At 41.8% G+C, this 107,411-nt stretch overlaps 2 protein-coding genes across 9 annotated transcripts; both read left to right on the top strand.

Annotated features, from left to right (window-relative positions):
- Positions 1 to 10,342: 10,342 nt before the first annotated feature.
- FBLN5 (fibulin 5) lies at positions 10,343 to 62,494 on the top strand. Of its 2 annotated transcripts, XM_013182156.3 has the most exons (11): positions 10,346 to 10,824; positions 12,972 to 13,026; positions 15,491 to 15,542; positions 16,683 to 16,925; positions 43,095 to 43,217; positions 47,275 to 47,391; positions 48,379 to 48,498; positions 51,051 to 51,173; positions 51,700 to 51,826; positions 54,689 to 54,884; positions 56,386 to 62,494. In XM_013182156.3, exons 1-11 carry the CDS (start codon positions 10,808 to 10,810, stop codon positions 56,545 to 56,547), a joined length of 1,335 nt encoding a protein of 444 aa, XP_013037610.1. In that variant the 5' UTR covers positions 10,346 to 10,807; the 3' UTR covers positions 56,548 to 62,494. The 2 variants fall into 2 exon arrangements, with proteins under 2 accessions (XP_066854371.1, XP_013037610.1); XM_066998270.1 differs by lacking the exon at positions 48,379 to 48,498 and having other exon boundaries at positions 10,343 to 10,824.
- Positions 62,495 to 73,848: 11,354 nt separating this feature from the next.
- On the top strand, positions 73,849 to 107,175 carry TC2N (tandem C2 domains, nuclear). 7 transcript variants are annotated; one of them, XM_048070515.2, is made up of 13 exons: positions 73,853 to 74,246; positions 83,332 to 83,932; positions 88,820 to 88,956; positions 89,619 to 89,852; positions 93,482 to 93,646; positions 96,192 to 96,283; positions 96,925 to 97,000; positions 97,884 to 97,984; positions 98,770 to 98,886; positions 99,659 to 99,850; positions 101,707 to 101,821; positions 102,308 to 102,507; positions 104,869 to 107,175. In XM_048070515.2, the coding sequence occupies exons 3-13, from the start codon at positions 88,890 to 88,892 to the stop codon at positions 104,977 to 104,979; spliced, it is 1,470 nt and encodes a 489-aa protein (XP_047926472.1). In that variant the 5' UTR covers positions 73,853 to 74,246; positions 83,332 to 83,932; positions 88,820 to 88,889; the 3' UTR covers positions 104,980 to 107,175. The 7 variants fall into 7 exon arrangements, with proteins under 7 accessions (XP_047926477.1, XP_047926472.1, XP_047926471.1 ...); XM_013182126.3 differs by lacking the exon at positions 73,853 to 74,246 and adding an exon at positions 74,341 to 74,650; XM_048070520.2 differs by lacking the exon at positions 83,332 to 83,932 and having other exon boundaries at positions 73,849 to 74,246; positions 89,622 to 89,852.
- Positions 107,176 to 107,411: the final 236 nt, after the last annotated feature.

Below are 107,411 nucleotides of genomic sequence, written 5' to 3'. Positions count from 1 at the left end.
TTTTGCCCTAAGTTGACAAGGAAAGGAGGAGATGGCTGTAGCTTTTTAGTGTAAATGAAACCTAAATCTTCTGAGAGCTGTCTGGATACAGTTTGAATATCAACCAGTATCATCAAGGTAAGGGAAATCCTGGCAGTACTTCTGTGTGGTTAATCCTATATTTTTCATTTGCAAAATTTGTCTGTGTTTCACCCCATTGAATGTCAGAATGGTCATGCAGATTGAATTGCAATGTGGCCAGGTTTGGTGCATAGACCAAAGAGGTTTTAAGGCAGCTAGGTAGCATTTCTTTTATGTCATTATGAAAATAGTAAATGCCATCATTGTAGCACAACCACTTCATTTCTGATGTTTGTTGATGGACTATTTAATAGTCTAAGCAGCCAGGGAAAAGAAGCACATAACACACTCAGAACAGTGTGTATTTTATTGTTTGGCAGCTTTCTGTGAAGGCTATTCTACCAAGCAAGCAAAGTCAGATGAATGATTTTGACCTAGTAAAAGCAGATCATTGGTAGCTCATGAATTCCTAGAATCGGAAGAACTGCTAAACATAACCCTGTGAGAACAGGAAGCCAAGAGTTACAAAGCTTCAAATCTAAACTTTTGTAAATTAACATGCATTTAGCTCCATACTCCCTAAAGTATTGAGAATTTGACTTTCATACGCTACCCAGAGAGACGGTCTAGGGGACCAATGCTGCAGGATTAATACGAGCAAATAAAAGTAACCTGCTTTATACAACTTCTTTATACAACTTCTGGTACCCAGAATCCACATGGTTCCTGAACAATAAACAGTATTATCAATAAAAAATATTTTTAGCTTAAATAACAAAGTGGCAAATATATAAATAGCACAACAGCAATAGGTGATAGTGGTTTTGAGCAGATAAGGCAAGTTGGATAAGAAAGCCATTTCTTAAATGGGAACATCTAGAAGAGATGAGAGTTGTAACATCAGTTCTTGAGAGAATTCGTAATGACCATGAGAGTGATCCTGAATACTTTCAGGTGCAGGTGTCTGAGATACTGCATATAGGAAGGGAAATGAAGGATTCAACATTCACTTGGTCATGAGGGGATCCAACCTCATGAAATTCTGAAAAATTGTCCTTTATGTAGAAATATTTGGCTGCAACAGTACTCTTACAAGGTGTTACAAGTACTCTCTCTTGAGTCAAAGTTGGTTGTAAGGAAAGGGTTTTTTTTCAGAATTACAAGCAAATCACCAAGTTGATTCTGATTCACCCATGTGTTTCAGTTTATGTGCCATATCATGGATCCAATGCTAAATTGTACCAGGAGTAAAAATATAATAAAGCAAGTGGCTTGAAGTGGTATATTACAGTACTAAAAAATATTCATCAAAACTGAAGCTTTTTCTGGAAATACAATTGGAAAATATTTAGACTGCACTTTGCTCTGTATGCTCAAGTAGTGGGTGCCAGTAAAAATGTAGGCAAACAGGAGATTGCCTTATTTGTGACAATAGGAGCAGGAACAGATGTGTTTAACAGTTTTTGGTTAACTTAAAGGAGGCTTATTATGAAACTAAAAAAAAAAAAATGGGGTACAGGATTCTAAATAAAACAAATGAGTCATAACTGGACTTGCCAGTTCTGTCTGGACCCAAATGTAGCCTCTGAATAGTACAGTGTCTGCAGAGTACTCAGGGTCAAGGACCTACAGAGTGCTACCTGCAAGCAGAGATCTTGGAGAGGGTTCCTTTGTCTTTATGGGACTTTGACAGAGCAATGGCTGTGGTGTGCTGCCCATAGCCTGCTTACCTTGACTGGGGATTCAGGGAGCCCCCAGGACTCTGGCTGTGACGTTCTTCTCCTGAACTCAAGCAGCGGCTCCAGCTTCTTTGTTTGGCCCTTTTTAATAGTCAGATGCTTTGCAGGCATCCTGAAGCCTGCACCACCCTGGCCAAAAGTGCCTAGTAAATCTAGCTGCATGAAAGAAAAGATTTCCATTTGAAAAGGGAAATAAAGGGAAATAAAAATTTCCATTAGAAGGGAAATATCAGAAATCATTACAACTGATCAAAGCCTGAAGGGCCAACCTTACAGTTCTGGAAGGATAAACTAAACCCTGATGAGAGGTCAAACTGGTCTGAGTCAAGCCTGTAACTCACAGAAGAAGCTTACACACACTGTCATAGTGATGCAGTTTTGACTTTGTGCTTGGCACTCAGACCCCCAGTTGTCCATTGTACTGATGCATCTGGCTGCTACTGAAAATAGAGCATGGAGGAGAGAAGATGGATTTGAAGTTCCGTTTCGAAAAGCAGTTGGACTTGCCTTGCCTTGGGTCCTTCCCTTGTTCCCACTCTGTCAGCAGACCTAATTGCATGTCCCAGTGACAAGACCCTGGGAGCCTTAGCCACTTCTAGCAGTGTCAGTGCCCACTCCCTGGTCCTTTTCATGGGGTGGTTACAAAGGCAGTAGATTAAAATCTAGGCTTAGAAAGAAATGGTAACTCTTACACTCAAATTCCCAGGTTTTTGCTGGGAAATTTGCTTCCTATATATAGGTACCAGTTAGGAGATGGTTGGAGCCAGTTTGTTGCACGGAGTAGCAAGGTAAATATAAAGCATGGATCAGAACTTGTTTTAGGAGATACGTAGCTGTTAAGGACGATGTCCGGCCAGAGCCAGGCTTTATCAGCTCACCAGAAACCACTCTGGCAAGTGTCTTCATCAGCATGCTTTTGTTAATGAGCAGCAGCTTTGAGATCGGGCCTATTGTGTTGAAATCATTTTGTGCTAATGGAATCAGAGTACCAACAGCTTCAAAGGTGTTGAACATCATCAACTCAGCACGTGATGATGTGAGGCCTTCCCTTCTAATTACGCAGCACTGTGGTTTCTTTAGCAGCATCTGACAAGGAATTTTTGAATGTCCTTTGGAAATCTTAGTAAATTATATTACTTCAATTTCTCATCTGCTTACCCACCAGCTCCTTCAGAAAGCTCAGGGAGGTCTGTGAGCTGTGGCTTCCTATTATGATTGTCACAATGGCTTCTACTCAGCTCCCAGTGGGCTTGTGTTCAGTGATTCTATTTTTATTTCTAATTCAATACCAGTTTGCCTGATGTGGTGGATTTACTGTGCTGTATTTTATTACGCACTATATGGAAACCTATTAAATACAGTATCGTATCTTGGTACCTTTTGTTCTTGTAGTATTAGGACAATTTTGTAAGATTTTACACTTAGGGTAATTCGGCTGTTATATATGTTCAGATTTAATTCAGAACACTTATTTGTGTCAGGTGAGCTCTGATGAATTGTTACTCTTCATTTTGTTGATTTGTTCTCCAGTCTCTTCTGCCGGCACTTCAGTTTTAGGCAGGTTCCCCCAAGTATCATCATCCTTTTCCTTCTATTTTTTTAAAACCCTTAATAGTTTGTTTTGTATTTTTAATTCCATGATGGGAACATCTTGAGGTTTCTCTAGCAAGTACAGATGAAGAAGAATAACTTAATTTTCTTCTGTGCTTTTATCTTTTCTGAGTGCTATTTTTATACCTCATTCATCTTCTGGCTTTGCAGACTGCTTGGCAGTTTTCCTGCTCTTGGTGTGTCTGAAAAATAATTTATTATTAGCTTTTATGCCTCTTGTGATTTGTTTCTCAAACTTCCTTGGCCTGCTTTTCAGTGCTTTTTACACTTAACCTGTCAGAGTTTTTGTTCCTTTCTATTTTCCTTACCTGGCACAACGTCAGCTTCTTGAATTTTGCTCTGAAACAGTGGACAAAATGGGGACTTGACTGCTTTATCAGGCTCGAGCAGTGGAGTCTGTTAGCCGTGCAAGCACCTCTGTAGGGAGAAGAGTCCATTTCCACCAAGTTTTGGTATGGCTGCTTGGGGTTCTGGGCCCCAGCAGCATCAGTATGGAGTGGGGCTGCCCAGAACAGCCAGGCTGCTTCTGCAGGAGGAAACGCCAGTCCTGCTGAGCTCCTTTTGCTGTGGCAACCAGCACAAGTCAAAGCACAGGACAGCAGATAAAGGAAAGAAACAGCCTGCGCAGTAAGCTGCATCCTTTGCAAGGCATTTGTAAGCACTGCAGCGCATGCTCGGCAGAACTAACAAATGATAGGAACGTCCCTGCTCAGCAGGATTCCTCGCAGCAATGGCACCTATAGCTGTATGAATTGCTTTTGGACAGGAGTCCTCATTGCTGCAGAGTAGCAAATAATGAGCCTGAAAATAATTAAGTGACACTTAGAGGTTTTATCACCCAGTCCCGTAGCCAATTTATTTCCAAATGGTATGATTAACTTATGAAGCCCCATTGTAACAGGTAACTTATGAAATGGTGTAATCCTTGCTATGGGAATAGGTAAATCAAGTGTAGTAAAGTGTAAGGGTTTCAAAACGAAATTGAAAGACAATTTCTAACAATGGGGTACAAAATTGTATGATTTTTTTTTAAAAAAAAAAAAGCTGTTTTACTATACATCTCACCTAGAAGACCACTCACTCCAAAACTAAATCCAAAATTATTAAAGAGAATTTTAAACTGTCTTCTGTGTATAGGAAAACAATTAAGTATAAAATAAGTGAATATTAGCCTCTCCTCATAAAGAAACTTCCTGCCAGTTCTGTATTTGTCTAAAACAGTAATGGATGAGTATATCTCATGAAACTATTAGATAAGGAAAAGATCCAAAAATGTAGGCATCCTTGCTGATTTTTTTCTTGGAAAAAGAAACCAGAAGTTTTTGCTTATATTCATCCATAAGAATGAAGCATGTTTAAAAGGGGCATGTTTTCCACTACTTGGAAAGAGAGAAGCTCTAGAAGAGAGCTATGATGTCAAATGTTTTTCTACTCTGGCTTCATCAGCAGGGTTCTGGCAGGTGCCCTTACCAAAATAGTGCACATACTTGCGAACGTTCAAACACCCCCTTTGGGAGATGGCATTTCTACAGACTTGTTTGGGTTTGCTCTGAACCTGAAGAGTCTTAATGGAAAATGCAGTGCATGCTTGATGCTACAGAGGGTAACGTTTTGCTCTGGATAAAAAAGAATTGCTTAAGCAGACTAAAAGAAAAAATAAAAAAGGAGAAAGGATCCTCAACTAAATCTGAGGGAAACAAAATACGTACATTTCATGTGATGGAAATAATGCAGCTGGGAGAGGAGGGAGCAGAGGTGAACTGATCCTTTACCAGCACACGTGCCCCAGTAGGCAGGGGAATGCTTCCAGGGTATGGAAGCAGGTAGCGGAATGCTTCCACTGCTGTCTCAAGTCTGCTGCTCTAACGTGCACCCTGATGCTGTGGTGAACAGACAGACCCAGTATGTACAGCGTGGTGCACAAGTTAGTAAAGAACCTGAGAAACCACAAAAAATGGTGCAGTCTTCAGACACTAAAATATAAAACAAGTTCGTCCTGTATTTCTAAGGGAGGTTTTAGTACATATTTCGAATCGTCTGGTCATAGTTGGAGACCGGTGGCTTGTGTATTGCAGACACTTGAAAAGACTGAAAGTTGGCTTGCTCAGATAGGGAAATAAACTTTAGAATTGGTCCAGAGGTATTAACAGTTTTATGTCCTTGTTTATGGGAGGTCATTCTAGGCTGAAACTGGTCATAAAGGATTAATGCTTCCAAAGGGGGCTGGTGAACATCTTGTCACAAGATTAAAGAGCATTGTTTTCAAGCATGCTGTCTAGAATGTTTGACAAAAATGCAGAGGAGAAAAGATTACAACGTAGATTTTTGCCATGCCAATCTTATAAAATAAATAATAAACTGAAATGTCTGTCTAGTTTCAGGCAAAATGTGAGCTGCAGTTGCCAGAGCTATGCTTAAGCATGAGATTTAAAAGTGAAAAGGTAGCCATGTCCTGATGCCTGGGACGTAGGCCTGGGCATTGTACTCTCAGATACCAACAGCTGAAGGGGAAGCTGTCAGTTCTTAAGGAGATACTTTGTCCTTAGGTACAGGATGATTTTCTATACGCTTTTAACAGAAATACAGTTTTAAAAGCATAAATGAAGGTCAGTCAAATATATATATTAAAAATCAGCAAGAAAAAGAATGAATGTTGTATGCTGTTGCAAATGACAATATTTTGGGACCTGCTGAGGGTTTTCTCATGCACTAAAATTGCTGTGAAAGACCCTGTATTTTTCCTGGGACAGTTACCAAAAGCTTTGATTGCTTTTTTTTTTTTTCTTTCCTAGTGAAAGAGGCTTGCTTAGAAAAAATTACAGCTAAACAGATGATCATGAACGTCAAACTTGATCTCACTAAAGGTAATACACCTGAAATAGTTTTGTCTTGTAGATGATGCAGTTCGTTGGTCATTGTTTTAAGCTGTTTGGGTTTTGGCATGCAGCTGCTAGACCCTACTATTCCTCGTTTCATGGGATGATTAAAATGTTCTTAAAGTAATGAACTTCAGTCAGGTATCAGTCCATGTTTAGCATTGCTGCATTTCAGAATGGAGCCAGAAATGCCTGGGTTTTCCATTGATTACTTTTTATCTTAAAGTAAATGCTCTATTAGCAACCAGTATTGGAGTGACCACAGACCTGTAGTTATATAGAGAAAAACAAAAACCATGACATGGTGCTCAGAGAACATTTGGTGCAAACATTAAAATGGCACTCTGCTTTTTGTCCCTGGGGAGCAGTGACAGAAGCAGCAGCAGTACTACATCATACACTGTTGTCAACCCAAAAGAATGCATGCTTCAGACAGACAGATGATATCCCCATGCAAAAGGGAAGGAAGGGATACCGTATTGGCTCATTTTTCTGTGGATAACTCACACAGGTGGTAGCTTTACCATACTGAGACAACTGAACCCAAAGAGATAGCAGCACAACAGCAGCTTTTATGTTTTCTCCTTCCTAAAGACAGTAGCGTAACCAGCAGATCAGCAATACATGACAAGACATCTTAAAGACTCTACACTGCCAGTAGGTTTTAGTTAGCACCAGTGATGTTTTCAAAGTTATGCATTATGTTAATTTTCATTGTTAATTATTATTGTGTTATGTTTGGCTAGGAAAGGAAAATATGTTGGGAAATGTGCTTTTGAGCTTCTGGCCGGAGCCATCTGGAACAGGTTATTGAGCTGCTTGTGTTATGAGATAGCATTTAGAAGTCAGCCACTGAGTGAAGCCGACCTCAGCTGATAGCGTAAGGTTAGTCTGTCTGTGGCAAAGGAGAGGGAACCCTCCCCAAACACCAAGAGTTTGCAGTTGGCATTCTGTGCTAGGAGCTGGAAGAAACAAGCCCAAATCCTTCAGACAGAACCCAGGTTTGAGACCAAGTTTCACATGTGCTTAGTGCTATTCAGATGGCAGCAGGGTGAGAGTTGTTGCCTGTTGTGTATTATATTGACACATGACAATATCAAAAGCTTGCTTATTTGGCAGTCTCCAGGAGCACTTTGATCAATCTCCAGAGTCAGACTCAGCCCAGCCTGTGAATCTCATTGGTGCTTGGGTGCAGTCAAAATGCAATCGATTCTGCAAATGCCCAGCAGTTGTGCTTTAAGTGTTTTACCAGTTTTTGTGATAGAAAATTTGGTCCCATGAGGTTTGGTAGAGCAAAATGGATGTTTTAAGCATCTAAAGTTTGGACATAGGCCTTTAAAGTGTCAGTTACAGACTTTTTTTTTTTTGAATTTACTGAATTCAGGTCTGCATGACTGTGTAAAAGATGTCTATGACTTGTCACTTTCAGTGACTTTGGGCTTGCACATTTATCACTGTACACATCTGTGTAACTTGACTCTGCTCTCACAGTTTGACAGTGTCCTTGGGAATGTTCAGAGAGGGTGAACTTGAAAAAAATGCAAGATCTAAGAAGGGTGTTTGGCATATATTGTTCTGCAGAAGTAAATATAATACCAGAACTTAAAAAGAAGATGAAGTGTTGTAAAAGTTAGTAGATGACAACTTATATTTGTGAAGCAGACTTTTTGATCAGGAATGCTGTGTGTAATTAACTCTCCCTCCCCTGGCCTAAATACAAGCTTTTGCCCTTGCATTCAGAAGCTGTTAGATTACATTTTCTGTTGCTTAGGGTCACAGTTTACCAAGTGTTCTGCATTATCTACAGGAGCATGGTGCAATTCATACATTTTGTGGAGGGTAGAGTCAAGGTTATGCTACATAGCTTGTGTGTCCTTTATGTTTATATATTACAGTTTTCAAAATCCAAGTCTTAAACATAATTAGAGCTATAGTTTCAACCTTAGCTATGCACAAAGCAAGCTTTCAAGATCATATTCAGTTACTTACCAGAACCCCATTTCGTACTGTGAACACCTCCTCATGAAGACAAAGAAAAAGTCAGGGTAATCTAAATAAATTAGTGGATTTTAGAACATGAGGAAGCAGTTGACCACTGAAGTGAAGGGGCTGCTCCAAATGGTGAAGATGTCAGTAGATGGTGTTGAAAGATATATTGAATAGTCCATCCATTTATGGGGAGAATGGAAAAGGTTGTGTACCACAAATGTCTCCCTTTCTGCAACTTTTCATATCAAAGGGAGAAGTGAGAAGGGTGTGGCTACACTTCATTATTTTGTGGCTGATCATAGTTACAGAAAGGTACTGCAAGAATTTCACTTAGCCATAATATTAAATCCTTTTATTTAGGAAAAAATATACAAATAAAACCCACCACACTGTGAACTAGCCCAAGTTGTGGTTTCATATGCTTTTTATACTCTCAGTTTTATCCACTCCAGCTGTCTGATGGAGACAGGAAAAAGCAAAACATTCTTAAGGGAGCCGCTTAGGTGATCAACTCCGGATTCACCTCCTCTTCCAGTTGACTTGAAGAATCAGAAATCTTCAGTCTGAAGCACATCTTTGGGAGCAGATCTGTGCAGCAGCCATACAGGGATTCTGGCATGCATACTATGATTTTGCCATGTAAGGTGAGAAAAATTCAGTGGATCAGGAAGTGAAGCATCAGTAAGTGTAAGAAAGAAGACCTTCATCCAGAAGTATGGATCCTCAGAACATCTGCTTTGCTGTAGAGCTGTTTCTAATAGTTTCAGTACATCTTCATACACATAAAATACAGAAAGTGTTGCTACTTTTAGGCTTGCTAACTATCCAGATCACCGAGTGTGTTGAGCAACACTAGACCTAAGATGGAACAACGGCATGACTAACAGTTAACCTTTACCACAAGGAAAACTTGCCCAGTCCTTCCTTTCCAACTTCTGTTGGTTTTCTGATCCATGACAAAACTTTACTCTCAATATGCCCAGCTAGATTCTTCAGAAGTATTTTCTGTGGGTTTTTGGTAAGTTTTTGGGAAGTCTATTCAAAATAAATTAATTGGTTCTTGTTTATCTGTTAATGTATTGACGCTCTAGGAGAATGTTTAACTTTCCATGCAACGCAAGTGATGTAAGGAAGTCACCAAGAGACAAGCTGTCAAAAGTGGCACTGAGCTTCTGGTGCTGTAATTTTTGAAAAATCATTTGAACAATTACAACCACTGAGATACAGATACAGTGAGATACAGAGCTCTTGTGCTTTCCATTGGCACAAATGTGACTTGTGGGTGCTCAGCAGCCCTGAAGAAGCTATATTTTTGTATGTAAAGCTGTTTATCCACACTTAAAAGCCAGTTTTATGAATATCTGTCCTAACAACTCTGTTTCTTAGTTTCTCAGTCCATAACAGAGAGACGTGTGATAGATTTTATCTTGTTGGACCTTTCACGTTTCTTGGGAATAAAGGGTTTCCTCAGATTGAAGCCTCTCCAAAACTGTAAGTATTCACTTCATGTCTATGTCTGCATTTAATTTCAGTGTTCATCTGTGGATCTAGCATAATCTTTGCAGCATCTGATTGTTCACATCTCACAAGTGTTCTGCTTGATCTGCTAAATATCTGCCTGTGGCAAAGTTGCAAAACACCTGAAAAAGTACTTTATTTCCTTCCTCTTCAGTCATAACTGGAGATCTGCAGGAATTGTCTTTCCTGAGAAATTTCATTTCACAAGCTCCCTTAAGCACGGGGTCAACTTAAAAAGGGCCAGTGTTTGTAGACAAACCATTTGCTTTTGTTTGAATGTTTAATTTGTTTATTCCTGTTCTCAAGTAATCCCTAAGCAATATAGTTCCTGTAGCTGTGATGGTTATGAATTCAAGTTATTCACCTCCCAGAGGGTCAGAACTTTCATCGCTATGCCATTGGCATGAAGCAGCGAGTGTTGCATATTCATCGTCCGAGACACCGGCTAGAGGGCCTCAAAAAAGCCTGACTTTTTTGTTCTCAGAACAAGGAAAACAATCCCTTCCCTTCTCCGGTCCCTTGATAAGAGTTTCTGTCCAATAACGGTGCTCTCTGCTCTGAGGCACATTTAACTGCGAAGTTTGCAGCGGGAGAGGTTTTCCTTCAAGCTGTTAGTGTTTTATCCTGGCAGGCTCCTCGAGATTGTTGTGAGGAGTCTAGCCAGTTGGTGAGCTTTGTAATCTAAACCAGCTGTCCCAGGCTGAGGCCCCCATTTGCATTGTTTAACATACTTAGAAAATGAAGTGTTCATTTTTAACATTCCTCCTCCAATTGGTTTAATGCTGAATTACAGAAGAGAACTAAGCAAAACCAGGTGCTTTCTCTGTATTCTCTCCAGTGTCTGAGGAGGTACAGACTGCTCCCGATCTTCTCCATTACTTGCTATTTCATTCTTTGGACTATAAATGACTGAGGAACTGAAGTGCTAGCAGAGGGTAATGTTTGGAAACACTTTCTAGTTATTCATCAGCACAGGCTCTGGTTTTTTTCCACCTTTCCCCAACGGTTTTGGACATGCAAGGATTAAAAAGGTAAGTGCTATGCATGAAACTTCTTTACTTACCGAAGGGAAACCTACTTGTGGAAAATATCTGTGGCAAGGATTCAGTATGCCAATCCACTTGCTAAAGCCATTTGCAAAGAGACGGGATCTCGATGGTCAGAGGTGGGGAAAGACAATCTGTCTGTTATTAAAGCTGTGCTGTCTCTGACGATTTTCTTCTTAATCTGCGCTTATATCCTACACTTTAAGAACCCCGACATCGGTGGGAGTGCTGAATTGCAACAGCAAACAAGCCCCCTGGCTGCAGTGATTGATTTGAAGCTAATTAGTTACTATTGCAGAAGTTAATTACTAGTTTAAAATCCTCTGCCTGCTGGACGAGCTACTGTGACCAGCTGAATAAAGCATTGATAGACTGTACTGTATGTCTGCTAATAATCCTTGAGCAGATTTGAGATCTCAAATAACGGGCAAACTGCGATGGTGGCTGCAGACAGAACACGCATGAGGCAATAAGGTCACCCCCACCCCAGGAGGGAAGAATATATCATCTTGTAACAGCGGAAACTAAAGACCGCCTAGAAAAGTACGAGTTCTGTCTGACTGATTTTATGGCAGATTCTGCTAGCGTGTGCTGCTCTGCAACAGTGTGAAGTGCACCCGTGTTGCTACGTATGTTAACATGCAGCTATAACCTGTTGTATTTCCTTCTAGTGCTGCTCTTGCTATGCACAAAGTGAGTGTGCAGACTTTATACCCAGTGCCTGCTTTAAAACGTCTTCAAAAAGATTTAAAGAATCAATAGGTGAAGTGCAAGTCTAAATGGATAACGCTGCACTTTGAATGCTTTGCATCCGACTCTTAAGGAAAAGTCTGTGTAGAATTTGCTTTTCCTTGTCACTCAGAAGCTGCCAACAAGCACAATCTGTCTCCGCAGCACTACGAACAACCATTTTAGGGTTTGTGTTTACTTTTCAGAGTTTGTGCCTGTTTCCACATTTCAAGCAAATGTGTCCAAATGTGTCGGTCTCTGCTTGTGCGTGGTTTTGTCTGATGCATTTGTAGGTCTTGTTCAGCGGCTCAGTTTGCACTGGAAATCAGAGACAGCTCTAAGAGAGAAAGTTGGCAGCTTAGTGGAGTAGCAGAACTGAGACTACCTAAAATATCCTGCGTTTCCTGTGCTGGTTTTGTGGGAAACATATACAATTGCCATTCAGAACTAGAATCCAAGCTAAGCAAGTTGGGGTTTTAATAGCCTTGAGAAGAAATTTTCTATAAGGCAGAGGCAAAACACTGAAATCCGTAGTACAGAGAAAAAAAGATATTTCTTGCTGTCCTTTCCTGCTTTCCTGTCAGTAGATACTTTGAGGTGGGGGGTTGGTTGACCAGAGAACTTTCATGCTCCAGGTGAAGGGTCCCCTATATAGCCACAGAGCTCTGTTAGCGAGGGACCCTCTTCTTTCAGCTGAAGTGAAGAGACCCAGCAAGCGCCACTAGATGCTAAGATGACTGGGGAAGTCTCCACTGAAGATAGCAGCTTCTAGTAGCTGATGACCTGGCACAGTGTGTCTACTTGCAGAGCAATGTAGTACTGAAGACTGAGGAAAGGGACAGAATCTGGCCCTAAGAAAATGGATTAATCTCAGATATAGCCTCCTGGGGATGAAGTGCGGTTTAGCAGCTAGCGCAACTGGCGTGGATTCAGGACCTCCTGCATGACAAGCCTGCAGTCCTGCCAATGAGTTGCTCTATGAGCTTAGGCAGGGCCCATGTGCTGGTTTACCCATCTGTAAAATGTGCGCAGTGTGCATGAAGAACTTGGATATTGTCGAAAGAAAGGTGTCACAGAGAGGCAGAAATGCTTTACTGAATATTATGCATTTGTTCATTAAGCAGCTACTGCGTGGGGTGGCATTAAAAGAAAATATTAGTAAATAGTTATGTACAAATCGATTCTGGTCCTGATTTCATAAAACCATAGCAAAATTAATGACTCTGAGATCTGAATCTGGCCCACAATTGTATTGCTCTCTCTCCAGAGGCCAAATTCATGTTGACAAAACTCTGGAATGCACTGAAGTGTCACTAGAGATTAACTTGTCCGTGTGTATTTAATTCTGTATAACGAGCCTGGATATCAGAAGGTTTTCAGCCTATTTTCTATGCACATTACAGGATACTGACTGCTTTCACACTGGCCGTCTGCCTTTCGAACCCTGGAAGAGCACAGGTGAGAGGTGCACAGAGAGATCTCTGTACTGTTTTATACCGAAGCACTATATGGCATGAGACTTAACTGGCTAGCAGGTGAATAGGAAGCTCTGTGGTCTGGGGTTTACATGAAAAGGAAGCTGTGTGGTCTAAGGGTTTAGAGGGGAGGACTTGGAGCCAACAGGATTCTGGAGTTGAACATGGACTTAGCTTTTTGACTCATCCTTGCCAGCTCAGCAAAATATCCCTGCAGAAACCTGGACCTCGCTAAAAACCTGATTCTGCTTCTGAACTGAACATGTCTGAAAAAGGAAATAAGAAAAGTCATCCCACAAGAGCAGGGACAGTTCAGTTCTGTGATGGGGAACACCAATGTTTGGAAAACTTAGTCACGTAAACAGGCATGTTCTGTGCATAGCAGTCTGGCAGAACCTTGTCTTAAGACTTTGTTTTTGGACTGCGAGCCTGAATGACTGCATCCTAGCTAGGGCTTTGCTTTAATTTGTGCCCAAAGCCATTTTTGTTCGAGATGCAGGGCTTTTGAGGGTGGATGGAAGTAGAGCGGTCCAGTTCTTGAAATAGCAGAAGCATTAGTTCTTTGTGTTCTTGGGCTCCAAGTGGACTTTAAATTAGGAAAAACAGTTCCCAAAGGCATGTTAAGCTTGGATTCCTAGTTGATAATCCAGATATGCTCAATGTCCAGAGCTGTGTTTCTAAATACCTTTGCCAAAAGACTTTGAAAAGTAGTTGTGTTTTTCTTCTGTTAGGTTGAAAATTTCCTGCATGTGGCGTGCTTACTGATATTTTTGTGAAAATTGAATCTGTATGGGAAATGCTTTTCATGCCCCTCGAGAATTTTTGAGATGTCTTTAAGGGTTTGTTTTTATAATTTAAAAAATATTATTTCCAGTGTTTTTTTAATAGAAACATCTTGTACCATAAATTAATTTTGAAGTCCAAGCAAAAAAAAACCAACTTGAAACCAAAATGATAGCAACAAACTCTTTCTGAAAATATTGAAAGTGGTCATTTCAATATTGGAAACTTTTCTAGAATAAAGCTCAAGAAAGTTGTTGAAACCACTTCTACGGTAGTCTCAGTGTTTCTGAATCATGGTTTACTGTGGAAAAAATAATTTTGTTAAAAACTAACCTAACTTTTCCAACTAGCCTGGGTGTAGTGCGTGCAGTACAGCACAGAAGAAAATAGGAAAAGGTTGGGTATGTGTGTTCTCTAAAACATGAGGCTGATTATATGTTCACTCATCAGAATATCTTGACTTTCCCCACCATGATACCAAAGTACCTTGTAATGCCAACATAAATGAAGGCAGAATTCCTTCCCACATGTTTGACACTATTAGTAGTGGTTCTGTGTATTTGGGCATGCAAACGGCAGGACCAATAGTGCCATGTATTTTGTTTCATGTCCCCTCCCAGCTCCTGCAATGGCCCACTTCCATTGACTAATCTATCTCACACCTTGTTTCCGACCTACAATTTGCTACTTCTCCAAACACATGCAAAGTACTTTAAGGTTTTCTATTGATTTCTTCCACTAAGTCCAAAATGAGTGTCTTTAGCATTTAACAACAACAAAAAAAGGAGGAATCCTGAATACACTCCAACCCTGTGCCCTCTGGTTCCTTCAGTGCTTTTTGTTTTCTGGATGTCTCTTGCTCACCTGCCTTACCATAACCCACTCACTGGAAGGATCCCCTTGTGTCAACTGCATGGCCCACTGCCACACGGCTGAAGGCTCTGTCAAAAACTAGGGAGAGCAGCGAATCATTTTAATGGGTTTTGACAAACGTCGCTAGTTAGAAAAGCTGAGGAACACGGATTAGGTGCTGAAGACTCCAGGTTACAGCCCTGATAAAGACCAGCAGCGTAGGATAGGAAGGAACAAGGTTTCCAGTGACTTTGTATGCATAGAACACATGTTGTGCACAGATTTATCCTCTAAACATCTAAATGTTTTGTGCGAACTAAAAGCCTTACTTTTTTTAAGTTTGTGCTTTAACTATGGCTTCAGGTCAGCTGGCTAGCTTCTTGAGAGGTATGTACTGAATTGTCTACATGTGGAGTTTCAAAGCACGTTAGAGAAGTTAGCTAGTGCCTTTGAACTGATCCCCCCTTGTTCTGGCAAAAACAATATCCCAGAATAGAAGAATGCAGCTTCTGTGTTAACTCCTGGCACAGAGTGTGTGGCACATCAGGTGTTGGCTATCCCAGCAGAGAGTAACAGCCTGTAACCATCACCACCTGTGGGAATTGCCTTCTGAGTTAAGGGGCTGTCAGGTGCTGGAGGTCTCAGGTTCACTCCTTGCTGCCTGTCCTTTGGGGAAGGGACTTTATTTTGGTGTACTGAACATTTTGGTGTAGTGCTGAACAGTTTTACTAAGCGTAATAACCCAGGTGAGCATTTGACTCGCAACCCTCTCATTTCACAGTCACTGAGTGTCCTTTGTTTTCTCCTTTTAGCAACAATGCACTAATGGGTTTGACCTGGACCGTGCCTCTGGGCAATGCTTAGGTAGGATTTTAATTACATCAATGAATTTAAATAGGGGTTCAGAAACGCTGACTTTGTTAACTTTATGCTGCTGTTGGTATGTTTTAGGTGAAAAGTCCTTGCTGTGTGATGAATGTGTGTGTGTGAATAAATGCATATGTATATATATAAATGTGTGTGTGCATTCACATAGCCCAAGGATATATCAGTCTGTGACATTGGGATACTAATTGGCTGTCGGTGCTTCTCAAATGCCTGTGATGCACTGAGATGAGTTTGGGAGCTCAGTCCAGTTGCCAAATAACAAGGACTGCACACCCTCCTCTTTCTCCTCCAAACTCAGTATTCTCCACCTGGAGGCCCCAGATAATGTCTGTTACTGCTCCATGTTGAAACTCCAGGACAATCATTGAGGCAGGTGTAGAGAAACACACGCTTTACCCTATAGCATCTTTTCATAAATGAATGTGAAGAGAGGCCCTCAGTCTCCAGGGCAGCATCTTCTCCGTGAATTAAAGTCTCTCAGACAGTGAGGGGGTAAAACAGCAGCAGGCTGCCTGTTCTGTCATGGCAGCCGAATGCTTCTGTGCTCTGAGAAACAAACAAATGTTCAGTTTGGGTAAACCACTTTTATCTTTCTAAATTTGATTCAACAGCAATCTCAATTGGAACAAGAAAGAGGCCTGAACCACGTCCCCAGATCTGAACATCCCTAACTTTTTCTGTGGGAGGGAGCTCGGGAGTTCCAAATCAGGATCCAAGTTTCACAGCTGGGCAAACCAAACCACCAGTGTTTGAAATCCTGATCTGCATGTTGTGGTTTGGACAGACCCACTAGCAGGAATAGGCGGTAGCATGCTGTAGCCATGTGTAAATCAGTGTTTAAACCGAACATTTATAGAATAACAAAGCAGGCTTTCCCCTCTCCCTTTAATGCTGAATTAAAACAAGTAGAACACAGGATATATGGAATATATGGGATGTTTCCTGATTTAGTGCAATCTAACTTCAAAGCAAGGCTCCGCAAAGAAAGATTAGCCCCGCCGCTCAAAGAGAGTATCAAATTTTTAGCAAAGTCTTGAGAAAAAAATGTTAACTGTTTTTTGGATAGCTCAACGCTAAGAAGCAGTCACTCATTTAACTTTTGCAATTTTCTTCCAGATATTGATGAATGTCGGACTATTCCTGAGGCCTGTAGAGGAGATATGGTGTGTGTCAACCAGAATGGTGGCTATTTATGCGTACCCCGAACAAACCCAGTGTATCGATCACCATATCTGAACCCTTACTCAAATATTTATCCACCGCCCCCAGCACCAGGCCCAGTTCCTAACTACCCTACTGTTACGAGACCTCTGATCTGTCGATTTGGGTACCAGTTGGATGAAAACAACCAGTGTGCTGGTAAGTAGTAGAAATCTTTATTCTGTATTCTATTTCTCTTAAAGCTTGTCTGACATTGAAGAAACAATTGTCCTGCAATTGTCCTTTGGTTATTCTTGTGTCACTGAAGCCCAAGATGCTGAACCTTATTTTAAAGGGTGTGAGCTGTACATTCCATATCGTCATAACTCAGTGCAAGCTAAGACATTTTAGTCTGATTATTTAATCAGGAAACCCACTTCTATGAGAGAAGTGAACTTTTTGTGACATAAAAAGCCATCTGATGGTAGGTGATTTGTTAGTTATCAAAAGGATGCCTTTTATGCTTATGATTCTGTCCTTGAGAGAGAACATAGCCTGCGTTCAAAGTATTAGGCTGGGACTGAGAAAATACTGATTCAGTTCTTGGTTGTATGTGACCCTGTCCAGATTTCTGGACCTAGGTGTTTCAGCTGTATATGGTATAAAAGAGTTGTTTTCTCCCATGCTTTGTGTTCTTCACTTAGACTGTGATGCCTTTGGAGCACGTCTTAACTAGAGGGTATTACACAACTCTTGGTACTACTACTATTGTGACTATAGACTTCTTCAGCTGAGACTGGAAATCTCTTGTTCTAGGCACTGCACAAACACACAGAGAAAGAATTGCTTCTCCACCAGATCTTTGACATTTTCTTAGGACCTTGGTGTTCCCCAGTCTCCAATAATAATAATAATAATAAAATAAATAACTCTGTGTTCTTGTGTTGGTAGTTTTTCTATTGCAACTTTTGGCTAGATTTTGATTTCACTTACTCCATTTTATACCAGGTTTACCTTGTATCTAAGCTGGTTGTGTGTTATGCAAATTTAAGGGAGGTTTGGAATAAATCCCTCTGGTTTGCTTGCTTTTGATGATGTCATGTTACAAAGGAGTGGAGAGAAAATTTCTGAACTAAATCAAAGGAAATTCCACTGGCCAGGATATTCATTTTAATGCCAAACGTGGCTACAAGAGATCAGAATCAAGCCAATCACTGGTGACTGCTCAGGGTAAACGCTGGAGATGTAGCTCACAGGTCTTCCACAAAGTTTGTCTATAACCACTGCTTCTGTGTCTCAGTTGTCCTAATGATAAAGTTACTTTTCTATTTGTTATTGTGTGTATCTAACTTCTATAAAAGTTTTGGTGGTTGTTGTTTTTGTTGTTTTAAATAGAATTGGTCTCTGACAAGTAAAAAAGCCCAAAGCACAGGAGATGCACACTTTCAGTATGGAATTTTGTCTGTCTGTATACTAAGGAATTGCATTTAATTCAGAACATTGCTATTTGAATGCTGCTGCAGAACAACACGAGCTGAAACTGACTCGTCTTTTGGGCAGATTTTGCCCTCTTGTCTGGAATTTCTGGCAAGACTTGGTTTCCGATGATGTAGTTCATTTGCTTCCCTATGTGAGGAGACCATGACGTGTCACAGGAGATGCAGAAGTGTAGATTTAAATTCAGATTCTTTGGGGCACATTTTTCTATATTTGAATTATTGCTCTCATTATGTTCCAAGATACTAGTGCTAGTTAGAAAATGCATTTCTGCTAATATATACTGTAAAACTTAATAAATAAACACCTGTTTAATTTTTTTTTTATTTTTTTTACAAGAGTTTTGAAAGCCTGGGATAATTGTTGAGTTTGCTGTAAAAATAACCATGTATGCTATCCAATCCTTTAAAAATTGCAGCTAGCCCTCCTGGTGTTAGCAAATAGATCATCTTAAGTTATGTATTGATTTGTAGGCTTTCGGTAGTGTTTTCATTTTGCTAACTTTGATGTAGATGAATCAGGAAATGGGACAGTTAAAAGAAAAGAAGTGCTGAAATCAAAGGGGAAATGAAACCCCTATATTTACTGTCTGGCCTGCTGCACACAAACCATACAAATCAAAACAGGTGGATTTTGGAAACTTTGACAGTGTAACTTCCAGCCTGTAAAGGCTATGTCTGTTTCCATCCATGCTGGCAGAAATGTGAGGACTAATTCTTAAATCAGGGCTGTTCGCTTCTGTCACTTTAACTTTCAGACGTGGGAATTTAATTGTGAGGGAAAGTTTGGTGAATAAAGACATTAACAAGAATAGATGGGAAAAGACAGACTGCTATTTGAGTATCACGGTTAGCTGGAAACAGTTTTTGAAAATCTACATCAGGTTTGAATTTGGGCAGATGGTAGGTCATATTTGTATTAGAGGAAGAAAAATGAAACTTAAAGAAAACAAGACCTGTCAGATCGAAAAGGTCTCTGCCAAGCTTAGATTTCATTTTTCATTTAGTGAAATCCCGGGGGATGTTCACTGTCTTGATGCACTATTTATTTTTGTGTCTGTGTGCCTTAGGATGGAAAGTGTAGGCACCAAGAGAATGGTGTGAAGTACCGCATGTCTCGCTGCAGTGGCAGGAGAAAGGAAGGTCTCGTCCAGTTTCCAGGACTTCTGGCACTGTTAGCAGGGTCAATGTGCAGCCTCGTGCATGAAGGCTGTGGAGGTGAGGCACCAGGGGACCTTGAGGGGGTCCCCAGGCAGCACTGGAATTTCACCCAGGTCATTCAAGAAAGGCTGAATCCACATGAGTCACGTCTTACACTAAGCAAATTATAAGCATTGCTCGTGTTAGTGGTATTTTGGTCACTGTGTGCTTCCCTGCTTGTCAGCATTCAGCATGCTCTTAGGATATGAAGCACTTAAAGGGTTAATTTTGTGGTGGAATGGTTGAAAAGAGTAAACTGGAAGCTCTTCTGCCCAGTAGCTGAGCCACTATATAACTTACAGGTTTGTTATGCTGGTGTTCTGGCATCTCCTTCCAGCACCTTCTTTCCAAATAAAAAATCAGTCACAGGTATTTCCATTAAAGATGATGAGACTTTTTTCTATTGACTTCAGGGGAAGCAGAGCTATTCTCATGCCAATGTTTCTGAGAAATATCCTTTTCTTTTTTTTTTTTTGTCTGGTCAGATATGGGGTTACAGGTCTGGGCCACATTTTCTATGGCTAGGCCAACAGAAATCTTTACTTTCTCTTTGAATTCCAGTCAAAACAGTTTATTAAACACAGGAACCTGCCCTGGGAGATTTGCAGCCTCAGCTTTGAAACACTGAGCTTGTTCAAGAGACTTCCAAAGTGAAACAGGATAAAAATTTGATCTGGAAGCAGTATAAGACTTAACAAGCTCTCTTTTTTTTTTTTTTAACCTCCTCATTGCTAGAGCTGACAGAAACAGGGGAAGGCTGTGAGAGGGTCCCTGGCTCTCAGAAGAATGTGCACCCCAGGTGTTTCAAATAACATTCTCCTCTTGGGGGCAGATGTATTGCAACACAGCAAAAAAGAAGTACAAGCAATTTTTCTCCCTTTCCAGCTTTTTTGGCTTCTACCTTTTTGACCTGGATGGTCACAGACAGGGGTTAGGTGTCCACATTCTTTCCCCATCACGTTCACTGCTCAGCCTTACCAAGAATCTTTTCTGGAGATCTTTTCAAGATCTCCAGGTCTTGTCCCTTGTGAAACAAAACCTTTCCTGGCACAAGTGCCCGACATGGTGAGGTGTCTCAAGGACACCTGTCAGTGACCACTTTGCCCACTCCAGTGTCCTCCACATGGTGCAGAAGCAGCTGTAGCCACTTCTGGCAGCAGGCAGAGAAATACTTCAGTGATAATTATGTTTTAAAATCTTCTGTGGGCTTGATTCCTGATGGATGGGTGGGTATTTTTACCCCTGGAGTTGCTGAATGCCTTATGGCTTCTATGTATAAATGTACTGTGCTTTCAACTGCATGTGTAAATTCATTCCAAAGCAGGTTGGGAATGATTTACAGCCACAATTAATGCTGGAATAAAAGACCACATTCAGGAAAAAGCAATGAACAACCAGCCGAAGAGCACTGCTTGAACTGTTTGTCTTCTAATGCTACTTCTCTATAAATACTGAATGTTTAGCCATAATAATGACTTTTTGTTCGTGGCACTTGCTCTCGTAACTGCTGGCAAGGTTAAAGCAGAGCAAGGGCCCATGGTCTTGCATTATACATTCGTAAGCCAAGTTCTTTCCAATTTCCCTTCGCTCCACCTTGCTGTTTCCTGATTTACAATGATTTTTAAAACATGCCTCAAGCACAGATCCTTCTGGGCATTGTGGAGCGAACTGTAATGGGTGGACTCTTATTTTTGCTTTTTATTCTGTTAATATAGATGCACAATATGAGGAGATGATGCGGGTGGGGAGGCATCTTAAGAGGGCTGAATGGAGGAAATCGAGCAAGTAATCAGACTGCAGAGACAGAGAACTACGTGTTAGGAAGGGTGTAAGTGTAAGGCAAGATGAGTATGACCTAGAGATGGAAAGAAGGGAGGAGTCCAGTGGAGGAGGTAATATTTTTTAAAAAAAAAAATCTTTATTTTTGAAACAAAGGCTAAAAAGAAGAAGCACAAAAACAGGGGGAAATGGAAAGATGCTCTTTCCTAGCGTAAGTCAGAATTGTTCTTCAAGGCCTCCTCTGTGCAGCAGTCATTGCTTTACCTTTCCTCACTTCCCAGCGACTGCCAGGACTCCCGACATTCCACACCTACAGGTCCCCAGCCCTTCATTCATGGAGTGAAACTCCTCCCTTCAAAGCATTACCTTAGCACAGATGGGTTTTAGATCATTATCATTTATATTGCTAGCATACCTAAAACCCACATCCAAGCCTGCAATCGTACTGACCTGACCTCCGCTCAACCTCACGAAGAACAGCCTAGATGAGTTTTCAAGCAAAATAAAGGAACCAGATGTGTACATATGGGGAGAGGAGAGGGAAATGAAGATGCAAGAAAGTGAAATGAGGTGCCCAGATCTTGTGGCAGAACCATGGCTGTGCCAGGGATAAAGTCCAGAGCTGTGCCTTAGCCACTAGGCCAGGCTGTCTTTCAATAGTAACCTTTCTGCAGTGAGCTATTAGAAACAGGAGGAAGAAAAGGAGGGAAGTGCAGCACAGCGACTGTGCCCTGGAAGGGACTGTACAAAGGAGAAAACAAATGGAATCTGCTCCTGCCATTGTCTTTTTTAACTCCAATTGGCTCAGCTCTGTGTCCTGCCCTTTTCTTCTTGATCTAAGACAATCTCTTGCTGTTTCAGAGGGCCAGTTCCCAGAGGTTTTTATGTGGTCCCTGTTAGACAGCACTGCCATCACGTCCAAATTAACCGGGAACAAAGCGATTGCGTGAGAATAGGTTCTGCAGGAAGTTCAGCCTCTTGATAGGACATAGAACTGGTGACATCTGATTAAATTAAGGGTCATGATATGTTGCCTTTATTCCTAAAACAGTTTTCTTGACAGCTTTTGTAAGGGGAAATATAAATTTGGACCTCGTGCTGCCATTGTAACAAGAGAGTTGCCTCTCAAGAAGGAGCTGTAGTTGGTAGCGAGGGCTTGGGCTGGAGGATTTTGGACTTGGTTCCTGACTGCTGTAGACAAACATGCTGTGTATTTTGGGACTCTGGCTCATGATGTTTAAACTGAAAAAAAATCTTTTTCAGGGTTGTACAAGAATCATTTCAGGAGTGGATGACAGCTGCTGAGGTAGATTTCTGACTGCTATCATTTAAAAAATAATATTCAAGAGAAAAAAAGGCCCAGTTTAATTATCCGGCAACAGTGAAACTCGAAACAAGGTATGGGGAACTTACTTCCCTAGTGCATCAAATTGGTTCGATATCATGGGGCATTTTTGTCTGTTTCTGAATAGACCAGAGGAGAGAAGAAGTGCCAGAACTTCACCAGTATTTCCCGTTCACTTCAAGAATACCTGTGCTACAAAAGCTTTTGGTTGTTATTTGATCCTGTTGTTTTTCAGTCACCATCTACTTATTCTGTGATCATTTCAAGTTCTAGCAAAATTCTTGATGGTTGTCCCTTGATCATCTCAAGTAATGACGAGAAAAGCCAGGTAAAATAAAGATGTGGAGAATACAAACTGTGTGCTCTAAGACAGGACCATATGCCAGGGGACTGATGGATATGATATGTGCTCTGTAGGAACATCTATGATATTAACGTTGTAGAGTATAGATGTACTTAACATAGCCCTGTCCCACTGGATAAACCCACATCATTCGGCTCCAGACAAGCACAGTTATAATTCTTTTGGGTCCAGAGCCTCAGTGCTTCTGATCTGATGGCTTGATCTATTCACAAGCCCACCAGTCTGCCTAAAGGTAATTGTGAGTAGGCCATAAAATATTCATGGATGAAAAGGTACATCTGAAACCACTCAGAGCTCCTTCCTCCCTCAGGAAACCATTGCACCAGCACAGAGGAGGGGTTGGGGCTGAGGAAAGGTAAGGCTCAGCCTGTCCCTACAGCAGTGTCCATCAGCAGGGTCATTCCTACGTTCCTTGACCCCTTGACCTCACCACCACCAAGCGTATCCTACCCCAGCAGAATTTGCAAAGGAGAACGAGGGTACAAACACTGCTTTTCACTGAAGGAAATGTGTTTGTGGTGGAGGGATTGGCTTGATAGAGAAGGTTGCTGTACGTGTTTGTAGCTGGGTAAACTGAGCCTTCTGTGGCTTGGATTATTCCTTCTGTCATTCCTTGCTAAGTGCGGTGTAGGAGGAGCACAGTCTGGTGGTTAAAGCACAGGCAAGTGCTTCGTTTATTTGTGAAACTTCTACTACTCACACAGAAATGGATAAAGCTGAACCAAGAAATATAACATGCAAGCCAAGAAAGCTGGCATGTTATTAAGAAAACTGGCATCTCTATGTGGAGTGAAAAAAGCAGGCTCCTGGGTATGGCAAAATGTAACAGTAAATGCAAGTCTTATCGGTCTGCACGTCAGTGCCTTTCAGGCGTCGCTGGCTGGCTGTATTAGTGTGCAATGATGTGAGAAGGGAAAATAAAATAAGCATGGCTGTGGTATAGTCCCAACTGAACTGCAGTCAGACTGGTTAAATAGCTGCATAGTCAACTGGAGACCAAAACTCCTCTCAGCCCTGTGGTTACGGCCCCCATTGACTTTGCAGATCTTAGGATCTTGGAGCAGAAGTTCTTGCAGCGAATTCATTAGGTTTAGTTTAATCTGTCAGAGCCTAAGGCACTGAACCCCCTCAGAGCAAGCTGAATCGGCTTATGGTCAGGGAGTCTGGTACCATGCTTCCTTCTGCCTGATTCCTGATACCATGATAAGGGTTTCTTAGACATTGCGGGAGAAGAGCAGAGAACTGGTCACCTTAAAAACTGTGGCAGACAGAACCGTTTTCATTTGCTTCCAACTTCAGCTTGAACTCAGCTGTTTCTGTCTGTGGATGTGTCTTCACCTGCTTATTATTAGCGGATGATTGAAAGCTTACTGGTTTTTCTGTAGTGAGACTGGGAGGGAAGCACAGTGATATATGGAGGGGGACAGCAGAACAAGAAAGGGTCACACTGCAAAACGTACCTGGGCACAAGGATAGCGTCCATGGCGTGTCGGATGGCCAGGCAGCAATCCAGGCTCAGGAAGGTTGACATTCCTGTAGACTGTCCTCTCTCTGTCGTGATGTGCTTCAGCTTTCTCTTTTCCTTGGGGCTGGGTGATATCTTCAGTATCCAAGGTGGCAAGAACCCAGGAATCCCATCTCCCTTGTGCTTTGAAGACTGCAGGGGAAAAGAGCATCCAAGAGAAAGAGGTTTAGCCTATTCGCTGGGTTGTGGTTGGTTTAATGGCCCCAGTAAAGCTTGGTGTCTCTGAATTGGGGGTTATTGGTCACTGGCTCTGAGCCAGACAATACATAGCCTTCAGCTGTCAGCAAGAGCCAGTTGGCAGGCGGCTCTGTGTGACTCATTTCAGAGGAGCAGTACTCGTGCCCAGCCTGCCATATCCCCAGGCATGTGCTGGCCAGGGCAGAGCTCTGACCCCTGCTGTTAATCTCTGAATGATTCTTTAGACTAACTGCTAAAAACGGTTTGATACGTGGGGCTTTGTGGCTGCTTTGCCTTTATTATGTCTTACTTCCAGGGATTTCAGCAGTGCCAGATCAGTTAAAGCCACCATGCACCGATTAGCTCTGTCTGCTCTGGAGCAGATTGAGCGAGAGCTTTCCTTTGTGGATAGCTGTCACGCGAGGCAGACCCACCAACCAGACAGTTACAGGGCTTAAGGAAAATCAAGTCACTTGATGGTGCTGGAAGACTGACAGACTTCACAAGTACCCTTCCTCAAGCCACTGGCCTTGTGGCTTGCTCCCCTCTCGTTTCCTTGCAGAGTCTGTTTTGGCTGTGGGTGACAGCCCATGCCTAGCGGTCTGCTGGGAGCCTCGGGGACGCTGCTTGCAGGAATGCCTCCTTCTCTCCCTCCCTTCGGCATGGCACGTAGAGCTCGCTGTGTCCTTCCACAACAGTGTCTTTCTTTAACTGGAAGGCTTATTTATTTTCGGTCCTGTTAATGACACCAGCACTCTGCTCAGGCCCATGTTAATCGTTGCACGCGTTAGCAGCATCCACAGTGCCTAGAGATGGCAGCATTCTCAATGGCTTACAAATCACCATTTTTCTTGGCCTCTCCCTTATATTTCTTGGGTCAGCTTTGTTTCTTTTCACTTGGTTCCAGCCTGAAACTGGCCGTGGTTTTATGTCACAATCAAGACGTAAAGCCAAAATATATAGCAAATATGTATTGGCTCCCTTACCTGTAGAAATCAGCCAGATGGGTGGTATGCTTTGCCAGACTCTATAGACGGAGGTAACGTGCTGGCATTGCTCTTTTGTCTTGTCCCCAGGACACTGGATGAATGGCAGAGCTGCCACGCAGAAATGTGAGAGCTGCCCGATATTGTGTGCAGTTTAACGTGTTCTGACCCCTCCGTCTGCCAGTTGACTGGCTTCCCGTTTTAGTACTTCAGTGACATGAGAGAATTTCTCAAAGGGGAGAGCTACCGGGAGGTGAATGGGAGTTACACCTCGCCAGCCTGGCTCAGGGGAGAAGTTTCGGAGTTCTGCCTCGTGCCTGGGGTGTGCTGGCCTCTGGGGACGATGAGAAGGGTTGAGTTCCTCTTCAGTTTTGATACCAGCAAAACCCCCTCTGTTTTTAGTTCATCTCGGACATAATTTACTGTTGCAGGTGCCCTGTGGTAGAAGGCTGTGCTGCAGTGTAAGGAGAAAGATGGTCTGGTTGATGGGTGGAGGTACAGATCACGGGACAGCTGAAATGAAGAGCTGGGTTCTCAAGGCTTGGGTAGGCCCCTTGATCTCACTGACCTCCATCCTTGATGGAAGTTTGATATGTAAATGCCCTTTATTCTAGCCTACAGTCCTTTGCCGCAGGCTGCTGGTACAACCTCTGACCTTGTTGCTCACTATTTTTTTCAACATTGACCATTTATCTGACGTGGGTCCAGATTTTCAGGCAGGAGCATTCAGCACTTTCTGAAACGTAGGGTGTGTATGGAGTCTTCATCTGGGCACCTGGCAGTGTATGTATACAAAAGCACGATTCCTTCTGGAAATTTTCCTTAGCTGTGCTATTGCCCATCTCTATATTGATAACATGCCACTACAGGGAGAATAAATCCACTCGTGTTCACGAGGCATTCAGGTACTGAAAATGCAAGAAGTACTTCAGCTAAACAGAGAGCCTAGGAGGAGGGGGAGAGGAGCTCGTCATAAACTTGCCAGGTCCAAGTGAATGTAAGTGAATCCATGCTCTGCTGTCTGAGCTGACACTGTTTTTTTGTTCTTTTTTTTCCCCACAAAAAATAATCATAAGGCTATTTTTCCCTAATATTTTGAGCTCTCATTTTTTAACGTTTCGTTTTGTGAAGTTCTTGTTTTCAAGCCAGCCTGAGCAAGTGAATCATTAGCTGGTGAGCCAGTAAATGGCTTGTTGGATCAAAGGCTGTTTTTGTGGCACAACCCCAACACACCCGTAGGTGACACAGAATGGGGAGACTGAACACCCAGTAATACACAGAAGTCCACAAAAGCTACGGTTGTGCTCAGGAAATTAAGGGACTGGAAACCCAGCAGTAGGTGAAAAAATAATCAGACGCTGGGCTGTCTGGTGGGAGGCAGTAATATCGAGAGCGGTGTAGCACTGGGCAGTTTCCCAGTGTTATAAGGCTTCTCATCTCAAAACACAGAGGGAATAGTCCTTTGATATGGTTCTAAGAATGGATCCAAACTATTGACATAAAGCGTAAATACTACCAGATAAATATAGATAAGTTTATGGAAATATCAGTACAGAGCAGCAGTAAATTGGGGAGCATTACTGAGACTGACTGTGATTAAAGCAGTTAAGTATAGTGTAAAGCTGAGGGTAGGATGGCAGCAATAGGAACTGCAAGTGTCAGAGAAGCAAAAGTTGTTTGTGGTGGGTAGTACAAAAGAATGCTTATCCCTGAGCATGGCGTAATTTGCTGAAATTAGGGGAAATTGCTTTTAGACTGAACATAGTAAAATCCCTTAGGATGCAGAGATGGGTCAGTTTATACAGGAACACACGAGGTATGTTACGGGGTGGGATGGTACTAAATGTATCAGCAGGAACATTTAAATACTGCCTGAAAAATTTGTTAAAGAGAAAGTTCTCTTGCACCAGTGAGGGTGGGACACATGTTAACGGGTATCTTTAAGTTGCTGTATTTTTTAGTCCTTTGATGCATTTCCAGCTTTCAGTGTGCATGGAGGTACAGAAGTAAGCTGCCTGCTTTATCAAGCCCTGTGAGGTTTGTTAGCATGGGTAAGGACCTCCACCCGTTACATAAGTTACTGTCACCACGGTGGAGGAATGCAAAGCTGAGATAGCTCGGAGGAGCAGCCTGAGGTCTCCTTTCAGAAGGAGGAATCTTGGAGCAGCGCAAAGTGGGATTGCCAGACTGCCACTCCTTACTCCTGGAGCAGGAACGGGGCCAGGGAGGGGAGGTGTGGTCCCAGAGCTGTGGAGCGCTGCTGGTTTCCTGCTATTGCAGCCCCTTTGGGGAATCCCAAACCAGGCATAGGCCGGGGCGGCCTTGGATCTCTCGTTAGTTTCAGAGGCAGAATTCAGCAATATATACACCACTGGTTGCCAGTGAATCACTAAGCATTGCATCTGAGCTTTAATCCAGAAGCAGACTGGAATTATTTTAATCAAAAGCAGGGCCGACTCTGTGATGGAGCAGCCCATATTGACAGCTATCGGTGGGTTTCATGCAGCCTTCCCAACAGACGGCAGTGTGCCAGCTTTAGGAAGGAGGTGTTCTCCCCTGTTAAAGCAGTCCTATTTGAAGGTGTGGTTTTGCAAATGTTATTTAGCTAGTAAATGGCATTTTGGGGCAAAATTCTTAGTGAAATAAGCGTGGGTTTGCTTTTCTTGTTTTGTTTTGCCCGCAACATTACAGTTTGGCTCTTGAGCGTTTTCAAGAGGTTTAACTAGTTGTAGATGAGAAGTGGAGTAAGAGAACAATAATAGGCTTGTACAGGGTTACGCTTTGTGCTTGTATACACTGGCAAGGTCACCCCAGAAGCCTTCTCCAGGCTGAACAGTCCCAGCTCTCTCAGCCTTTCCTTATAGGAGAGATGCTCCAGTCCCTTCACCACCTTTGTGATCCTTCACTGGACTCTCTCCGGTATGTCCATGTCCTGGGGAGCCCAGAACTGGTCGCAGCACTCCAGCTGTGGCTTCACCAGCGCTGACCAGAGGGGAAGGCTCACCTCCCTCCACTCGCTGCCAATTCTTTGCCTAATGCAGCCCCGAGTGCTGTTAGTCTTTGCAGCAAGGGCACTTTGCTGGCTCCTATTTGAGCTGGTGCCTGCCAGAACCCCGAGGTCCTTTTCTGCCAACCTGAAATTTTAACTGGAAAAGTGAAAATTTTATCACCATATTCCCTGGGCAATTTTCAAAACCTGTGTGTAGATTTGAGCCCAAAGAGCTATGGCACCGAAGTGTCATACACCACCAGTGAATGTAATTAGCAGCTGACAATGGGCTTTGCATCCATTAATGATCCAGCCAGTCATGTGCATTCTGAAGCTGATGAGGGAATTATATCATCACAAGATACAAAATACCACCACACACTGCTCCACTGAAGTCTCAAGCTCCCTGCTAGAAGCTTGAGATGTTAAAACCACTGCAGAAATGCACGATCCATCGGTAGTTCGTTCCCTCTGACCTGAGAGGGCCCTGGAATGCTGAATTAACCCTGTCTGCGGTATTTGGTTGGAGATAAGAAAACCACAAATGGTAAAACTCAAGTCATGCTAAGGATTTGCTAAGCGTGGTCTGTGCTGGAGATTGTGCCTTTTAAAATGTCTGCTCTCTTGTATGACTAGGTATGACCAGAGGTCTTGTGCTACTAAGGGGCTAATGAAGGCAGGTAGTACAGTAAGGGTGAAAAAACAGGATTTAGCTTTTCACTAGAGCAGGTCCTCATGACGGAAAACTCACTGGGATGTGCCTTCTGAAGAGTAAGAGGAGGAGTTTGCTCCAGGAATAGCCACAGACATGTTCCATCTGGTTGGGAACATCACCTTTTTTGTTTATTTACTTTTTTTTTTAATTATATGAACAGAACATGTGTTTTTTTTTTTTTTTCAGGCCAGGTCACTTGGAATTGAACCATTTTGGCTTGAGAAAGCTCAGTGTGAGCAAACATCTTTCTGAGCTCTTGTAGGGCCTGTGAGAGCTGTGGGGACTTCCCGTGATGTTGGCAATATGACCAGCCGCTTGGTAATACAGCCAGCCACAGTGGCCAGCCCTCAGTGCTCACTGGAAATTTCTGAATTCTGGTGCAAAGAGACTTACCTTGAGGCTTTGGGGGGATAAATCACTCAGATCTGTATTTGTGAGTAGGGCAGTACTTATTCTAGCTGTAGCTGTACAGCACCCATTGAAATGGGTTTTCCACCTTAACAGTTTCTGGTAATTTAAGCAGAGATGCACAAAATATTGCCAAAGTGAACCATGCTGATAACAAGGTTTACAACTGAGCTGTGTACAAGCTTTCTAACATCAAAGTTAATGTTTACGTTAAGACACATGTTTATGTTAGGACAGATTAAATCAGAAGTTGTTCTCTTGAATTTACTGGAAACAAAGGCCTGCAGAAAATGAACTTTGATCTCAGTCTGCAGTAGAATTTTTGGATTTTTACAGATAGAGATTTTATTGTGGTAAAAGAATGTGGTGCTGTCCTCAGTTAAACGAAGATGCTTGTCTGAAGCCGTGAGATAGCTCAGGGTACTGAGGAGTCATGTCTGTTTGCTTAGTATTTTCTCTTAGCTGGCGAGAGGATCTTACTGCTTGTTGCCTTCAACCATCTCATGTGAGTCTGGGGAGAAGATGAAGCCTGATCCATGTAAGGGGTGCACATGGACAGGAACAGGCAAAAGCTGTAACACAGGAAATCCGTTTTAGACATAAGGGGAAACATTTTCACTGTGAAGGTGGTCAAACGCTGGAACAGAGGCTCATAAAGCTTGTGGCTAAAGGTTGTACCCTTGGAGAAATTGAAAACTCAGTTGGAGAAGGCCCCAAGCAACCTGACTGAGTTGCTCCTGCTTTAAGAGGAGCCTGGGACCGGACAACTTCCTTAGGTCACCTCTGACATGCCTTGTGCAATGGTTCTGTGAATGCAGTGCCTGAAGTGCAGGCCACTGTGTCTGGTATTGGAGTTAGCCTTTAATTTACCTGTGCCTTAGACTCTGATAGACTTTGAGTTGTAGCACTGATTTAGCACAGGCTTTGAGCTTTAGCATTAATTTTAAAGTCCTGAGAGATCTTTGGGTGGAAGCTGGCATAGTGAAATACAAGTAGTGATAAGCAAAGGAATATCAGCTTCTCAGTGGAGTGAATCCTTGGTTTCACTGAGTGCAAATCCAGTCAAGGCCATCCAGATCAACACAAACTGGTTTGTGGCAGAATCAGTAGAGGAAGAGTCATACAGAATCAAAGAATGGTTTGAGTTGAAAGGGGTCTCTTAAAGCCCACCCGGTTCCACCCCCTGCCATGGGCAGGGACACCTCCCACCAGAGCAGGCTGTCACCCAAAGCCCCATCCAGCCTGGCCTTGAGCACCTCCAGGGATGGGGCATCCACAGCTTCTCTGGGCAAGATCTGCCCTTATCTTGATTTATTTAGTGATTGACAGGTCAGGGCCAGGATTCCTGCAAGTGTAAAGTAATTTTTATTAGATGTTTCATTTGCTGCAGTTTCAGCCTTACATCTTGGCCTGCCTGGGAGTTTCACAACCACCCAGAACCTGTCATGTTCCTGCTCACAATTTGAAGTTCTTGGGATTAAACAAAACACAACTTTCTCTGCCTCTAAAAGCTGAGCAGATCTGCTTTGAGCTCTTATCTCAGGATTTTACAAATGTTGAAAGCTTGTCTTTATTTATGTTTTAAAGGTAACTGAATGGGTTTTAAAACAGAGAGAGAAAGAGGAAGGGAAAAAGCCCTTTGAGATGAAACACCTCTTTTTCCAGTGAGCCATGAACTGAGTGTAAGGAGGGCAGGAGAACTGCCAGTAGACATCCACATCACACACTGATTGGAACGAACCAAACCTCCCATATCCACACAGTTTTCCCTTATCCAGGAAGGTCTGCAACCCAGTTGGCCAGCAGCAATTTTTGGAACATTGCAAGGAAGAATTCCAAGCAAATGTGGCTCAATCATTATAAAACAGTCGATGCCAAATCTGAGTTAAAACCAGTTATTTGAGCAGGGATTATAGGCATTTTCCAATGATCACTGCCGCAGAAATAAATAAATAGATGGCTTGCTATGTATACACTCAAAGGGGAATATTGCCCAACATGCATAGCTCTTTGCTATTAACAGTAATGAGAACACAGCTGTCTGAGCCTGGAAGCCAGTACTTGCAAAGGATAATTCTCAAGGATTTTTCTTCTCCGCTGGCTTTTGTCCACTACCCATTCTTTGTGTACGAAAGAGCCCCAAAGACCCTAACATTTATACAAGAATTACCTTGGCTTTGCGGCACTTTTGAGATTGCTATAAAGCGTGCTGACACATGGACAGATTTGAAACTCAGATGAAATATGAAAAACAGTCTTCTCCTCTGATAAGCTCCTCCGCTCCCTCAGTGCCAAGCATAACACTCCCTTTGCAGTCAATCGCCCCGGCTCTCAGAGCAGCTGGCAAGGGCCGCTGCCATGGGCCGGGATGGAAAGCTCTCCTTCCCAAGGAGAGCACAGCTTCTAACCCCGCCTGCAGAGCTCGGGGCTGAGTTTGGGCAGACAAGTGATGTGATTTGAGTCAGGTGTAGCTGGTCAGCTCTACAGAGCCTCTAAAGTAAAGACAAAACTGCTCCAGAGGCACGTGCTGTAAGCACCAGGTGTGTGGCTGGGTAATTTTTCCTGGTTTTATCAGCTAGGTTCAGGGAACGGGGGGACGAGGTCTTTGATTGCTGGGGGAAGACAAAACACTGCAGTCTTCATTGTGTGTGCTTTTGACTCACATAGTTTAAGTGGAATGACACCATGCCACCTCCAGCAGGAACCTCCTTGTATCCCCAAGCCAAAGAGCTTTGAATCCAGTCCATTCCTGAAGGAGATGCTGGTGATGATTGCTGAAGTTTAGAGATGCATCAGCAAGTGATGAATCTCATACCTCTATTCCTGTTCCCCATAAAGGAGATCCCTTGCATTTTCAGGTCTACAATACTTCCACAGTTGTCTGCACAACGTGTTTGAGCAGTAGCTAAAGCTTTTGACATGTGATTTGTCAGAAGAGGCTGCATTTTAATGGAAGAAACAACCTTTCCAATAAAAGTTGTCATTATACCTTGCAGGTGGATATTTGCGTCCCTCTATTTTCATTGTGGCTTTAATTTCTGAATCCATTTGGATCAATTTCTTTTGCTGTATTAAAAATAAGGCTGTTCTCCTCTTTACTGGTTATTGTGGTCTACTCGCAGTCTCAGACCTATTCAGTCTGCCAAAACACTTGGAAAAGGAGCTCTTAATGACTCAGTTAAAATGTACGGTCAAGAAGTTCACTTATTAGAGGAAATGTAAACTGACCACCAATTGGCTAAACCAGCTGGCTGGACTGTTTGTGCTAGTGATTTCTCAAAGCTCCCTGGGGAGCGAAAGCAGGAATAGCAGTTCTCTTCTTTTAGTTCTCTCATGTTTTGTTCCCTTACAGGAAAGTCTTTGAAATAATTCATTGGAGGAGAAGCCAATAGGATTTCAGAGATGTTTAAAGGCTTTATAAATACTGTTTGAAACTCCTATAGTTTTAGTATAATCCTTCTTACAGGATCTTAAAAATTATCTCATAGAATTGCAGAGAAAATATACAATTCGGCCATAGAAAAATTCCCCTTTTCAGTGTTAATGGTTCAACAGCCGTGAAATTTTGTTAGCCTTCTCTAGAGGTTTCTGTATGAGACTATTTGAAACAACGCAGCACAAGGAGTACTGTAAGGACTTTTTGCTAGAAGTATGTTTTAAAGTCTCAGTTGCCTGTGCATTTGCTTGCTCTGACTGCACGCCTTTTTCTTTTCCATTGCAAAAGAAAGTGTCGCTTACATAACCTCCCAGCAGCTGGGAGTGTTCTCAGTGCATGCTCATTGGCTCCTCTCACCACTATACCAGCACATCTCAGCATAGCATATGATCGTATGAAACAGGTCACTTTGAGAAATGGATAATACACCAGTAACGTTCCATTTATTCAGCTGAAAAATATTTGCTCCCAGTGAAGACGAAACCAGTGATGTGAGCAGCAGCTGCTTGGTACCTCCTAATGCAGCGGGTTCGGTGTAAGCATTGGAATGCTGGCAATTCTTTACCCTGCTCCTCAGGATACTCAGGTGCTCTTGTTCTGCTGCACCGCAGCTACTTGGAATAGCTTTAGTGCAGAGGGAAATAACTGAGATTCCCACATAACATGTTCTGTGCAACTAATGGTCAATACGGTTGGACTTGGTGATCTTAGGGGTCTTTTCCAACCTAAACGATTCTATGATTCAATCAAAAAATCGTAAATACAGAGAATAAATGCACGGACTTCCCACGTTTAAGCAAAGCTTTTAATTGCAAGTACTAGTTTGTCTCATTTCTGATGCCAAAATTAACACGCAGACCGTGTATTTGTGTGGAGGCACTCAGGGAACACTGGGAACAGTCCATGCAACCAGACATGATCTTATACCAACAGGGAGCCCTGGGAATTGCTGGAGGTGAGGAGCTGGGATTGTGCAAGCTGATGCTGAGCCGATGAACCATGCACAGCACTGTTGTGAGCAGAAGAGGAAGAGGCTGCCACTCTTCTGTCCCCTTGCTGTACACTTATACACATTGCTGTCCCATAAATCTCAATCACAAAAGCAGAACTAGAACTGTGCTCAGAGAGCAAAGTGCTTTCACAGTTAAGCTGCTGTTTATCATCTTTGAGTAATGCTGAAAGTGTGTTAGCTACGGAAATGCTCTGATAGCTGGCAGGAGATCTAGAACCTGTGACACATGTTGAGCAATTTTCAGACCAGGCAGAATGAGCAGCAGTACAGATTCATGGCTCACATTAGTATCCCCTTCCAGGCTGACCATCTATTTGAAAAGAATAATAATAATAATTTAATCCTTGTTTACCAGTCGACCAATAACATAATGCATGTGGGATACACGTAGAAAATTAATTCAGCAATCAATGGCCAGTCCTCAGACACTGAACTATCCAATTAAACAGGTGTTTGGGGAGTTGATTTGGGATTGTGTCCAAGCTCCACAGGGTCAGTCGTCCTTGGAAAAAAACACTGACCCCACGCAGCAGCAGTTTGAGTTTGGCTTCAGAATGCACTTTAGGAATGTGGCATTGTTATTTCTCCCCTTTTCTTATCAAATATAATTATCTCAATAAAAAAAAAAAGAAAAGAAACTTGAAAAAACATGTGATTTCACTGAGTAAAAATCTACTACTGAGGAAATTATTTCTCAGTGTCCAAATAAGGAGTGGGGGAGAATTTTTGGGAATGTGCTCTGTTCCAGGGACTTTTGGAACTGATACCTATGTTACCAAGCTCAGATGTTTAGTCCTGGCCTGTAATTACTCCTACAAAAATTAGACATCCAATCTTTGTATTATTTTAAAATGGAGCCCTGAGGGGTTATAAACGACTGAATGAGCTCAGGTGTTTGAGCAGACAGAGATTCTGGAATGAGCTCAGGGCCTTGAGCCTCTCTGCAAGAAATGTGTATCTCTAGGGTGGTGTGAGCTCCTGGGGTTGTGCTGGTACAACAGCAGGACAGAAATACAGACTGAATAAATAAAGAAGCATGGCCCCCAGAACAGCCCTTCCTAGTAGAAGGGGGAAGAAAAGCTCCATCACAAACTCCTTTTGCTCTGCAAGACCAGTGCTATCACAATTGTTGGATTAATCTTCAGCCTTACTGCAGTGAAACCTGTGGTGCTAGCGGCTCTCAAATAATCGTGATGGCAAAAACATGTCCATTTTTGTCAACGGTTGGTCACCAGAATGCAACACAGCCACAGCTACTACTGTGACCCACAGAAATCTGTGGCATGATTATCAGAATTCATTACTTAAGAAAGGAAGTCATGCATGCTAAATATGTTCCAAATAGAACAAAATGTAACAGTCCATCTGTGAAGCAGTGCACATTGCCAAGAGCATATCGTCTTGGAAATCTTCTGTCCACATTGGCTTGCCTCTTGAATACAGTGTCCAAGCAAAGTTTCTGTTCTAATCACCAAAGTCTCCAAGAATGTGGTTCTAGCTCAGAGATGGGAAGTCCACGTCCGCCTCTGAGAGCTCCCTGCTCGGGGCATTAGCACCTTGCCAGGCAGCAGGGAAAGGAACTGTCACAAAGGGAGTGGAACAGTCTCAGCACCCTGAGCATGGACCTCACTTGCGGAGAGGTAAAGTGTAGTCACCAATACCGCCTTTCAACACAGGTGGATGGACAAGGCAACGGTCTCCCTTGTCGCTGTAGTGGCAGGTGCAAATCGTCTTGGGGTAGAGCTTCTGCAGTAAGCTGCAAGCTTTCCACATGCGTGTTCTCTGTCAGGTAGTAGGTAACCACTTGCTCATAAAGGCCAAAATGAAATTCATCAACATATTTAACTTTTTTTTTCTTTTAAAAGTAGCTTTTTGTTAAGAAAGTCTTTTCCTGAAGAGCTTTGATATGGCGACTGAACTGATTAGCTAATTTTTAGGGCAGTATTTCAGTTAGCAATAAATCTTTAGGACTTTATTTTTTGCTGTATTCTTTAATGTGTAAAGTCCTGTTTTTCTGAGCACAAGAAAGGCAAACGGTGCCTTTGCTTGCGGTTTTGAACCTCATCTTCCAGAGAGCCGTATGTCCTAAGCACCTTCTCTTTCCTGCTGTATTTCCACTTCTTGAACCCACTCATCTTGCCAAAAAAGCTCCTAGTTCCTGAATGTCCACTTCCTCTAAAATGCAATTGAGTCCTCTTTGATTCAACTACCCTTGGTAATCGCTTGCATTCTTTCTCTTTGTCGTGTTTCATGCTTCATAACAATGTAATCATTCTGCGTGTCCTGAAAGAAACGTGGTCGACATGCCCAACATCTGTAGTCTGACAACTTCCAGCATAAGAATGCTATCAATATTTTTTTCTGCAGTTGCTACAAACATCAGATGTATAATATCTCTCACGCAAAATTCAATGTATTAGTAAAATTACAAATAATTTTTTAATGAAAAGTTGTATATGGGTACATTTAAATCTTTGCAAAGGAGAAAAAATTTGGAAGAACTTCACAAATTCCTATCCTTGTTTTTAGTAATTGTGGCCATGCAACCTTCCCCAGCAATTGGTGTTTCAAGTGCATGATTATTGCTACAGCACATTTCAGAGAAGAAACATCATTTAGGTACAAAGCCCTGAAGTAATAGAACATCTACCATGTGCTCTACTATGTTTTCCAAATCAGTAGTACTGTTAAAGTTTGTAGCTTGTTTTTATTTTGAAATTTTCTACTAAACATCCAAACTTTTCACTCCATTGTCTTTTACTAGATTTAGTGACTGTCTCCAGCTACAAATTTTGTTTCCATGCAGATGTTTAGAGATCACTGTCAAAATACCACGAACCTTTTCTTAAATAGATTAATAAATGGAGTGTTATCTTGCTATGAGACAAACTTTCGTGACTTGGAAGTACTCTTTGGAGATTTCCCGATCTTTTTGCAATATTGCTATTTGAAGCGCTGACACCAGAAATGTATTTCTGTAATTATTTTACTAATGCAATATACAGTGGTAAGAACAATTTCCTGTGTCTACTCAGTGTTCTCATGTTTATGTTTGCCCTTTTAGCAATGCTGTGTCAGGAAAAGTTCATTTTCAAATGATTATCATTCATGACCCTAGAGTTAATTTCATGACGAACAATTTTTACTGTTGATATGTGACCTTGCATTTGTCTGCCTTGAAATGAACTTTCAAATATGCCCACCATACCCAGCAAATTATCTTTTGTATGAGTTCTGTTCCCTTTCGAGTTCTTAACTGCACCAATTTGTGATCCTCTGCATTTTATTCCAAATGTGGAAAGCAGCGGACCAAAACCAGATCCTCGGTATCTTGTAGCCACTCGTGTTATGATTCCACATACTTGATTCTCTCTTGAAATTTCTGGTCTGGTTTTAGCCTCTTTCATATGACCACCATTGAATATGTCTGGTTTTAATTCAATGGGTTGGTGTTTTATTTCTTACGCTGTGATTTCTTGTTTTAGTACTGATATAAATGAGAGTGGACTCAGTCCTGCATTCTTTGTGGCCATGAGGTGGTATAAAACAGCACTGCGTGTTAGCCTCCGTGGTGAGATGTGGTAGTGTCCTGCAGTTTGATATCTAGGCTTTCTTTCTGACTATGCAATGCCTAGATTTTGTGTATGCGTGGTTTTTAAATTATTTATTTACAGACAGTGAATTAAATATTTCATTCATTGTTCTATGATGCCACTAAATTCTAAAGAATCTGTGAAGATTACTGCTAGCTTTTACAGATGATAAACTGCAAAACTAGAAATTTGCATGCTAAACACAATTAGTTCATTTATTTATTTTGACATTGCAAATGATATCTATCCAGTCACTAGGCATCTTGCCATCCATTAAAAATATAATCTGTACCAATAAAAACAAAGCATCAGCACATCACATCCCACAAAAGACAGCCAGTCAGCCAGAAATGTAAGAAACCACTCTCTCCACCCTTCCAATCCCCAGAGGAAACCCCAGTGCCCCAGCCACCTCACCTCTGTCAAAATGTCATATAAACAGAACATCACACCCCAGGGTTGCTAGACCAAACCACCGCAGGCATAAATTATTCAGACAGACACCCTGAGCTAAGAGAGAGGGATGTGGTTAATTAGGGACTGTTTGGGCTCAGGATCTCACAGCAAGGGCTTTCTGACAAATGTATGCGGAGATCCCTCCTACTTATTCTCCCATTCAATCAGTAAACCAAAGGTCTTTAGATCTCGTGACTCTGAGCCACAGTGCTCGGTGTTCATTCTAGGTGGTATCCTTTAGGAGCAGAGAGCAGTGGTGTGGAGGGGCCTTGGGTCTGTTCTCAGTAGTCAATTGGGAGGTAACAACGTGTATTGTTCCCACTTCAGGTCAAATTTTATTTTCAGTCTGGACTTTTGCCCTTGTAACTAGCTGTGGGAACAGTAATATCAACAACTAGAAGGTCATATGAGAGAATAAGAGATTATGGATGACTGCTGATTTGATAGCACACAGCAGCACAATCGACCAGAGCTGGCCAAGCATTCCTAGGCAAGGGAAGTTTTGCACAGGGATCCACCCTGCCCTGCCTTGGTTCCCTAATGTGGCTTCAAGCACTGAACAGCTGCTCTCTCAAAGTTGGGGACCTTTAAGAAGACACCCAGGGTCACTGTTCACTTGGGCAAATTTGGATTTATTCAAACCGATTTGGTATTGTGACTATCCTTAGCGCCCTGTTTTCATAAGTAATTTCCAGCAACAGTCCCAGTCTTGTCTGTAAGGGTAAAAAAAAAAAAAGGTGTAGTAGCTAGATAACTTGTTCAATTTGCTACTTGGAAGCTACTGAATTGTTAATCAGTGCGTTGTTAGGGCAGGGCAGTAAGGCTGGGAGAAACATGGGAGAAACGAGTTTAGCTGAAAGGGCCTGTAGTGCCCCTGCGGTCTCCTGGTAGAACATAACGCTTCCAGAATGATAATTAATCTTCTACTTTGGCTCTCACCAGCCAATGTAGAGGCTGCATGAAATTTCTGAGAAATTCTTACAATAAGGGCGGGTTGTACTGGGCTACACAAAGGCCTAGAAGTGAGATACACCTGCGGCCTGTTCCGGTTTCTGTCTTGTTGAGCAGTCACAGGCTAGGCCCTTAATTTCTTAGCCTTGAATTTCCCAGTTAGAATCCAGGGGCACTGATAAGTATTATTAAGTGGGACATTGCAGGGTTTTGTAGTACAGTTTAATTTGTTCTAGGATCGAAAGGCTTCCAATAAAAAAGGACTAACTATGAACTGGCTCTTAGGATGCAGGTAATGTTTTCTAAGGATCTTGGAGATGAAAGGCACTAAAAGCAGGTTCAGTATTATGAAAACCATCCTTCTATACCTGTGATGGCTGGCACCAACTGATGCTTTCACAGTACTGATGCTGAAATCATCAAATATCACCATCTCTGAACATTTTGAATGGGGGACAGTGAGGTTTCTAGGGTTTCTCGCTTGCTTACTTCACTTTAGTAACTCTTCTCTCCAGAGGATTATACCTAACTCTGGGGCTCAGAAAAGTCATTGTGGGATTTCTTTCTGTGTTGAAGTCTGCAACACAAATTATGCTGGGTGAGAGGCATTATTCCAGGCTCCAGAGAACTGTATTTCAGGGACTTCTTGACCACAGGTGCCCATATACAACTGAATGCAATAGCCAATTGTATTACGTAGTCCTTATAATTTTTTATTCTATGAATTTGTCTTATCTGCTTTGAACCTACTGACAACTTAGGGTCATGAGCATTTAGAATTACAGTTTTAGAATCACAGTTTTACTCTGCTGTTATATATATCAGAGTATATATATATCAGAGTATATATATACATATATATAGTGTATATATATATCAGAGTATGTATATATACATATATATATGTATACATGTGTGTATATATATATATACACTCTACTGTTATATATATCACCCATGACGAGGGCAGAGATGGTCGGAATGGGCTTTGAAGTGATATTTCCAGAGCATGAACACATCTAGGATCTGTGTTTGAATGGGACAGAAATAATAAGCTGTGCAACCAAAGTAAGGAATGATTTGCACATTATTAACTAGCTGTCAGGTTGTTTCCATTTGCAACTTTCCACTCTACAAAAAATGCCCTGGGAATGTTTTGATATAGTTTCTACGCTGGCACTTAAGTCTAGTGAATCAAATGTAGGCAGTCTCTCTTAAGTTTTATGGCTGGTTTTCTACCCACTTGATATAACTTATTTTTCCTCCCATCAAATGTCTAATTTTGACTTTATTAACCACAGCAGTTGCCACTGTATGTCACACTGTGTAAATGGGCACCCTCTGTCTCCCGGCTCTGATATTCTTCAAGAGGATACCTAATGGTTAGCAAATCATTGCACCAACATTTTTCTCCGTGTGCAGACATTGGTTTTCACTTAATGAGCCCATGTAATGTAAATAACTCCTGGCAGACCGGCTGGGATTATACTCTGTGTTTGAACTGAGAGGGCTGCTTGCCAAAAATTATTGACCTGATTGCATTGCCTGGGCCTGTCAGAGTTTAATTGTGCATCACGGTAAAGAGCAATCTTAGAGAAAGATGGAGACATAATATAGAATTAGGCATATGCACTCAGGCCCAGGTAAAAACATATCTGATGCTACCAGCAATGCTGTTTATACCTGTTGCATAAAACTTCATTAATTACAACAGTGAGGTATTATTCAGTGTAAAATGAGGGGAGTCAAGGTGTTCTGCGTAGAGGAGGTCAAGCTGATTAGGTTTTCTTGGGGAGCAGAAAATCCACAAGTTTGTGTTCAAATGGAAATGTCTCCTCTACCACTGTGAAAGGTGAAGACTGGGAGTAAGCAAAGAATCAAATCACAGAGTCACGGGATGGTTGAGGCTGGAAGAGACCTCAGGAGGTCACCTGGTCTGACCCCCTTGCTCAAGCATAGCCACCTATAGCCACTTGCCCAGGAACGTGTCCAGATGGCTTTTGAATATTTCCAAGGAGGGAGAAAATGCCTTGGTAGATAGTAAAGAAAAGAGGAGTGATTCCTTACTTTTACTGAATGAGTGTTGCTCATGCAACTGCTACAAAGATGTCTTAGGAACAAAATTGATCCCACAGCCACCCATTGCTTTCTCTGCACCGCAGCCAAGTGGAGGACTTGTGGTCTTCAAACAGCATTGCTGCCATACCTGGTGGTAAGACTGTGACCCTCATTTTGTCTCCATTGGGCTTCACCTATTAATAATATGGGAAGCAGTGGGCATGAAAAATGAAAATCTTTTTTTTTTTTTTTTTTAAGTTCAGGGTACTCAGGAAACAGAAGAGTTGGCTAGATCCCAAGGTTTTGCTCTTCAAAAAATAAGCAAACATGACAAATTGGAAATTTTTTTCATTTAGAAAACATTAACGTCATTCTTATGAAATTTATGGTTAGATAATGTGTTCAAATAGTACCAATTATGTGTGATATGCTGTACGAAGGGGGGGTCCAGAATTTTTAGCCCAATCTCAGAAGCAATAGATGACCTGAACAATGTATCAATTATCTTTATAGTCTAGACTTCTTATCTTACCACTTTCCTACTTCCCCCAACCTATTTCTGACAGAGTTAATTACCTCTAATTGTGCCACTCTTGTTTTCTTACCAGGTTTGACTTGCCATAAATTACTGATACAAATGTTGGCAAGATAAGAACTCTAGACTCTCCCCATATATATAATATGTATTTATTTATTTATGTATCAGAACATGTTAGATATGCTGCTCTGCTAGACTGGATCTGTTAATTCATGACTGCTAGGATTTTCCAGCTCACTGAGACATAATTCCTGCCCTCTGCCACCAGCTCCAGCCCAGTGCATTTGTGAGATACTTTTAATCATGACCCTACAAAGTCTGGGTTAATAAGAGTCAGGGAGGGATCAAGGGAGTAGAATGACTCAGATGACATAGTACTTCAGCAAAGGCCAGTGCACAGTATGCTGAAATAAAAAATAGTTTAGGTATCAATAAATAAAACATAGAAATCTGAGTTGGCTGAAAAAAACGACACAATTTATCTTCTGATATTTCCATTTCTGACATCTAGAGGCAAGCCCAATGCCAGAAACATCAGGGAAGAGACTGAGCAAGGAGGGATTCAAATTGAACTTATGACTCTGGAAGGCATTTTTAATCAGTTAGGTTCCAATGTCCTGGCTTATATAAATGTAGGAATGTTATTCACCTCCTTTGCAAAAAAAAAAAAAAAAAAAGAAAGAAAGAAAGAAAGCCCACAACAAAAGCACCCTAAGGGGTTGTAATAAAAAAACAAAGACATTAAAAACAATAAGGTTGGTTAAAAAAAAATAAAAAGAGTTTTATTTTCAGGAAATTGATTCCAGGGAAGTATACCTTTTTTTTTTTTTTTTCTTTGGCAGGTAAAGGTTGATATTGACTTAACCTTATGTCAGAAAAATTGCAGTGAGATAGTCTGTGTTGGTGGGGGTAGGAAGTAATATTTTGTGTATGTCTGAATCTCATGACAGTGTTTGTGCATCTCTTGAGCCCCCTGCTCGTCTCTTACTCTGCAGCTGGATTGCATAGTCCTTTCAGCAGCCATTCCCTAGGGTTGAACACTGTCCTGTAGCATGGAAATCCCAGGTCAGTGACAAAGAAAATGTGGAAGTAATGAAAAGCATCCCTTTCCCGAGGCACTCTGTGACACACTGGGTCATCTGCAGAAGGGAGAGATTTGATGAGCACACTCAGTTCCCACAGCTCCCAGACATTTATTTTCATGAATTTTACTTCAGGTTATAGTAATTGTCTCTGCTCTGCCACACTTTGGCTCCTCACATAGACCCAGTGTACACGTTGCGACTGTGAGTCCCTGTACAGTTTGAACAGCCTCTTGTTCTAATTTCTAACACGTTATCGCTTTATTTCTCTGTTGCAGATATTGATGAGTGTGCTTCAGATTCTCACCAATGTAACCCCACCCAGATCTGCATAAACACTGAAGGAGGATATACCTGTTCCTGCACTGAAGGCTACTGGCTGCTAGAAGGCCAGTGTTTAGGTAAAAACCTGATTTATAAGATTTGCGTATCTGCATCTGTTTGTGTGCCTTTGAATAGCTGAAATAATTTCACTGAGCATCTTTGTCAAGCACAGAGTTAAAGCTTTGGCTACACAGAAACTAATGTCTTTCATCTTCACAACTGCCAACAGCACGCTGGCAGAGAGACTCCCTCATGGAACAAAAATGTAGATGTGAATGCCATATGACAGCATCCATGTTACACAGGGGATTTTCATATTCCCAGTCTGAAGGATTCCCTTTCATATAAGATCAATTGTTAGGACACATACAAAAAGATTTATTCCCAAACAGACATGTCCTTTCCACACAGTTACAGTCCAGACCAGCAGAGATAACTATTTCATACCAAGAAACGGGCCCATAAATCCCTAGATTCAACCACCCCTTTTGCCTGAGGCAATAAAAAATGTAGCTCTGAAATGGGTGCCATTTCTGCAGCTTCCAAGCAGTTTTATTTTGACTTCTTATTTTCCTTTCAGCAATGTCCTGTTCATCCTTTTAGCTCAGCCTCTCTGAAAAAACATCCCTCAACAAACAGCATGGGAAAATCTTCCAGCTCCTCTGTCCCCTAGCCCATTCCCCTCACTTGATGTGCCCATGGGATGATGAAGTGGATGTTGATGTTAGGTACAGCTCTCTGAGTGAGAGACAAGACACAACAGCTCTTTTTGTATTTGCTCTTTATTTTTTCCCCCCAGGCATGGGCTGTTTGCCTGCCAGCTCTCCGGAGCGGGACTGTCTTGTCACAACACCTCAGCTGGAAGGAGAACGGGGTTTCCCTGCCCATTTAGCCCTGGAGCTTCTCCAGCTGTTTTCCAAATTTCTCCTCCCAAATACCAATTCCAGTGCAGGACTGCCTTGTGGCTGCTTTTCTAACTACTGCAAGCAGCTGCTGTGCAACTCACCTGGCAGGCGCGGGGTGGCTGGTGAGGACAGAGCTGATCCACATCCAAATGGGGGTCTGCGTAGCTGTACCCGCTTTGGGGAGTCAGCATCTTGTAGTTCCCCTTGGATATGAAGTCTCCCAAGTCCCCTGCACCCTAATCTCTGGTAATTGCTCTTCTCCTGGAAGCCTCTGTACTCCCTCACAGCAATCAGTGATCACATGGTAAAGGGGAACTGGAGGTGGAGAACAGCTCATGGGTGCGGATGCACTGAGCTAAGCCCAGGCTGGGGTTGCACGGGCGTATGTGGTAGGGAGGCGATGAGGGAGGGGGATTCTGCTCTACATTGACTGTTGTGTTACCCATTTACTTCTCCCAGTTACAGCCCAAACTTAATGACTGTGTGCAGCATTCAGGGCTTGGACACAGATCTAAAGCACTTTGCTGCTTGATGGATATACCAGAGAACTGAAGTGGCTGCTTTGCTGAACTGATTTGAGTATCTGCATATGCTATTTAGAATAAGCAATAACACCCCAGTGTTGTCCACTTTATGTAGGCGTGGGGTGGATTATTACAAGGCAATGCAAAGAGCTAGAAGCAAATTTTGTTTAAAATCTCTATATTTTAGTGTGTCAAAAGAATCTCAGTTTTCCATACTTTCCACTGGCCTTGGAGAAGAGATTTGTGCTGGCATAAGGCAATAAAAGGCCATTTAATGTAATCAGAGGTCTGGACTGAGTTTTTAGAGCCATTTTCTCTGTGTGTGTGTTTGTACTCTTAGTATACCATAGTTACAAAAAGCTAAACTTCTATCTAATGTAATTATCCCAGTAATGCTTACACAGGAGGAGCCAGTACAGCAGTGTCCACAGGAAACACCCACAAGAAGAAGCCTTGAAAAAGTCCTTATTCTCAAAATGTAGTGTTCTTGAGATAACAGTCCTGCAAAACCCAAAGCATGTATTTAAAGTAATACACCAGCAAAATGAGATATTAATTTACTTAAAACCACTGTCACTTTTTGCAGGATTTGGACCAAGCCTAGTGCTGGTGTACATACCACAGCTGACCCTGGCTTTTTGGTTATCTTGCAATTAAGAATGCACTGAGACGTAAAAGCTAGTAACAGTGAAACCTAGTGCCATTGTCCTTGTTATTTTACACATAGAGAGTATTTCCAAAACTTTTGACATTTTCAGAAAGCCTTCGTGAAACTTGCTATGGTAAAACTGCCCTATTGAGGCCAACAAAATAAACTTGAATTACAGGATGTAGCTACTTATAAAACAGATTCACAACATTGTTGTTTTTATGGTATTACCACATCATGTAAATATTCCAGTCATTCAAGAATTCATTTTCCCAAAACGTTCTTAATATTTAACACCAAAACAGGAAGCAGTTACCTAACAAATAACAAACTGCTGGCATTCATGCAGATATATATGTATACATGTGAACCATAGGGAGAACACTGTCATTTTGATCTTCTTATGCATTGGAATCTCTCATAGGGGTCACTTCACCAAAAGCTGTGCCTTCACACTTTAATCACAAAACCTTATTTACAGCAAACTGGCTGCAGACTTATACACTTGGTTTCCTACTGCAGAAACTTTATTTCACACCTGTAGAACTGCTTCAAACTAAACTCACGCAAAACTGGTTTAATGGAAAGTAGAATTAGACTCAGCAGATCTGCTGAAAGGAGTATGAAAGCTGCAGAAGATCTAATTCAGATACTACAGCTCTCTGAAATTGCTCAAAGCTGTATGAGCTGGCTTTCAGTCTGGAGTGCAAGCAATTTCTAGTTAACAGAAGTTGCAGCATCAATGAAAACGAGTGCGGGCATCCTTCTCTTGAAGCAGGACTCTGAGGAAGCACATATTTGAATGATGTCATCTTCCTAGCTTAGCATTTCATTGATTGAATGCCCTTATTTCGTACCCTCCTGAGAGCCTTAGGAATGGACATTCAAAACTGTCCCTTCTTGCATGAGTCTTTCGGCAGACAGGATTGTTATTTTTCCAACTCATCCCCAGACTTTTACATAATTATAGTTTTTCCATACACTCTTCTGTTTTCAAATTGGCAAAAAATAATGCACTGCTTTGATAAAACATTCCATCACGGCTGTATTTACAGAAAGCATTTATATAAAGACTGTCTTCCAGTACCTGCTTTGTCATCTGCTGTCATTACAATGACTCTAGAGATCAGCAGGGATGGTTATGGAATGAGGAGTAAGACGTGCTCTGTGATCTTATTTGAATTACCCATAAGAAAAACCTAAGCAGGAACTCAATGTTTAGAACATTATTGGAAGGCTGCAAAGTTTTCAGAGTAGCCATAAAAAAAAATCTCCATAAATCAAAAGCCAGTTTATACCAAAGGAAATGTAAAGCCTTGGACAAGACAACTACTCCAGTTCCTAGGCCAGGAACAAAATTCTTCTAGCACTTCCACCACACATAACTTACAGCATTTGTTTGTGCTTGTAACAGTCAACTCCATGTATTTCTAATGCTGCATTTCAGCCCAAACTGCTATTTCATTTTGGCAGCAAATTTATTGTTTACATTTTAGTATGTCAGTTAAAGATTCGTATAAAATGTGACTGTTGGAAAAGAGGGTCTTTAGAGAACTCCCTGTCTGGGGGAAAACAAACAAACAAACAAACTGCATTTAGTAATAAATACTTCTTGCTTTTTTAGTGAGTAGCTTTGGTGTATGTGGAGATAAAAGATATTTCCCTCTTGATTCTGACAAAACTTTTCAAAGAGGTTGGCTGTACTTGTGTTGATGGGCTGTACTGGCTATCAGGTAGGCTTTGAGGTAACGCTTACAGGGACTGACTGGGCCTTCCGATGATGTAGCGTTGAGCTGAAGATTACATCAATGAGAATCAGTTTATAGGGCCGACTGACAGACATCAGATGTGGAAAAAATGCATTACTGCATTCTTTTGAGCAGAGACATGATTAACTCTAATTGGGTCTGAACACCTACATGTTTGGCTGTTAGGTCTGTAACCACTGTGCTGGGTCACTTCTCTGTTACTGGTACTATTGATTCGGTGTGCTTGATGCTTTGTGTCTGCACATGAAAATGCAGATCACTCTACTTTTTCTCTTTCTCATTTGTAGACATAGATGAATGTCGCTATGGCTACTGCCAGCAGCTCTGTGCCAACGTGCCCGGTTCCTACTCCTGCACGTGCAACCCAGGCTTTACCCTCAATGATGACGGAAGATCATGCCAAGGTACTGTGTATGCTGTACCGTATCTGAAATCTTTGGTCCCAACCCAGCAACACTCTTAAAACTTGCTTACTTTTTAGCATACAGGTAACCTTCCCAACATTGCTTTTGAAATGTTGACAGGTTAGTCTGTCTGAGGTATTTCTGTAGCTCCCATGTGACCATATGTTTGTTACCACAGTACCTAGGAGGGGTAGAGGTGCGACGTGAGCAATGCATCCATAGAGATATACACAAGGCCAAACCCCCCTAAAGACACTCACGGAAATTACTGAGATTTAGGCACTGAAGTATTTTTAAAATCTGAGGCTGTGTGACGCACCTGAGACAGGAAATCTCTGTCAGATGAAAAAATTAGATCCGAGGCTCCCAAGCTCCACATGAGGGTCCTGAGCACCTGACCACCTTTTGCTGTGATGTGCTACCTGAATCCAAGTTGACACAACCTCTCCATGAAGCCTCTCCTTAGCTAAGCAGCAACGCAGAGCATCTTCCCACATTCTCCAGGAAATGGTCTGTGTTAATGATGTGAGGACCTTCCAGAAGCTGCTAATGTCCTAAAAGGGGAAAAAAAAAAAGGCTTTGTCATAGCCCTAGGTTTCCATAAGGACCATTCCTCATTGCATTTAATTCCTCAGGTATATGCTCCTGCATTTCGTCTCAGGTCTGTTATGACAAAATCGGTTCAACAATTTTAAAATTACAGGATAAAGAGAGAAGTCTTTGTAATAAAATTTTCACCCCATCTTCCATGTTATTCTTTTGAATGAAGATATTCCCCAAATCCTTCACTTCCATGCATGTTGTGTTTCCAACATGCTCTTTCCAAACATCATCTTGAATCAAAATAAACATTACTGACTTGGTTATGTTTTTCAGAACAAACCATTTTTACTGTACAGATAATCTCTTTCAAATGCTTTACAGTAATGAATTGAAAATAGAGTTTGGGGAGAAGTCATTGATGCAATGAGCATTGGTTTCCCGCAGATGTGAACGAATGCACAGGCGAAAACCCTTGCACTCAGTCCTGCGTCAATACCTATGGCTCTTTTCTCTGCCGTTGTGAACCTGGCTATGAACTGGAAGCTGACGGAGTTAACTGCAGTGGTAACTGTCTTCAGTTATTTATTGGGTCTGGTTTCTTTATCTATTCCTTTCCCGAAGTATTGTTTTGTACATGCTTTTTTACAAGTCTTCTGCTTTGGTCTATGGTTAGCAGCAGGATAGCTGCTAATCTGATTCTTCCAGTTAAATGGCACAGCAAATGCCCGGAAAAGCACAATGGAGGATGGCTGCAAATAGTTTTAAAGAAAAAAGCTAAATATTAAAAAGCTCCAAGATAACAGCAAAACATACAAAACGCTTTCTAGTGATAAATGGGAGCCTTATTAAAGCAAGTAAACTAGGGACGGTCCTAGAACATTCTTCTGTGATTAAAGAAATAGTCATGCATAAAGCACTTTTCCATTTGCCAGTAGAAGGCATGTATTCCTCTTGCTCTTACAACTGCACACTTCTGTCTGAAACATTCCCTCTTTTCCCCTGGATGGTTCTGGCTGCACTTCAGAAGTAATATATGGTTTCTTAGCAGAGCTGATATGTTCAGTTCATAGCAGATGAAACTGTGCTTATGTCACTCTACTTTTCCCTCTCTTGTTTTTGTTTTTATTTTATTGCTTTATTTTAATTGAAGGCAAAACTTATTTCTGTGCTTAATGTTCCCACAGCCTGATAAAATTAGAGAATCCAGCCAATATTTCTTGGAAGGAAAAACACACTGGAAAATACTTGTTTTTTAATTTACAGTAAACAGATGTAACATGCTGTTTCTGAAAGAGAAGACATGTGATACGCAGTCTGTATATAGATTAGTGTTTCTGAAGTTGTTCCTCCATGCAAATCTCCTTATTACAAGGGAGAGTACAAAGACCTAAATCTCTAAAGGGTCTTAACATGTAGAGCTGCAGCACCTAACTTAAGATTTCTGCTTTCCAGTAGAATTTCTGCTTCTAAATTAGACTTCTCTGCCTGTTTACATGCTCCTGAGCTAGCCAGGGGCCTGAATCACCTAAGTTGAGTGCAATACCACACAAACATTGCCAGTACAAAATGGTGCCAGGAGAGGTTATGCTTAAACCTCATTTGCGGCTGAGAGTTAAGCCTGCAAAAGGGATTTTCCACCACTCAGATTTAGGGCAGAAAACCATCTCTTGAACCTTCTGCACAAGCAAACGCTTGTTGGAAGTGGGTGAGATTCCTCTGAATGAGCTTCTTTCACTTCACAAGTAATCACTGGACAGCACTGAGGCTTGCAAAGGGAATGGCCCCTGCAGATGCAGCAGCCAGAAGCACTGCAGAAGGGTTTGGATGTGTCTGCCCCGTGTGGTTCGGCAGCAGCAATGTGGGGCCTTGGGGCTTTATGTACCTCCAGCACTTGACAGCAGCTACTCACAGGTTACTTGAATCTGATGGTGCTGGAGGGCTGGGCTGGGAGACCTAGAGGGGGTGGGCCATATCCCAGTCCCCTTACGGAGTGCTTTTCTCAGTGAACTCGCTGGAGCAAGCCACACACTAACAGGACTGTGTAGGTGTAGAGTTCCCTTCATCTCATCTCTCTTTTGATTATGTGGTTGCAGACATAAAGCCACTTAAGCATATTTGGACTTCAAATACTTTCTCAAGTGCATCTGTACAAAACAACAGAAGTGTATAAATGGTCTAAGCCCAATTTAAAGAAAGGGAAATTCAGTCTGAGGAGTAAAAGTGATTTGCCTGGGAGAGTCAACATGTCAGAGCTGGGAATACGAACTTGGGAGTTCCTGGCTGGGACTCTGGCTTTTGTTTCTTACTTCCCCTGAACGGAGAAATAAGGAAATGATTAACAGCAGCCTCCCTCAGTCTAGCGCCTTTGCATGTGTTTTCTCCTCAGTCAGCCATGCCTCCATGTGCAGCTCAGAAGTTCATCTTTCTCGCTTGAGCACAGTTCTGCAGAATATGATGACTGATCAATTCATGAGTAAAAGGGGAAAAGAGATCATTTTCTGCTTTTAATCAGAGGTTGGACAGCCTGTTTAGCTTCCTGGGTATCTGGGAGATCTCTGGGCCTTCCAGTAGGTCTGACCCAAGCTGGGATGAAGTCTGAAGTCTTGCTTGGAACGCCTTGCAAGTAACTGGCTAGAGGCTAAGAAACATAAAACAGCCAGGGCTGGCTGCAGGATTTCTGCTGGGACCCATGTGGCCCTGGGAAAGGGAAGTTTGCTCTCCAGAAAAAGAAAAAAAAAGGAAAGAAAAGCACCACCAAGTCTCTCCTTACAAATTACAGTTGCAGATTTGTTGTTGGAGTACCACTATCTCTGACGTAAAACAGAACCGAAAACACAGCCAACTGGTGACAGGTATTCAAAAAGAAAAATAAATATATAAGAGCCATGCATTGTGTTGAGCAGCGGCCTTGGTTTCCCTAGGAAAAAAAAAAAAAAAGAGGTTTAGCCAAGAACCTGTTTAATAGTATTTTGCCAGGCTGCCTCAGAGCTCTAAGGAGTTGGAAGGTGCCAAACTCCAGCTGGGGTGATAGGCACGTAGTCTGGATGGCCCCTGCTTGTGGGACTGCTCTTTTGACTGTGAAGCCAAAGACTCTAAACTGTGTTTTACCATTGCAGACATGGACGAATGCAGCTTCTCAGAGTTCCTCTGCCAGCACGAATGTGTAAATGGGCCTGGTTCTTACTACTGTATCTGTCCTTCGGGCTATAACCTGCTTGATGATAGCAGAAGCTGCCAAGGTAAGAACATTCCAGCACTCAGAGGGACTAGAAAATAGGTCCTGTGTCTGGAAAGAGGTTTTCAAGGACTGAGATGCTTGGTCTTGGCATTGCATAAGTGACGTACTCGTAGGGGCCAATTATGTGATTCTGGTGAGAACATCATCACACAAGCAGTCCCACTGAGGTCAATTGGTGTAAGGAAGGCTTTACTGCCTAAGAAACAGCTACACAGTAAAGCTCTCAGATGCTTTCCTCTCTGCTGCACATCTCTCTTTAGTTTTCACATTCTGTAAGGTCAGAAAGCTTGAGCAGCCAGTTTCTTTCTTATTTTTGCAGCACTTAGCATATGGAATCACTCCAGTAACGAGAAATGAATGGAGTAAAAACTGGTCTTAAAAGAGGGGCTGGTTATCAAAAAGCCACTTCTCATGGTGCAAGAGCATTATGAATTTGGGGGCAATTCCTTACGATGGACATTGTAGTAGAAGAGCTGTGTCTTGCATATACTTCCCTGCTTGTCTTTCTCTTGTTTCTTGTGTTTTAGATATCAATGAATGTGAAACTAGAAACTTCACCTGCACTCCACAGCAAACGTGTTTCAATATCCCAGGAGAATATAAATGTTTAGATCCAGTAAGATGCGAGGATCCTTATATCCAGATTAACGAGAAGTGAGTAACATATCCACAGCCACAAAAGCAAATTCTGTCTGTGTGAAGCATATCTAATGAACCAAATAAGCTGCATTTTTGCAACACGACCATGAAGTGTACCTAAAGAGCTATAGATACATGCTGTTGCTGCATTTACCATTAGTAAGCTTTATACAAATAATAAATTGCAATTCCTTACCAGGTCACCAGGTGGGATATGATATGATACTCAGATGTGTGGGAAGTTAGACTGGAAAAACACTTATCAGTGAGTAGAAAAACCAGCAAGGTTTGTAATGTAATGAGACATTTACTTACATTACTAATTGACTTCATATATGCTCAAATGTAGCCCGTTTGTTAATATGAGTATTTCCTGTAAATATTAACTAGCTCATGTTCAGGAAGTACTTTAAAAACATTAGATGCTAGTTATCGCAGGGTCCAAGTAGTTTCCTGCTGCTTAAAGGCTAAATGTGCTGAAAAGTCCACAGACTGATTTGCATTGTCTGGAAATTGGGTATATCTGAATGCGGCCATTAGCACTGTTCCTGTTTAAATACAGAACTATTTGGGCAAACAAATCAGGGGGGAGGCAGCACGTTTCTAAAAGTTGCCTGATTCTTTCACATTTTTGTATGTACCTGCCTGGGGCTCAAAACGTTTCAGCTCCAGCTATATCTCTAAGCATTGCAGGCCATAGAATTTCATCCATAGTGTTTGCACTAAACCCAATTACTTAGGATTACTTGGTAGCCTAATGTATTTTATAGATAAGCAAGAGATGAAGAATCCACTGCTTCCCATGACAATGAATTAATGTCTTTACATTGCTTTCTGAACTAGGGCAGCTGAGGAATGGACAAGTTCTGTTCTGCCAGTTCTGGCTCTACCTATCTTCAGAGGTGGTAGAATCTTAAACTAGAAGATGAAATGTTTAAAGTCTATGTATCTAAATTCCTCAGAGCCCAACTGCAGAGTACTTACAAATCATCTTCCACCAAAACTCTTGATCTCTGAGCTTTGTATTTGGTGGCTTTGGCTCATATCTAGATGTGACTGCATTTAATTTGTGGCATATGTCTAGAAGTGGTCAGTATAAAAGACAAGCAAATTCTTTGCATCTGTGTTCTCTGTGGAAGGGATTGGGTGTTTGTAATGCCAGGAACTTTTGTATGGAGGATTTGCCAGAGGAATTGTCTGAAGTTGGTGTCAATAGTGGAGGTTATAGAAGAAATACGGGGGGGGGGGGAAAGCAACTATTTTCCACCCAGTAAATTCCCTAACATGGATTTTATAAAGGGACATCCTGCCTCACAACTTTATTGGAGTTCTCTGAAGAACTCAGCAGCTTATGGCTAAGGGGCATAGGCTGATACGGTCTGCTTGGGTTTCCAAAGGCTTCTGAAAAGAACCCTAATTTAGGCTTCTATGGAAATTAAGTAGCCATAAGTAAGTGAGCAACCCCTGGCACAGATGAATAAGAGGTTGAAAGATAAGAAGAGAATTGTGGAAAAAACCTCAATGACTGCAACAAAAATGGCAGATGAAATTCAATGCAGAATAATGTAAAGTAAAAAGACTGCCAACTTCACAAGGTAAATGAAGAGCACTGATCTAATCATAGTCCAAGTGAGGTTTGAGGACTGTTATAGGTAGTTGCATAGTCTGCCATACTCAGTAGAGGTCAGAAAAGCAATCTGAAATTGAGGTATGGAATATCCTTAGAACACGTGCCATTGTGTACCCGTATCTTCAAGACCATGCAGTTCCATCCCCTCTTTCAAGAGCAATGTAATGTAACTGGACAAAGGTTCATAAAGAGCCACAAAGATGGACAAAATCATGGAATAGATTCCTTGTGAGAAGCAACTAAGTTAGGACTCTTCAGCCATGACAGGATCAAATACAAAAACCTGAGTTGCATGTGGAGTATAAGCAGGGATTGACAGTCTGCTCCCAAGAGCTGAGGGTATCAAAGTCAGCAAGGGGCCGTGCAAGGAGAGGGGTCAGCAAGGGGCCGTGCACTGCTTGCCAGGGGCTGTGGAGCCACACGGTACCATGGACGCCAAGTGTTCCTGAGGGTGCAAAGGGAAGATGGACAAGTTGATGGATAAGAAATGCATTGTGGGCTAACAATATAGAATCATAGAATTGTAGAGTCATTAATGTTGGAAGAGACCTTCAAGATCACCCGGTCCAACCATCACCCTACTACTAATGTCACCCTCTAACCTATGTCCCTAAGCACCACGTCCAACCTTTCCTTGAACACCCCCAGGAACAGTGACGCCACCACTTCCCTGGGCAACCCGTTCTGAGTTTTCTGAGTCACAAATGATTGGAGGCTGTTGGGGTGGAAGCATCATATGCTTGATTTGCTATTCTTCCTTAGGGCTCTGGATTTGATGGTTTTGGTTTGACCCAGGATGTCTCCTTGTATGTTTTTGTGTACGATATAAAAGATTCTTAAACAGCTAATATAATATTTATGTAGCACTTTCAGTGGAATGATCCAATAATTAATTCTGGGGACAGTTCAGTTTAAATTACTATCAGGACAAACATGTAAAAGGTATTCTACACCTGCAGAGCTGCCTTAAAGACAGTACTGATTTTCAAGTGAGCTAAGGAGACGTGGGATGCCAAGATATTTTGGCAAAGCCTAGAAGACAAGAAAAAGAAGGCAGGGATATAAGCAGACTGGAGTAGCACAGAGAATACTAAAAATACGCAAATTCATTACATTTTCATTGATTCTTTTAGCTGTTTGACAACTTGATTGATTGATTGATTGTTCTTTGCAGCTGTATCAGCATGTAAAGAATGAAGTAATACAGGAATTTGTAACCACTGATGACAATCCTCTCTCCCTTTTAGCCGCTGCATGTGTCCAGCTGAAAACCCTGGCTGCCGAGATCAGCCATTCACCATCTTGTACAGAGTCATGGATATTGTGTCTGGGCGGTCAGTGCCTTCTGACATCTTTCAGATGCAAGCAACAACTCGCTACCCTGGAGCCTATTACATCTTCCAAATCAAATCAGGGAACGAGGGCAGGGAATTCTACATGCGGGTAAGTCTGGTGCTGGCTGGGAGAAAACCTGGAGTATCTTCTTGTTAGCTGAATTTCTTTCTGACAGCAGAACTCTTTTACTGAATACCATTCAAACCTTCAGTATGAGACATTTTTACATGCAGACATGCAGGTCATTGTGCTGGTCTGGCTTTGATATTCACCTTAAGTGATGTTTGGTGGCTACTGATGGCTCCCATGCTTCACAGAAAATGGTTGCATGACAGATTTCAATAGATCTCAAAACATGTTCCTCATGCGAGCCTCAGTATAAACTTTTCAATATTAAAAATATATATATATAAATAAAAAGTTTTGAAATTCCCAAAATGACAAGTGATCCAGGAATGATCATGCACATCTCACAAGTTCTTTCCTGTTGTAAAGCCATTACTGATCCCACTGACCTCCCCTTGTCTGGGCTGACCTGGCACTTCCTAAGGCTCCACTGATGAGCTTCACCGCTCAAGTCTGCTATTTATTTTTATTTTTTTTTTGTATTTCTTTATCACATACCCATTCATTTGTCACCTAGATTACTTTGCTTGCACAAGCCGTCCTTTTGCTTCACCGGCAACACGTTCGTGTGTCAGGTTTGTAGCCAGCAGGTGGTGCTTATTCCTTGTTTTGAGAACAGCAGGAGCAGGCAGAGAGGGAAGGGGCACTGGGAAGCACAGGGCCGCCCGGCTGCTGCATGGTGGGCTGCGGTACCGGGGCCACAGCCTGGCCCTGGACAGCCCGGCCAGTTCCTCCTCACCATTTTCTTGGGCTTCTATTATCAAATACAACATAAATGCTCCTTTTCATGGTAAAACAGGTCCCACTTTATGTACATAAGCTTCTGTTGGAAACCAAATTACGTTTGGTTTTAACATCAGAAACTCTAATTTTTAAATTCTCATAATCCACTGTTCTGGCCAGATATTTCAAAGCTCTGCTTCCACTTACTAAAGGACAGATTTTCTGACGTGCCTTCACATATTTAAAGCTCTCTTCAGAGGGTGAGGTTTTGCAACATTAACATACGCAGTTGTACAACCAACCCTGATTCCACTCATAGAGAAACATCTGTTCTCAAAGCTCTGGTAACATAACCCCTTCTTGGGGTTTGCTGCTTCAAAGTAATAATAGATTTTGCATCAAATTAAATAATATCTGACCAAAAAAATGTGATATTATTTGTACATACTCCAAAACCATGTTTTCATCTTTTCCCACTCAGACAATAGCAAATTTCTATGCACAATAGCTTCTTTTATGTGCAGGGCTCCCAAAGGCTTTAAAAACTGTAGAAGGTGATAGTTCATACAAAACACTGAGGTGGAGCCAAACGCTGAAATGAAGCTCTCCTGTGAATTGCAGTAGCTTCTAACAATGCAACAGAAAACAGTGTTATTTTGGCTGCTCGAGGCCTGTGGACATAACGTGGTCTCACCTGAGATGATAGCTTTCATGAACTGTTTTTGGAAATCTCACCTGCTTCCTCTTGTTTTGTGTACAGCAAACGGGACCGATCAGTGCTACCCTGGTGATGACCCGTCCCGTGAAAGGGCCCCGTACTATTCAGTTGGACTTGGAAATGATCACTGTTAACACCGTCATCAACTTCAGGGGAAGCTCTGTCATCCGGCTGAGGATATACGTATCACAGTACTCGTTCTAACCCTTGAGTTGGTGCCCTGTAAACATTAAAACAAAAGACACGGTTCCTCCTCTGCAGAACTCTCTCCTCAGAAGCCAGTACGTATAGCAGCTCAAAACCAAGTCAGTATTTCCACAGACCCAGCGACCTATGCCTGTCTGAGGAGGGAGCCTCTTCATGCACAGCCCCTACCAGGATGCAGTCCTCTGGAGGTGTATCAGCAGCAGATCCCATACGATTCTCTATGCGGTCATGTATTTTAAGGACTCATTTTTCCATTGTAAACACTTCTAGGGTATGAGTCTACGTTTCAAAGACTGTGAACCTTCGTAGCTCCAAGGCTGCTTAGCAAAAAGCACCAAAGAAACTGAGGAAAAAGCTGGCTTTTGCAATCTCGCCTGTTTTGTTGTTTGGTTTTTTTTTTTTTTTCATTATAAATGGAAAGCAGACAACCAAGTAGAACCTTCCCTTCACCCCCCCAAAAAAGTCACCTATTGAAACAAAGGATCTTAGAAGTGCTAATTTACATTCCCAGTTATCTTTGAAATTATCAGTCCGGCACTTTGTCTTAACTCACCCTGCATTTGTCTTATTTTCACCTGTTTTTCTTTGATTCTATTTTATACTTAAAATTCACTGTAAATTCAATCCAAAATACATGTTGTACTATGTAATCTTCTACTTTCTAACAAAGTGTCACATCTTTGGGTTCCTTTCTGTATTAAATCTTTCTATATAACAGAGTTCATAGAAATCTATCACTGGATGGCATGTTTTACAATGTTTAGGGTGTTACGCTTTGTTACAGCCAGATTCTTTGGCCCAGGCCTCCACTGCCAGAATAGTGTCCAGGGGCTTCAGAGCAGGTGAGAATTAGAACTTTCACCTGGTTTTCAGCGGAATAATTGCAAACAGTTTGTAATGGTTATAAGGTAACAGTACTGACTTTGTAGTTAAGGGTGCAGCCGACCTCCTGTTCAAAGACCCCTTGGCTCAGACACGTCTAAATTCCTTCAGAGAAAAAAAAAATGTTCTGTTCACACAGAGTCTTTCTCCTACATTCCTAACATTGTGGAAAATAAGCTGGAAAAGACTTGGAATGGTTGTATCGTTCATGCCTCTGCCTCAAAGCAGGCCCAGCTATACCAGTACCCAGACCTCGAGTGATGGGATCCCACAGTTTTCCATAGGTAATGGCTTCTCAGGTATAACTGCTGTAACCAACAGAAAGTTTTTCCTAAAGTCTAATCTGAATCTCCCCTGTTGTAATTTAAATCTATTCTTTTCAGCCTACTTCCAGTAGAAACAGAGAACAGTTTATCTTCCCCATGCAACAGTCTTTAACATGTCTGAAGACTGTTGTCATGTCTCCCCTCAGACTGTTCCTCTCTAGTCTAAACAAACCCAATTCTTTTGGTCTTTCCTCATACATCACATTTTCTGGACCTTTGATCATTCTTGTTGCTCTCATCTGGATTCTCTCCAGTTGGTTCACATCTTTCTCAAAGTGCAGTGCCCAAAACTGTGAAAAGTATTCCAGCTGAGGCCTCACAGTGCTAAGCTAAATATATATATATATATATATTTTCAGGAGTTTGAAAATAAAAATAAAAATAATTGTATAGTTTGGAGGTATAATCCTCACCTTGTTGAAGCCATTGGCAGGTCAGTGTTTTATTTTGTAAGAACAAGGGTTCCTATACTTTGTTATTAAATTTCTCTGAAGCAACAGCTTTTGCTTTTTTCCCCTACTTTTTCCTTATTGGCTTATTTGCTCTCCAGCATTGCTAGGACAAGAAAGATAACCTTTGCTTGGTCTTTTTGGGGACTGAAAGTTCTTAATGCTACTTGGGAAAGGGAGTTAAGTAGATTATAATGCGAATAGGCTGGAGCAGAGTAGAAGCATTATGTGAGGTCTTCATTAAAGTGGGAGTATTAAATGGGACTCAGAAAGTTATCACAACGCAGGCTGCATGGCACGATCAGAAAAATGACTCTCTTGTTCCCAAAAAGCTTAAAAGTTAGCCTGGGGTTGTTTTTCCTCTAGCTGTAGAAGTGGCTGCTCTTTTTACTGTACTTAGCTTGAAGGAAGCCCTGACGCAATGGCCCACAACAACAAAATGCTAAATCGAGTGTGCTTTAGCAGCTTCCATTCCTTAATAAAGTTTCCTCCTTGCTGATGCAACATCCTGGGGTCCTGTGGCTCAGAGCTCTGTATACAGGCTGTCCTTTATTATAAAAACAAAACAGCTTGAGACTGACTTCAGTGGGCCAAGCAAGGAGCAGGAAACCAACAACTTTTGTGAGAAGCCAACCTGGAGGAGATAAATGTAGAGGAAATGTGCAGAGGAACATCAGAAAGAGCAATGTGCTTCCTGAGTGTGTCCAGGCTCATCATACACCACCGTCTTGGAGGAGAAAATAGAGATAATCAAGAAGGAGGAATGGCAGTTTATAACCACGGGCTAAAGCTGTGCATGGGTCCCCAGTGAAGGAACGGAGACATGGGGAACAAGCGGGCTCTGGTGGCCCAGAAAGCAGACGTGGGGCAGGCAGGATCTTAAACTAGGGGCATTAAACTCTCAATGTGCTGAGGGTTTTCCCAGTGCTTAAAAGCCTTCCTTCTCCTGCTTTGTGCCCGTGTTATCGCTTCTTTGTGCCTAGTGGAGGAGTCCTCTCTCCTGCCATCACATCGCCTCCTGGAGACGAAGTGCACTCCATTAGATATCAGACAGTTCCTCACTTCTGGGCTGTTCTCCCATGGCCCCCACATACCAACCTGGTTTAACCCTAATTTAGAAACATTAAAAAAAAAACACAGAGGAATTCTATAACAAAACACTTTGTTAAAAGAGTAAAGCTTGAATGCCTGGTTTTAGCAGGGTCCAGCAAATACTCATAAAACAATATTACACTTTCTATATAAACATTCTGCGCTTTTAAAAAAAAAGTGAAAAGTCTGGAAACAAAGGAATTCAGCCACTTCTCAACCGCCATAACATCTTTCATCACTCACTATCACTCCAGCCAACTTTAACTTCGCCAAAATATATGCCAATCTCAGAATAATAAATTACTAGCAGTTTATAACCTCTAAACTCTCCATTTCCTATTCAAGGGTCTGTTTTCAATAGACCATCGCAGGCTCATATATTACAGCAATTCTCACCAAATAAAAAAAAAAAAAAAAGGAATATGCATGTAAGGTTTTTACAGGATTAAAGTTAAGAATGCAAGCTTGCAACTGCTCTGTGCATACATGTTCTCCTCGGAGGTTGGGCCACCCTACAAATAGATAGAATCCCAGCTTCAGGTCCCATCAGAAAGTGATTGTTTATTCCCATTAGAGGATTTTCTAGCATGAGGCATGTTACCACATGGTTCACAGACAGTGTTCTGGCCAACACCAGATGAGGGCACTGACCTGGGCCTGGGTACGTGCAGCTCAGGGTGACGGGGACATGGCAGAGCAGGGGAGGGATGGATTTCTTCCTCGCCTGCCTCTTGGCCATCACATCTGTGTAAACACAGGTCCTCAGCAAAGGGATTGCCTCTCAGTACGTGTTTGTACAGCACCTATTGCCAACGCAATAATTGGAATAAAAGTAAATGAGAGCAGAAATGACAGAAATCCTTGATACAGATCACAGCGACTGGGAGGGAAACCATATTCCAAGAAAGGAGCCAAGTGATTCATGCTATTTGGGCTAGGTGCCAGGGGGAGAAGAATGGCAAGAGACAAATGACCCAGTGCTGTAGAGTTGGATGGGTCCTACCTAGCGTATTTGTCTTTGAAATATTTCTAGGGGACTGGCTAGTTTTTAATGCAGACAACAGAATATTATTTCAGAGTTTATTATTTTAAGAGTTTACTGGATCCCACAGAATCACTTTTCAGCCTGTGCTTCTCTGATAGCAATAATTTTGGTGTGAATAGCTAAGTTTCTTGGAGTGCCTGGTCACCCAGCGTCACCGAGGTAGCATTCATTGCCATTCCTGTAGGGCTCTCTCTTCTTCAGCTGGGGAGCCTGTAGCCGTATTTGCCTTCTGTTGGCCCAACCTTTACAAGAGTCAGCTTTCATTGGATCAGAAATGTGGTATTTGCATCAGCACAACTTATGTATTCATTTCTCTCTACCTAGAACAAGCAGAGCAATAGGATCAATAGAGTCTGTGGTCATTCAAGTTTTCCAATCTGGCTTATTCACAAAATTTGCTACTGAATCTTTTCTGTAGCATGTAGCTGTATTATAACCTCATGAAAATTCCATAGTACAAAGTTGTTTCAAGAATAAAAAAGAAATAAAAATATGCCCTAATGTTATTTAAGCCTGAAAGGTACCATTGTTGAAATAAATCTGGATGGAAAAACCCTCAGCTGGTGTTAATTTGCATGACTGCTGCTTTTCAATGGAAGGATAAAAAGTATACTGAGGCTCTGCCCTGTGTGCGTGTAAAGCACTGTGGATGTTTCTGTATACACGAAGAATTGACGTAAGCTAAAACTAGTGGTAATGTGGCTCTGCATTTGGAAGTTAAAGAGTTTTAAGGTAGTATGATACAAGAAAATAGTGTGTTTTCATCTGACATGAGCACTTATAAGTGATTTAAACCAGTCACATTCTGTCTTCGAACCAATTCTGACTAGCTCAACCCAAAAGCAGATGCCATGCATGAAAATTGAAGCTGATGGTTATCGTTAGACCTTCTGCAGAAAGCCTGCCCAGAAGGGCGACCTGTGCTGAAGAGGCAGTACAGTAGGGAGTGTAATGGTCCAGAGTACTTGTGCGGGGCTGTCTCTGACCCTGCAGTTCTTTTCCTCACCTGTTTCAGTGCAGAGTGCATCTGATGTTTAGAAGTGTGCACATCAGGGGTGGACATCTCACCCACTGCAGATTTTATTAGCTCAAGCTTCTGAGATCCCTGTAGTGGTTTCCACTGGCCAAATTGATCCCTGTGTACTCAAGGAGCATCAGTGAAGTCACATGAGGGAGCGTTTGGCTAAGTGAATAACGATGCAATAACCTTGATGTAAGAACTGAGGAATGTAGCTGGGTAGAAAAGGGATCTTTAGAAAACACTTCAGCCACCAAAAACTTCCCAAATATTCAATCTCCTTCAACTCCCTACAGGGTCCCAGTATCACTCACTCTCCCTTTTGAGTTTGTCCTGGACAAGTGATCTCATTATGGTCATGCACTGCAAGCACATGCTGAGTGCACCCCACCTCTTCTCTAGCACTACCTAACATTTTTCACTTTGCTTTTTGGAGACCATTTGTAGGTTACGTGTCTCTCTTGGTCTCTGACTGACTTCTGTTGCTTTTCTCACAGCCAAGGCAGACCCTTTATTTCCCTGCAAGGTTCCTCTGCACCCACCATCTGTAAAAGTTCTTCAAGTGTTTTTGCTGGGAAGGCAGGCACCGTGGTGGCCCACCTGCTGCTTCTGTACCCCTCTCTCTGCAATGTCACCAGGCACCCTTACAGCAAAGCACTAGGTCTGATGGTTGAAAGGATTGCCCAGCCTGCTGCCAGAGCCTGGTTTCATGAAGAGGATTTAAAAATAAACAATGCTCCCCTCCCACTCTGAAGGTACCAGCTGCTCTCTTAGGTCCTGATGAATCACTTTTCTCCTGAAATCGGGTCTGCATCATGCTGTCTTGACAGTCACACGGCTTTCTAAGAAGCCTGATAAGGCTATGTTTTATGCAATACATCCTTAGGATCTTCACACTCCGGATGGGGTTTTCCCTGTTTCCAAGGAGTAATTGGCCCAGACAGAGTGCAATGTGGTCACGACTGTGCTGAAGTCAGTGATTGCTAAGCACCCACATCAGGTCTGCATCTAGCCCAGTTTTATTTTAAGTCTTGAATCTCAGTGTCAGTGGTATAAATGTAAACAGATATGTATTATTTTGACAGTAGAGTTGAAAGATTGTTTCTAGTAAATAAATAGTAGTATGACTGCACTATCTCTCTGTGGGAACTATCTTTGGGTACTTCAAGATTTTCTGAGACAACCTTTGGCACTTGAAGATTCTCTCTGGTATTTCAGGCCACACACTGATGTGTTTCCATGAATGATTCCTCACCCCTAGTCTTTAAAGGCCAACCCAGACACTTGACTACACATTTTCAAACTATCAATCTACATGCAAGCCTTTGCAGAGTCATGGCTCGTACCTCGTTCATAGAAATTGTTCCTTGAGTTATCTCTGTAATTTGTAAGGGATCACGTTGACTTCCTCAAGACTGTTCGTGGTGCGTGCACATGTGTTTTGCAAGACAGGAACCTCAGTCTGGAGACTGTTCATCCACAACTTGCTGCAAATGTTCTGTATTCAACAAGTGAATCATAGCTACAAAGGTTAGTTTTGACAAAATCCTCAGAACATATGGTGGTGGGAGTTTTTCCTGTCTGCCTCTGCGTAATACAAACACAATTCAAAAGTCCACCACCAGAGTTCTCCAGTATGCATAATAAATCATTGTTCTTAAGACATATTTCACCCAATAAACTCATTCTGTAGATTATTTGAAATACAAACAAAGAGGTAGAAGGCATGCCAAGATTACACAGATTTGTTATTCAAATCAGTATCCCCAAACCTGCATCTAGTTAATCATTTTAAAAGATTCCTTTGGACTTTGACATCTGATGTCATCCAGGTAGTGAAGGGGGGACAGAAAAACCAGCTGCTTCCTAAAGGAGCTGCTCCACAGAGATCCTGGGACTCCTACAGCAAGCGGAAAGAGCTGCCAGCCCTAGCCAGTACCCCAGGTCAGTAAATGAGGCAGAAAACTGGTAGAGATCAGTCCTTAGCTGGAGGAGAGAGATCTTCATTGACTTCTTAATGATGCCAAATGGAGATTTACCTAATAACGTGTATAAAATTTCTCATTGTGTTTATATGTATACAGAAAATTTTAAGTGACATTCCCAAGCTGTGGCCAACCACATGCATACTACCTGCAGCGAGCTCTAGCGTAACCCTCTGCCATTCAGTGTGAGTTACCACAGCGTAAGTGACAGCAGTCATTCCCATAGATTAAAAAATTAGAATTAGTGAGGGATAAAATTGCAACTGAACCAGAAAGTCAACAAAAAAAGAGCTTTGTCTTTAGTTAACTTTCAGTGCTTTGGTTATGATATCATTGCTGTGGACAAAAATAATGAATCAGAAACCCAAAATACCAAAAAGGAGATTATGTCTTTAGAAAGATAAGCATCCAAGTAGCCTATAAACAGCTCTGGAATGAAGATATCCTACGTGAAATCTGGAAAAGGAAGAATTAACTCCTAGAAATCCAGCATCCTTGTCTCCTACCAGCAGGATTAAGCAGAGATGAGCCTTACCAATGTACAGATGAAATGGCTGGCTGACATATGGACTACAGAAGAGGCAGGCTTGACCAGAGACAAGGAAAGTATAAACCAAGATCATGTAGAAGTACTAAAGAATGGTCTCAGTATGCAGGGTCTCTGAGACAAGTCTTCTCTCTCCTGCTGTACTTGAAGCATTTTAACTTTGTTCAGACCTTTGAAAGACAGAAAACTGCTCACAGTCATTTCAATTAAAAAAAAAAAAAAGGAAGGTAGCTTTCATCTGTTCAAATGGAGCATCAGTTTTCGAAAAAGCCATGCTGCCTGGCCAACCTGTCACCCAATGAGGTGCACTGGACACTGCAAGCCTGTAAGTGTAATTTAAGGTATAGCACATACAGCACCACCTTATACCACCAGGTCCTCCTGCAAACAGTACATGTGCAGAGAGAAGGATTCACTGCCCAGCTTGACAAATGCTCCACAGAATTTCTGCTTCTGCTTAAACACTCATTTCCCTAATCCCTACTTGCAGGCTGTCCAAGTTAATAAGCATGTTATATTTTGCAGTCATAATTATTTTCAAAAGAGAAATATTGTAATTTAAAATGAATGGTTTCTATGACCCTCATCCTGCCACTTTAACCTACAGCCATTTTTTTCTTTGCAGCAGAAAATGAGCTTTCAACTCTTGTATTGTTTTACGACTTGTGAACAATTCATATTGAATATGCCAGCAAGGACTATCTTAAAGCTTTTTTTTTTTAATTAAAAATCATTGATAAAAAAAGTATAATTGAATTATGGTTTGTTTTGATCATTCCCTGGTTTAATGGTGATCACAGAGCATCATTGTAAGTGTTCTTGTCAGGATCAGCCTGGTCCAGTGTAGACAGGGATTTGTGCAGTGAGCATGAGCCTATGAGCAGAATTTGGCTTAGCTCTGCAGAATAAGTTAGTCTCCTTAACAAGTAGCATTAATATAATTTGGGCTGAACTGGTTTCCTTATACATAAATCATTAACTAGTAGCTAGTTCTCACTCCCACCTGCACTACATGGCTTGTGATTTTAGTACAAGAAAGGTTTTTCCACCCACACACTATTCAATGACCCATGCCTAATGGAGTTTTGGTGCTCGTTGGTTGGGTTTATACTTCACAGGTGGAATGTTCTTATTTCAGCAAATTGCCAGGGCAGAGGAGGCTGGATCTGGTTTGTTTTGTGGGAAGTGAATAAACTTATGTCACACAGCTGCTCTCTCTCATTCTCATCACACAATTCATTGCAGAGATGAGGTAGGTAATACGACATTTGCTGGGTGTTTGATGTTTTACAAGGCACTCAGCTGATAAAGATCTCTATAGCTGTTTTGAACTCAAATGAACTGCTGCTGCTCACCTGCAGTTTCACAAGGACACTTCAGTTGCCTTCACTGCCCTGCTAACGCATTAATTCTGCATCACGTGCTCAAGAAATACTACGCTGAAAGGAAGCCGGCTAACATGCAAAGCAAATGATGAGAGGCTAAGTGCAGGAACTCTGGGCTGAAACAATTCAACCAAGAAGCAACTGAGTCTCTAGAGCTGCTCAAAGAAATAAGAAAACAGGTCTGTGACCCATGACTAAAGCTTTCTGGGTGTTCAATCCCCAGCAGGGTGCCTTGGTAGAAGTGGGCTGACCAGGCAAGCTCCTGAGCTGCTAGGCCTTCCGCTCACCTTGAGAGAAAATGGCCACTAGGAAACAAAGCTACCTAGATTTCACCATTAGTATATGGCTCTAGTGACCTAATTTGAGGTTTTCAGACTTAATTCACTGTATCCTTCTCTTTCTAGATGCTTCCAGTCTGCTTTACAGGTTGCTTTCATTACATGTGCTGTTGTGTTTGTCTTAGATGTGGTTGCATGTGGGATTGAATAGTGTCACTCCTTCTTCTATTTTTGCTCTTTTCACAACACAAGAATGATCTGCTCCTACACTGCCCCTGAAGACAAGGATACCTCCATTCAGCAAAAGCTCCCACAGGGGTGCAAATCAGAGCTCTGTGATAATGGTACCTCTGGAGGTGACTTGCAAGTGTGGACGGGAAAAGCAGTTTGCACTTTCTTTTCTGTCAGTGCCATCCAGCCAGCTGGTAAAGGACACTGTGCTGCTGGAGAAACAGGGCTTGGCTGGGCTGTAAAACTAATATCCTGCAAGGATTTAAACTCCTGCTGCACTTCCTTAAGGGTAAGATATGAGCCGTGTTTCCTTGAGAAGTCCCAGAGGCTGTATTCTGTGCACCAGAGCTCCTGCCTTCTTCTCCCCTCTCTGTTTTTGGTGGCACTGGTTACTCCCTGGGCCCACAGGTGTTGCTGAATGCTGTTAAACTGTCCTCCATGTCAGCCAGCATGTAACCATCACCACACTGGTGACAGAAAAAATGCGTCCTGTATGGTTATTCTAGGGAGACAGATGGCAGCTCCACATCCCATACAGGTGAGCATTTCCATACAAGCACTTTCTTGCACTAGTAACTCATTAGGACAGCATGCACGATCTGTGTCTCGTTCATTCCACTGCAAGGGTTCATAGTCTGGTACCACTCTTCATAAGGACTCTCCCAAATACAAGCTGATATGCTGATCTTTAACAGCATTTTTTGTGCTTTAACAGCATTTTCATGCTGTTAAATGTCATTTTTTTTCTCTCTAGCAAGTGTTATTTTTTTCTGGACTTTTGCACAGTTTAGTCAACATATCATTACAGAATGATCACCAAGGCCCCTTAAAAACAGTTGTGAAACACATCCTCCTTCTGTCTGCTAATAAAACTCTTTGTCAGGCATGGGATCGCTGTATCAGGTTAGCGGAGGACAAGCAGTTTGTGGCAACCAGTGCACTAGCTGAGAAATGTTTGATTAGGTTTTCTAAGATCTTGAAGAACAAGTTCAATAAATCCTTGCTAGCTTGAATGAGTGCACCTTTCATGTCCCACCATATTTTTCATTATGTCACTTGGATACAAATGCACGTGTTTTTAATGTGAAGTTAATCCCTGAGCTGCAGTGAAATGATTAACCCTTCACCCTTGAATTCTTTGCTACCATATGATCTAGTTCTTATGGAGCTAAAAGTTAAAGCAATAGTGACAGCTGCAAATGCTTGAGTCGAGTGGATAGTTGTTCATTATGGAAGGCTTTAGTCGTACATATATATGTTTTTGTCTTGGGGAGCACACGTAAGGAACATGGCACAGCTACTGTGTCCTGCAAATAAATATTTGTACCTACAGCTATTACTGCTGACTCAGGATTCTTGAAAGTAATCTTTCTAGAAAATACTTTGAAGAACAGACATCCTGCAGTTTGCAGCTATTAAACTTTCTGTTAAAACACAGGAAACACAGGTTCATGACACCTGTGGCATTCAGCTCGCATGTAAGATCAAGATGTACCGAGAAGGTACAACCCGCTTAAGTCTGTTCATTACAGCAGATACTGAAGGAGCTGCATGTTCTAATCTCACTGAACATTTGTGCATAAAACCAAACAAATTAAATACGCAGAATCCTCTGCCTTGGGGAGAGGGGTCACACAAGGCTATCCTTATTCATGCACTAAAATCAGTAGTGATATGGGTGAAGGTTTTGACTGTGGCATGTTTGCTTTCCCATGCCTTGGAGCTTGCTGGGTGAGGTGCAGCCAATGCTGCAAGAGGGCCTGCAAAGTGATGGCCAGGAAGGTAGGCAGCAGGTTGGCTTTGCCTTATTTCATGTAACTTAAGGGTGCTGTGCATTGGTGTGCTTGTCTGGGAACATGGCTGAACTCTCTGCAGCTGGGTTAAAGCTTTAAAAGTAGGGTAAAGTCTGATGGTAACCTCTGGTTCTGCTTGTGTTATTGCTTATGTGTTTTAAGCCAGACTGTCCTGTTTTTATCTCCTTGCCTCCCTCTGAATGATGTGGCCAAAGCTCCAGCTAGAAGGTCAGTGTGTGCTCTCACACCGAACTGAGTAATTTTAGATGTAGAAGCAGCCTTCCAGTTTCTGTGGGTGACCTGTTACCGGCCTGCATTGATGTCCCCTCAGACTTCCTTATTTCCATGGTGCTGGCAGGCTTTAAAGTGGTGTGATTTCTGGGGTGGCTTTTTGCCCTCAGCCCTTTTACGTGAGGTAAATGAAGTTTGTTTTCACCTGAAAACGGGGGGGGGGAAAAAAAGTTTTACAACTTGTTTGTTGACTTGGTGCCTTTCAGGAAGGACCTTCTGTGTGCTACCTGTGCTCCAGTGCGCGGGTGACACCTGGCTGGCCCCAGTGTCCCAGGGAGAAGAACATCTGCTTGTCCTCAGACAGGCCTGTGTCTTTTTTTTTCTGGGAGAGAGGCCAGCTCTGAGGCACTGATCAGGCCCTAGTGAGATGATGGCGGAAAAACGCCGGCAGGGCAGTGGCACCTGGCCTCCAGGTCCCAGAAAAGGGAGGGGAGGCATGGAGCTGGCAGGCGTTTGGACATTTCCTGCCCCTGGGTCGGCTGCCTGCTCCGCCATTTGCTTGGGCTGGCCAGTACCCTGGCCTGGCGGAGACCTGGAGGACCCAGAGGGCTGCATCTCGTCCCCTTTTCCACACTGAAAGAGGTGCTTTGGGACAGTGTGATAAACCAATAGGCCTGGAACAGTGTTTGAGGAGTCACCCCAAAGCACCCCAGCAGGTCACACTATCCCAGCCTGGGGCGAGAGGGCCTCGCAAATAGCCCTGCGTCAGTATCGGTATTGGGAAATGGCTGCTCCTGCAAGGTTTCCACTGGCCTGGGCCAGAGAGCAGTGAGAAGGACAGACTGTAGGAGTGACTGTTTCCAGCTCCCCACAGCCCCAGTGCCTGTCCCATCCCTGTCCCCACAAAGGTGCCTGATGCATGGGGCTGCCCGACTCCTCGCATGGGGCTGTGTGGGAATGGCCTGGCTCCCCCTCGGCCCCTGGCTGCCTGGCGGCCATGCTCCCTGCCAGCTCCCTCCTCCTCCCCTTGCAAGCGGGGGCGTAGCGAAAATACAAATACGTACGTGCAATTAAGCACTTGCCTGCGTTTGGACCTTTCTGTCCAACCTATTTCCAAGTGCAGTGCTGAAAAACCACAGGTTTCCACTTGTAGCTGGTCACAGCTATCACTCTTTGACATGCTTTTGAATCGGAGGAACAAAAATAGTTCTGTGAGATCTATTATGTCTCTGGCTTGTAAAATACAATACTTTCTTACTAGGTTACACTAATATTTCGTAATTCATTCTTAATATTATTCTTCAATAAAGCTCTGCACAAACAGTCTATCCCACAGGAGGAACCTCTGCCAGATCCCAGATGTCAAACACATTTGCTTCAAATACATGAGTTCGTGACCTTTTATGTTTGTTAATGTGACGCCATGGAAATTATTTATAATAAATAAGCTTATTTCAGAGTCAGGTGCTCTGCAGAGCCTTTTTCAGTGATACAACAGTCCTTCCTGAAACAGGTCTTTCCTGTTTTGTTTTTGTCCCTTAACAATGAAGTTTTGGGAACAATTTGAAAACCTGTTATTGAATTGAGTTCAACTGCTGCGTTGAGAGGTAGACAGGAAGTTACAGATCGCTCAGATTTCAAACCTTTCCTGAAATCGGCTGCAGATAATGTTCTTCCTTTCTCTTTTATCCTGTACCCTAAAAATTCAGTTTTCAAACAACAGACTGTATGGATTCAAACAAATGCTAAATATATCGGCTTAAAGCACCAAATTTACTATGAAACTATTGGGATTGTTTGGATTCAAATGGCAGATTGAATGGATTTTTGCATGTAAGATGTTTATTTTAAAGCCGAGGGAGTACCATCCACCCATAGCCTTCAGGTACAAGAGCTCTAGAAAATCTCTGAAGGTGTCAGTGTGTTGATAATGTAATTCTATCATCTTTTTTTCAGCAGACGTGACAACGTCCTCACAAACCTGTGTGGGACCATTTCCTGTATGAAGAACAGCTGGCTCTCAATGAAGCCAGACAAGAAAAAGACGCAATTGGAAAACACTCACAGGAACATGCCTTGGCTCTGCTTTGTTCTATTGTCAGCTGTACATTAAGGTTTATAAAGTCTCCTGAGTTTATTGGATTCATCATCTTGGATTCCTAGACGGTAGCAACAGCAAGAAATGTCTCCTGAGAAGGAAACCGAACCGTTTGCTCCTGCATAAACATGCAGTCCTGTTTGTCACTGCAGGCTGAAACTGATGGCACGAAAACTCCAGTTCAGATCTAGCGCAGACCCCCTCCATCAGCAGCTAGCCAGCCAGGAACCTCACCTTGCTTTGTGCTAGTTTTGGGCTGACGGCTATTTATGACATGAAGACTGCCAAGTAGCTGAGAAGCAATTGTTGCAGCCTGCACAGATGCCACAGCCAAACATCCGAGGGACTGTCTGTGGAGAGACAGGACCAAAGTGTTCTGGTGCATGAAGGATGAGCCCACCTCGGACTTATTTACCGGATGTATTAATGACGTGTTTGTGCACAAGGAAAATCTGCCTTATAGCATGAGACAAGATAAACCAGGCCAGCAAATCTCTTTTCAAATCTACAGTACATCAAATCTAAATGAGAGAAAGAGGGCTTAATTTGGACGACGAAATATCTTCATGTAATTTTTCCTCTAGGCATCCTAGCAACGCTTTCAAAAGATGCTGGACATGCTGCAGTAAAACTGCTCTTCTACAGCACTGTGGGAGGAAGCAACTGGCTGCAATTTCAGATGGTGGACAGAATTACAACGGGTTATGTCAGGAAAGCATGACATTAAAGGTACATTTGAAAAAAGGAGAAAACAAAAAACAATAGTCACCAACTGAATTATAACAGCTTTCTGTAACGAAGTGTGTGGACCCCACCCAGCATCTGTGGTAGAGGAGGGAAGGTGTCAGTTAAACTCAAAGGTTGTAATGGGAATGGAAAAAGCCAGTCTCCAGCCGAGAGTAGGACAGGGAGGATGAGAAATACAGTTTCATGTTTCTCCCAGCAAAACCTCAGGGGATAAAGATTACTGCTGCAAAAACTTCCATGGTAGTAAAAGTCTCTGGCTGCAGAAGTTGTTTATAACAAAGGTGTATTAACCACTTATAGACTTCAGCTGAAAAGGACTCACATTTCACTGAAATCTGAGTTGCAGAATCCTTTTTTTTTCTCTCTCACAAATCCTCTGCATATGAAAACTTCATTTAGTGGCTACACAGGGAGTTTGGCTGTGAGACACTGTATGCTGTGTGCTGGACTTGTCTTGATAACGCCCTACTTTAATGTCCAGACAGCTGAGCTCATTACTTGGGTATTACTGTATACACTACATTTTAAATCCAATCATAAGTACATCATACATCACTTCATGTTAATTTCTGAAAATACTTTGGACACAGTAGAGTTAGATGCTTACTTGCTCTAAAGGACTCTCAACTGCATAATTGCATTTGATATGTTTCAAACTAGGCAAGAACTACTAAGCAATAATGTTTTCCACAGATATGCACTTTTCTGCTTGAAAGCTTTCAGTGTGCTCTGGGCAAACATGATGTGCAAACTTGGAACTGCTTGAGATTTAAAATCAAAGCTGGCATGATTCAGTAAGTGTGCACAAGTGGTGGGATCTGGTTTCTGATGCAGAGGATCACTAGGGAGAGTTTATCAGGCTTGACTGATGCAAATCAGCAGCCTTTGTGAGCATTCCTGCTTACAAACTTGTTCACTGGCATACTTGTGCAAAGTGAAGAAAAAGGGTTATAGTCTGTTTAGAAGCTTTTGCATAGAGAATTACTCAAGAACACTTGTGTCAGTATTTACACATGGGGTTTTTATTGTTTCAGGTCTACTTCCGAAAGGTATGAGGGCCAAGAAGGAAAGAAGGATAAAATGCTCTCCTGCCTGTAGCTCCTTTCTCTGGTCTTCTCTCCTGGCTTCTCCTCTTTCATCAAGAAAACAAACAAACAAACGAACAAAAAACAATAAGAAGCTGTAATTCAATAGCATTAAACAGACTCAGCAACAAGTGAAAAGTGTGCTGTGCAGAGGTTCAAAACAGATGGGAAGGGCCTTGCTGGAGAATATGAGAGGAGAAGTGTAGCCCAGACTAATAAATTCTCCCTGCTGGCTCTGCCGGGGCTGCTCAAGTAATCTCAGCCCTGCACTTCTGGAGCTCAGAGCACTGTGGTTTGGCTCAGCCAGCCCAAACCAGCCCTATTTATTTGTTCATTCTTAGCACCAGGGAGCCCTGGCTGGAGGCAGCATGAGAGGGCAAGAGCAGCTGAAGAGCCCCCTAAAACTAGGAAGGATGAGCGGTTGCAGTGATGGTCCTGGGATGGGCATGGAGAAGGGCTGAGAGCAGGTATCAGTAAAGCATGAGAACATCGCCAGGTTTCTCAAGTGAACTTTAGTTACAGAAAAATTCACAATGACTCGAGCAGAACATGGGGCGCTCTATATGCTGGCAGGAGGCAGGCAAGGAAAAAGGAATGTATCTGCAGTTGGCTGAGAGGTCTAGGCAGCAAAGAACAGAGGTAAATTGGTTTCATTGCTGATCTTCATGCTTAATTTGATTGGGACAAAAATCGTCCAAGGGAGATGGGAGTTATAGTTCCCATCCCAGCTAAAAAAAATAGTAATAATAAAAAAATAGCACAATAATGTTCTGTCCCTCCATGCAAAATAGGTCAGCCACATCCCTCACCATGTGCAGCTGAACTTTTTGTTTATTGAAACAAACCATCCAATTTTCAAGCAGCGGAAAGGAGAATGGAAGGTGTGTCCTGAACCATCAAAAATAAAAAAACACAAACAGGAATGTGAGAAGAAGCCCACTCAAATTGTGGAGGACGACCCTTCCTGTGCTTTGAGAAAGAAGGAAGGTAGACTTGCAAATTTTTTTTCCCCTATAACTTCCTTGTCAGAAATACCCTTTATTATGTCCCTTACTTCATCAGAGACGTGATCTGCATTCCTGAAAGCTGGCTGCTCCCACGCTGCCAACTCCAGCAGCTGGAGAGCCACTCAGGCAGGACTGGAAATCACTGGAGAGCCTGAAAAACCCTTGAGCTTGAAAATGTTCACGTAATCTGATAGTGGCGAGCTGCATACAGGGACTGTATCAGTAGTTAAACAACATGCTTTTATGAACAGTGGAAGAAAGTTCTTCACGTAATTTATTCACGTAAGTGAATTCAATGAGATGCCTTGAAATGTGTGCTTAATGTGTGCCTCAAAAGAACTCAGATAATTTTGGAAGCTTACCAGGTTACTTGAATTGCTTTATAGGAGTGACCACACATAATCTCATCAGCTCCCTTAACAGCAATCAGAACCACGCTGCTATGTGATATCCCAGTGCGGTACTGCTGGCTCTGTACAGAGACTAACAGAGACTCGTTGTTAGTTCAAATATTCTGAGCCTGTGCTTTTGGCGAAGGCTCTCTCCTCACAGTGACTCTGGGGTTTCAAGTAGTTGTGTTATGCTGCATGATGACAGGCACGAAACTCTTAGTTAGCATCAGGTCCATTGAAAATAAAAACATGTCATTGTAGAAAAACTGCACTCTTGGGGGATGGGGAATCCCCAAAAGGCTGGAGTTCAAGAGCAGTCACGATGACCAACCCAACACCTCACTAACTGACTTGTAATTTTAAAGCACCTTGAAGCATACAAAATTGACTGGAGGAAAAACACCTTTTTTTTCCCCTACAAATGCAGCCCCGCTTCCTGCTCACACCTGCCTCGAGAGGCCAGGCAAAACCACCTGGAGTCTCACAAAACCACCTGGAGACTCAAAAAACCTTAGCTTCCTGCAGGGAGATTTCTGCACCAGAAATTCCTGGGGCAATTTCTGAGCCAACCCACCCCGTGTGTCCAGTAAGTTGCCCCGCAGGCTGTGCAGGCTGTGGCAGGGGCTTTCCCTCGTATGCTTGTGTAAAGCCTAACTTGACAGGGATCGACATCCCAGCTGGCAATGCCATTTGCTAGAAGAATATACATTTTAAAAATGACTTTTCTCGCTGAAGCATAGGCCCGGTGGTGCTTTAGCGAAGCGAGGGACAGCGTTGGCGCTGCCTTTGCCGGCGTAACGGCCCAGCGAGCGACAAGCACGGGCACCTGGCGGCCGCCCGGAGAGAAACCCGTCCCGCTGAGGCGGGGAGCGGCCGGCGGGGGAACTCCCGCTCCGCGACACGGGAGCGCCCTGGGCCCTCACCGGGACGGCCGCGAGGGCCGGGCCGGGCCGGGCCGGGGCGGGGAGCGGGGAACGGGGAGCGAGGAGCGGGGAGCGGGGGCCGCCCCCTGCAGGCTGGGCCGCAGCCACCGCCCGGGCTCCGAGAAGGCGGCGCAGGCGGCGCGGCGGCAGGTGCGGGCTGGGCGCGGGGAGCCCGGCGGGAGGTGAGCGGCGGGGAGGGGAGGGGAGAGGAGAGAAGAGGAGAGGAGAGGAGAGGGACCCGGCAGGGGGCACGGCGAGGAGGCAGGGGGAAGGCAGGGGGTCCCGGCGGGCGGAGGGTTATTTTTCTCGCTCCTCCAGAGCGTCCCGTTGGGCTCTAGCTCCAGGAGAACCGCTGCAGCGCGGGCATCCCGGTGCCGATCGAGGCCGCCTCGGGGTGTGCGTGGGGATAAATGGGAGCAGAACCGGGCGGGGAGCCCGGCTTTGGTCAGGGTGTCCTGCCGGGGTGACCCCACCGTGTGGCTGCATGCAGCATACCTGCCTTGTGTATCGATGCTTGGGATGTTTAAATGTGAATATGCAAGGGATGGTTTTGCAATCTGTAAATTACTGTTTTCTCACTATGTAGGTAAGTACGTCCTGGGAAACAAAAACAACATAATGATAGGTTTTGTAAACCTGATGTATTTCACCTGCATACTGATAGTTTTGTTGAATGGGACAGCCTGTTTTTAAAGTCAGAATTCTTCAAGGATCTGAGCGTATTGATCTATGTGCTTTTTCCAAGTAGGCTAAAAGTTACCAGAGTAATTCAACTTGCAGAACGCTAATGCTTAAAGGCAATATTACTGGGCAATTCACGTTACAGGTGATGCTGCACGTCTGTAATGCCTTGCCGGCTCACTATTGTATCAGTGGGGTTTTTGGCATGCAGACCTTTCAGCCTCTGCGTTTGGCTTGTTTATGAGTGTAAACTTGACAGTGTGCTTCCAAGATTTGGCTTGGGACTATATTTTCTAAAAAGCAGCAGACCTTGAGAAATGGAGGCAGGTAGAAAAATCGTAACCATAGTCAGCTGTTACAGAATTAAATCTTCATATAAATTAGGCCCAAGATTAAATTGTACTTAAAACAGCCTCAAGCTGGTATTACTATAAGAAAATACCCTTGTACAATCAAAATATTCTGTGCGAATTAACATCTAAGCTGTTATACCAGGCAAGAAATAAACTAACTAAATCACCTTCTGCAGGAGTGCTCCAGGTAACTGGAGATACAGTTTAGCCAAAGCTCAAATGGAGATCATATTAAGTAAGCTGGTCTTGTAACTTTCCTTCAGTGTGGAAGCTGGCCAAGTGTTACATGTGATGCATTTCTCTAGATAAGAATGGAAAGGTAGATACCATGGCCATTCCTTCAGTTTACGCTTCCAGTCGGTGCAGTTGTGATTGTGCGGAAAGGGAATGAGATTTCAACAGCAGTTTGCTGGGGCAGAACTGTGAAACACTTTGGCATCTAAATGATCCTGTGGGCACCTGCTCCTCAAGGCTAGACCCTTGCTGTCCTACTCCTCACTTGCTGATCTGCGCAGCTCAGGTTTTTCTGGTAAGATTTGCTGAATACGTTGAGGTCTGCTGCTTGATGTGGCGTAAGTTTTGACAGTGTTAGTTAGGTGCCTAAGCTGCCCTGGTATCCACAAGTGAGTGAGGTATTTCTTGACAAGTTGCTCTTGGAGAGTTCAATTATCCTTGAATTATACCTAGATGATCAGGACCCACTTAAAATACATGCAGGGAGCATGGGAGTGTGCTGCTATGCCTATCCATTCTTGCTTCTTATTCGATAGGTTTTGTCTAGAACTGTTACCCAGCCATGAAGAGCAAAGTTCTGAATTTCTGCCTTTCATTTCTCAAGTTAGTGCTAGAGCCGTAAACTTGTGTGTTGTTCGGGTCTGGTGGTCTCTGACTCCTTACTTATAAAACTGTTTTGCCTTGCTTTCAGTGCAGAAATATTCATTAGGTGAACTGTGATCCTGTAACTCAGTGGAGAGGCTATGAATCCAGGAGTGGGGAAGTTTGATTTCTAGTCCTTTTTCCATCTGTATGTTGAATATTAAAAAATTACTTATGGAATACATGTGGCTAAGGAATATTGAATTTCAAGATAATATATATTTTTATTAAAGTGTTCCTTGATTCTTGTAAGTACGTGTAAAAGTTACACCTACTAAGAATGCTGCACCTAAAGGCACGTTGGACTCCACAGAAGTCCCGTTAGTTCCACTGTCCTCTCCTACACTTAATTTAAGTGATGGATCCCCAAGTGATTAAATCTTCTTTCTTGCTATGCAATGGAAAGAGTGAACATAGGTGGAATTGTTCAGTCAGTCGTGTGTATAAGCTATTCATTTATTATGGTGGAGAACAAGCTCAGACTCTGATCTCATTTTCTTTCTCCTAATCATGAGGCTCAATCACCTCACTTGTTTGTTCTGTCACTTCTGTTTCCTACCAGCTGATTTTGATTTTCACTCAGCCTTTGTTCTTCTTAGTCACAGGTGTTTCATTTTCAAATTTACATTACCCCAGAGTAGTGGGTTGGCTCTGGAGGGGACTGTCCCACTCTGGCTCCCTGTTTTCCCAACAGAGCACTCTCACCCTACCCTTGAACAGTCAACTGTGGGAAAACTTTTTTTTTTGTAAGCATATTTATATATTTTGGTAGTTTATTTTTCCATCTAATCAGTGAACTGGGCCAACTCATCATGCAGCTGCATGTTTACTAGATCCAACATGAATGGTTGTTGGCACAGGAGAGCAGCACTGTCCCTCTTGGTAGCAGCCAGCAGCCCCTTGCTCTCACCATGCCTGGTAGGCAGAGCCAGAGGGCCTGAATTAGAAGGGCAGCTTCCAGCCAGGCTTTGGCTGACTTAGGCCTTCTAGATCTTCATGTGAATCCTGCCTGCTTTGCCTTATACTAGAAGTACCTCTTGACTTTGGTGAAAATATTTATTAAATTTATTTGCTTGGTAAAAATGTTGTTGACCCCATTCAGTGAATTTTGCATGATATTTATCCAAACCTACTGCTTCTCTGTTCAGACTCTTAATTTTGTAAGAGAACTACTTTGTTTGCTTTGAATTGGTACTTCCGAGTTAAGTCTGGTAAATATTCCCTCATCAGTCTAAGTAGGACAACACACAGTCTCCGTCAGCAGAGAGCTTAAGAGCTCATCTCTTTAAAGTGAAAGGCAAAGTGAAAAGCAGAGTGGACTTTGACTTCAGGTAGGAAAGGCAGAGTTTGGGCAAACCTGTGTTGTCATTCTGGTGAGTAATACTGTTTGGTCTTCTGAAGAATTTCTTGCACAGACAAACAGTTCTATAGATCACTTCTTGCAGATGAGATGAATTTTCAGAACTAAACTGAAGAGCCTCATACAGGAAGAGGTTCAAATCCTGGATTTGATTTCAACTCATCTGTGTTACATCACATCCATTAATCATGTTAATACATCAAGCCACGAAGAATTAGCGAGGACACTTCTCTTAAGCTTAGTATGAATGAATGTTTGTTTGCCTGTCATCACAGCTGAAGTTTACATTAATGCAGTGCCAAAAAAAAAAAGTCAGAAATTTGATGCTTATCCTTCCTGCAAATTGTACCTCTGATCTTGTTTTGAAGCTTTGGATCTCAGTGACCTAGTAGCCACACTTAAACTGGAAGGAACAGATAATCTGATAATGAGGCCTCAAACTAACCCCTTTGGTGTCTGGGGAATTCTCGTGGTCATTGCATTGAGGTTTGGATCTAGCCCTAAAAGCAAGATCTGGAAAGGTGGCATTGCCAATTAGAACGGCTTTGAAGTCCAAGAAAGCAATCCAGAAGGACTATGCCCCAGTGGCCTCAAAACCTGCTAGGCACTTCAATTAATTTGGCACCTCACCCAGGAGTCTGAAACCTGGACGTGGGCTTGTACGGTGTGCTCCAGCCTGGGGAAGCGGGTGCCTTGCTCCCTGCCTGGCTCTGCAAGGCGGAGGGAGGCATGGCTGACCCTGATGGCCGCATAGGCCCGTTCTGCTCAGGGTACATCAGTGCACACATACAGCTCCACAGCTTCATCTGAAGCATGGAGAGAAAGCAGGCTGCTTCCAGCCTTGGGACAGCCTGGTCACCAGAGCACTGTGGGGGCTTCTTCCCAGGTGCAGAAGTTCAACCTCTTGCTCCCACAGAGCCCCTGTATCTCCAGGCCGAGGGGGTGGAGGTGGCCCTCTCCACCCTGTTTGTGGAAGCCGGGCCAGCGTGCACAGCGTGGGGTGGTTCATGCGGCCAGAAGATGGCCAAACCCTCGACCAGGGCTTGGCAGGGGCTGGCGGGGAGGACAGAAGGGGACTGAGGTGGGCTCCCTTTGCAGAATTCACACAGGAAGGCTATTTTGTGGACACCTTTTGGTGAAGGAAGTGCCTGCTCTACAGCAGAGAGGAGGGTTAGCCAGAAGGAGGTTTTACAAGTAGCTCTGCCTAGCAGTGCTGCTGTGGATAGTGATGAACTGGAAAAAAAACAAACACTGTGTCCCATTTTGGAGAGATTTGTAAATTTCAGAAGGGCACTCAAGAAGATTCTCAAGGTCAGTTTCAGTTCCTAGTAGAGGAAAATTCAAATGTGTTTGTTTGTTTTTTAATATTTTTTTTAAATGAGTTTGAGGCCTTTAGATAGAGGCCTCTTAATCTTCACTTCAGATTCTCTGTCTTTTTGGCAGTGATTGGAAGGAAACTAAAAATCTTCTTTCACTAAACCTTGACCAAACCCGGAACATCTCCAGAATCATCCTGGCTTTTATTCAGCTTAGTGGTATGTTTACTTCCAGATCTAGTTTCACCAATGTGTGAAATCATAGGTCAAAATCTCTTGTGAAGGGTGTTGTTTTAAACTCAACAGGATAATAATAAAAAAGTACATTCCCGGTGTAGCCATTGTTCACTTTGTTTTAAGCAATTCTGTCTGGAGGGGGAGAAGGGGAATGGTAAGTTCACGGCGCCAGCTTCTGCACATAGCACCAAGTGGAGACCCACTGCCTTGCCCCATAGCTGTAGCAGCATCTGGCCAATAATCAGTATGTTAGGTGCTCCCATAAATTGAGATGGTTACGATTTCTGCTGGTTTCTCCCAATGTCTGTGTAAAATTCTTTTTAAATACCTCCTTTATGCAGTGTCTGGTTACCACTCATCTACTTGGGCAGCTGCCAGCTAACTCCATCCTGTTCACATCTCTGAAAGGAGCTGCTGGGGTTGTTAAAAGTGATTCTGGGCCCCTGGTCTGGGTGGGTTTAAAGCAAAAAATAATAAACAGTTAGACCTTATAAAGACAGGATCCTCCTGGACTTCTATTTTTAAGTGTGTTTAGGCAGTGTCCTGAGCTCAGTGCACATGTGCTGCAGAGCCATACTCCCAGTCTGGTTTGGATTTGAATTAATTAAGATCAGCTCCAGTTTCCTGTTCTTGAGTCATTTATTTAATCTGTTTTCATGTATGATATGTACTGGAGTCACCTCTTTCCTTTCTTAATCCCAGCCATAGTCTTTTAACCTTGATTTATAGAATTACATATTTCCTTTCTCTCACTGGTGTGGTAACTGGTTATAGAATGTTACAAGAAGCTGAATAAAGTATCTTCATCATATGGAATCTCTATAATTTGCAGTTTTTGTTTTCATCATTAAACAGAATAATAATTATATGTAAAATAACTAACGAGAAACTGCTTTACCTAAAACAAAGCCCTAGATGTGTGTGTGCAAGTATATATAAAGAAATGCACCATCTTGACTCTTGTAGGTCACCGGAGTTCCTTTAAAATAGTATTAGTGGTAATGAAACAGTATTTTTCCATGCAAGACTGTTTGGGTTTTTATGTGTTCTTTTTTTTTTTTCCATGTATACAGGAAGAGCTATTTTTCATGAGCTGTCTGTATATTATATGCTTGTCCATGTGTTTTCTGTGTGGCTCCATGGTCATGGCAGTTGGCTGAGGATTTCTGGATGCCATTCAGTGTTGCATTGAGCTCAAAGCTAGACACATTTAGTCTTGCTAGGGAACCCCAGTGCACAGACAGACGCTTTTGTCTAAATACCACCTTCTTGGCTGCCCTGTTGAAAAATGCATCCAGATGTTTCCAGTTCTTTGGTATCAGGGCTATAGAGGGACTGCTGTTGGTTCTATTTTTGTTGCTTGCTGGCTTTACTGCAGAAGGAGAAAATACTGGATTAAAAGCTGACACAGAATACATAAAGAAAGTCTTAAGTTAGATTATAAAGTAACCGTCAGTGATAGTCATGATTTTTTCCTAATCTGCTTAGAGCAAAGGACTTATCTTATGTTGAATTCCTTCCATGTTCTCATCAGAGGCCAAGTTCTTTTTACAGAGATTTCAGTCTCTAAGTTTTCTTCTCTGGTGTCCTGACTTCAACTCTTGCTTTGCTGTTTTCCATCTGAGTCCAAAATGATCTGCAGTCCAACATAATGGATTTATTCCTTTGTGTTTACTGCCCCAATACATACCATATTGTACATCCTTGTCCAAGTCAGTGAATTTATCTACAGTTCACAGGAACAGTGTTGTCAGTACAGTAATTGGATGAATTGGTTCCTTGCCTAATGCAGCATTAGGAAGAAATACTATCTCTATCAACTTTTACAGCCCAGTGCATAGGGGATTCAGCATATTAAAATCCCAAGTTTTAAGCTTTGTCATGGGATAGATTTATAATGTTCTCTTCTTAATTCAAACATAAATCGCACATGAGAAAAATTGGCTCAGATTTATGAAAACCGTACTTTTGGCCCTTGTAAATGATATTATTAATCTTCTGCATACTGGGGCAAGCTTGGATTAAGTCTGCATTTAAGAGCTGCAGGTGCAAGGCTATAATGCTAAGAGTAGGGTGTCCCTGGGGGGCATGTCAGAAGAACGACTTCTGATCGTGTGCTTGTGCCAGAGCTTGTTTCCCTTCTCCAAGGGGTGCCTGAAGAGCAGAGGCAGTTGTTCCTGTAGCACAATAGCTCAGACGCACACCTGCTCAGCTTTATTTTTCTTCAGGGAAGTAGGCAATAGCAATTATTTCTACTTCATGACTTACTCTCGGTTTGGTGGTCTGTGTCTGGGCTGTGGATGTGATGAAGGCTTCTTGGCCTCCTCCGGTCTGGAGCCCTGGGAAGAAGCAGCTGCTGAGCTCAAGGAGACCACAGCTAGATTGCACAAGTGCTCTTTCCACAGGGTTCAGCTCAGGGCCTGCAGGAAGGGAGGCATGCATTAGATCATCTTCATCAGGTCAGAGAAGTTGGAGGGAGAAGGGGACTTGTATAGTCTTTCACAACCGTACATAGGAAGACGTGGCTGTTCCAGGCGAAGCTTCTGCCCCAGTTCCCTTACAGCTAGATCTTCTCAGCATGAGGACATATAAAACAGCTAGTGAGATGGATGCCAGTAAGCTCTGCTTTTACCATTACGACAAAGGCTCAGCTAAGAATTGACTTCTAAGGTGGTGTTCTTGCCTCAGGAGAAGCCTGTTAAAGATGTATAGGTAATATTTTTGTATAGCTGTCATGTCCTGACTGCTGGTGGTGAAGTTTTGAGGACTCCTGCTGATTGCAAGGGTTTTAAACCTTACATGCAAGTGTTATCTCCAGGAGAGTCCAGCAGACAACTTTCTACCTGGATGCTGTGGCAGGCATCAGGGGATGCTCCCTGCAGTGCCCCATCCTCCTCCTTTCTCCACTTGCTCAGAATCCCGGCAGAGGATGCAGAGTCATGGGGGGACTGGTCACAGTTTGGGATCTCAGCACAATGCTCAGGGAATGAGAGCAATTTTCTCCTTGCAAGTGTTACTTAAAGACGCCGTTCTCACCTTAGATTGTCTTGTGATGTTGAATCTGAGGTGTATAGTTCAACTGTAGTATCAGCATGGAAAAAGGTCAGAGAAGTGGGATAATATATTGAGAAGAACTGTACAAATCAGATTTGGATGGTGTAAAACATACAGCCTTAAATTTGTCCACATGGTTTTGTCCATTTAGCTTACTGAGGAGAAATGTAAGAGGTTAGATCTCAATCTTTTAAAGCCTAAAGGAAAAGAAGACATACTACTGATAATTGTCTTTCCAAACATAAAAACTGCAACAACTAAAAAAGTCACTGGAAAAAATTACGTTGGCTAAAATATTAACTGAGAAGGTGACCAGCTACTAGAGTGTTCTGCGAAATTAAACCCAAGCATCTTCCTGCACAAGTTGCTCAATATAGTGCTGGGGAAAGTGGCTGAAATCCAGTGGTGTCAGTAATTCAGGAGGTGGGAACAAAGGAGTGTAACTGTCCTTGTGCTCTCAAACAGTAAGATTCTGTTTGAGCAAACCATAAGTAAATGAAAGGAATTTGCAGCAAAAGATGTGCTCATTTGGCCTGCTGGCCCATTTAGTTCTGGTTTTCATTTCTAGGATCTAATGGAAAATGTAAAGCCCCCAAAGAAGATGTAAATACACCCCCCGCCCCCCAAAAAAGCTCCCCAAAGGGCTGTTGTGCCCTCATTTGCCCAAGTGGGAAGGTGCTTCCTGTGCCTAGGCAGTTAGTGGTTTGTTTGCATCATGGAGCACAGCACTTTTCCCAGCAACTTTTTACTGTCTTCTTTCTGTTACCACATTTAATTGTGTAACCGTGTAAAATGCTCCTAGGCTCTTTGCCCCAGGAAAGCTGTGCAACAGTCCATCGTAAAATCCACATTGTCAAGACTGGACGAATGATGCATAGTCTATTTTTCTTTCAGTTTTATATGTGTAGTTACTTTTTCTTTCTTTATTTGCAGCGTTAGAAATGTTTTCCATCTCTTTATTGTGTTTCTGTCAAGTTGTTTGCAAGTTGTCTCCCACGAACAAGTTTTTCTGGTTGTCTTTCAAAACCCTTTTCATAACTTCTCTTTTTCTGTGGTGTTATTTCAGCATCTCCCTTGTGATCCACCACTTTCGTAGTGAAATCCTTTTCTATTTCCAGGCACAAAAGAAAGGGAAGTCTGTCACATTTTCTTTTATTTTCTTGGAAAGCAGAAGAATAGAATAATCCGTCTGCAAATTCCGAGAGTTTTCATGCTTTTCTTTAAGTTACAGGTACCAATGGAGAAGGATGTATGTACACACACCTTAGTTACTGCAGATACCACTGTTGTGGGGTTCTCCCAAACCAGGCATAGATAGGAGCCTCTTATCATGCACCCTGTAGGTGTGTGTTGACATGATGTTTTTTTCTTTTTTCTCCTCTCCTTCCAGACAACCTACTGCTGCCAAGGCTTCTGCTGAATAGGAACAAAAGCTTGTCTCTGCTCACACGTTCAGACCTATTTGAACTGCTTCTGTGTCCTATGTGGGCATTACAGATCAGACCTGCCTACAATCGCAAAACAAATATAGGACTTTTTTTTAACTGTAAACTTTGGCAAGTGTATGCCCGTGCCATGCGTCTGCGTAGGGGTGTGTGTGTGTTTGTGCCATCCTCGCTCATACAGTAGCAAAATACCTGGGGGCAAATTTCTGAGAATCACTTAAGCTGTTTTACTAGTGTTCACTTTTTTCAAGATGCAGTGATCACAAGCTACCCCTCTTCAAATGAAGAGCCCTGCTCAGTGTACAGCTCCCAGACGCTCTCCTCCAGCAACAAAACTGCTGAACAGCTGGCTCTGGATGTTAAACCATGTGCAGTGTCTGTGCCATCAAAGAGAGTCCGTCTGACCTGCAGCAGAAGCAGCTTGTGCTGTGCTGCGTTTTTGTTAATCGTCTGGAGACCTGTGGCGGTGCTGTTATGCTCTGTGAAGGATTTTCATGATTGGAATTGACTGCATCTCCTGGGTCTGAAACGCAGACAGGCAAAGAGGTAAACGTGGTATTTGGCAGAGGTGTGAAACAGCAAGCTTGGGCTCGCTTTTTCCACAGGGAAGATCCTCAGCTGTTGTTCCTCTGGGGCTACTGGAGTTGTAGACACTTACATCATTCAAGGATCTGTCCCAAATGCTTGATAACAACTGATCATCCCTGTTTCCGGGTATTTTCTTTTACACCTCTTGCTTTGTGAGAACTTAGTGCTACTAGGAATATTGCTGTGACGTGTTTCTGGAACACAGATCTGAGAATGTGTTATATATGTTTATGGCTTGCAATAAATCTCGTAACGATTGAAACCTCTGGCTTAGCCAGCTTTCCCAGTTCAGGATCAGATACTTCACCTTTGTTTCTATTGCAAAATTTTAAGTGTGTTGTTACCTGACCAACTTCTATGGAGCAGTACTATGACTAAATGCAGTAAAATATATCAACAGCCTACAGACTTTCTGCAAAACATACTCCTTCGTCATAAGGCAGCTAAGACCTGACATTTCGAGACTGCTTTCAGCTTTTAATATTTGATTTTGTGATCATCCGTTTTCTATCATGTTCTTTTTATTTAATGAGTTGTTGAAAATATTTACGTTCTTCTCCAAATATCTCTGTCTTGTAATCATTTTGGCGGCATCTGGAACTGAAGTCTTCGATACTCTGTTTATCTGATTTAGCTCATTCAAAATTTCTATCAGAGAAATCTGGAAATCATTAGGATAATTTATGTTCTCCATCTAAACCCATTAAAATAGTAGTGATTGTAATTCTCTGGACTCTGTATGTGTGTGGTTCGCCTTTAAACTCTGCTGGTTCCAGGATGTTCTAATAACCTTGGCTTTCCTTCTACATTAGTGGGGAAGGACTGTTGCTGAATAATATTTGATCATCTTACTTTGGCTTGATATTGGGAAAAGAGAAATGAGAAAGATTACTGAAATCGCTGAAGAACACCAAGAAAGAGAATTTGAGACAGTAATGAGATCTGGCTGCACTTCCTTCTTCTGCTGCAAGTGATTTGATTTCTCTACTTTTTTATTGTCTGAAAATCAGGGATAATTTTTCTTTTCCTCCTGTCCTCTTCTCGTTCTAGTATCTCCAAAGTGGTGGATGTCTTTAAAGTAATCATATTGCCTAACAAAAACTGACCCCAAGATTTAGAGAGAGGATCAAGGAGTCCCAGCTCCTTGTTAACGTGTGTTGTTGGGGTGTCAGTACTGCTCTGGAATTCAGTAGCATACCGAACAAAGGTCTCTCTGCGGTTCTGGTTTATTTGGTAAATCTGTTCCCAGACAGATGTATGTTAGTACAGCCTTTTAACAACTCTTAAGTGATGTATTGAAGATTCTGGGGGAGCTGACACCAGCAACAGGTTCTAGCATATGGGGGAAGTTTAACCTTTGATAGAAGTACCAGCTTATGTCAAGGTCAGTTGGTACTGATTTGTTTAGTCTTCTAACCTTCTTCTACAAGGTTTTTTGTTCATTTTCAGTTAATAAAATATGAAATAAAACCTGTTAAATTTCTGTCTCACATGGTTAAGACAAAACTTTTACATGCAGTGGAAATGCTTGCCTAATCATAGGCAACATGAAAAATATGATAAAATAAGTGAACTGAAGAAAAATACAAATATGTTTATCTCTGTAGATAAATTACGTGGATAAAATTTTTTAAAGTAATTTAGAACATCCATGCCATGACTTTATGAACAAAGCAAAGTGCTCTAAGCAGCATGAGGGAAACCTTTGCTCAAATGATCTGTTCCTCAGCAAATGCTGGCCATGCTATAAGTGTAGGAACACAAGTGCAAATTTTGCGACTGGCTTTCAAACCATTACATTTTTAAGGGCAAAAAAGGTCTAAACAGCATTCCAGTTTTTTACTGCTGGAACTTTCTTTTCAAAATACTGTATTTAAGCTCAAACTAAAATGGAAACTCTAAACTCTGTGTCTATGTACTTTGCTGTTGGCTACTGATAATGCCCTGCCTACAAAACAACAGTCTGGAAACAGCAATATTGGAGTGTACTCCTCTGTAGAAGAGGCAGTGACGAATTGCTTTTATATTTGTCTGCAGATAGAAAGAAATGTATGAATGTTTCCTTATCTATAAAATGGGGGGTGGGGAGTGGATTATGGTCTAAGAATATCACGGGCTGCTTAGTCTTACTTTAAAAAGGCCACATATTTCACAGTTAGGAGTGCAAAAGATAGAGAATTGCATTGTTACTGTTAGATTGTCAACACCGATATATAGCCTTTCTTTCGAACGAAGGGACTCAACCCAGTGATGGGAAGGCAACTGCTTGTAAATGGTGATTTGTATTTATTTACTGACTCACGTTTATGGCTCCAGCTAAGAAATTCAGGGGAAAGAAATTAGTACCATAAACTGAATTTTCTCTGATGCAGAAAAACTAATTTTTCCACTTCATGTAGCTGGAAAGCTGGGTGGTTACTAACTTTTTGGTTCCTTCACTACCAGTAGTGAATAAATTTGGTCTGGACACTTTGAGATAAAAGATTGTTTTGCCTGAGCAAACTGCCACTGACACTTAGATACCATTGTTGCAAAGCTGAGAGCAAACGAAGCAGCTGTTTCAGCCCAGTTTAAACATGGTGAACAAGAGGAAAGCATATTAACTCCAGCTGTGCACTGATAACAGCTGGGAAGGAAAATCACTGCATGGGAACCTTAAAGTAAGCTTTGAATTGTAGCACGCTTAGCTATCGTGAGTACACTTCAGAGGGTGGAGGAGAGGTGAAAAATTTATCCTTAGAAGTGTGGAGAATTTCATGAGAGATCCTTGTGCCTCTTTTTGTGTAAAGGTGCAGCAGGTTCTGTGCTTCGGTGGTATCATCTCCCCAAATTTGCAATATGAATCTCATCCTTTACTTAAACTCATGGGCAGTTTTGAGATCAGTGCAAGTTTTGAGTGGGGGATTCTGCACAGAGTAATGGTGTCCCTTTCTAACCAGATAGCAGTGCAATACCCTACTTTAAGAAGTATTTTGGGGTGTTTTTAAGCTCTGTAAGCTCCTCAGTAGTGTTCTGTTTTCCAGAATAATATGTACCGGTCTTCTTCAGGCTTCTTCTGAGGTCTTTCTGTTCAGGCTGCTTGCATCTTGTTCATTTTGGTCTATTGGGCATAAAGAGCAGAATAAAATTAGAGGAAGTAATTAATGTCAGTGGTAAAAATAGCAACAATTCTCAGAGAATTTGCGTTAAACCAAAAACTCGCTTAGGTCCTTGCTGCAGTAGAATAATGATTTACTTAAGTTTGAGTTAATGGGAATTTAAAGAACTTCCTTCTAATCAGTATTCTGTGAAAGCTTATGATTAAGAATAATTGTGGAACAGTTATATAGTCGTAATAACAAACCTTCATTATATTTCACACTCGTATTTTAAAGATGAGGAGTTAATTCAAGCCTTCTGCACAAAGCCATATGCTCTCGTGACCTTGCAAAGCCCACAACTTAAAATATAAGTAGCAATTCTGAGAAGAGTGCAAAAGATTGGGTCAGTAAGGATGTGTTGTATTAGGTCATTATTTGCACATTGACACGTCTGTTGGTAACATTCAGTTGCACCTACGCATGGAAATAAGTAACGTTAAGAGAAGAAAGCACGTTTTCTAAGTTAGATAAGGTGCCTGATATTTCCATTTGGCATCCAAATTAATTTGTGGGAGTGGGGGAGTAGTGAAAGAAAAGGTTTTGGTTGATAGTTGAGATATTGGTGTTATTTCTCCTATCAGTATTTGTGTGGTTCCCTGGCTGTCTTTGAATACCCATACAAACAAAAGGACTGTGCTGTTCAAACTGCAGATAGGAATAGCTTCTGGCTGGGGCATGGAAACTTCCAGCAGTTTCCTGTGACTGAGATAACCAGGCAAACCTGTCCATTTCTGTGCAACTGTCACCTTCTCTCTGTGCTATGCCCCTTTCTCCTACTTGTCGTCTTTCCCATCCCTCCCACTCCTGTTCATTCTCTCTTCGGTGTCTTCTGCTAACCTCTGAGGAGCTGGCGTCATGTCTTGGGTATTCTGTGCAAAGAACCGTGTGTACTTGAGGTACATGTAAAAGGGCTAGACTTAGGCAGCTAAAGTTTTGGACAGGAGGCAACACAGCTGTCTGTGTCCCTCTGAAAAGAGAACATAAGCGTATAAATAAAGACACTTAAATGAGGCCAGTTAGTATTGTCATAAAGTTATTTTAATGTTAACCAGCTGTTATAGACTTGATCTCCCTCTTCAGTAGATTGCATGCCTCTTGGTTTGCTGGAAGCCAGTGCTCTCTATTTCTGTGCGCATAGCAGACAATTATATAATAAAACAGGTCTTCGGTTTCATGTGCATACAATTATGAGAAAGCAGTAGTTCCTCAAAGAAGGCAATTTTGGCATCATTCATAAAGACTGTTTTCAAATGTAAAATATGGAGTATGTAGAGTCAAAAATGTAAATGGCTAAGTATGTTAACATTCTACATTAGGAAAAGAGAACAGAAGAAACATGACCAAGGGAAACATCTTACAAATGACTTGCCAAAGCATATCAAAACAGATGTAGAGCTGAGTAAATTGCAAAGCCCAGTGACACAAATATGAGGAGAATTTTAGTGTTCCTCAAAGAAGGGTACCTATTTGAGTGGGTCACTGAAAGTACTGGCATACTGCATGTTGAGGTGAGCTTCTATTTCCCTGTGCCTTTATGTAAACTAATAATTGTCTCAGTAAGAGAAATCTGATGGCTCTGATCCATTTGTGACTGACATAACTGTCATTGACCCAGGGACTGAATCAAATTAGCAATCACATATTCAATAACATATTATTGCATTTTAATTTCAAGTATTGTCATCTAATACAGTTGCTTTTATAGTGTTTTTCAGGTTTGATAGCTATGGTGGATCTTTGATTGTGGTTTCTTCTACATTGCGACACTGAAAACAATGGCGAAAGAATATATGAAGAACTGCTGTAAATGGTGCTTCTATGCGGAAAAAGAAAAGAATGATCGTGAGTTCCGACATAATCACATTGACTAAGGGTTTTGTTGTTCTGGGTGATGAGATTTCCCATTAATAAAATTATTTTGTCACTCCTGATAAACTTGAATTCTTTTACAACATCCAGAAGTCATTCCATACCTCCACTTGGAGATTGGACACATGCTTGTTAGTGTTATGAACTGGAACTGAAGAATAACACTTATCTAAAGTCTGCTCCTTGCAGCCTGAAATGCTGTCCAAAAAGGCAGCTTTTTTACCTAAGGTCATGTGAAGGTCTTGTGTCTCTCAAGCTCTCTAAAAGTGAACACTTTTTTTCTTTTTTTCTTTTTAACTGCCTGCAGATTTGCTGTCAGGATTTTCTTTGGTGGCTTAGTTGTTCGCAAAACTGTTCTATACAAGTGTATAGAATGCCTCCTCTAAAAATTTACTAAGAGAAAGGCAGCTATAAATATACAAGCTTGGGCAGTGAAGTTTATATTAGTACAGGTATCATGAAGATGAATATCTTTTCCAAGTGCTAGTCCTGAATGCTAGTAAAACAGAATGCTAGCAGCAGTTAAGAAATGTATCAAGCACAGATTCAATTAAATAAAAGAGATCTGTTCACAGTATTTTCAAATTTTAACGCATATGTGGACTGTCTATGTTTTTCTTGCTCTTTATTTTTAGCAGTTTCCATGGTACAGGAATCTGAAGCAATAGCTGCAAGAAAGCCAACTATTGTACAGCAACCTCCATTGTCTTCTGTGTCAGTGAAGCGGCAAGTTGGCTGTTCAGAGGATTATCTGCTTTCTAAACTGCCCTTGGATGGTCAGGAAGTACCATTTGTGGTCCCCCCATTCAAACTGGCTTATGTACAGCCCAAAAACCTTCCTAGTACCTCACATGCTGGAGGGATTCAAGGTAAAATATAAAAAGTATTGCTGAAACAGTATGTGTTTCTGTGGGGAAAACCTGAATAAAAAATACTGTACTTCATTAGGTATGTTAGCCAGTGTCACTTTCTAGCCAAAGACTGAGAAACTTTATTTTTGTGAGAGAAATTTCTTATTTTGTGCATTGTAACACAATGGTATCTCCTTCACTGTTTCTGTGTTAGCTATATTTACTGTTCAGCTTATAGAAATTTAGAGGAGGAGTATGTCTTTCTTGTTTTATTTAGTCTGTCATAGGACTCCAAAATAGACGTTTAGTATCTGCTACACCTTGAAAGTTATCAAGTATTTCTACTGAAAACATATGTTTGCAAAACTTTTCTAGAAGCCTGGTCTTGTGGCTCTTTGGACATCCAGAGAGCTTTTGGGAAGGATGTTACCCAGTATGAATCTTCGTGATCTTGCATGAGTGAAATGGAAAGGGGGGATTGCACACTAGTGTTCATACTCAAAGTATTGGAAAACATTGAAGAAAGGCAAAGGTCTATGAAAGAATTTATGGAGGCAAGAATTAAACCTAACACATCACCATTATTCAGATCACTTAAGGAAGGAAGGAGAGTAGTCTTTTGCGTTTAATGTACTGATAAGTTTTAGCATACTAACACATCTTCCTTTTCAAATTTCATCAACAGGAAGCATATGCTACTACTTGGAGGAAAGTGTTTTTTGTTTTTGTTTTTCATTTTTGTATGTTGTTTTTTTCTATTTCCTGTTCTTTCTGTTACTCTTTGGGTGGCCGGGGGTAAGGTCTCAGCAGTATATGGGTTGCCTATGATGATATGCTTTGCCTCACAACAGTCTTATACTTCAACCTCTGTCAGTCCCATGCTTGCGCAGCCGAAATGACATGTATGCAATTTAGGCACAGTGGCATTTTAAAGGAATGAGAGCATGTCCCACCACGAGTTAGAGGGCACGTACTATCACTGGAGATGATGAGGACTTGAGGTCTTCTCCAGAGATGTGTAGATTTAGATAAGGGAAAATTTTGGTACGAGGGCATAACTGAGCAGTTGCTTTCTCTAGAGCTGCTTTGCCTCAAGGACATGATGAGCTGATAATATGTTTTTAGTCTCATGTGACTGGATTTCTTTTCTGAGGGTGGGAACTTCAGTAACTGAAAAAAATCAGCCACGTTGCGTAATGACTAATGCAGTGCTACCTTTTTCTGTTTGTGTGGTTTTACTCCCATCATTCTCCCTTCTCCCTAAGTCTTTGCTGTTGCTTCTTGTCCCTTGCTTCTCTCCTGCTACCAGACTTTCTCCTTTTCCTCACCCACCCCTGCTAGTAAATAACACTAGCACAGGGGCCAAGCTAATCAGTATCGCAGAGCTGATTGGTATAGATCAGCCGTTCTGTACCTGATCTCTCAGTGGGTTTTATTTATGATGCCCACCTCACCAGGCACAAACAGGCAGCACCCTGATGGTTGGAGTTGGAAAATACGAGGCCCTCCTTGTCTCTGAGCCTGACCTGCTTCAGGTTTTCCCACAGATGGCCAGCAGAAAGCAATCCTGATGTGTGGGGCTGCTCTCTGCCACCCGCCTGGCAGAGCTGCTGTCCCAAGGGATTGCTTGTTGTATATGCTCTTCAGTAGCTAGTTCTTGTAAAGAGTACTTGGACAAGGTGTGGGAATGCAGGACATGCTCCTGGTAAATTGTCTTTCTTACAGGATCTGGGTTCATACTTTGTCTTGCTTGATCTTACTTCATCCTCAAGATATTGTACAGATAAGAGTCCCATAAGGGACTCTGAGGCACCAGGGTTCTCCAGGGGGAAGGGAGAAGGAAGATGTGTTTAACAACCTTTAGATAAATGTTTTCTTTATTCTTGCTGTTCTACAAAATCTTATCAGTCAATGACTTATAAAACAGTGACTTGGCTTCATTGGGAATTATGCTTCATCATCATTTCTGAAGGACCTAGTGAACGGAGTGGCCCTTTAGGCTATAAAGCCAAAGATCTTCTGGCAGGATGACCTGGCTGTTCATAATTGTCTCTCTTGAGCAAATATTTTAAATTCTTGAATAAATATTTGAAAAGTGGATCTTATGTCAAGTAGGCAGCTTCCATTTCTTTTTAAAAAGTAAGTATTTATATTTGGAAAGTACAGCTTTTAAGCCTCATTAAAGCTGTGTTTAAAATGCAAAGTTTACTTTTAGGAAGATTTACTAAATATAGAGAAGTGTGCTGTCATTCCTTCTTTACATTAACCAAAGCACCAACATATTCAAAACAAAAACCCCTAAAAATAAAACCACTAGAGTATTTGTTTCTTAGACTGTTGTTAAATATCTGTAGAAGTCCAAGTTCTTCCCTTATTCCACTCCATTTTCTGTGCATGTCTGACCATTTTCCTTTATTGAAACAGGACATGCTCAGTGTTAGCTCTTGGCATTCCTCCTTAAAGAAGTTAAGTTCTGGCAGCCCTTCTCAGTATTCACTGCAGCATGTCTCATGCTCTCGCAGAAGTAAGCTAGCAGAAGGGAGTGTGCTCCTGGGCTGGAACATTGAATTTTCCGTCACCTGTTGTGCCGCAAAACTTCACAGCCTCACTTCTAGCATTCACCCTCATATGGGTTCTGCTGGAGTCCATATTAATTGAATTCTTGCCTTACCATCTCTCATGTCCCACCTCACTGTTCGAGTTACTCTATTTTACTTACTCTGCTACCACCTGGAGGAAAGAATTTTATAGCAATAATGTTTGCCCCTTATGGTGTAACACGTGCAGAATTGAAGGCACTTGGTAATGGAGTAATGAGCTATTTCACAGGTAGGCTGAAATCCAGAGAGGTGATGTGAAGGAAGCAGATGTCAGAGCTTGGCAGATTCCAGATCACCCTATCCCCCTTCTCTACTCGACTGTTATTGCAAGGCTTCTTTTCGCTCCAGACAGACAAAATGAAGTACTACAGTGGTGTTCTTTGCTGTTCTGCTGACCAAGGAGTGCATGTCTTGTCTGAAATAATTATAAATAAAAGAAAGAAAAGCAGGGCAGCTGTGCCGTAATGGTCTGAGTAAACATCTGGGATTCAAGCATTCTCAAATCTGTCTTCTTGTGTCTCAGCCAACAACTCAAGTCATTTTGGACCAGTAATTTACCACTGACACACTTCCTATGGAAATTAGATGACAAGGAGATTGCAGTTGCAAGTTGCATTATCTTTCCATGGAAGACCCTCCTAAAGGACTGTGGGCCCATTAGCCAATTAGGAATACCCTGGGGGATTGTAGCCAAATAAGTCAGAGGTTTTCTGTATGCATGGCCCTACTTTTCTGGTGAATTTCCGTCTTGGTCTTTGTCTTTAGAGCCTTCTGTATTTTAACTGGTTAGGCATCTATCGTGGAACACTTCAGGACAGGGTATGCATAGATTTTTATGGCCAATTTCATTCCAATATTTCCTAGCATGCTGTTGAAATCTGACGTAATATATGTCTGTTTTCTTTTCTTTTTTTTTCCTTTCGTTGAAGTAGATAATAATGAAATATTTTGTCCTTTGCCCTGAAGGCACTCAGCCTGCCTTATGAAAACAAGCAGCATGTGTTATGTCTGGAACTCTTGCATCTGATGTTTACTTGTGCTCCACAGAATCTGCCAGAGCTTCATTTGGTGATCGGAAAGCAGAACTGCGCAGCATGTACCAATGGCCCCAGTATGATGTGTACAACCCATTCTATTTGGAGCAGCATGTTTCACCAGATCTGATTAGGCGTTTCCAACCAAAATCAGATAATAGGAAATTATATGGATCAGGTGAGAAGAACTGCACTCTTACTTTTCTGTCTTCCTCCAGTTCACACTGTGCATAGGTAAGAGAAAAATTCATTAGACTTCAGAAGACATGTTTGATTATAGCAATTCTCAAACTAGTCTGTATACTACAGACATTTCCCGGTTAGTGAGTTGATCTATGGAGCGGGCTCTGCTTGATTTCCAGCTGTGCTGTTACTTTCTGTCAGTTGGGGGCTTAATAAGGCTTGTATGCATCACACAACAGTAGGCATATTGGCAAAGCGAGCTAGTGTAGCTGCCTTTGATCCAAAACACGATGTAGTACCAAGAGTCTAGCTACCAGTAAGAGGAGTATTTGAGGGAGAAGGAACAAGGAAATCAAGTAGTATGTTGAGTGGAAGAGTACCTGAGGAACATATATATGGAGAGGGAAACAGGCGCTAAATAAACAGTCAGGAGCAGATTATGAGAATAGGAACAAAATGGGAAGTGATGCTGTATGCCAGCTTTTAAGTACTTTGCTTTTGAAGGTGTAGAAATGTCTCCAGTTCTTACTGTGTATGTATGTTTAATAACAGGGGAGGGCTGTGAGATACGATCAGTAAAAGTTTAGATACAAAGTGTTTGGCTACCTAGGTAAAACCTCTGTACTGTTCATTGGTTTATGTATCTTGTATAATTCATGCTGTAAACAGTAAAGTAGATGACTAAGTGTTGTGTGCTGTAAGTGATTGCTAAGGTAAACCCATTCAGAAAATTCATGCTCGAAGAAATGTACACACATCTCCATCAGATAGGAAGCTGGCAACAGCATGCATTTTTAAAGACGTGTTTGTTAGAAAGGTACAGCATGCTTCTTTTACAGCTGGGAAAAATGTCTCAGTCAGTGTCCTGTTTTAAAATTAATTTTGAATCACCATAGAAACTAAATGAAAAGACTACTCCATATATATATATTTTTAAGAGGAGAACAAAACACATGTATAATTTAAGCACACATATGGTTTTGCTAGGCTTTGCAAGCACCTGTGGGAGCCAAATGGTTTCATAAAATTGTCTTGAACATCTTCCCTTCAGTTCATCATCTCTTTCTCCGTTTTTCTTCAAGCCAAGTAAACACTTCACTAGTTTTTGTCTTGGTAAGCTCAAACACAAGCAAGGTCACTTAAGTATGTCTAGAGTACAGTTATAATATGCCTTCTTCCTCCAGAGTTTTTTAACAGCTGTTTCAAAAGCTAGATTATTTTCTTCGTGTGTATCTGTAGACTCTAGGCAAAACTCTAAGCCTATTTTGTTGCACTAAGTGTTGTGATACTTTTCATTTGAGTTGACTTAAAAGTACAGAATGTGTTTATTTGGAAAGTATGAAGTGAAGTCTGTGAATTTTCATGTGAAGTCCCCCCTCTCCATCTTAACAAATAACTGAAGAATAAATTGATTAATATTCTTCCAAAATTGCAGTAATTTTTGTAAGCAAAATATCTTTATGATTAATTTTTTTCTGCTGCTTTATATTTTACAGACAGCTTTCTCAGTGTAAAAGCTATTATTTTTTTTCCATTCAAAACTTAAGTTTTTCAAAAAGGCATCATCTCTCCTCCTTGTCCCTGTGTTCTCCCTAAGGTTCTTCAAAAACTTTAACCAGCTTTACTAAGAACACATAGCAAATTGTGCTGTCTTTAAAGCATTTCAGTGATTTACAACCTTGTTGTGGTTTAACCCGACAGGCAGCTAAGTACCACATAGCTGTTCGCCCACGTGGAATGGGGGAGAGAATTGTAAAACGTAAAAGAGGGAGAACTTGTAGGTTGAGATAAGGACAGTTTAATAATAAATAAATAAATAGGAAAAGAAGAAAAAAAAAAGTGATGCACAATGCAATAATGCAGTTGCTCACCACCAGCCAACCAATGCCTAGCCCGTCCCTGAGAAACAGTGGTCCCCTCCCAGACAACTCAGAATCATAGAATGGCTCAGGATGGAAGGGACCTTAAAGATCACCAAGTTCCAGCCCCCCTGCCATGGGCAGGGGCACCACCCACTAGATCAGGTTGCTCAGGGCCTCATCCAACCTCGCCTTGAAAAGTTGTTCTCTATCTCTTTTATAAGCCCCCTTTATGTACTGAAAAGCTGCAGTAAGGCCACCCCCAAACCTTCTCTTCTTCAGGCTGAACAGCCCCAGCTCTCTCAGTCTTTCTTCATTAGAGAGGTTTTCCAGCCCTCTGATCAACTTTGTGGCCCTCTTTTGTGACCCTCAACCTCCTCACTGACAGGGCAGTGTGAGATGCAGAGAAGTCAAGCAACGCTTGCACAAACAATAACTAAAACATCATTGTTTTATCAACATGATTTTCATCTTAAATCCAAAACACAGCACCATACCAGGTACTATGAGGAGGATTAGCACTATCCCAGCCAAAACGAGGACAAATTTGTAGGCTTGAGTGAAGGAATAAAGAACTGTGTATCTGTTTTTCGGTGGTTTGTGAAATTCACAAGTTTTAAATATGGAATATTATTTTTTCTAGCAATGAAATGGTATGTACTGTTATTTTTGTCTCTTTAGTTAATGATTTAAGAACTAGTGCTTTGCCTGGATCACTTGATTTAAGTCATTCAATGTTTGATCTCAGAAGCCCACCTCATCGATTCATGAAGGTGAGTACTTCTTGTACCTTACATGTAACTTCAGTTCTACTGAAATCTCAGCACATTTGATGTATCTGTTTTTGTTGCATGGTGTTTTCAGAGGAAACACTGAAGGGCGCTGTACTGTGCACTGAAAGGGCTAAAGGGAGAAGTTCAATACCTTGACTGACTTTAAGCGTTTATTTTCCTGATGCCTCCTCTAGCTACTGCTGTTGTAGTCCAACAAAGCTGCTGAGAAACTTGAGTAGGCTTTTAGTCAGGACAGGAGAAGAGTCTATGGTTCCTGATTTTGTTATTTCTCCCATCACTTGAAAAGTGGAACACTAAAAGTTTCTTTTTATGTGAAAAAACAGTGCTCTGTTTGTTTGTTTTTTCCCAAATAATCATCTGTTACATAACACAACGTTGTGTATCAGTAAGTAAAATATCTGAGTTGGCCTAATGTGTCCTGTATCAGCTCTTTGCGTCAAGGCAGTAATATCATGGTAGATCAAGAGATTAGCAGGGAAACAAAGATTTGAAATTGCTTGTTATTTTGTTTTCATCATGTCTTATCTGATAGCAGAATCTCTGTGGCTTTCTGCATCTATTGCTCTTACTGAAGTGGTGGGTTTTTGTTGTTTTTTTTTTTTTTCTTTTCCCCTCCCCAGAGATACGATTCATTCTCCAGTGTACCTAGCAGTACCTCCTCCAGGAAGGAATCGCAAGGCAGTAACAGGAGTCTTGGTATGGTTTGTTTGTTTAAATTGTAATGAAATACTTGCAATGTTAAGCTGTCTTAATGTTGTTTGTTTGTTTTGAGATGAGTAACAAGTCACTTTGGAAATTACTTCACAATTTGAAATAAAGAGTTTACAACTTGCATGTTCCTGCTATCAGGAGGTTGAGTAAATCGGGCCTTCAAAGGAGTGCAAGTCTTCGTGCTTTTGAGAAATTGATCCCTGGATTTACTACCCCAGTGAACTAAGAAATTACAGGTTTTCTGTTAGGATAGGATGTGGTACCTTGGTCACAGCTCTAGTCCTTTTTCATGTATCTGTATTTTTCTGTAGAAAGTATTTGGAACATAGTACTCGTATTACATTGAGAATTATTCAAGAATATTGCATGAAAAAAATAGTATCCTTAGTAATAAAGGAATGCTGAAAAAGTGGAGATGATGCAAAATAAATCCTCAAAAATGATTCAAGTGCCCACAAAAGTCTCCTTTATGAAAGTCAGAATTTCACACAGCGTCCTCAATAAAATAGAGAAACACTGGGTATTAAGTGGCTCTTAGAGAAAAGTGTAACAGTAAAATGCTTATTAGCCTGGTTGAGAAAGATAAATAGCAGGCCAATCTATAAACTTAACAGTGAAAGTGATTAAGGGAATTGATAGATTCTAAATGTGTTTTGGGCGTGTCAGGAACGTGCTCTTCTACTTTCTAAAAGGTGTTTGCGTATAGCATAAGTTATTAACTTAACAGGTGTTAAGGTATGTCAAACTTAAGTTGAGAGAAGTTTTCAAAGATAGGCAGTCCACGTAGTAATGAATTCCCCTACTCTTGGAATAATTTTTTAAGATACTGTATTGCTTCTAAAAACACTAATTGGCTTTTTTTCCACAGATACTATTACATTATCAGGTGATGAACGAGACTTTGGAAGACTGAATGTAAAGCTGTGTTACGTTTCTTCTGCGGAACAGATCTGGATCACAGTTTTACATGTAAGTAATTATAAATAAGCAAACATAAATAACCTGATTACTGTTTACTCAAATGACTATTTTACTATATTTAGTGTTAGGGTAACAGAGAGTCTGTTTAGCAAGAGTAATGAGAATTAAGGAATACTTTGAGGAGAAAAAGGAAAAAGAAAATTATCCCTAAGGATTAATATAAGCACAGTTCAGTCAAATGGTCTTATTTTGGAGTGAGAAACTGTTTGGCATGGGTAGGGAACCTGAGAAGGTTATATGCTGGTCCTGCTATAGAAATTTTCCTGTGGAAATATGGAGGCAGCAAATCGGAGCAAAATTTGGAGGCACCGTTTGTCTGACTAAATCTAGTAGTTCCTTCAGGGTAGAACTGTAATAGCACTTCAAGGTTGTATAGCTCTTGCAGTTTTTTTGTTAACTAATGTGATGCTGTTATGGTGACTCGTTTATACACTTCCAGGAACTGATTAATTTCTAGGTAATGGAACTTAGAGTACTCAGAAACCTTGTGACTATACCAAATGATACGTTTGCAAGATTACATACGGGATTTCACGATTTATATGCTGTCAAATTCCCACATAATGATTCAGCAGATTTTAGTGATTTCACTTTTTACTCTCTGCTGTGAAAGTAAATTATTAAGTGTTCTGAAGTGACATAATCATTACACCAGCTCTAATTTGCGTTCAGTATTACAGGAATTACAGCAGTGTAGAAGACCTTGTGTTTTTAAGTTGTCTGAAAGCTGGAGGCTTACATTGTCTCTGCTGATTCTGTTTCCAATGTTGTAGTGCAAAGACCTGAGCTGGCCTTCTAGTTGTGGAGAAAATCCTCTTATCTATGTCAAGGGAATTCTCACACTGCCTAAGCCAGTGCAGTTCAAATCCTCTGCCAAGGAAGGGTGCAATGTAAGTAGAAGCAAGAAAAACACCAAGAAGTCCTCATCCCCATATCCTTTCTCCAAATCCCTTTAAATGGCTTGTTCCACTTCCTCCCCTCTTATCCTCTCTTGCATACCTCCTTTCCTAAGTCTGCAGGACAGGTATGGGATACACTCATAGGGGACTGAACCATGCTGGTCCTCGCAGCTGAATGGTGGGGGATTGGAGGAAACCTGGACACACTGTTAGATGCATGTTCTTCCTGGGGAAGGTAGATGATGATGTACTGCTTCCAGCCCCTCGCTAGGACAGGAGACAAAGTTCATGCTTTGTCTCTACAGAAAGTAGTAAAAATGGGTCATGTGGCACAGGAGTCCTGATGGTGCCAGTATAGGAAGATGAAAGGGCTTGGGGTGAGGGGGAGCGAGGTAAAGCAATGTAAACATCCTATAACGTGAATCAAATGTGGAAGAATATAAAATGAGCAGAGAGATTGAAGCAAAAGGCCTTTGGAGAATTTTCTGTCATAATGTGTGTAAGCTGTTGTAAAGCTCCAGAAGGGAGAGCCTCAGCTCATTCTGGAAGTGAAAAAGAATCCAGAGTATTGCCTGCCAGGCTGTGACAATGAGATGGCAAGTTCTGTGTGAACTTAGCCACTGTAAAAGCACACCTTTCCATGACAACTCGAAATGGTATCCAAGAGCAGTTGCTATAAGACCAGGAAGCCTTTATTTCTAGGTTTTGGGTTCAGTGTGACTCTCTTATAAAGATGATATTACCTCTGTGTCTTTCTTTTTAGGACATTGAATTTATGGAAACTTTTGTATTTGCTATTAAACTGCAAAGCCTGCAGGCTGTCAGATTGGTATTTAAAATCCAGACACAGGCTCCTAGGAGAAGAACAATTGGAGAGTGCTCCTTGGCATTGCGGGAGCTCAGCTCAGAGGAGTCAAGTCATTGGCTGGATATATCTCCTCCTTCCAAATCATCTGTAAGTGCTAATACCACAAAAGTGTATTGTCATATCACGTAGAAAGAGTTGTTGGAAACAGAAGTAGAATAATTCAGTAATAATTCATTGTTAACAGCAAACACAGTTGGGTTTTTTTCTGCTTTCTTGGATGGGGGGTATTTGATGGAAAAAAAATGCAGGCTTTTGAACTAGGCGCATCACTATTATGGTCATAAACTGCAGCTGTTTCTGGGAAAAGAGCTAGAACTAGCTCTCCCACAACATGGCCCACAGCTGGAGGGAGGGACATTCTGGGAAGACTTTCAGCAAAGGGCACCGAGTAATTGCCTTTTCCTACCAAAAAAGCATCAGAAGATCTGTAGGACTAGCAGCAAGAGCTCACAGCAAATGGAATTTGATTTTGTTATGGAAGAAAAGTGCTAAGATCTTCAGTGGCTTGAAACTGCATATATATATGTGTGTGTGTATATATATATTTTAATATTCAGATTACATGCTGTGAAGTAATAATTCAAGCAGTTCATTTCCATTACAGTAATAAAAAACAGGTGGTTGTCAAATGTCATTTTCACAGTGGGATTTCCTTTCCCCCTGCTCCCACTTTGTTTGTTTCTTTTACAGATTGTGTCTAGACATTTGTATTTTCAACAAATTAAACTTGAATTAGTGATTCAAAAGCAAATTTTATCTAAATGTGTAAGTAATATGAGTGACACTCTTGATTTCTAACATAAGTTATACTTGACATTTGTAGTTCTAAAAAGTTGTGCTTCAAAAGCAGTCACTTGCTACAGATTAAGTGAAAGAGGAAGCTGTTTGAGAAGCTACTTCATCCCATCTTATTGTGTCCGTGCCTGTGTTGGCTTTCCTCACCATTATATCCAAGAGCTCTCCAGACACTGCATCCATGTGCTTCCTCTCATGTTTACACAGAAATTTTGTGGCTGAGCTGCAAAGAGAATTTGGTTCTCATAAGTGAACTGGAACCTGTTTTTTTTTTTTTTTTTTTTGTCTGACATGTTGCACTCTTTCTTGGTGCATTTTTCCATCTCTGAAGTCCATGAGAACTTGAAGGGAACCAGGACTAACATAGGGCTTTTAACTGGAGGCTTTCTGAAAAGCTGGGTCTCACTCCACTGGCTCACTCCTGATGTTCTTACTGTGTCCAGAGTACATTAGCCTCTGGCAGAAGAGTAATGAGGACCTCAAGGCAACTTTGTCACTAGCAAAAATCCTTTATTTAAAAAAAAATCGGACTGGAGCTTTCAGTACACTCAGAATGTGTGTCTGTGTTTGTGTGTCTAAGCATGTGAAACACATGTACTTCTACAAGACAGGAAAATCCACAGCATGCTGTCATCCTAAGCATTCCTGACATTAAATGACAGGGCCTTGTATCTACGTAAAGTGTTGCTTGTATCTTCATATTACAAAATTCAAAAGGGTGGAAGGGGAAGTCCAAAGGTTTTCTGTTAGTGGAGCATGCCTGTTCTCTCTCTTTCACATCCACGTTTAGTAGAGCTACTGCTGCGTGTCGGGTTTTTCCTCTGTGTGTCCACTCTTACCATTGAGGAATCTCCCAGGTGAAATTTGAGGTTTATTTGTCCAGTACCTCTCGCTGCAGCCCATTAGGGCCATATATGCACTATACATAAGCAGTGCATCAGTGGAGCACGTGTACTGCAGCTGTGACAAGTGCAAGATGCATTTACTTACTGTGCATCTGCAGGTTGTATATACAACACATACTTATATTTCTGTCCAGGAAATCCCAGATAGAAATGTGGGAGCCCAACATATAACAGAATTCCTGCATTTCCTGAGTTTATAAGCAACTTAATCCAGATGTTATGGCAACATTCTTCTGCTTTTAGGTGTGCCGCGCAGAGCTTCAAGTAGGAACTTGTTTTCAAGCAATAAACAGGAGGATTCAGTTACAGATTCTTGAAGCACAAAACCTTCCAATTTCATCTACACCGCTGTCCTTATGTAAGTTACATCGATTGTCTCATGCCTCCTGTCTAAAACCATTTGTAACAGGTAAAATGCTGCTCAAATGGGTTGGCAATCCATAACATTCCTTACAAACCTCAAACTAACATATTGTGCAGTAGATTTCTATTGCCAAGGCTTGTTTCCACAGATGTCTTACTTGATTACATTTTGTTTGGTTTGAAGCTACGCATTTATGTATTTTGGAAGATTTTTATCCCAGTATTAATCCTGACATACAAGAGCATTAGTTTGCACTTGCTGTTTGGATACGTGTTAATCAGTTCAATACTAGTGAACACACTCTGTTTGTGTGACCAGTCAGGAAAGCTATTGTACAATTCTTTTGGCCAGACTTTTGGGAAACTGTTGCAATTTGAACAATACATGTGGATCTTGTCAGTTCCTCTTTGGGTATGTTTGTGAGTAACCCTTTGTGTGTTATGCCCTTTTTCCCCCTCCCTCTTTTTTACTTTGTGCTAGATTTCTTTGTTAAAGTTGGAATGTTTAGTACAGAAGGGCTGATGTATAAGAAGAAGACACGTCTTCTGAAATCTACTAACGGCCAAGTGAGGTGGGAAGAAATGATGATTTTTCCAGTTAGCCAAGCTGAACAAGGAATTAGTTTTCTCATCAAACTCTACAGCAGAAGCTCAGTGAGAAGAAAACACTTCCTAGGACAGGTTGGTTTCTGCTATCTAACATGAAATGCTTTGCTTAAAATCCAGTTCCACAAGATTTTTTTTGTATGAATTTTAAAATACTTTAAATAGGGCGGCATATAGGAAAATAGTGAATTCTAATAAAATCTTCTGGCTTTAATCCAAGAAGGAATAGTACTGGCTCTTAAACGTGCACAAACATCAGAATGCATGTTGGCATTTGATCTTTCTTTTAAAAAGAACTCTTTTATGTCATTTTTGTGTGGAGTGTTATGTAAAAGATTACTTCTTACAGGCAGATGTATGATGTCCTCCTTGCCTCTAGGCTTTCTAAAGAAAACAAACATAGCATTCACACCAGCTCCACAACCTACAATGTCCTCTACAGAAAGAAGGTGTGTTGGCTTACAGTACTAGCACACTCACAAACAGGTGTGTGTAGAAGGGAAATGTCAACAGCTACAAGAGCAGACTGCCTTTCTGGGTACAACAGTGCTGAAGTCAGCATAATGTTCTGAATGTGTATGATCAAGTGATAATGTGAACAAATAAAAATATTAGTTGAATGCTTCCCCCCCCCAACCCACCTTTTTTTTTTTTTCCAGCTGGAACTTCTGTCGTATCTCTGTGAAAGCATTTATGTGAACATATGTATTTAACCACCATAAAAATTGAAAGTCTGGTCTCCTTTTATTCTCTCTGCACTCTTTCCCTAGTTGTTCTAATTGACCAATACTCTGTCCCTTCTTTCTCTCCTTTTTTTTTCCATAGTATAATGAGACACATTTGTTCTTAATGCTCAGTGCTTTCCCTGACCCAGGCAGATGTACTAGTAGAATTTTAATATATACATAAATGAATAACGGGGAGTTGATTTTGAGACTCCAACTGTAAAGTCCCTTACCAGCTGAAGGACTGCACTATCCTTAGGTGCAGAAAATGGTAGCTTCCCATCCTGGCAGTGGATCTTGTGCATGGTGCACACGTTCACTTGCAGGAGATGCTGATCTGCTATAGAAATGATGTGCCAGCAGGAGTTACATGACCTTCCTCTGTTTTATCAAGTATCATGTCACACGTGTTCCATCTTTCTGTGATTCTGTTGGTAGAACTGGATTTGGAACAGAAAATGAAAAAAGTGTGCTAGCTAGCTGTGCTACTTTGGGGCAAAACTAACTGGGTATGATTTTGCAGTCACTAAGCAATACGTGAGGTCATCTCAGTCTGATGAGTTTCATTTAATCATGGGTCTTATTTTTACGGGGAGGAAATGAGCTACTTCTGCTCTTCAGAGATTATTTGGAAAAGGTTGTTTCGGCTCATGCAGGCAGACATTGCCACATAACACATGAAGACATAAAATATGGCTCAGGGAAAAATGTACTTTAAGCAATTGGCTGGCTAGCTGGAAAAAGATGAATATAGCTGGATCTATTAAAGTGGTTCTTCAGAGAATGATGTTTAATTGGATGCTGTTCTAAAACAGACAACACTTCGATTAGGCTGCATTTATGGGCATGTCTTTAATCATGAGCAAGATGTATGTTGAATCTCTGTGGATGAAACATCAGCTGTCTGTGGTATTCTGGAAGGCATTATTCTCACTTCTTGAGGAATCATGCCTCAGCAGTGTGGGCTCAATGTACTTCATGGTGCAGGTTTCTGAGAAGTATTAAAAAGGACTCATTCTTGGAAGAGTGGAGGAAATAGAGTCCCGTAAATAACGATACCTACTTACATAAGCAGAATTCTTTTGGCAATGGAAGCTGGTGATATTGTTTAGGGGAAAAACTTCCTACTTGTACTTCATTTCCTTGTTTAAGGGCCGCTATCCATTAATTGAATACCGAGAAGAAATGGACTCTTACTGCGTGACTATGTGTGATACGGGCAAGTTAGTAACCTCTGTGGAATGCAGGTTTGGCCCTGTCTGTTGGAGTGTGCGATTTTAAATGCTCATGAAAATGCTGGACAGCTGACTCTGGGCGCCAGGTGGCTTGCTGCCAACTGGAGTTTGAGTGCGTGGTCTGGAGAGACATCACTGCCCTGATAGGTCCTTGACCCCAGCACATCAATTTGAATGGAGCAAGGAATGCTTGACTTAAAATATGTTATTAAGTAGGGAAACATTAGTGTGTAGTGAGTTCTCTAATTCATATTTGTTTAGAGACTAAATGTAAACACAGACTGCCTGTGTTCCCAGCCGAAAGCCAAATTATGTTAGTCTTAACAGAACTGTATTTGTTGCTAATACTTTGGTCACAATCTACATGTTGCATCTCATTCCACACTTTCTTGGTATTTATTTGGATCTAACAACGTCTGGGCCACTGTTACAGCAGGTAAACTCAATTTTATTTCTCTTTTTATTTCTTACTGCAGATCTGGATAAGTTCTGATAGCAGTAACAGTGAAGCAGTAGAGCAGTGGGAAGATACCATCGCTAACCCTGAAAAAGTTGTTGTTAAATGGTACAGCCTTGGTCCCTCTTGAAGACTGGAGATGAAACTCAGGACTGATTTTTCTACAAAGATATGCTTTTTAAAATAGTATAAATTTAAAGAAAAATATTGTCTACACAAGTTGTTCAGAAGGACGCCACTGAATCAACACCTCCACGTTAACTGGAAAAATTAAGTTTCACAAAGAGAAATACTGGCTAAATATTATTAAGAGGAAGACTTAGAAAATGGGAAGAGCACTCACTTGATATTTAAAAATGCACCTGGAAAAATAAACATTTGCTCCTTTTAGGCTCTGCAAGAGTATAGAAACCCAGTCTTTACTAGTCACAGACTTCATCCTCATCTGTAATCTTGTCTTTGGCAAAGACAAGATTTTTTTCCATGGGAATCAGTCCAATCAGTGGCTTGATCCTAGGTACCTCTAAGCCTCTGTGGCTGCACCTGTGTTGACACCATTTGACCAGTGTAATGTGTGCCTCAGTAAGTGGGAAAGCTGTGGCTGTAGCAGGAGGCATAAAGGGGGCAATGCAATAATGCAGCACCCAGCAGCTTTTCTAATCTTTGCCTCTGGTGAAGGGTTGCACAGTGTGCCAGTACCTTGGGTTTTCCCCCATCCTTCTCACTAGTTTAAACAGAGGGATTGAAAAACAAGTTTCTCTGACTAACTGTGATTTTTTCAAGTGGGGCCCTCCAGATTTGCTTTGTTTGGTGACTGCTAGTTGGAATGAGTGGAATAATGCAAAGAGGTATCAACTCTGCCTAGGATCAGGGCCAGGTTTTTTAGATAAATTATTTTTTTTATATATAATTCTAATAAGTAAATGACTTCCTATCTAATCAACAATCTTCTACCATTTGCTTAGTTTACTAAAAGCCAGACCAACATACTAAGGAGTAAGCAAATATTTACTGATATAAGTGCTTTTTATGCTAATTAAAAAGCAGAACAGTAAAGGAATTGGGTTTTGTTTAAAAGATGGGCTACTACTGCATAAATATTTGTTACATGTACAGGATGCTGAAAATATTGTGTGTGGAAGTATATATTTGTTACTTGTTTTCAGCAAGAAGAAATTTCCATATTTTTATTGCAAATGATATTTTTCCTATAAAATCCTAAGATTATTTTTCTACTAGTCCCCGTATTTTCAGTGGTCTATTCATAGTTATTTTTAAGGGGGGAAAATGCCATGTATATAGTATGTAATATATACTTCTAAAACCAAAGACCTCTTTGCACTGCATTAACTACTGGATTTAACAAAAATATATTCCATTAAATCCAGTGCTTACACATTTAGTGTTGGCCGTCTGAGCTGCTCAAGTATGTGTTTGTATAGACACTGAATAACAGTATCTTTTTTATAACTTGGAACCCATTCAAACATCTGACACAAGGACTAGAGTGGTGGTGAGAGCACTCACTGCTTGAAGGCAAAGGAACAGTGGGGGGCAGAGAAAACACTGTAACAGGAAAGCATGTTGTTTTTAAGCAGAGAGCTCAAAGCTTCTTTATTTTAGCCGTTTTGACTTCAAATAAAGGCAAAAGGGGAAAAAAAAAAAGGAATCTTAGTCTTTTCAACAGTTGTTAATTGAAGCTTAAACCATCTAGATTTTTGTCGGTGAAATTTAAGGCTTTCAAAATTAGAAAACAAAAGGGCTCTTCTAGGCTCTTACAAGCTCAGCTTTTTGACCAGTTTTTATAAATGAACTGAAACAGTTTTTGCATGTTACTTGGAGAACAGACATTGGTTCTTGCTCTTACAGATGCTCCTTGCAGAGCTCCCACTAAGCTCACTGGGTCTGGACTTGCAATGCCAGCTTCCATCCAGCTATGGTACTTGGGGGTACTTGGGATGAGCCCGGCCTGTCGGGTAAAATGAAAAAGGGAATTGGACTGAGCTGATGTTCTTGGAGTGTCTTCACTTGAATACGTGGATCTTTTTTATTCATTGTGGCTGAACTGCGGTAAACAAAAGTGCAAACTGTTTCCTTATGCAGAATGCTGTTCCCTTTGAAAGAGAGGACAGGGAATATTCCAGTGTTTTGGAGGATACAGTCACCACAAAAGTTGCTCTACAGCAATTGCCAGCTCAGTGGATATTGTGTAAAATGGACTTTGTTGGCTATTTTTAGGACACTTAGCCTTATAAAGGCTTAACTAGTAACGTCTCCTATGTTAATATTTAATCTGCATGTTTATAATAAAAGTTAAGAACACAAAATAATCCATCTCTTTTTTCAATTGCGTTTGCTGTCATCGCAAACTGAAGTTCAAATCCTACCTTTTTGTCTGAGAAAATGCTGACAAATGGAACTATTTTTCTTGTAGTGTTGCATGTGGGGGCATTGGTGGCCGACACGTTGTGGATGTATATGAGGCTTCTTCTGTGAGATGCAGCCAGGTACTAGAGCACTCTGAAGAACGTACTCTGAGGCTCTGCTTCATCATGTGCTCAT

The sequence above is a fragment of the Anser cygnoides genome, chromosome 5 (assembly GCF_040182565.1).
Source record: "Anser cygnoides isolate HZ-2024a breed goose chromosome 5, Taihu_goose_T2T_genome, whole genome shotgun sequence".
Taxonomy (NCBI): domain Eukaryota; kingdom Metazoa; phylum Chordata; class Aves; order Anseriformes; family Anatidae; genus Anser; species Anser cygnoides.
Note: the sequence above shows the minus strand (reverse complement) of the source record. Positions and strands in the feature narration are given on the sequence as shown.

Coding starts and splice junctions, on each gene's coding strand:
- FBLN5 (XM_013182156.3), top strand. Junction 15,543..16,682: donor TGCCTCTGGGCAATGCTTAG/GTAGGATTTTAA, acceptor ATTTTCTTCCAG/ATATTGATGAATGTCGGACT. Junction 43,218..47,274: donor GCTAGAAGGCCAGTGTTTAG/GTAAAAACCTGA, acceptor TCTCATTTGTAG/ACATAGATGAATGTCGCTAT.
- TC2N (XM_048070515.2), top strand. CDS start 88,890: ATGGCGAAAGAATATATGAAGAACTGCTGTAAATGGTGCTTCTATGCG. Junction 89,853..93,481: donor ACATGCTGGAGGGATTCAAG/GTAAAATATAAA, acceptor TGTGCTCCACAG/AATCTGCCAGAGCTTCATTT. Junction 97,985..98,769: donor TCTGGATCACAGTTTTACAT/GTAAGTAATTAT, acceptor CCAATGTTGTAG/TGCAAAGACCTGAGCTGGCC.